The sequence below is a fragment of the Camelus dromedarius genome, chromosome 9, assembly GCF_036321535.1.
Source record: "Camelus dromedarius isolate mCamDro1 chromosome 9, mCamDro1.pat, whole genome shotgun sequence".
NCBI classification, from domain to species: domain Eukaryota; kingdom Metazoa; phylum Chordata; class Mammalia; order Artiodactyla; family Camelidae; genus Camelus; species Camelus dromedarius.
Window position 1 is genome coordinate 68681192 of NC_087444.1, and position 121896 is coordinate 68803087.

The following is a 121896-nucleotide window of genomic DNA, read 5'->3' on the forward strand; positions in this document are numbered from 1 at the left end:
TATAAACTCTCACTCACGCATGCCTGGGCCTCATAAAAAGCTGAGTGGCTATGGAGAGGGCTTTGATCTTCACCTGAAAGCTGGAGAAACCATTGGTACGGGAGTGGGACGTGATTAGATGTGCGTTTGAAAATATACCCCTTGCTCCCTCCTGGAGAATGGAGTGCAAGAGACAGGGAATTGAATCAATTACTAGTTGTTCAACTGAGAGATGATGATACCTGGGACTAGGGTTGATTGAGATGGGAAAGAGGACATACCTGAGAGATGTTTTGGAGGATAACTTGACTTGGATTGGTGGAAGGGGATTAAGTTTGTGATTCATTAGACATGGACGGACGTTGCCGCCAGTTACTAAGATGGGAAGCACTGCAAGAAGTTAGTTTGGGAGAATAAAATCAGGAGTTTGATTTAGGAGATATAGAGATCTTTTGAGACATTCCAGATAAGCTCACAAGTCAAGCTATACAAGTCTCAAGCTCAGAGGAGAGGCTGATAATGATTAATACCACAGGAGTTCCTGAGGGCTATGATAAGAATTAAGATAGGAGACTTTGGATTCAGACTGAATGGGTACAAACCTGATTTTGCCACTAGTTAATCCATGAATAGTAACAAGTTACTTAAATTCTCTGTCATTTAAAGGTCTCATCTGTAAAGCCTAGACAACAATAGACCTGCATCACAGAGTTTCTGTGGAGATTAAAGGAAACAGATGAAATCACCTTAGAACCATACGTGGCACAAAGAAAATACCCGATAAACGTTAACTCTAATTATAGAACTGTGAGAGTGTTGTCTTCTCAAGTAGATAATCATAGGATGCTGGTTTCATAGCTTTGAGTCATTCAATGAGATTAGATTTTACAAATCTAATTTGTGCAGTAGGTTTGTACCAGTAGGTCTCCTGGTATGCTTGCTGAATTTTTGATGAAGGCAGTATTTGTGCTTTTTAGATGCAGGCATTCTTAAAGCTTTAAATTGTGTTATCTTCCTCTAAATAGATTAGCTTTTCAGGCAGTGAGAGTGGATATGTACTACATTCTTTCGTCCAAATAATAACAGAGCTGATTAGATTCAGTCTTACCTGCTTTGAGTGATGACTGATTCACTTATTCCTCTAGGGTGTATCCCTCTCAGAGCTTTAGCCTAAGCTGCTTATCAGATTCCTCCCCCCTTGGCAAGCACTAAGCTCCAGTTTTTGCACCTTCCACGTGACTGATAGATGTTCTGCTCTGCTGCTTATGAAGGGAGGGTAGAGCTCAGTGGTAGAGTGCATGCTTAGCATGCATGAGGTCATGGGTTCAATCCCCAGTACCTCTGCTAAATAAAAAATAATAACAATAATAAATAAGTAAACCCAATGACTCCCCCCAAAAAGAAAGACAAGAAAATTTTTTAAAAAAGAATTGTCAACTAATACATACTTCATATTTAAATTTCCCCAATTATCCTAAAACATGACCTTTATAGCAGATTTTAAGCCCAGAGTCCAATCAAGTTCTATGCATACCAATGGATTGCTGTGTCTCTTTAGTCTCTTTTAATCTAGAACATTCTTCTGCCTTGCTATACCATTTTTGTAAGTTTCCAGGGCAGTTTAGTAACCAGCAAGGGCTCATGTGCCCGTGGCCAAGAAAGACAAACTCTGACAGTGGGTGTATTGTAGGGAGTATTATGAGGGGCACCCAGCAAGGGAGTGGGAGACAAGCCCTCAGGTCTTTGAGTTAGGGGTTTTTATAAAGGGGAAGAGCAAAGAGGCTGGAATTAATCATCTTGTGACATTTCTATGACACTTCTTTTTTTAAAAATTTTTTTCTATTTTAAAAATATTTTGAGGGAACAGGTAATTAGGTTTATTTGTTTATTTTTAATGGAGGTACTGGGGATTGAACCCAATTATCTTTCTTACTGGCAAATTTGCAACAGATTGAATAAGATCTTATTTAACTTCTAGTAAACTTAGGTACATTCAAAGCATTATACTTACGGTGTTGACTCTAAAGACATGTCTAGATTAATTAACTAGTGTCAACTAACTCTAATATCAGATATTAATTTAATACTGATTATTTTCCAGGTCAGGTAATCCTGAAATTCTTCTGCTTAGTTTATTTTATATTTCTAAGAATTTATACAAGCCCTTAAGTTCCTTTAAGCCAATTGAATAGAACACATTTACAAATTAATTTTGATAATGCTCTTTCAAGGTAAACACATATTCATAATGCACACATAGATATATAGACAGATACAACCAGAGATTTCATACTTTCATTTTAAAATTTAGTCATGCATCAGGTATTACCATATAAAAGTCATTAGTTTATAAATAACAGTTGAAATAATTTAGGTTTAAAAGGATCTCTTGCCTTTTTTCCCGCCTCAGTCTCAGAAATTGGAGATGATCCAGATGAAGTGACAGGAGTTCCTGAGGACCCTGGTCAAAGATTTACATCTGAAGTTACAGGGAGAAAAAAAGCAAGCTCCTCCTAGAGAGACTTGTTCCCTTAGGGTCAGAATTCTGAAAAAATATTTTATCAAGTTAGTAAAACCAGTTTTGGATTGTCATATGAGCCTTATCTTGGGCATTTTTCTGTAGAGTCTGAAGAATATTATGGCCATGCAGTGTTACCAAAAAAAAAAAAAGTCATTTTGGCTTTAGTAATGGAACCATAACAACTGAAAGTGGTCCAGTTTTGTAGGATGCATTTTAAAGGACTGTTTTTAGGAACTGAACTTCCCTTTTCCATGTCTGCCAATTAAAATAATGCACCTTCTTTAAGATAAATATATACTTACAGGAGAAACGTTGAACCACTTCCAAAAGGTTTAATGTCAAACCAGTTTCAAAAAATTTAAAGCCAAACCAATTCCAAAGACAACCTTAGGCTCTTTTATCAAACCCAGTTCCTCCCCCAATACCAGGCAATGAGCCTAGGAGGGCACCACAATACTGGGAATAAATGTTTTTGGCTCACACTGTTGTGCTGGTTGCTTAGCACTAGATGTAGGTCAATCCAAAAACTGTTTCTTACTGCAAGCCTAAAACTTTGCCTAGCGTTGCTGATGCTGGGCTGCAAAGGGGATTCCCCAGCTAGATCCCCAGGCCAAAGAGGCCTGGGCATCTGCTGTATCCGCAAAGGGAAATCCCTGAACCTGCAGAGAGCCAGCAGACCATGGACACTAACTTCAAAGGAACCTGAGAGGTCCCTTTGTGGTTGCCAGATTGTAACTGAGCAGGAGCTCTTGTACCCTAGGTGCAGAAAGACAGATTCTGACAATGTGTATTTGCAGCAAAGTAAGGTTTATTGAAGGGTGCCAAGCAAGGACTTTGAGACAAACCTCAGATCCATTCTGACATGGTTCTTTGCGTTAGGTTGCTTTTTGTTTGTTTGTTTTAAGGAGGAGGAACAAAGAGGCTGAAATTGCATGGCCCAGGGAGTCCCTGTCCTAGTGCCGCCCCACTAGTGGGTGAGGCTGGGGCATGAAGCTGCTGGCTGTGGAGCCCCAAGTGTTCCAGGGCTAGTGCTGGCCCACGGGCAGGCAGAGCCAGGCTCTGGTCTGAATGGCTGAGGGGTCAGAGTCCCAGAGCTTGTACTGTCCTGCTGACATATGGGGCTGGATTCTGGGGCAGCTGGATCAGGGGCCCAGGGTGTCTTGGGGCTGGTGCCAGCTTGCTGGTGGTGATCCAAGTCCTGACTCAACTGACTGCAGGGTTGAGGTGGTCCTCGGGCTGGTGTCTGCACCCTGGTGGGTGAGGCTGTGTCCTGGGGATGTTGCTGGACCACTGGTGGGTGGAGCCAGGTCCTGGGGTTTCTAGCTATAGGGCACAGGGTTCCCAGAGCTGTGTCAGCCCACTGATGGATGGTGTTGTGTCCCAGGGCCTCTGTTGTAGGGTTCTGGGGATCCTGGAGTTGGCATCACCTACTGGTGAGCAGAGCTGTGTCCTGAAGGCCAGCTGCAGGGCCCTGGGTCTCAGGGCTAGTACCAGCCCATTGGTGGGCTTGGCAGGGTCCTGGAGCCTCCGGTGGGTGGGGCCAGGTCCTGGGGCAGCCCCAGGACTGGTGCTAACTGACTAATGAACGAGTGTAAGTCCCGGTGCTAATAAGCTAAAGGGAGGATTCCAAAATGGCACTTGTCAGCAGCAGCAGTGTCCTTGTAATAAAACGAGCACCCCAGAATGGCTGCTGGCAGTGTCTGTTTTCCCAGGGTGAGTCCCAGTTTCCTCCTGCCTCTCCAGGATGCTCCCCAAGATCAGCACGTGTGTCTAACACAGGTTCCCTTCAGATTACCATGGCTGCCCTGGGTCTCAGAGCATGAGAGATTTTGTACGCACCCATTCAGAATGGAGTCTCTGTTTCCTACAGTCCTCTGATTCTCCCCCAAATCCCACTGGCTTTCAAAGCCAAATGTTCTAGGTGTTTGTCTTCCTGATGTAGAACCCCTGGGTTGGGGAGCCCACTGTGGGCTCAGACCCCTCCCTCCTTTGGAAGAACTTCTGCAGTGGTAACTATCCTCTCATTTGTGGTTTGTCTAATTAGGGGTGTGGGTCTCTGTTATACTGCATCTTTGCCCCTCCTGCTTATCTTGTGGTTTCTTTGTATCTTTAGTTGTAGAAGATTTTTCTGCTAGTCTTCAGGTCATTCTCATAGATAGTTGCTTTGTAAATAGTTGTGATTTTGGTGTGCCTGTGGGAGGAGGTGAGCCCAGGGTCTTCCTACTCTGCCATCTTGGCCACTCAGTGAATTTTTGTTTTTGTTTTTAACATACCGCAACTGACTCAACAAAAATATAAAATATAAATAGAACCATAAGAGTAGAGAGATTGAATCAGTAACCTCCCAATTAAAATCCCCTTAGATGAGATGACTTCACTGCTGAATTATATAAAACATTCTGTGAGGCCAAGGTTACTCTGATACCAAAGCCAGACAAAGATATCACAACAAAGGAAAATTATGGATCAGTATCCATATGTATTTTTCTACATGCCTGGGAAAGAGAAAATATAATTGGTGAGTATCTAGCTGTTCTCTCCCACAGTGTGAATCACTGGTGATTTTTACAGCATTGCAAATGACCCCTTTTAAACCAAATTCTCTCCAAATCATAGAAAGCACACAATTTCAGAAAACGTTAAAATTAAAGTCTATCCATAGTTGAAAGTAATTGAGTATTCCTGAAATTTTTAGACTTCATAATGACCTAAATTGAAATGGTTCTTTAAAACAAAAAACTGGCATCAAAACTTGATATTGAAAATATTTATAACAGATACAGAGTTGGCCTAAGGCTTAATAGTTCATCCATGAAGTCACCAGGAGGTTTCACTATATGTGAAAAGACTACCCTGGGGTTGCTAAGAAAACAGTGATCCTCAAAGTGTGGTCCCCAGACCAACAAATCAGCCCATCTGGGAACTTACGAAAATGTATATTTGTGAGTCCCAGTCCGTATCTACTGAATCATAAACTCTGGGGGTGGGACCCAACTTTTTGTGTTTTTACAAGCCTTCCATGTGGTCCTCATGCACCCTAAAGTTTGAGAACTACTGGCTGAAAAAGATCTCTTTTCTGGTAAAGTAAAACAAACAAACAAACAAGCAAACAGACAAACAAAAAACCCCCACAACCCTGCACACTCTCAAGAGAATGAGAAGACAAGCCAAAGATTGGGAGAAAGTAATTTCAGAACACGTATCTGATAAGATTGTTGTCTAAAATAAATAAAGAACTCTTAAAAGTCAATGACAAGGAGAACAAATCAGTTTTTAAAATGGGCCAAAGATCTGAACAGACCTCAACAAAGAAGATATACAGATGTCAAATAAGCCTGTGATAAGATGCTTAACATCAAGTGTTATTAGGGAATTGTAAATTAAAACAAGATACCACTACACACTTTTAGTATGCCTAAAATTTAGAACACTGACAACACCAAATGCTGATGAGGATGTGGAGCATCAGGAACTCATTCATTGCTGGTGGGAGTGCAAAATGGTACAGCCAGTTTGGAAGATAGTTTGATGGTTTCCTACAAAACTAAGAATATTCTTACCATGTGATCCATGAGTTGTGCTCCTAAATGGTTTACCCAAAAGGGCTGAAAACTTATGTCCCTAGAAAAACCTGCACACGAATGTTTATAGCAGCTTTACTCATGATTGCCAAAACTTGGAAGAAAACAAGATGTTTCTCAGTAGGTGAATGGATGAATAAATTGTGGTACATCCAGACAATGTGATATGATTCAGCATTAAAAAGTATGAGCTATGAAGCCATGAGAAGACATGGGAGAACCTTAAGGTGAAAGAATCCAATCCGAAAAGGCTACATACTGTATGATTCCAACTATAGGACACTCCAAGGTAAAACTATGGCGGCTGTAAAATGATCAGAGGTTCCCAGGGGTGAGGGAGATGAGTAGGTGGAGCGCAGATTTTTAGGGCAGTGAAAATACTCTGCATAATATTATAAGGATGAATATATGTTATTATACATGTGTCCAAACCCATCAGATGTACAACACCAAGAGTGAACCCTAAGGTAAACTGTGGATTTTGAATGATTATGATGTGTCAATGTAGGCTCATCTATTATAAGAAACGTACCACTGATGGGGCATGTGGAGAGTGGGGAGGCTCTGCATGTGTGGAGACGGTGTACGTGGAAATTATTTTGCTCTCAGTTTTGCTTAGAACCTAGAACTGCTCTAAAAAATAATGTGTGAGAAAAGACATTAGTAGGAAAAGTGGTGAAATCAAAATAAAGTCTGACTTACCATATGGATAAAGATGTGGTATATTTATACAATGGAATACTACTCAGCCATAAAAAAGAATAAAACAATACCATTTGCAGCAACACGGATGGACCTGGAGATCATCATTCTAAGTAAGCCAAAAAGAGGAAGAAAAATGCCATGTATATAGTAGTGTGTATCTGTTAATCCCAAACTCATAATTTATCTCTCCTCCCCCTTCCCCTTTGGTAACCATAATTTGTTTTCTATGTCCATGAGTCTATTTCCAGCTTGTAAATAAAATTTGTGTTTTTAAAAATTCCACATGTAAGTGATATCGTATGGTATTTGTCTTTCTTTGTCTGACTTACTTCACTTAGTATGACAATCTCCAGGCCCATCCATGTTGCAAATGGCATTTCATTTTTTCTGGTTGAATAATATTCCATTTTACACACACACACACACACACACACACACACACACACACACACACACACACACACACACACACACACACACAGCTCTTCCTTATCCAGTCATCTGTTGATGGACATTTAGGTTGCTTGCATTTCTTTGCTATTGTAAATAGTGCTGCTATGAATGCGGGGGTGCGTGTGTTTTTTCGAATTAGAGTTTTCCCCAGATACATGGCCAGGAGTGGGATTGCTGGATCATATGGTAATAAGTCTATTTTTAGTTTTTTAAGGAACCTCCATACTGTCCTCCATAGTGGCTGCACCAATTTACATTCCCACCAACAGTGTGGGAGGGTTTCCTCTTCTCCACACCTTCTCCAGCATGTATTATGTAGATTTTTTGACAATGGCCATCCTGATGGATGTGAGGTGATACCTCATTGTGGTTTTGATTTGCATTTTGAGAGGCGTGATTTTTTAAAAATACAATTCATATGTTAAGTTCCCTTACTTAGAATTCTTCATGGGATTTCACCTGTCGCAAATCCAAACTCCTTCACAAACGTTATGAGGACCTCTATGATTTAAGCTCTGCTAAGTTCTTCACCCAGGTTTGCTGCTGTCTTGTGTGGGAAAGGCTGGGCGACACTGGATGCTGGGGGCTTTGACAGTCCATCTTCCCCACACGCTGTCCCCTGGCACCTCCTGCTTGCACCCCAAGCCACACAAAGATCTGCCTACGCGTAGAGTCTCTTCCTCACCTTCCAATTTCGGGTGTCTTACCAGCTTATTCTTTCTCCCAGCACCCTTTTTGTTTACTCTTTTGTCCTGAGTGACAGTTGTGAATATTTTATCCATTTTCTTCTTGACTTTCATTTATTTTTCCTCCACTCTTTGAGGTCAGGGATTAGATCTTGAGTCACACTTTTATTCCAAGGACCCTGCACAACACCCGGCACAAAAGAGGTTCTCAATAAGCCTGTGCTGAGTGGATCATTGGAGGGTGTGGCATTAGGGAGAATAGGGTGGGATCTGATTGCATTAAAATTTTGCTTAAATGTTAGACTTCTAAGCCCAGTAGACACTTAGACTAAATTTCAGTCAGAAAACACACCTGGTTGATTCATTGCTCTTCTGAAGGATACATGGCAGGTAAGCTGGGGCAAAGGCAGTGTAAACTTAAGATGCTAGAGGCTGAGTGATTGGGTTGTAGATAAACTAAGGCGAGAGGGGTGAGAGTTTGTGGTCATCCCTGGGTTGTCAGTTTGGTGAACCACTGGGTTGTACCAATAGAGAGTATTTGAAAAACAATCAGTAACTTGACTCCTACCAGTAATGTGAGTTTTTGTTTCTCCACCTTTTAAACACCTGATGTTGTCATACTTTAAAAATGTCAATCATTTGGTGGTGTTCAAAACCAAAATTCAAATGAACAAATTTTGAAGATCATGTTGGCTTTATTCAACGATTCAAGAATGGAGCAGCATCCAATCCAGCAGATCAAAACGGGCTCCGAGGAGCTGTACAAAATGAATGACTTATAGGCAGGGCGGAGGAACTCGGAAGTTATACAAAGCAAAAAAGCAGATTGATTATTGCAGAGTTCCTTCCCTTTATAGGATGGCATGGGCCTATCAGGAAGTTACCTAACTGAGCTGATGGAGCAATTAGTGATTGATTTGTTTAAGATTCCATTTCTGGGAGAGCTGAAACTAAATTGTCTTGGTTTGTTGATATGGAACTTGGCGTAAGTGACTCCATTTTGGGTCTATTGTCTTGTTTTTAATAGTGGGTTCTTAAAATTTGATCCAATTGCATTTCTTTATTAACTAGTGCAACTGAGACTCTTCACTCTATTTTAAAGTCCATTCTGCTTTTCTTGTGTGCTAATTTCCCACTTCTCTCCTTTGCTGTTTCTCAAGTGTTTTCTTTTTTCCCTTGAGTTTTAGCAGGACATTTTTGTTGTATTCTAGACACTAACAATTTGTCTCTTACATTGTTGCAAATATATTCTCCCAATCTGTTTTAAAATTTACTCATGAGTTCTATTGTCCAGATATTTTAAATATTGATGCTGTGATGTTTATCAGCTTTTCCTTTTTATTATTGGCATTTAGAAAGCCTAGCATAGAAGTGTATTTCTTGTCCAGGCATGTGAAAATAATTTTATTTACCTTCTCCATTTCAATTGCTTTAAAAATTATTTTAATGTTAGAAAAAAAAGCAGTGTTATGCCTCAACACGCTCACTTATCAGAAATTGTAACTGGTTCCTTTGGTACATGTTCCATCCATATTGTTTAATACTGAACTAATGAAATTAATTCATTCATCAACTTTGATATTGTCCTTTCAGTTTGGTAGATGAAGATTTTAGACTCATAGCCACATCTCTCCTCAGTTTTACTCTATACAACTTACTAATAGAGGGTAAAAATTAACATTGGTTAATTAAAATAATTTAATAATAATGTAATAATAATAATTTGATTAAGTCACTATCAATTTTAATCACATGTAAATATTATTCACTGCAGAGTTAATTTATACTGAAATGATTCATGTAACATAAACTTTATAATTTGAGGTAATATTCTTTCTTTTTTCTCATATGCTTAAGATGCATCCTTCTTAACTTTGAACTGTCTGATTTATCAGTTTGGCTGATGGCATCTTCAGTATTTTCTCCCGAATATCCAAGCCAATTAGATAATCAAATGAATTAATTTTACTGATTGTCTCTTATGTGGTGTGTTAAAGAACAAAGTTCAACAGAGGGAATTTGAAGATCTAATTGGCTTTATTCAACAATTAATGAAATGACTAACATCCAATTTAGGAAATCAAAAGGCACTTCTGAGGAGCTGTACAAAATGGAAAGATTTTAGAGGCAGAAAGTGTGTGGGACAAGGAAGTCATAAACGAGAGAGGATTATTTCAGGCAGTCACCTTTGTGGGGAGGTAGAGGTCTGTGTGGCAGATTACCTCACCGGTGCTGGCCAGGAAATTCCAGACTGACTGGTTAAAGGTCCCATTCCTGGGAGAGGCTGAAACTGCAGTTAGGCTAAGTATTGAGTTTTGGTTTGCTGGTATGGGGCTTACACAGATGACTCCATTTGGGGCATGTGTCTTTTACACAGGTACTTCTGTCCTGGAATCAGCTCTGTTTGCTTTCCAGGCCTGGTGTATAGGCCTCAGCCTGGGACTTCCCCATGTTACTCTCTTTTCTTCTACATAAATTCCCCCTTGCTCTTTATTTTGCTAGGTTGAACTACATCATGTAGTGCATGGAAGGTAAGTTGGTTGAACCAATGAGCATCTGAAAGCGTCTTTATCCTGTCTTCACGTGGAAGGATAAATTTGACTGCTTAGAGAATTTTAGGTTGAAAGTAGTTTCCTTAAAAATGTAATAATAGTCCTTGATTCATTATATTAAAGTCCCCAACTATTCTTGTGTTGCTGTGTATTTCATCTTTAATATTTGCTTTCTATATTTACGTCCTCCTATGTTGGGAGCATAAATGTTTATAAATGTTATATCCTTTTGGTAGGTTGGCCCCTTTATCATTCTGTTATGCCTTTCTTTGTCCTTTGTTACAATCTTTTGTTTTAAAGTCACTTTTTCTGATGTAAGTATTGCTACAACAGTTTGCATTTCCTTTCCATTGGCATGGTATAGCTTTTTTTTAATCTCTTTACTTTCAATCTGTATCTTCAGGTGTTTTTTTTTGTTTGTTTTTGTTTGTTTTTTAGTATCTTTAGTTTTGAAGTGCATCTCTTGTAGCCATTGTATAGAAGGGCCTTAGGTTTTTGTTTTTTTTAAATCTGTTCAGCCACCTATGTCTTTTGATTGGAGAATTTAATCCACTTACATTTAAAGTAATTACTGATAAGTATGTAATGGTTGTCATTAAAAAATTATTTTCTGGCTGTTTTTGTAGTTCCTCTCTGTTCTTTCTTCTTCTCTTTCTCTCTTCCCTTGTGGTTTGATTTTATTTAGTGTTATGTTTGTATCTTTTCTCATTTTCTTTAGGTATTTAATAGAAATGTTTTCTTTGTGGTTACCATGAAGTTCCCATATATGATATCCTATGTATTTGATAATCTCTTTTAAGTTGACAGTAACTTAATTTAGAACACATCCCAAACTTTATATGTTTAATTCTCCCCTCCCAGGTTTTATGTTTTTGATGGCACATTTTACATATTTTTATGTTATACACCCTCCTTGTATCTTTTACCCTTTCTACTTGCTTTGTACGTGATTTATCCACTACCTTTATTATTGGGGATATTTTGGACGAAAGCCTTTTTTCTATCCCCATTACAGAAAAGCCGAGTACCACTCGCCGATTCCGCACACACTTTAGTCGGGGACAACTTAGAGTACTAAGAGATACATTTGAAAAGACCAGGTACCCAAATTGGTTCATTGTAAACCAGCTTTCTTCAAGTATTCATCTTGACGAGTCGATAATAAAGGTATGTCCCTGATTCTGTCTCTAGGTAGCTAGAGAGCACATCTAACCCAGAGTTTCACACATGCTTTCAGTCATTGTGTAATTCGAATTGCTCGAGCGATTGCTATGTGCCAGGACACATGTTAAGCATTTATGTGTTTATTCTAACGACCATTCCTTTTATTGAAGTTAATAGGGAGGAATTGTTTTCCAAGAATTATAAACAAAATAGCTAGAATTTGAACCCAGGCCTTTCTGACTCTAGACCCACAATGCTAGATGAGATCTCTTGTCCATGGATCTCAGATACTCCCATTTGGGTTTGTTCCTGTTGGTTCTCGTTAATCATGACATTCATGATCATCTAGATACCTTGCAACTAAGTGCCCACAGAATGTTCAGGGCATAAGAACCCCTTGATGGATCCTGAAGGCACCCCCAAGCCAGACTCCCACTCCATATTCTCAGGCTTCAGAATCCTTGCTTTGAGAACCCAGAGTGTCCACCAAGACAAAACCAACTTTCCTAAACATACCTCCTGATCTAGGCTTGAAGTGCTCTGTCCTGGTCTCCCCATTGCTAACACAATCTTACACGCCCTTTGCTCTCTGGATCCCAGAACAGAAGAGGATAGAAAGAACTTTCCTCATTCAAATAAATATGAAGACATGTAAGAGTAGCTTTCACATGCCCAAAGCTGCCTAGTTTCTGAGGTGTATGAGGATCCCCCTTTGGACCTATCCCCTCTTATGCACCTGTTCATCTCTTCCCTCCCCAGACTTGGTTTAAGAATCAGCGTGTCAAATGGAGGAAGCAGGAGCAGCAAACTGGGGAGAATCTGTCACTAGAAGACCTACAACAGGTCAGTTCAGTGGAGGAGGAAGAGGCCTCCTCACCTGCCACTTCAGCAAACAGTCGTCCCACAGGTCTCAGCATCTCAGATGCCTCTGACCATGAACCACCTAAGTCTGGTATTGAGCAACCTCAGGCGGCCGGTGCTACTCCGTGCAGTTCATCTTGTGGGCTGCTGCCTGATGATCTCCAACAGATAAATTTCAGAGACTTTGACCTTCCTTGGGCCTCCACTCCTTATGACATGGATCAGTTTATACAATTATATGCCTTACCTGGGGGTGATGGTCCCTGGAGTCTAGATCAGGACCTCTTCCCAGAGTGCTCCGATTGAGGGAGTATGACGGGCATTGATCTTCAGTGTGATGGCTAGATCCTGAGAAAGTTCTGTGACCCAAATATTGACTAACTGAGAGACATTTCCAAACACCTTTCATAGGTCCATGTCAGTTTAAACAGGTCACAGTCCAGGAATTTCTCTTTTTCCCTAAGTAAACAAAACAAAACAAAAAACCTTCTATCTTTCATAATTGCCAGCAATTTCTGTGCTCTGAGTTGTGTCCTAAACCCAATTACAGTGTAAAGGACAGTCATCAGGTCTTTGGAGAAATAGCAGAAACCAGCTGGTTTTCCTAGCTTGTCCCAATTGAGCTCTGTGAAAGCACCCCACTGATGACAATACCATGTAAAAAATACCTATTTTCTATGTACTATCTTTATCTCTTAAAGAAAAATTAGGAATCGGCAGCATGGTGGACTAGGAGATCCCAGCACTTGTACCTGATAAAAACAACCATTTAATAATTATTCACTAATGATAATAGCTCTGGGAGAACTCTGGAGTTCAGTTAAGAAGCCGCAAGGCAACAGGCACATGAAAAGAGGCTCAACATTGCTAACCACACAGATCAAAACCACAATGGGATACCAACTCGTACCTGTCAGAATGGCTACCATCTAAAAGAATGCAAATAACAAATGTTGGTTGGCGAGGATGTGGAGAAAAGGGAACCCTCCTACACTGTTGGTGGGAATGCAAACTAGTGTAGCTGCTGTGGAAAAACACTATGGAGGTTTCTCAAAAAACTAAAAATAGAATTACCACATGACCCAGCAATTCCACTCCTGGGTGTATACCCCCAAAATCCCCCAGAACTCTAATACAAAAAGATACATGCACCCCATTGTTCATAGCAACATTATTTACAGTAGCTGAGACATGGAAGCAACCTAAGTGTCCATCATCAGATAAATGGATGAAGAAGACATGGCATAAAGTCCATGGGTGGGAAAGTGCACGGCAAACAGCTGGCCACTAAAGTTGCTGAGAAAAGTGCCCCTTCTACTGCCGGGGTGAAAAAACCTCATTGCTGCAGGCTGGCGACCCTTGCGCTTACCAGAAATCCACTGAGCTTCTGATCCGGAAGCTGCCTTCCCAGAGGCTGGTGAGGGAGATGGCCCAGGATTTCAAAACTGTCTTGAGGTTCCAGAGTGCTGCCCTTGGTGCCCTCCAGGAGGCTAGTGAAGTGCCCCTGGTGGGTTTATTTGAAGATACTAATCTGTGTGCTACCCACGCTAAGAGAGTCGTCATCATGTCTGAAGACAGGTTTGCTGGATACCGCACAAGAGAGCGTAAGTAAGGGCCATTTTTATGGTGGTGTGTAGTAAAATCTGTAAAGTACTTTGGTTTAACTTGTGGCTGTTTTGTTAAAAAATTGTTTATAATATGCTGTGTTTCTACCTGGAGTCATCCCATCTTTCACTAACGATGAATGCGAACAGAGACTCCAGTTCATGGAACCTCTGCCAGTTAAGATGGTGTCATCTGGTATAAGGTCCTGGGAAAATCACTTCATAGAGATGGCTTTCCAAGTGGTTTTAAAACTTAACTTTCTACTGAAGTTTTTAGGTCAATTATGTATGTTGAGTACATTTACACATGAACTTATTTATCAAAAAAATTGAAATAAAAAAATAAGCTACAAGGATATATTATACAACACAGGGAATAAAGATTTTATAATAACTGTAAGTGGACTATAACCTTTAAAATTGTGAATCACTATATTGTATACCTGTAATTTATATAATACTATACATCAACTGTACTTCAATATACATTTTTTTTTAAGAAGCGGCAGGGACTGTGTGGAGAATAAAAAAAAAACAAGGCTGGCCCCAGAAATGGAAACACCTTACCTGTGTCACTCCATCCTCCCGTCCCACTTAACTTTCTTGCAAGAGGCATCCCTTTGGCTGTGACCTTGCACTTGAGGAGGAAAGAAGAGCAAGAAGACCTTAGCCACGTTCACCAAGAAGTACCCAAGCAGCCCTTATGTTCTGCCCACATTTTCCATAGTGGGAGCTGTTGCAAGAATATGGCCTTGAGAGAGTGTGGCGTTGTTGAGACCATCCCGACTAAATATGTGACTGGACCCAGTTAAGGCCTCTGTATAAACTTTTTAAGATGTGTTGAGTGGGTGTGGAGATCTCTGTATCTTGTGACTCCCCCCCAGACAAGCCTTGTAGTTAAGTTCCCTTGCTTGTTAAACCTGCCACCCACCAATCTGGTGTGATCTTCCTCTTCATTCAGTCTCTCCTTGCCCTCAGTGAGTAGGGGGACAGTTTATGAATCATCAGGTGATTATTAAGAAATGGAATGAATAAAATGGAAATTGATGGGGCTCAGACAAAGGTTCTAAACCAGTACTACCAAACATTGGGTTGGCCCAAAGTACTCCTACTGTTCCTTCACCAGGGAGTCCCAAACAAGTCAGCTCTATTTTCCCTAGTTCGGAGAAATCTTAAAAGCCGAAAGTCAAATTATGAGAAATCTAACTTGCCATCACTTTGAACAATGGTTAGGCAGATTGATCCAGATGAAGACTGACCAAAGGGCCAGAGTCCCTTAACACGACCCTTTCTGGGGGACCCAAAGCCTTTCTGCAGAAGAGTGGGTAAAAGGGTCAGTGGTGGAAAGACAAGTTTCCAGAACTCTTTGATGTGGGAGCCCCGCCAATGGTGATACCAAAACCCACTGGTGAAGTTCTGACATGAGCCACAGCGAGACTGAGAACATCAAGATGTAAGGGCCGATGGGATTATAAAAATTGGAATGTTTACACAGGCATTATGTAAAAAGGTTGTGTCTCCTTTACCTGAATGTTTTATGGGAATGGACATTACCTCTGGCAGTGAAACACAAATCCCCTACCTAGAGGTGCAAAAGTAAAACTTAATAAAGTGCTATTGGAGGTTACAGTTAAGGATGCAAGAGCTGATTTAATTAAGGTGAATGTTTGGAGAACAGTTATATTTCAACAGGCTTTATGTGAAGAAGTGCATCTCTTTGACCTGATTGTGTTATGGGGGTGGACATTGTCTCTGACTGGGGAATGTTACTCCTAACAAGTACTGTAAAACGGAAGGCATGTGCATTCTCCCTTCGACGCCATTAATCGGACGTGCTAAGTCGGAACTGGTAACAAACATTGCATGTCCCAGCGATGACTACTGGTCCATTGGAATAGGGAATTTCTTCTTGAGAGGCAAGCTTGCTGTTCCTGTTAGCTGGCTAATGGACACTATTGGAAACTGTCCCTTTGACTAAAGGATTTGAAGAATCTTGGGACCTGAAATAGCCATGATATCTTGGATGATGTTGAAGAAGTGCTCTAATGGTGATGTCTGTTCTTAGAAGAATTCTGTAACAAAATGGAAATAATTTATACAGGATCATGTCCCTGGGGGATGCAAGGAGGAGGTATGATCAGGGAGCCTCTCTTCCCCTGGGACTGACTTTGGAACCATGTGAGGAGCCACTGGATTCTCATGTCACATGGACACTGCCCTACAGATAGCTCCAAGTGACCAACAAAGGGCTGCTAGATCTGTGGACCGAAGTTCCAGAGTAAATGGACAACATCCTGCTTCTGATCAAAGTTAAAAATAAATTGGCTCAGTGGGCTGAACTGCATGCATTTTCCTAGCAGGATAATAGAATTTAACAGCGGCAAAGGTCCCTGAATTTTGATTTTTACTGACTCATTGGCAGTGGAGCAATGGCTTGGCTACGTGGTCTGGCAGAGGGCCTATGAAAAGTTGCCCAGATGAGGCATGGCCCTTTAGGAATCACCATAGGAATTTGAGGGGTGTATTAAAATAGGACATGTCTCTTCCCATCAGAAAAGCCCCTTATAGCTTTGCTAAGATGTTTGGATTCAACACACAGATATCCCTCCCTGTGCTTGCTTAAGTGGCCACCTCAGTCCATGAAATGAGTGATTCTGGGGGCACAGCAGCAATGCAGAGATGGGCTGAATCTAGATCTGTTCATCTTGCACCCTCCAAGGCAAACACAGCCCATTAGAGCTGTCCATCTTCCAGCAGATAGAGACTGCAGATGAATATGTGGCATCTCCCTGAGAAGACTGTTCATAGCTGGAGAGTGAGATGGATGCTTGTAGCCCTGGAGGTCTACAGAGGGGTCCGGACAGAAACAGACACCGACTCTGGACTGGGCTTTTCTTACTTGGTGGTAGATACAAATGCTCAGAGTGCTGGAAAAGAAGCAGAACAGAAGAAACTGCACCCATTTGGATGGCCAGCTGTCACTTCTTCAGACAAGGAACACACTTTACAGCCCATAATGTCCAGTAATGGGTGGAGAGACATCCTCCCCAGAGTACTGGTTTGCTAGAGAATTGGAGTGGGCAATTAAAACATTGGTTGTCTAAAATGGGAAGAGGGGAATAAAGGCATGAAAAAGGCTTACACACCTTCATGAGTGTGTGCGCGCTCTCAACATGGGTGGAATTAATGGAGTGCTCCCACTGGATGGAGTCCGCTGTTTTCTTGGTGGATCGGGTGGAAAGGGGGTGGGGAAGGATGCTAGTGTGACTGCAGTTCATGTCAAGGGGGCAGGGTGATGGTGTTATAACTGCATTTTTCCTTTTTTCCCCAGCGTCACTTAAGGTTTTTAAAAAATACGATACGTTGATTAGCGGACCAGAGCTGTGACTACAAATGCTGGGAGCAGGGATGATTGGTAAGCAAGAAACTAATTACTATACTTTAAAATCTTATGTTGTGGGGGATGGTACAGCTTAGTGGTAGAGCATGTGCTTAGCATGCACTAGGTCCTGGGTTCAATCCTTGATACCTCCATTAAAATAAATCTAATTATAAATGAATAAATAAATAAATCTATTCCCCACTGTTGGTGGCGCGATATCATGTACACACGAACACCGTGTGGAGAGAAGCAAAGCAGTTTTCTGTTTATTGATTATTAGAAAAGAATTTACATAGAACATGCATGGTGCCTCACATGTCATCTAAGTTATAACAGTGTTAATAATCTTAAGCTATTTAGGTTCCCAGGCTCCAGGTTCCCAGGCTCCTGCAGTAAGCACAGGATGTTACATGATCAAGGACAGACTGTTTTAAAGTTCGTCACAAAACTTCATTAAGTAGGCCATCTCTCATCCAGCCGGCTGTGCCTGTCTGAGGTTGTCCTCCTCTGAGGATCTTACCCGTCGTTGGCTATCCAGCTGTCCATACTGGATACATTAAGTAGGCCATCTCTTATCCAGCCGTCTACGTGACATTTCTCACAGCTTGTTTATCAGTTCAGCCCATGGCTTATTCTCTAGAGCCTTCAGGCAGGGGCCTACACCCACCCCCTAAAATCACATCAGAATTCCTTAGGGCCTGGCAAAATTGGGGCTAACAGTAAATATAACTGTGCTGCCTGGTGGTAAAGGCAACCTGCCAGTTCTGGATCTGTGTAGCTGCCCCGTTGGGAACAGGAGTGGACTGGGTGGGAAGGACTCACCAGACTAGGATTGCTGCCTGCAGTGTAGACCACCACCGTTATCACACTCTGTGTCTTTTCTGAAGGTGGAAAAGATTGGGGATAAATGGAGAAAGTAATGGTAACTGAGGGCAAAGGAAAGACTAAATTGGTTATGTCATAAGGGAACTCCAGTATTCAAATAGCACCTCAGAGCAAGAGATGCTATTGTCTGTTAGCTCAGTGATATCAGAGGCCTGATGGAGTAAACCTGTCTGTCAAGACTGTTCCTCCTCTTGGAAACTGGTGCATTCAAACGACAGCTGTCCAACCTGAGTGGCCTTTCCCTGGAGAAATTTTTATATGGTGATGATGGAGTGGATAATTATTGGTGACTGAATGTTATTCCAGTAACTGGTATCTTTTGACTTTTAAGATCATGTTGCTGTAAGGGGATCTGTGTTTGAAGCCCAGGGTGTGGACTGTGACATTGTGATATAATAAGAAAGATAGTTTGGTCTTCATCCATTGTTCCTGGCTCACAGCTCCCAAAACGCTTGTAACACTTTAGGAGATTAGAGCAAGAGGCATCTTTTGTTTTAATATCTGGGCTTTGCCCTCAGTTCCTAAAATCACATCAGAATATTAAGCTTAGTGAAACAAGTCAGATAGAGAAATACAAATAATGTACGATGTCACTTAATGTGGAATCTAAAAAATAATATAAATGAATGTATGTGCAAAACAGAAATAGACTCACAGATGTAGAAAACAAAGTAGTGGTTACCAGAGATGAGAGGGAAGGTGGGGGTGGGCAAATTAGGGGTATGGAATTAAGAGATATAAACTACTATGTATGAAATATAGACAAGCAGCAAGAAATACAGTGCATAGCACAGAAATTATAGCCATTATCTTGTAACCACTTTTAATGAAATATAATCTGTAAAAATTTGGAATCACTATGTTGTACACCTGACACTAATATAATATTGTAACTCAAATAGTCTTCCATTTAAAAAAGGTGAAATGAGTTTCTTGTTATTTATAACAAGCCATTTTTAAATCTAACCACACCTGAGTTTATGTTAATGAGGTGATTTTTTTATTTAATTGAAGTATAGTTCATCTACAGTGTTGTGTTAGTTTCAAGTGTCAGTAAAGTGATTCAGTTATACATATAGAACTATGTGTATATAAGTATATATATTTTCTTTTTCAGATTCTTCTCTGTTATATTTTATTACAAGATATTGAATACAGTTCTTTGTGCTGTACAGTAGGACCTTGTTTATCTGTTGTATATGTAGCACTTTGTATCTGCTAATCCCAAACTCCTAATTTACTGTTCCCCCTTGGTAACTATAAGTTTGTTTTCTGTGTCTGTGAATCTGCTTCTGTTTTGTAGATAGGTTCATTTGAATTATTTTTTAGATTACACATAAAAGTGATACCATATGATATATGTCTTTCTCTGTCTGACTTACTTCACTTAGTATGACAATCTCCAGGTCCATCCACTTTGCTGCAAATGGCAATATTTCACTCTTTTTATGGCTGAGTAGTATTCCATTGCACATATATACCACATCTTCTTTATCCATTCATCTGTTGATGGACATTTAGGTTGCTTCCATGTCTTGGCTATTGTATATAGTGCTGCTGTGAACATTGGGGTGCATGTATCTTTTCAAATTAGAGTATTCTCCAGACATATGCCCAGGAGTGGGACTGCTGAATCATATGGTAACTCTATGTTTAGTTTTTTAAGGAATCTCCATACTGTTTTCCATAGTGGCTGCACCAGTTTACGTTCCCATTAACAGTGTAGGAGGGTTCCCTTTTCTCCACACTCTCTCCAGCATTTATTATTTTTAGACTTTTTGATGATGGCCATTCTGACTTGGGTGAGGTGATACTTCATTGTAGTTTTGATTTGTATTTCTCTAATAATTAGCAATGTTGAACATCTTTTCATGTGCCTGTTGGCCATCTGTATGTCTTCTTTGGAGAAATGTCCATTTATGTCTTCTGCCCATTTTTTGATTGGATTGTTTGGGGTTTTTTTTTTGATATTGATCTGTATGAGCTGTTTGTATATTTTGGAAATTAAGTCCTTGTCAGTCGCATCCTTTGCAAATATTTTCTCCCATTATATAGGATATTTTTTCATTTTGTTTATGATTTCCTTTGCTGTGCAAAAGCTTATGTTTCATTAGGTCCCATTTGTTTATTTCTGCTTCTATTTCTATTGCCTTGGGAGAATGACCTAAGAAAACATTGGTATGATTTATGTCAAGGAATGCTTTGCCTGTGTTCTCTTCTAGGAGGTTTATGGTATCATGTCTTATATTTAAGTCTTTAAGTCATTTGAGTTCATTTTTGTGTACGGTGTGAGGGAGTGTTCTATCTTCATTGATACACATGCAGCTGTTCAGCTTTCCCAACACTACTTCCTGAAGAGACTGTCTTTTCCCATTGTATATTCTTGCCTCCTTTGTTGAAGATTGACCGTAGGTGTGTGGGTTTATTTCTGGGCTCTCTGTTCTGTTCCAGTGATCTATATGTCTGTTTTGTACCAATATCAGCTGTTTTTGTTACTATAGCCTTGTAATATTGTCTGAAGTCTGCAAAGGTTGTGCCTCCAGCTTTGCTCTTTTTCCTCAGTATTGTTTTGGCAATTCTGGGTCTTTTGTGGTTCTGAGACAGGCTGGGACTTGAGACCCTTTGCTGCAGTGCTTGCACCTAGACAAACATCTCCTTGAGCAACAGAATACAAAGGAAGTATAAGGGACTAATATAACTGCATGCATGCTCAGTTGTGGCAAATTATGAACAGTAAGATACAAAAAGAGTAAAAAATCAACTGCCATTTCTGAGGTGTTAGGCGCAAAAGTAGGGTACTGCACATGATCCCTGCACACCGGACCAAAGAGGGTGGGCGTACCACCTAAATCACCCCTCTGGCCTGAGCCCTGCACCCACCCCTACCCTCACCCCATTTAAGGAACCAGTTTGACCCCCCTCAGGATACGAGCAAGGGAACCTGTTGCTTGTTTTTACTCCCTTGTGCTGCAGCAGGAATCCCAATAAAGCCTTGCCTGAATTTCTTATCTGGCCTCTTGTCAATTTCTATTGATTAAGGAGTCCAAGAACCCTGGTCAGTAACGGTTCCACATAAATTTTAGAATTGTTTGTTCTAGTTCTGTGAAAATGTCATGGGTAATTTGATGGGGAACACATTAAACCTGTAAATTGCTTTGGGTTGTATGGCCATTTTAACTATTAATTTTTCCAATCCAAGAGCATGGGATAATCTTTCTATTTCTTTGAATCATCTTCAATTTCCTTTATCAATATTTTATAGTTCTCAGCGTGTAAGTCTTTTACCTCCTGGATCAGGTTTATTCCTAAGTATTTTATTTTTTGATGCATTTTTTTTTTAAAAAGGGACTTTAAAAAAATTTTCCCTTTCTGATATTTCATTGTTACTGTAAAGAAATACGACAGATTCCTGTATGTTAATCCTGTATCCTGCTACCTTCCTGAATTCATTTATAGGTTCTAGTAGTTTTTGTGTGGAGTCTTTAGGGTTTTATATATGTAGTATCATGTCATCTATATATAATGACAATTTTACCAATGAGGTGATATTTTGAAAGTTCTTTGATATGCACAGGTTGGTGGCTGATTGCCAGGGGGAACCGACCATGTGATAAGAACTTTCAGGCCCATCAGCTGCTCTCTGGGGAGGGGAGATTGAGCTAATTACTAATGGCTGATGATTTAATCAGCATTGGCCTAATGAGGCCACCATAAAAATTCTAAAGGACGAGGTTCGGAGAGCTGGGTTGGTGAAGAAGACCTCATCTACATGCAGTAAAGATGGCACATTCAAACTCCGCAGGGATGCTCCTGTGTCGGGACTCTTCTGGACCTCACCCTTTCTAACTCTTCATCCAGCTTTGCATTCATATCCTTTACTATTCTTTGCAATAAATCAGTAATCTGATAAGTAAACTGTTTTCCTGAGTTCTCTGAGCAGTTCTAGAAAATGATCCAACCCAAGGAGGGAGACTGTGGGAACCTCTGATTCAAAGCTGGTGGATCATAAGCACAGTGACAACTTGGACTTTTGACTGCTGGAGTCAAAAGTGGGGCTGTCTTCCCTCTAGGACTGAACTCAACCTATGGGATCTGATGCCAAGTCCAGATAGATGGTGTCAGAACTAGTTACACGGTAGAACTGCTAGCTGGTGTGTGAGAATGGCTGGGGGGTTGGGGAACCCACACACACCTGTTGTCAACAGTGAAGTATTGAGAATAGAGGAGAAACAGAAGTTTTCCTCTGCATCATGTATGTAGAAAACCCTAAAGACCCAACCAAAACATCTGAGGACTAATGAATTCAATAAAGTTGCAGGATACAAAATCAACATACAGAAATTGGTCACATTTCTATACACAAAACAACAGATTATCTGAAAAGAAATTAAGAAAGCAGTCCCATTCATGACAGCAACAAAAGTTAAATACTTAACAAACTTAACTAAACAGGTGAAAGACTTGTACACTAAAATTTTTAAAAATTTGATGAAGAAAATGAAAGAAGATACAGATGGAAAGATAACCAGTATTCATGGATTAGAATTAGTATTGTTGAAATGTTAATGCTGCCCAAAGTGATACCCTGTAGAAGTCCCCTCGTGAATACAACAAAAGACAACCCTTGTGGCTCTCATCACAGGAAATGCCAAGGATTTTAGGAGCTCTGTGCCAGGAACAGACCGTATATATATTTCTTTTTTAAAAAATTTTAAATTGGGAGGAGAGGTAATCAGGTTTACTTTTTTAATGGAGGTACTGGGGATTGAACCCAGGACCTTGTGCATGCTAAAGCACATGCTCTACCTCTGAGCTCTACCCTCCTCTTATTATTTTAAGTTGCAATATCACAACTTAAGTGCCCAAGTGCCTGGAAAAGAGAACAGAAGTTCCGACAGGTCAGAAAATTGCAGAACAGGAATCATGGGTTATAAGGAGAAATTCTGAGGAAGTCTACAGAGGAGAGAGTTACAGTCTTGGTTCTTCCCTGTACAATGTGTCCCATCTTTCCTTTCCACTATCATCTATAAAATGAGTTAGGCTCCCCTAGCCGAAAGTTGGACAGATATACTGAATTTGATCAGGACAAGAATAAGCAAAAGTACATTGAAGAGGGGTAGAGGAAGAGAGGAACAGACAGGGGAGAGTCAGAACGGAGATGTAGTCCCCGTCGAATGGTGGCCAGGTAGAAGGAGAGACTGAGATACATGAATGAAAGAGGGAAAAACAGCTGAAAGAGGGGAAGGCAGAACTGAAGTGTATAAAAGAATAGGACCAGCTGCATTTATCCAGCAGTGATAGATAGCAGATCAGTGGAACGGCCAGCACTGGCTCAGACCTGGTTGGTTGAAGTGAAGACAATACACCTGGACCAGATCCAGGTGATGGCAATGTTCTGAGTTGCGTGCATCAGGCAGCCTGGGGGAGGGGGTCATTTGAGGTGAGTGCTTAGAGGGCTGAACTCATCACCCACCTGAATTCAACTCACCTTGGGGTATGAGGAAAGTCTGTGAGGCAAAGGGTGTAGTGCCCGGTGTAGAGGTTTAGGGAACGTGGTATTTTGCATAAAGACGGGGAGGAGACCCTGTAGAATGCACAGCAGGTGGAGGGAGAACATTTGACCCAGCTCCTATTTCAGAGGAAAGAAGAGAAAGGGAGCGATTTGACTTGAGAAAGCTGCAAGCGAGGAGGCAGGCCGTCTCAGGTACATGCAGCTCTCACAGTTCTGTAGCTCTCTATGACAGTGCTTTTTAAAACTTTAAGGTCCCTCTATGTTCCCTAGGGATCTGTTTAAATGGCAGATTTTGATTTCGTGGGTGTGGTGATTCCACAGGTCTGAAATTCTATATTTATAATCATCTCTGAGGTCGTCCAGACGCCTGCTGGTCTGCAGACTGCACTTAGAGCAGCTGGGCTCTATGGTACATTTTTATAGCCATTATCACATTATCCATGTATTTCTGTGACTCACAAATGATTCTTTTCAGACTCCAAGTTTCCTGAAGCCAGTGTTTTGTTTAGAGCTGAACCCAAAGGCCAAACAACAGTAAGAAGCAGGTACTCCGTAAAATTGCAAATGATTACATTTAAAAATATGGTTGTTGAATTGTGTATATATGACTGCCATACTGCGTATGTAGTCTTGTGTGTACAGAATTTTATGCATTATACTTGTTACTAAACTGAATTTGGATCTGCAAAGCCAGTCTGTTGACACTGGGTTGTGATGAAGGAAAGTGCAGTGTTTATTGCAACATGGGGTCGGTCAAGCAAGGAGAATGGGCAGATTTGCTTAAAAGACCCGAGTTCCCTGATGACTTTAAGGGAAGGGTTTGTAAGGACGGGGTGAGGGGGAGAGGGTTGCAGGGTTCCTGATCCGCTCGTGGACAGTGTTTGGGTTGGTTGGGGTTGAGGTAACAAGGTGGTATTTCAGGAATCAACATCAACCTTCTCCTTCCAACTGGTGTGAGGTCTGTGTCCTTGCGGTCAGCATGCAGTTAACTTCTTCCACCTGGTGAGGGTCTCATTCTCTGAAAAACAACTCTCACGCATGTGGCTCCAAATATTATCCATAGTCCTGGAAGTGGAACTAAAGGTCCTTTGTTTTATGGGTAAACAATTTTGATTTTTCTCTTGCTTGTCTGTTTTTCTTCGTTTCTGCATTTTGTCACTTCTCTGATTAAATTTGCTCTTTGGAGCTGGGGGAAGACCTAGGAGGCTAAAATTTTCTACAAACAAGAGGCAGTGGACATGGCGGTGTCTGTCCCATGGAAGACCCCACAGAGTCCTGCTCAGTTTCATACATAATGTGTCTTGTTCTTGTTTTGACTTCATGAACTCAGACACACAGCCTCCCATCTTCAGTTCCAGGTATCTCCTACTGTGGGGGAGGCAGTGAGTGATGACCAGTCTTGTCCAGGTAGGATCACCTGAAGTGGATCTGCCACCTCCTTCATTCAATCTTCTTACCTGTTATTGGACAGTTTTCTGCTAAAGTTGGTCATAATGGATGCATGTGCTGAATTAAATCAGGAAATAGACAAAGCAAATTGCTAAATTGATCCAGGATCCATCAGGTTGTCTGGGGAAGGAAACAGTGCTGAGGATGAGACAGAATATGGTTGAGGGCAGGATGGGGTGGGTCGGGGGAGAATGTGATGAGATGTTAATTATAAAAAGGCAGACCTTAGAAATTTGTGTTCTAATTGGCATGTAAGGAGCTTGGAAGTTGCCAGTCAATCCTAACAAAAAGGAAAAAGGTGAACATACTGGAAAACCAACAAAACTCTTCGTGGATACATACAAGAGGGGAGGACACAGGGCATACTGCTGCTCCCAAGATGGGAGAGCCCGACCGGCAAATATATGGAGTCACTGCTTGCTGGAACAGAGACCAGAGGTTCGGTGCTGGTGCAGGAAAACCTAACCTGTGACTGATGAACTGCTAGAGGCTAAGTGTGGACAATCTGAGAGTTAACACCAGTGGGGATCCAGTCATGATGAGGCTTCTGTAGTATTGTGGAGTTTACTCCTGGAGTTTGACCAGCTTCCCACATTGAATACGGAGGAAATTCTTGTGCTTCCAGTATGGGGAAGGGAAAGGAACCATTCTGAAATATGCTAGAACACTCTGTTCTTTTTTGTGGGGTGGTAATTAGGTATTTATGTATTCATGAGGTCCTGGGGATTGAACCCAGGACCTCCTGCAGGCTAAGCACGTGCTCTACCCTTGAGCTATACCCTCCCACTAGAGCATTCTGTTCTTAACAAGACCTGCCCTTGGGGCAAACTAATTAACCAGAGCCTAACCTGCTAGGGTATTATTATCAGAGCCTCACTAACCTGGAGGAAGAAAAATATCCAGTATCAGCTGGCTCTAGCCACACGGGAGAAGGAAATGCCCGCTCCAGCCCACTCTAGCCCTCTTGTCCAACCTAAGGCAGGTGGGGAAATCTGAGAAACATTTGTGAAGTTTAAAGTCCAGAGTCACAGGCTCAGTAAAAGGCTGAGACCTAATAGTAAGAGTATAGAATATTTCTCCTCTCCCCAAACCTAACTACTACATTACTAAGGTATTTTAAAATGCATTTTAAATGGTATTTTTAAACTTTCTCTTGCTGATATTTCATTATTAGTGTAAAGAAGGGCAACAGATTTCCGTATATTAATCATGCATCCTGCGATATTGCTGAATTCATTAGTTCTAACAGTTTTAGGGTGGAGACTTCAGGGTTCTCTGTATAAAGTAATCAGGTCATCTGCTAATTAGTGACAGTTTTACCTCTTCCTTTCCAAGTTGGAAACCTTTTATTTCTTTTCTTGTCTGATTTGTTATGGCTAGCACTTCCAATACTATGTTAAATAGAGGTGGTGAGAGTGGGTATCCTTGTCTTGTTCTTCAATTTAGTGGAAAGGCTTTCTGCTTTTCACCATTGAATAGTATGTTGGCTGTGGGTTTATCTAAGTGTGAACAACAGTATGAAACTGAAAATCAACTACAACCTCGGACCCAACAATATCCTGAGAGCTTAGGACAGTGAATGTAGCCACGACCTGGGCGCTGCCAGGGTGGTGACTGTGTCGCCTAACTCCAGGGTCACCACCAACATTGAGCTCCAGGTGGCGCCATTCGTATATAACATGAAAGACGCTGCGTAGTGATGGTGCGGTCCTCTAGTCCCTCTCCTGCGGGCGGGCAGCACTCCTCTGCTCTCTGCACGGGGACCGCGGCTTCCCGGGTTTTCAAACTGGTGGGTACACACCAGTGGGCATTGGCTGAGGCCCTGCTACGCTGAGCTGCTTTCCGTGAGGATGTTCTATCCAAGTTTCCTGCTGTGTTTCTCGCATTGTCACTCAGGGCTTAGGACCCTCCCCTTACCCTTGATATCCAATCAGGACGAGGGCTGGATCTCTCGAGGGACCAGCCGGGCAAAGGACATCTTACCCTCCCAAATGTAAATGCAGATGAAAATGGAGTTTCTCTATGGAAGTGTTAATGACAATAATTGACGTGTGAAAAAGTAGAAACTCTGAATAGACCAATAACCAAAGAAGTTATAAAGGAAGTAAAAAGATCTATACTATAAGAAAGGTATAGATGATTTATAAGCCAATTCACCATACATTCAAAGAAAGTATTCCTAGGTTATAGAAAGTGGTCCAGAGAATAGAAAAAGAACAGATACTACTCAAATCATTTTAGTGGTTGGCATAATTCTCTTAACAAATCTAGAAAAGTAGAATAAAAATCTAGGCTGATGGCACTCATAAACAGAAGGAAAATTTACAAAGAAAATATTAACAAATTAAACTCAGCAGTGTTTTAAGACGATAATTCACAATAAATGAGAGGATTGCTTTCAGTAATACAGAAATATCTCAACATTAGAAAATTTGCCAGTGCATCTCAGCACACTTACAGGTTAAATATGGAATAACATTTGATCATCTTGAAAGAGGTAGAAATGTTGCAGATTAATGAGAGAGACCCGAAATTCAGTTGTCTCCTTTCTCTGCCTTTCCTCCAGCTGTTGGGACAGGAAGCTGGAGCACATAATTCATGATTCCTTAAAATTTTGAGAGGTCAGCGAGTAGAGTCTGAACCCTGAGTGTCAGAGGAGGAGAGCCTCAGAGACACTTCCTCACCTGAAAACCGCGATAGCGATGTTTACCGGTCATACAGTGAGTGCTCCATCATGTACTACCTGCATGATTTTATCAGTTCTAAGCTGTTTTGTTTTCACATTTCAGAATATCTAGAAATCAGATTTTATCCTGTAACTGAGGGCATCTTACAGTTGCTCCCTGCTGAACAGCAGTCACAATGCAATCAGCCTTGCCGGGTTATTGTTCCCCTCCCATCTCGTAACGTTTAAGCACAAATCATTTAAAAGCCATTTCCAGAAGGAACATGAATCCTGGTTGTTGGGAAGCCCTTCCATGGACACGTGTTGAAAGGAAGAGGGCTGAGCTTAGAAGCAAATCCAGAAACGAGAGTTGAGCGCTCTTCTAACAGATGTCCATCAGTAACGCTCTTGATAGCACAAGGGCAGTATTTATGGGAGAGCACAAATGTCAAGACCTCTAAATCAGAAAATGAGTCAAAATGTCTGCATTTCACTATGAGATGCATTGATGGCTGGACAGATGTGTATAAAAAAGCAAGTGTGGTTAAAAAAAATTCTAGCAGGGCAACCTTGGACAAATGACTCACCTCTCTGGGCCTCAGTCTCCTCATTTCTGAAACAGGAATAGTAACAGTTAATGTCTACCTCATAGAGTTGTCATGAGGGTTAAATGAATTAAAATGTACACAGCTCTTGGAGAAGTGCTGGGCTTCTACTGAGCACCATATAAATGCTTTTATTTATATTATTTTAGAAATACACAATGTTCTGTGCATTATTTTTTTCCAGATGAGACAGACTGAGATGAAGTTTTTTTTTTTTTTAAGAACATTTTGCTTTCCACTTCAGTACTTTAAAATTTTTCTTTGTTATTTTCATGTATTACTTTATCAAAAATTTTTTTTAATCCTGGCTGTTTGTGTTTCTGTTTCTGGACACTAGAAATATCTTGCCTTCTTGGGACAGACTTTCTGTCTTCTGGGTAAGTCTAGAATGACTGTTAAGTCACATCAGTGTAAAGCAAGCATTCACTGCTGATGGCTAAGGACGGGAAAAGAAAATCTGCACAAGGGACAGGGGTCTTCTGAGAGGAAAGGGATTAGCACCCAGACCCCTTCTCTTTGAGACACTAAAGTTTTAGAACATTTCTGTTAAACTGGAATGGCCAGACCATAGTCAGCTGTCAGGAGAAGGTCAGGGGATTTCTAGAAGGAAACTCACCATGATGGGTAGGTGTGTGCACTGGTCGCTTAGACACAGGTAGCTTGACGAATTAGGGTAGACTGTTGGTGGGTTAGATTTGGGTTCCCCTATGCAGGGTATAAGAGGCAGATTTCCATGTAAGGGGGAAAGTGCTTATATTAACCACTAGGGCTGCCACAATCAAGTACCACAAACTGTAAAGCTTAGACAACAGAAGTTTATTTTCCTTGATCTTGGCTGTGAGTCCAAGATCAAGGTGCTGGCAGGGTTGGCAGGCATAGCCTGAGGGCTGTGATGGAGTTCCATGCTTCTAGAAGCTCCTGGCTTCTAGGGCTTTGCAGGTGGTCTGTGGCATTCCTTGGCTTGGAGATGCTGTCACTTAATATCTGCTTCTGTTTTCATGTGGCATTCTCCCTGTGTGTGTGTGTGAGTCTCTGTGTCCAAATCCTCCCCCCACCTTTTATGAGGACACAGTCATACTAGATTAGGGCCCAACCTAATGGCCTCATCTTAACTTGATCATCTACAAAGACCCTATTTCCAAATAAAGCCACACTCACAGGCAGTGGGGCTTAGAACGGCCATGTCTTTTGGGGGATGCAGTTTAGTCATAAGCAGGGATGTGCTTCACACCAGGCAAGAAAGGTGCCTTAATTTCTCCACCTACAGGATGGTGTGAACATTGTGTATTGGGCTTGATAAGGCTTTTAATAGGAAAAAATAGTCATCTCTTTTCACTAGAGCACACCCCAGAGAAGCGTATCCTCTGAATCACAAATATTTGGCATCGAGAAGTCACTACCTAGGTATTTCTCTTCATGTTTATCTGGACTTGGGAGATAAGAAAAAGAAATCTCAGGTTCATTTGCTTTTGTTTCTTTTCCCATTTCTAAAATTCATTTTATTGTGTACCTCTAGTACATTTTCAGTTTCCTTTTTAAATTAATTTTTTATTGAGGTATAGTGGATTTACAGTATTATATAAGTTTCAGGTGTACAGTAGTGATCCACAATATTTAAAGATTATATTCTATTTATAGTTATAAAATATTGGCTGTATTCCCTATGCCATACAATATATCCTTATAGTGTATTTATTTTATACATAGTAGTTTGTACCTCTTAATCCTCTACCTCATCTTGCCCTTTCTCCCTTCCCTCTCCCTACTAGTAACCACTAGTTTGTTCTTTATATCTGTGTCTTTTTCTTTTATATTTGCTAGTTTGTTTTGTCTTTTTTTAGAGTCCACGTATAAGTGATATCATACAGTTTTTATCTTTCTGTCTGATTTAACTGAGCATAAAACCCTCCTCCAAGTCCATCCATGTGATTGCAAATGGCAAAATTTCACTCTTTTTATGGTTGAGTAGTATTCCATTGTGTGTATATGCACACTGTATCTTTCTTTTTCCTTTTGGCTTAAAAACCATAAATTTATTTTCTTATATTGCTGGAAGTCGGAAGTCCAAAATCAGTCTGACTGGGCTAAAGTCGGACTATTAGCAGGTTTGGTTCTTCTTAGAGGCTCTGAGGGAGCATCCGTTTCCTTTCTGTTGGCCAACTTCTAGATCCCTTGGCTCAGGGCCCCTTCAAAGCCAGCAGCAGAGCATCTTCTAATCTCTCCTTCTCTCCCTCTGCTTCCCCATCACTTTGCCTTCTCTGCCTTTGACCCTTTTGCCTCGCTCTCATCAGGACCCTTGTGAAAACACTAGGCCCACCTGGATCATCCAGAATAACCTCCCCATCTCACATCTGTCATATAGGCCTCTTTGTCATATAAGGCAACGTATTCACAGGTTCCGGGGACCAGGATGTGGACGTCTTTGGCGGGAGGCATTAGGCAGACTACTATGGTGCTCAAAATGTCTGAGGAATTTTGCCCTCTGTCCCCCAGCAAAGCCACGCCTTTCTCAGAATGTGCTGGCTGTCACCCCCTGATTGGGGGGTGTGACTGGTGTTGAGGTGTCCAGGGCCTGTGCTGGATGTTGGGTGGGGTCTCGTCTTTGCTCTGTGGCTGTCACCGCCCTGTCAGGGCCGTGTCTACTCCCCAGTTGTTGGAGTAGAAGCCCTGAGGGTTGGGTTCCCCCAGGCTCCGTTGCCCTCAAGTGCATGCCCTGCCCCCAAGGAGGTGACTGCGTGGTCACAGGGAACCTATGCACCACCTGTGCAGGTGTCTCCAGTTCTGCTCAGAAGCAGCCCAAGTTCATGTACCTTTCTCTGTCGTGTTCACTCCAGACCTAGCACTAGGCTCCTGTACGGAGCAGGCCGGAGCTCGGGGTGACACTGTGGCTGCAGGAATCGAGGGGGCTGTGCTGCCACTGGGACCTAGGCTGTGTCTGTGGCAGACTTCTCCCAGGACCTGACTGCCCCAGATCAGTCTCCACACTGTGGTGTGGAGTGTGCAGAGCCGGAGAGCTCCTGCCAGGAAACCAACCACCGTGTACTCCTGCCCGGAACCTGTCCGCCTGAGACTCAGCACGCAGCTGATGTGTGTTTCTGTGGCACCACCTGGTGTGCGTGCTGAGAATTACCACCCTGGCCAGACACTGCCCCACCCTGCCCGGGCTGACGGTGGGTTCCCCACCACCACATCCCCTGCCCTCCAGGCTGTCTCCACGCAGCTAGATCTAGTCCTCTCCCAGGGCCTGTCTGCCTGAGATTCAGCTCTTAGCCACTGCGCCTATTTGTGGCACCATTTTCCCATGTCTACCAGGTTCCATCTGCCATCCCTGTGTGTGTGCTGACAAATGGTTTCCATGGTTCAGCCCTCATCACACCCCAGTACCCCAGTCTATCTCTGCACAGCTAGACTGAATCTCTGCCCTGATCTGCTGCTAGGCGGTGGTGTGGAGTGGGCAGGTCAGGGCGTTGGCCCCGTCTGACTGGGCAGTGCAGCGAGGTGCAGGTCTCTCTGCCCTGAGTGTTAGCAAGCCAGCACACACCCGTGTAGAATCTAGGCTTCTTCATCCTCTCTGTCTGTCCCAGCAGGTAAAGGGGCTCCCCAGGGTGGGGGTCTGCCCTTGTGGACCTTCTCTCCCTTACAGATCCCTCCCAGGGGCACCAGTCCTGTCCTGATGCCCCTTTTCCCCCGTTCTACCTGGTTACATGGAGATCTTTCTTGCAGCTTTGGTTGTATAGATATTCTGCCAGTTTCCAGTTGGTTTTCTGTGAGAATTGTTCCACATGTAGATGTAGTTTTGATGTGTTTGTTGGGGGGAGGTGATTTCCCCAACATGCTACTCCACCATCTTGACCCCTCTCCCACCACACATTCTTTATCCAGTCATCTGTTGATGGACACTTGGGTTGTTTCCGTGTCTTGGCTCCTGTACATAATGCTCACTGTGAAAATTGGGAGTACATACATCTTTTCGAGTTAATTTTTTTGTTTTCTTCAGATACATATCCGGGAGTGGAATTTCTGGATCATACGTTAGTCCTATTTTTAGTTGTTTTTTTTTTTCATGGTACCTTACTTACTTACTTACTTATTTATTTTTAACATTTTTTATTGATTTATAATCATTTTACAATGTTGTGTCAAATTCCAGTGTTCAGCACAATTTTTCAATCATTCATGGACATATACACACTCATTGTCACATTTTTTTCTCTGTGACTTATCATAACATTTTGTGTATATTTCCCTGTAATCTTGTTTATCTATTCTACAATTTTGAAATCCCAGTCTATCCCTTCCCACCCTCCACCCCCCTGGCAACCACAAGTCTGTATTCTCTGTCTATGAGCCTATTTCTGTCCTGTATTTACACTTTGTTTTTGTTTGTTTGTTTTTGTTTTTTAGATTCCACATATGAGCGATCTCATATGGTATTTTTCTTTCTCTTTCTGGCTTACTTCGCTTAGAATGACATTCCCCAGGAGCATCCATGTTGCTGCAAATGGCATTATGTTGTCGGTTTTTATGGCTGAGTAGTATTCCATTGTATAAATATACCACATCTTCTTTATCCAGTCACCTGTTGATGGACATTTAGGCTGTTTCCATGTTTTGGCTATTGTAAATAGTGCTGCTATGAACATTGGGGTGCAGGTGTCATCCTGAAGTAGGGTTCCTTCTGGATACAAGCCCAGGAGTGGGATTCCTGGGTCATATGGTAAGTCTATTCCTAGTCTTTTGAGGAATCTCCACACTGTTTTCCATAGTGGCTGCACCAAACTGCATTCCCACCAGCAGTGTAGGAGGGTTTCCCTTTCTCCACAGCCTCTCCAGCATTTGTCATTTGTGGATTTTTGAATGACAGCCATTCTGACTGGTGTGAGGTGATACCTCATTGTAGTTTTGATTTGCATTTCTCTGATAATTAGTGATATTGAGCATTTTTTCATGTGCCTTTTGATCATTTGTATGTTTTCCTTGGAGAATTGCTTGTTTAGGTCTTCTGCCCATTTTTGGATTGGGTTGTTTATTTTTTTCTTATTGAGTCGTGTGAGCTGCTTATATATTCTGGAGATCAAGCCTTTGTCGGTTTCATTTGCAAAAATTTTCTCCCATTCCATAGGTTGTCTTCTTGTTTTACTTCTGGTTTCCTTTGCTGTGCAGAAGCTTGTAAGTTTCATTAGGTCCACTGAAATTTTTATTTTTCTTAAGCCTTGAGAAAAATATTTTACATGTCACTAATCTTTCCTAATAATACACACTGGTCATCTACTGCAAAAGCCACCTTAGAGTAACAGTTGATTTGGCTACTCTCTAGTTTTTTTGTTTTTTTTTTTTAACATTTTTTTAATGAGTTATAGTCATTTTACAATTTTGTGTCAAATTCCAGTGTAGAGCACAATTTTTCAGTTATACGTGAACATACATATATTCATTGTCACATTGTTTTTCGCTGTGAGCTACCACAAGATCTTGCATGTATTTCCCTGTGCTATACCATATAATCTTATTTATCTATTCTACATATGCCTGTCAGTATCTACAAATTTTGAACTCCCAGTGTATCCCTTCCCACTCCCCCTATTTTTAGTTTTTTTGTGGAGCCTCCATACTGTTTTCTACAGTGGCTGCACCAGTTAACATTCCCATCAACAGTGTACAGGATCCTCTTCACCGCACCCTCCCCCAAATTTATTATTTGTGGTCTTTTTTATGGTAACCATACTGACCAGTGTGCAGTGACATCACATTGTTTCATTTTGTAAACAGCTTCATTGAGATAGAATTCACAGGCCATAAAATTCACCCATTTAAGGTGTGCAATTCAATAGTTTTTAGTGCATTCATAAGTCTGAAACAATCACGGGAGTCAGTTTTAGAACATGTTCACCACCTCAGAAAGAAACCCCATCCCCTTAGCTATCCCAGCCTTAATCAACCACTAATTCACTTTCTCAGTATGGACATTTGGCTATTATGTACATTTTGTATAAATGGAATCACATGGTATGTGGTCTTTTGTATCTGGCTTTTTTCTTAACTTAGCATAATGTTTTCAAGGTTCATTCATGTTGCAGCCTGTGTCAGCCCTTCCTTCCATTAACAATATTCCATTGTCTGGCTTTACCACATTTGGTTCATCCATGCATCAGTTAGTGGACATTTGGGTTGTTTCCAGCTTTTGCTACTGTGAATAATGGTGCTATAAACATCTGGGATTTGTGTAGACACAGTTTTCTTTTCTCTTGGGTATATTCCTAGCAGTGGAACCATTGGGTCATAAGAGAACTCTATATTTCATCATTTGAGAAACTTTCAGACTATTTTCCAAAGTGGCTGCACCATTTTACATTCCCACCAGCAGTGTATGAAGGTTCTGATTTTTCCACATCCTCGCTAACACTTATCTGACTTTTAAATTTTAGTTACGCTAGTGGGTGTGAGGTAGTAGTTCATCGTGGTTTTGACCTGCATTTCCCTGATGACTAATGATGTTGAGCGTCTTTTCATGCGCCTTTTGGTCTCCGTATATCTTCCTTGAAAAGATGTCTGTTCAGATCCTTTTCCCATGTTTAACTGCGTTTGTCTTTGTTAATTATTGAGTTTCTTAAATTCTGTATATATTCGAGACACAAGTCCCTTTTTAGATCTGTAATTTGCGAGTATTTCCCTCTGTTGTGTGGGTTGTCTTTTTACTTTCTTGATAGTGTCTGTTGAAGCACAAGTTTTTAATTTTGATGATGTCCAGCTTATTTTTCCTTTGTTGCTTGTGTTTTGCTGTCATATCTAAGAGTTTCATAATTTTTGCTCTTACATGTAGGTCTTTGATCCATTTTGAGTTAAGTTTTGAATATGGTTTGAGATAAGGGCCCAACTTTATTCTTTTGCGTGTGACTGCGCAGTGGTCCTGGCTCCACTTGATGAGATGATTCTTTCCCGGTTGAGTGATCTTGGCAACCTCTCAGAGAATCAGTCAGCCATAGACACAGCCCTGTCCCCGAGTGTGTGCGCACACTGCACTGTGAACCCACAGTATCTCCAAAGTCTGCCTGTACAAGATCATGTCATCTGCAAACAGTTTACCTCTTCCTTTTAATCTTGATGCCTTTCCCCCCCTTATCTAATTGCTCCAACGAGAACTTCCAGTACCATGTTGAATAGAAGCAGTGGAAGCAGACACCCTTGTCTTGGTCTTGATCTTAGGGGGAAAGCATTGTCTTTCCCCATGAAATATGATGTTAGCTGTAAGTGTTTCATAGATGCCTTTATCAGGTTGAGGAAGTCCCCTTCTATTCCTAACTTGCTGAGAGTTTTTATCATGAGTGAGGTTTTGCCAAATATTTTCTTTTAATCTACTGAGATAAGCATGTGGTTTTTTGTTTTCTATTCTATCGATGTGGTGTATTACATTAATTGATTTGTGGATACGAAACCAACCTTGCCTTCCTGGAATAAATCTTTCTTGTTCTTTTTGTGTGTGTGTGAGCCCAAATGCAAATTTTATTCAGAATAATTAGGGTTTGCCTATAAGCTGATGGATGATGGATGTAACACACAGTAGCCAGTAGCAGAGAGTTCATGATCGACTTCCTACAAATGCTGGAATGGAAAGCAGTGTGAGTCTTGGTTGGTTCCAATTTTATGTTAGAAAATTTCTAATCAGCTATAGGCCGGACACTAAGATGCAATTCCTGGCTCTACTGGGAAAACTTCTAACCCTCAGTCCTGGGTCTCTGGATTGCACCTTTGCTCGAGGCCTAAATACTGCCTCTAAAGCAGCAAAGTATTGGACATCGTCAGCTTCTCCTCATGCAGAGAAGTAAGTGGGAGCCCACGTGGAACCTTCCCCTCCAACCAGAGCTAGAAGGCAAAGGACAGTCTCACTTCTTCTTTTTTTTTTTTTTTTCCAATTTAAGTATAGTCAGTTACAGTGTGTCAGTCTCTGGGTACAGCATCATGTTTCAGTCATACATATATTCATTTTCATATTCTTTTTCATTAAAGGTTATTACAAGATATTGAATATAGTTCCCTGTCCTATACAGAAGAAATTTTTTTTAAATCTATTTTTATATATAGCAGTTAAAATTTGCAAATCTAGAGCTCCCAAATTCATCCCTTCCCATGCCCTTCCCCCCTCACCGGTAACCGTAAGATTGTTTACTATGTCTGTATGTCTGTGAGTCTGTTTCTGTTTTGTAGATGAGTTCACTAGTGTTCACTTGTTCTTAATGTATAGTACTTTTTATATGTTGCTGGAATTGGTTTGCTAATATGTGAAGCTTTTTGCATCTGCATCAGTATTCATAAGAGCTCCTGGCCTGTAGTTTTCTTTTATTGTGATGTCTTTGTCTAACTGGGGTAACAGGGTAATATTGGCCTCATAGAATGAGTTGGGAAGCATTCCCTCCTATTTATTGGAAACATTTGTGAAGAAATGATATTTAATTCTTCTTTAAATGTTTGGTAGAATTTAGTGATAAAGCCATCTGAGTCTAGGCTTTTCTTTCTGGTTAGGTTTTAGATTATAAATTAAATATTTTTACTTGCTTTGGGTCTGTTCAGATGTCCTCTCTCTTCTTGACTTGGTTTCAGTAGTTAGCGTCTTTCTAGGAATTTGTTTTTCATATAAATTATCTAATAATATTGACATACAGTTCATAATACTCCTTTTTATTTCTGTATGGTTGGTAGTAATGTCCCCTCTTTCAGTTCTGATTCTAATCATTTCAGTCTACTTGCTTTTTTTTTTCTTTTTGGTATATCTAGCTAATATTATTGCAATATCTTGATCTTTAAATGAACCAACTTTTGGTTTTTCTGATTTTTCACTATTATTTTTCTGTTTTCTATTTCACCTATTTCTGTCCTAATCTTTATTATTTTCTTCCTTCTGTCTGCTACAAGTGTAGTTTGCTCTTCTTTTTCAGTGTCTTGAGGTAGAAGTTTAAGTTATTTATTTGCAATCATTCTTTTTTAATGTAGGTAGTTACAAGTTTAAATTTTCCTCAAAGTACTGCTTTTGCAGCATCCTATAACTTTTGGTACATAATGTCTTCATTTTCATTTATGTCAAAGTATTTTCTAATTTTCCTTTAATTTCCTTTTTTGGTTATTGAAGAGATTATTGTTTAATTTCTACTTGTGAGTTTCCCAAATTTCTTTGTTACTGGTATCTAATTTCATTCCACTGTCATCAGAGAATTATCCCTGTCCCTTTAAATGTGTCAAGGTTTGTTCTGTGGCCTAGCATACAGTTTATCCTGGAGGATGTTCCATGTGCATCTGAGAAGAATGTATATTCTGCTTTTCTATAGTTGCCTGTTAGGTCTAGTTGGTTTGTAGTCTTGCTCAAATCTTCTATTTCCTTGTTGATCTTTTGCCTAGTTGCTCTGGTTATTATAGAAAGTGGAGTATTGATGTCTCTAAATATTGTTGAATTGTGTTTTTCTCCCTTCCTTTCTGAGTATTTGGTTCACGTATTTTGGAACTCTATTGTTACGTGCATGTGCATTTATAATTGTTGTATCTTCCTGATTGACTTTTGATTATCATTATAAAATGTCCCTCTTTCCTTTTAGTAAAATGTTAAATTTAAAGTCAGTTTCACCTGATTTTAGTGAGCTACTCAGCTTTTTGTTGGTTGCCTACATGATACATCTTTTTCATTCTATCATTTTTGATCTGTTTGTATCTTTGAACCTAAAGTTTGTTTCCTGTAAACTGCATATCATTGGATCTTGATTTTTTTTCACAATCTCTGCCTTTTGATTGGATTGTCTAATCTGTTCCCTTTTAATGTTATTATTGATACAGTTAATTTACATGTGCCATTTCACTTTTTATTTTCTATGTCTCATGACTTTTTTTGCTCCTGTATCTTCCTTTACTGGTTTCTTTTACGTTAAGTGAATAATTTCTACTGTAGCATTTAAATTTCTTTGCTGATTCTTTTCTCATTAATTTTTGAGTCATTTCCTTAGTGGTTGCCTAGGGCTTACCACATACATCTTAACTAGTCAGGGCGAGCTTCAGATTTATACTAACTTAATTCCAGTGGAATGTAGAAACATTGCTCTTACAGAGTCCTATTACTTTCCCCCCCTTTATGTGGCATTATTAGTATACATATTACACCCATAAATGTTACCAAGAATTCATTGTTTTTTATTATTACTTTATATAATGTTATGTCTTTGAAAGAAGCTGAGAGAAGAAAGGAGAGCAAGCATATACTTACAGATATTCTTATATTAACCTTCTCACTTACCATTTCTGGTTCTCTTCATTTGTTCTTGTTCATCTGGAGTCCTCACCTTAGCCCAGTACAACTTTGCTCCAGTGTATTTCCTCTGTGCGGTTATTGGCAATTATATTACCAGTTTGTTATAGACCCAACAATGCTAATGTGCATATATGTGTGTGTGCACCATAATTTCTTAGAATAATGTTTCTTCTTTCTCTTCTCTCCTTTTGACATTCCATTAACTGTACACTGTTTTGCTTAATGGTGTCCCATATTTCTCTGGGGCTCTGTTCATTTTTTCCTTCATTCCTTTTTCTCTTTGTTCTTTAGATTACATAATATCTACCTTCAAATTTGTTAATTATTTCTTCTGTCAGTTATATCTGTTGTTGAGTGCCTCTAGTAAATTTTTCATTTCAGTTATTCTACTTCTCAGCTCCGCATTTCCATTTGTTCCTATTTTATAATGTCTAACTCTGTTGATATTTTTAATTTGATCAGTTTTTACATCATACCTTCCTTTTACTTGTTAAGTCATGATTCCTTTTATTCATTAGAACATATTTATATAATGGCTATTTTGAAGGCTTTGTCTGTTAACATCCAACATCTGGTCATTCTTAAAGGCAGCTTCTGCTGCCTGCTTTTTTTCTGTTGGGGGGAGGGGTCACACTTTCCTGTCTTACAGAACCCAAACCATTCCTCCTTTCCAACCAGCACTGTCCCCCAGAAAATTCTGCAATGATAGACATTCTGTATCTGCACTGTCCAGTGCAGTAGGTACTGGCCAGATATGGCTACTGAGCACTTAAAATATGGCTAGTGTAACTGAGGAACTCAATTTTAAATTTCATTTTTTATTAAATGTAAATATCCATATGTGACTAATGGCTACCTTCTTGGATAATGCAATTTCAGACCATGCTCAGAGTACCCAGTTCTCTAGAATCCCCTCCCCAAGTGTTCCTGTACCTGCTTCCAGCACCTGTGGGGGGGGTCTTCCCAGTCCATCTTGCACCCTACACCCAGGGCAGGTCATGCTGGTGTGCACACCTCTAGACCCAGAGGGTAGGCGAGAGGTGGTCTGGGGAGATGGGTCAAGCTCCACTGCAGATTAGGGTGTCCACACACATGCATGGGTGACCCCTCATGCAGGCAGGCATGGGAAGAGAGAAGAGTGTGAACTAGAGACAGGGAGCCTCCACTTGTACTGTTGGTCCAGGACCCACAAATTTTAGGGATGGTTTTGACTGTCGGTATCCCATTTCTTACCTATGTGGTGGCTACATGTGTGTTTAGTATATAATTTTTTTCAACTGTATATGCATATACACGTCTAAATGTGCGTGTGTGTATACATACAGATATACCATATGTCACAATTTAAAAAAAATGATTAAAATAATTTTTTACCACTCTTAGGACAGAGTTCAAGCTCTTCTCATGACACATAAAGCTTTGTACACTGTGTGCTGCCTACATGTCTGGCCTCATCTCCTGCTGTCCTGCCCCTCACTCTCAGCTCCAGCCATACTGACCATCTTGTTCTAGCTAACAGGCCAAGTTACAGAGGAGCTTGTTGGGGGGGAGCTTGATCAGCTCTGCATTTAAAGCCATTTATATTAGCAAAGCAAAGAAGTACCTGGGATGGGGGTGGAGTATGAGGGGATGGGGTTGGAGGGCCAGCCAGTGACAGGAACGACGTGGCAGCTGCCGCCTCCCCGAGGTTGGGAGGAAAGGTGTCTGCTTATATAAGAAAGCTGGAGACAGTTCTGAAGGCTGCCGAAAAAGGAACAGTTGTGGTTGAAGGAACCATCAATCAGGTTTCCTGAACAGGTGGAGGCTGGGGCTACTCTCAGCAGAAAGCTGGGCTCAGAGCTCCAGTTACCAGCACAGAATCCAACAATCATAACTGATGCCAGAGGGGAGGGAGAGGAGGAGAGAGAAGCCTGAGTCAGCGGAAAGGGCAATTCCAGAGCACCTGAGGTGACTGCAGAAGCACTAGAAAGGGAGTTGGGGACCAGTGATGATAACAGCTAATGCAGTGGTTCTCAAAGTAGGGTTCCCTGGACCAGCAGCACCAGTCTGACCTGGGCACTAGTTAAAACGCAAAATTTCAGGCTCCCTTGAGTGAGAATCAGAAATTCGGAGGGAAGGGGAGGGCCCAGCAGTCAGTGGTTTAACAAGCCCTCCGAGGTGATTCTACTGCCCAACAGAGCCTGACTGTAGTGAGCGTGGGCTGTGCCGGGCGCTGTTCTGAATGATTTGCCTCTGGCCAAGTCACTGGTCCACCTAACACTGCTGCAACACAGAAGTGCACCATTTTACAGAGGGGAGACGTGAAGCAGGATGGTTTCTGTAACCCCCTGAAAATTAGAGCCAGATGGAGGTGGAGACATGATTCTAACCTCAAGCATATGCTCTGTCTTCACCGCTGTGCTCGCCCACGGTGAGGCCGTGACTGGGCACACAGCGCCTGGCGGGCTTCTTCAGACACTCTTGCTGGAGCCTATTCTGGGTCTGTGGTTCACTAAGGTTGAACCTAAGCGCCTGCATTTTTCTCAAGGTCCCAGGTGATGCTGATGGCTGTGGTCCGGAGTCCACACTGGGAACATCGGTACTGTTCTACTGACTTTTCCACATGAGGACTGAGTCCAGCAAATGGGCTTTTGGAAGAACTCCATGTGCATAGCCTCCTGCTGGGACTCTTGACTACAAATGACAGAAAACCCAAATTCAAACTGGCTTAAAGCAAAAAAGATGTATTTATAGACTCATCTAACTGAAACAGGTAAGATTTGCCTTCAGGTACAGGTGGACCCAGGGCCAAGGAGGTAGGATTCTCTCTCCCCACCTCTCGGCTCTGCCTTCCTTCCTGTGTTGTCTTCACTCTCAGGCAGGCACTCCTCTCACAACGGCCTAATACGGTCAGATGGGAGCTGGAGCTGGGGTCACTCTGAAGGTGTCTCCATTCTTAGGTCTGGCGGTGGATGCTGGCTACCGGCCAGAAGGTTTGCACGTGAACTGTTCACGTGGCCTGGGCTTCCTCACAGTTCCAGAGGCGGACATTCAGAGGGAGAAGGAACCAAGCTGTATCTTTTATGACCTAGCCTCAGGTGCCACATAGTGTCAGTTCCACCATACCCTTGGCAACCTTGGTCATAAATGCCTGCCCAGGGTCAAGAGGATTTGGCCACTGGCTCCACCTGTTGGTGTGGGAGTGGCAGGGTGTAAGGAGAGTCCGTGGAACAGGGGACAGTGTTAGTCATTTTTGGAAAATATGTCACGGGGAGGTCATGACTGGGAGAGGGCGTGAGGGGGCTCTTAATATGCTCTATTTCTTGATCAGTTGCATATACATATTTTTATTTAGTGGAGGTACTGGGGATTGAACCCAGGACCTCGTGCATGCTAAGCATGCGCTCTACCACTGAGCTATACCCTCACTCCAGTTGCATAATTTTTTAACTATACCACCATGTCATTTGTGCGGTCTCTGCACGTGCAGTTCCAGACTTTCCCTTACCCTTCATATCTTAGCTCTTCTGTCCTCTCCTCCAGAACGCCAGGAGTGACATCCCACACCTCCTCCTTGACCTTAGTCCTGTCGGCACCACGGAGCCTAGTGATTCCTTGATAATAGTGCATCTCACCTTACCTTAAATTGTCCTGTTCAGGTGTTTTACCCCTCCCCCAACCCTAGGCCAGACGACTTCAAACCTTTTTGACTACATACCCCACAGAAGTTTATGGGCACGTCTCCAGGATGTGTATATGCATGTGGATGTGCTGTGTAACTTGAGTTGCTCTGTATTAATATGTACAATATAAAACATGCACTAAAAGCGAAATGCTTTGAGATAAAACTTTATAAATACTTTAATATTTTCCTACATCTAAAAACATTGGTCTTGAAAAACCCCAGAGAACCAGAACCCTCTTGGTCACTAGGCCTGTGACCCTGAGTTCCATGGGGTCACGTGCCAATCTGTCTTGCTCGCCTCAATATCCTAGCCACTGGGTAGGAACTGGATGTGGAAATGAATTCACCTGCACTAAAGATCTGTGCACTTTATGGTATGTGTTATACTCCAGTAAAAAAGTTTACTTAACAAAAAGGTAAAATCTTGACAGCCAGCCAGTAGGGCCTTCACATGACTGCAGACCCTGCTGACGTCCAACAGCAGTGGTGTTGAGTGTCACCTGAACTTTTGTTTTCTTCCAGTTCCTTGCTGATAACTTCCTTTCCTTGTCCCACCCTCCGTACTATAAAAGTCTTCCACGTTGTGGAACTTCTAGGAGTATCTCTCCGTTTGCCAGATAGGATACAGCTCAATTCATGGATTTTTAAATAAAGCCAGTTAGATCTTCAAATTTATTCAGTTAAATTTTTTTTAACACCCCTAAAATGTTAGCACTAACTCACCATGCGGGTCACCAGTGAAGATGTGTTTGGCTGCAGGTAAGAGGAGCCAGGTCCAAACGGCTTGATCAGAAGGAAATTATTTTATTATTTCAAATTGTTTTCATTATTTCACATAGCAGGAAATCCAGAGGTAGGGTGTTTCAGGGTTGTGACATTCAAACATCTAAGAAAATCTAATTATATTTTACTTCAATAAGAAGTTTAGTTTAAAAAATACGTATATTTACTGAGTGCTAACTAATCACCAGGCACAGTTCTAGGAACTGGAGATACAGCAAAGAAAGCGAAGTCCCTTAAATGTTGACAAGGCGCTCAGGTCATTTTTTCTGCCCTGACGTCCTCAGCATCAGGTGAGTCACCAGGAGGTGGCATCTGCCCCCATCACCACCTCCTTACACAGCATGTCCAGAGGCAGAACAAGGAGTTTGTCCTTCCTGCTCCCCCGCTGTTGTTAGCTTTACTGAGGTATAACTTACATGCAAAAAGATACCAGTTGAAGGTGAACAATGCAACAAATCCCAAAAAGTTCCCTCTCCCCTTGCTAATTTAGAGATAGTTTTATCACACATTTTTGAATGCTTTAACGTTTCTATGTTCTTGGTTTTGAGATTTATAAAAACAGCATTATCCTCTATGTGATGTTGTGAATTTTGCTCTATTCACCTTATTTTTCTCGTGCATCTGTAGTTCCTTCCCTTTCACTGCTGCATAATATTCCATCATGTGGATTATATAGTTTATCCATTTGCCTTTCAACAGCCGTCAGGTCTGTTTCCAATTTTGTGCCGTCAGTGCTATCACAAACCTTGGTAGCCTCACCTGGTGCATGTGCCTAAGTCTCTTCTCCAGTATCTGAGAATGGAGATGCTGAGGAGTGAGGGACTCAAATCTTCAACTTAGTTGAATTTTTTCAGATAATATGCAGCTATTTTCCAGAGGGTTGTACTAGTTTGCACTCCCACCAGCTGTGTATGAGACGTCCTGCCAATTCCCATCTTCACCTCGGGTTATCTGTCAATTTGAGGTGTAAAACAGAAATCTCAGTGTGGCTTTTTTTTTTTTTTTTAACTTTAGATGTTTCAGGGCTGGCTTTTAGTGAGATGGGTGGGACCAAAAGAGGAGAAAGGGAATTCAGGGCTTGCTGGTAGTGGTGAATCTTTATGATGGGTGGGACAGTGGGAAGGATGGGGATGAAAAAGGAGGGACATGGTATCAGGGCACGGAGAGAGTGTGGGAACCAAGGTGATGATCTTGCCAAAATCAGAGATACGGCAGTGGGGCATCTGGGCAAGCAGGCTGGCATGAGACGAAGCCGGTCTCAGTGGGGTCCTCATTTGTCCTTCCCTGATAATTGATGAGGTTGAGCATCTTTTCATATCAAATGAATTACAAAACTATTGGAGCAACAGAATAATCTCAAAGGAAAAGGCCATTAGGCTATTAATTACTATATCTTAAGAGCAATGTTTCTAATGAACTTGAAGAAAAAAAATTAGGGAAATCTCAGACTGGTGAGTCTTTATCAAAATCTGTGTTGTACGAAAAAGAGTTGATAGAAATTATACAAAAAAAAATAAGTCCTCATTCAGAAATGGGACACCAGCAGAGGATAAATCCCAGGAGCTCCAGGGTCACTCAGGGACAGATGCAGGACAGTCCTACAGAGGCTGATGAACCCACAACACATCTACTACACCCAGTAAGGTGAAGGCAGTTCAGGATACTGTGCTGGTGTCAGGGCCCATCAAAAACAAGACCTCCAGAGCTGGCTTCATGGTCCGGTTCGAGTCGAAAATGTGCATGGACCCACATCTCACTTGTCATGTCTTAATTCGGTTAACAGATATTTACTGACCCTGTGTCAGGTTCTGCAAATATATAGTGGTGACCAGAACAGACTTTGTTCCCATCCTCATGGATTTATCTGTCTAAAGAGGGAGACAGACATTTAGATGCTGTCATCACAGATGGTCGGGGCTGGGGTTGGGGAAACCCAAAGAGCTGTAGAAGCCTGGAAGAGACACCCGAACCATCCTGGGGGATCAAGGAGAGTTTCCTGGAGGAGGAGGCATCTTAACTGAGGCCTGAAAGATGTATGAAATTAGTTGTGAGGAGGGTGTAGGGGAGAGATGCTTCAAAAAGGAAGAGGATGTACAAATGCTTAGAGGTGATGGGGGTCTGGAGTGTTCTAGACCAGCACGATCCAACAGAAACAGGGGAACCACAATGTAATTTAAAAATTTCTAGTAAGTGTATAGCTAGTAGTCATTCAAAACAAACAAAAACAGGTAAAATTTAATTTTAATATATTTTATTTAACCCAATATATCCAAAATATTACCATATTAACATATGATCAATATAAAAACTATTAATGAGATACTTTACATTCTCTTTTTTTGTACTAAGTCTTTGAAATCTGGTGGGTATTTCACACTTCAGGTACAGCTCAGGTCACACCAGCCACATTTCAAATCCTCAACAGCCACATATGGTCGGTGGCTGCTGCACTGAACAGCACAGCAAGACCCTGGTAACTCAAAGCATCGGCATCACTTGGGAGCTTGTTAGAAATACGGAATCTCAGGCCCCTACCCAGACCCACTGACTCAGAATCTGCATTTTTAACAAGCTCCCAAGGGATTTATATACACATCAGTTTGAGAAAGTGGGCCCAGTTCTGCCTAAAACATTTCTGTGGCTTTGTACTGCCCTCAGGATAAAAGCCCAGATACTGACCTTGGCAATCATTCATTCATTAGTTACTGAGCGCCTACTGTGTGCCAGGCTCTGTGCTGGGTGATGCTGGGGACACTGCAGGGACAAAGACAGACCTGACTCCTGCCCTCATGGTGCTCCTAGGCAATTAACAGGCAAGTACCCAAATCCCTGTTTCATCTCGACTATGGTCAACGCGATGTGCTTGATGTGCAGTTACAGTGTGCGAGGAGCGTTAAGGAGGCCTGACCTGGAGGGAGTGGAGGGGGCATCCAGAAAATAACCCAAATAAAGCGGCCACTATCATGGCAAAAAGCCACACGCAGATTAAATGTCCCATTGCAGGGGACAGGCCTGCCAAGCAACACCAGCCTGTCCACGGCCACCAAAAGGGATCACTTTCAGGCTTCAGAGCAACATGGAGAAGTGCCTGGGGAAGGGGGCAGGGTTACAGGAAGCGGGCCAGGGACAGAGCCAGTGAGAGTATCGAACCCTGCCCAGATCGGTGGCGTTTGGAAAATGAGGAGGAGCGGGAACAGAGCATCAGGGAGGTGGGCAGTTGACCAGCAGGGGGAGGACATGGGGCCAGGAACTGAAGGTTACCTCTTCTCTGAAGACGAGGTCTTTCAATAAGAGACACCTAGACTTGCTTTAAAATAATTGAGTGGGGTCGGGGGAACAGGGTGTGCAGGACACAGAGGGAACAAGAATGGCCACATGCTGGGAGCTGCTGAAGCTGGGTGAGGGGGACATGGGTGTTCATGAGACTTTTCTCTCCACTGTTGTATGTTTTGGAATTTCCCCTAAAAAAAAAAGTGTTTTCCTTCAAATTCAAATAACTAGGGATGTTGGAAAAAAATTTTTGGCAGCCGGAGAAGAAAGTAATTTAAGCCCTTCTTCTGAAAGGAACCTGCACTATTGGAAACGGGAGCATCTCCTTTAAGAATGGTGTCCAGGAGGAAGGGCGCTGAGGCACAGACCATGGACCCAGCCCTATTCCTGGGCTCCAGTCCCAGGGCTGCCACTTACTAGCTATGGAACCTGAAGCAACTGATTTCAACTCTAAACACCTCCCTGAAAAGCTGGGATCCTAACAGTGGCTGCCTCCTGAGGGCTGTGTGAGGTGATTGCTGAATTAATGCAGGCGAAGGGCTTGGACTGGTGCCTGGGATGAAGCTGTGCCACGTAAATGCTGGCAGAGATGATTGAAGCACGTGCCAGCCAGATTTAACACCGCACAGGGGCTCACAGCGAATGCATCGACGGTTCCCTTACACAGAATTCACTGTTTCAACAGTCGCCGATAAGAGTAGATGACAAGAATTCTCCCAGCACCAATGCCCTTCAGGAACCTTCCTTTGCCCTTACAGAACCCCTTTTATGTAAGTCAGCTGCGCCAATGCTTGGGAGACACCGTCTAAATTACGTAAGTGGTGTTTTTAATGGTAGCTGTGAAAATTAATGGTAGAAAATTCCCTAAGTGGATGTGATTTCAGAAGGAAGCTTGAAAGTCCCTTCTAGGGTGACCATCCCAGTGCACAGAGAAATAGACCTCTGTCCTCTTCCTGCTGCTGTAGAATTTTTTAAGGTAATACAAATGATTCCTGAAAGGTTTCTTCCTCCTAAACACAATGTGATTTTTTTCTTAATATTTTCTCCCCCGACAGCTGCTGGTGTTATGTTAGTATTCAGTGCCAACATGCCCGCTGCAAAAAATTGTAAGTAAATCTCCCCTCCCCTACATTCAGCACTCATGACCACTGGTTATGTTTTATTCATCATCCTTACAGATGATGATCTGGGAGTGTCTTAAAATTATATGAGTGGGAAGAAAGTGGGGCAGGACGGGCTGGGCGAGGGTCCACACAGAGGCCCAGGTGAGCGCTGGCCACGTTCAAAGAAACAGTTCAGTGGGTCTGGAGCTCAGGGAGACCGGCTAGGTAGTGGTCAGGAACTAGATCACACCAAGCCTCCAGCATCAGTCCAGGAGTTAGGACTTCGCCCCGCAGACACTGGAGAAACACGGAAGGGCTGACATGATCAGATTTGTGCTTCATGAAACCCCTCCACTGTCAGGTGGAGGTGGGTTAAGGGGTGAGATGGGAGGCCAGGCAGAGAGAAGGCGGGAGAGGACAGGGTTGGACCAAGGCAGGGCCATGAAAGGTGAGCAGGGGGCAGATGGGAGAGATGACCAGGAGTCCTGGTGGTCTGGCTGTGGAAGATGATGGGTGGGGATGGGGAGGGAGGCAGCAGAGGCGAAGCCCAGGATTCTCTCTGGGAGCCTGGGGTGTGGGGCGGGCCCCCTCTGAGACAGGGACCAAGAGGAGGAGCAGGTTTGTAGTCTGGGGCGCGGAGAGAGTTAGGGGCCCAGGGATCATTACTCTTACTGCTCTTATTTTTATAAGGTGTAACATCCCACCACGCCAGGCTGCCCAAGAGGTCAAATCTCCAAGCCAGACTGCTGGATTGAGAAAAGCAAACAAAGGTAATCCAGTGTGTCATAAAGTACTAGTCAAGAGGGTGGACGCATCATAAGATGCATGGAACATTCCAGAAAATCAGATTTAGGTCCAGCTGCATAACACAAAGGATCCCACACATGAAAGCTTGCTTTAAAATCCTGATCAAAGTCTCCCTGTAAAAACTTACCCATTTAGGGGTTTGATGAGATGGTTGTTGAATGTGGGGCAACGGCCAGTCCTGGCTACTCCCAGCACATGTGTCTTACTGGTCGTACTGGCTGATACATACTGTCCTTTGCCAATAGGCAGGATGGGGAGGGGCTTCTTAAGGCCTCAGGACTCTCAGATCTGGGGCCCAGGGAGGAGTCTGAGCTAAGGGCAGGGTGGGCACCATTAGTATAGAGACAGGAAGCAGACCACAAAAGAGAGTAAAATGGCCCAAGGGGTGGAGCAGAGAAGAGCCCTCCACATTTAAGGGGTCAGTGAAAACAGGACCTTCTTGCAAAGCAGCAAGACACAGGAGGAAAATTAGGGGACAGTGTTGTCACAGAAACCAAGGGAAGCGTGTCCTTACAGAAGGTGGGAATGGCCAACACTGTCAATTTTTGCCAAGATGGCCTGTAAGATGCACACCAAAAACTGCCCACTCGGCCAGAGAAGGAAGTTACAAAGAACACATAGGGGTGTGGGGAGGCAAGAAGCACCCTGTAGAGATAGATTAGAGTCAGATACCAGTATGGACTCTGGTTTATTTTTATGCACAGGTATCTGTGTCTGTACGCAGACACACAAATACAGGTATGTGTGTATACGTGGGTTGTACGCGTACACATCTCTCCCAGCTCTGTCAGCTGAGAGGGACCAGAAAGTGTCCCTCAGCAGCAGTGACCACACCCAGTGCCCAGACCTTGGTATCTAATACCTTCTTCCATCAAAGGAGAAGCAGCTGGTTCTAGGGCTGGGGCAGGGAAAACGCAACATGAGCGTGGAGCATCTTACAGCAGAAAGTCAGGAAGTGCCTGAGAAGAAGAAAAGAGTAAGGAACACAGAGCTAACCTGAAAGAGCCCCTTTGGCCAAAATGGGAAAAATGTGAGTGAAAAAGTTAATTATGGTAGTATCGGGTTATGGCCAAAGAAAAAAATAAATTTCCGTGAGTCCGTACTGGTATAAATTATTGACTGTACAAATAAGACAAATAGGGTAGAAGGGACCAATCTTCCTACAGAAGAATTCCCAGTGAGAAACGCAGGGGAAATGAGGAAAGCAGAAAAGCATCATTAGAACAGCGCCGTGATGATTTGTGCAGGTCCAGCGACCAGCGCCAAGAGTCCGTGGGGAGAACTCTGAGGAGAAACAGGACATTTGCACAGCCTCAAAAAACATCTTCCCACGTTTATTAATAACTGTGGTGGTTCTGATAATGAAGAAGACAAATTCTTTGATGTTTTTTCCTCCAGGAAGAGGCGCTTAAGTCTCCCCTTGAGTACGGGCTGGACTGTGTGACTTGCTTCTAACAAGCAGAGTGAGGGAAGGGAAAAACTGTGACATTACAGTTGGGAAACCTGGTGGGCGGCCCGTGGCACAGGGCGGCAGGTCACCATCACCTGAGCGTACTCCTCCCCACACCTGCCAGCCCGGTCTAACCATGAGGAAAGTTAGTCCCCGACAGAGGGGCATTCTACGCAATACCTGACCAGCGCTCCTCAAAACTGTCAAGGTCATGAAAAACAAAAGACTGAGAAACTGTCACAGAGTGGAGGAGACCAAGGAGACATGATGAACGGATGTGACACGGTATCCTGGACTGGATCTTGGAACAGAAGAACATCAGTGGAAAAACGGGCAGATGTAAGAAAGCCGGGAGTTCCCTCAGTAGGATACACATCAGTGTTAATTTCTCAGTTTTGACAAATGTTACTTTAAGTAAGACACGAACATGGGAAGAGGCTGAATATAAAGCATATGGGAAGTCCCTACTGTGTGCCTTTTCTGTAAATCTAAAGTTATTAAATAAAAGTTTTTGTGAAGTACCTCCTGACTTGGCTACAAGTAGTCACCATCAGAGTCCCTAAGTCCCTACATCTGCCTCTTTAGCTCTCACCCCATGTGGCCTCTACTCCAGGAAGTCCTCCCTGATACCTCAAACTAGATCAGGAGGCCCCCGTGCCTCCCACTTCCTGCCCTGACCACTCACTCCCCCAACCGCACTGGACATGTGCTCGGTGAGGGTGGCCCGCAGGGTCATTACCGTGTTGGATCCCCAGCCCTAAACCTTCTGAGCTCAGAGCCTACCGGATCCCACCTTCCTGGTCTCTCCCACTCCATCACCCAATCCACGACAATCCTGCAGCTACAAAACCGTCTGTCCCACCCACCTAGCAAAATAGGGTCAAATCTCACTCCCCAGGCCTGTCCCCAATATACCAACTGTTGGGAATACTGTGTAACTGCGAATGTTGGAGGTGACTGCCCAGTCCCCAGCCCTTCCCAGCAGACAGACATCAACACTGCAGGAATCCTCCAGCGACAGCCGGTAGAACAAGGTTGGACACTGGACCCCAGCAGCCCGATTTGTCTGGGGAATCTGAAATGGGGCCAGAAGGGTTGTAGGGCACTGCACTGGAAGGGTGCGGAGTCAGGGCAAGAGTGCACCCAGGCCCAGCCCAGCCGCCTGCAAACAGAGGAAGCAGCAGATGCAAAGAGCAGCAGAGACCGCAGGGCCCGGAGGAGGAGGAGGAAAACGGTCGCTGCCCCACGTTCGACTCTGTTCTCAGGAAGCCCTCGTCCATTTCCTCCCGGCATCGCCTGCGACACCTGCACTGTGGCTTCTGCCTTCAGAGTGCATCCAGACGACTGCTCTTGCCCACCTGTGCCCCTCTCTCCCCGAGACAATCACAGCAACCTCCTCCCAGGCCTCTCTGCTCTCACTCCCAGACCTTGATCCAGCCACACTCCTTTCCTTGGTGATCTCATCCTGGGCCTCAGTACCATGCAAGTGCTAGTGACTCCCATGTTTCCGTCTCCAGCCCAGACCTCGCCCCTGAAGGCCAGACTCCTGTATCCCAGACTCCTGTATCCCGCTGCTTGCTCACAAGTCCACTGCGATGCTACCGTGTCCACAGCTCCCTGAGTCTCCCCCAGACAGTTACTGACAGGCACTCTCCTCAGGCTAAAACCTTATGGTCATCGATGCCCCTTTCTCACCCCACACCCGAGTCCTGGCCACTCCTTCCTTCAGATTGTACCCAAAGTCCAACTGCATCTCCCCACTTCCAAAGCCACCGCCCCAGCCAGGCTACACATCTCTCGGCTGGACCAGCGCAGCCGAACCAGGCCCCCGTCCTCGGAGCAGCCGGAGGAACCCCATCAGGATGCTCAGGCACGTCACCCTCAGCTCCTACTGCTCGCATCTCACTAAGAAGCAAATTCAAGTCCTTCCCAGGGCCCATTTGGCCCCGCATGCACTTGACCTCTTCTTCCCACTTGAATGGTTCAGTCTGGTCCAGTTCACTCCTTTCTGCTCCTCCAACATGCCAATCACACCTCAGGGCCCTTGAACTTGCTGTTTTTCCCATCTGGAGAAACATCCTTCCCAAACTATGTGCGGCTGGCTTCCTCCCTTTCTGTCAGGTCCTGCCTCTGTGACCATTTCCTCCAAGATAACTTATTTAATCCCTCCACCTGAAACAGCAGCCCCTGTCACTACCTGGAACAGAAGACGAGTTCTTACCACCTATGTATACATAGGTGGTAAGATATAAATATATATATATATTTAATCATCTGCTTTCCCCATTAGAATGTAAGCTCCACAAGGACAGGGCTATTGAGGGTCTTGTTTACTATTAAAACACCAGCACCTAAAACAGGGCTTGAAACAGTACTCAATCTCTGATGAGTCAAGAAGTAAGTGAATAAAACCCAGAAATCAGTTAGGATATTGGTTCCAAGTAGTAAGCCGCCTAATTCAACCTGGCTTAAATGATTAAAAAAAAAAAAAAGATTTACTGGATTCCCTAGTAAGTCCTTCAGGTGAGGCATGATCCAGCACTTCCAACAGTATCACCAAAGGCCTGGTGCTTTTCTGTCTCCACTAGGCCTTCCAATAAAATGGCTTCATTCTTGTGGCCACAACACACTTGGGCACATGCTTCGTAGTAATTATCATCCCTGCCGTACATTAGGCATTTGCTGTCTGTCAGACCCTGCATGCCGCACAATTCCCCTCTGAGATGAATAGTATTACAATCTCCATTTTCATAATCTCAGAAAGGTGAAGTCACTTATCTAAAATCATACTGCTCAAGTGGGTTAGTAACGCTTTCATTCATCTTACCTCCACTTCTTTAACAATCATGAAAATTTTGATGCTGATGAACATGATCCTGACAACTCCTAATGCACGTTCAGCCCTTACTATGCGTCACGTATCTTGCTAGTTTCATTAACTTTTCTGTGCCCTCGTTTCCTCATACAATGGCAATAATAATAATATTACCACATAGGCTGATTGTGAGGACTAAACGAGCTAGTATGTAAAAATGGTAAGATCTCAAAAAAATATTTGTTCGTTTCAGTCAGCTACTACTGGATAACAAGTCATCCCCAAAACACAGTGGCTTAAGATCGCAACCACTTCATCTGCTTCGATTCTGTAATGGACCAGGCTCTGTGGAGGAGCTGACTTGGGATGGCTGGTCTGTACGCCATATGGTGTCAGTGGGCAGCTGGGCTGGACTATCCAAGATGGCATCACTCAGGTCTGATTTAGCACATCAGCTAAAATAGTGGAACAGCTGGGGGCTAACTGGACCTCTCTCTTTCCACATCCCTCCACAGTGGGGTGGCTGGACTTCTTTACACAGCAGCCCAGGGCTCCAAGAGAGTAAAAGTACAAGCCGCCAGGCCTTTATGGCCCAGGCCCCCCAATCAGCACAGTGTCACTTCCATGCAGTCTGTCAGTCAAAACAAGTCACAGGCCAGCCCAGACTAAAGGAGAGGAGACTCCACCTCCACAGGAGGAAATGGAAAAGAGTGTGCAGCCTTCTTTGGCAGCAGCTACTTTACTTTCCTGCTAACAGCCTCCCTGCTCGTCTCTCTACTCCAGCCCTAAATCCCCCCAGTCAGTTCCCCACACAACAGCCTGAGGAATCACACATGACCGACCATGCCTCCTTCCACTGCTTAAAATTCTACAACTTCCCACTGCACGTGGGGAAGGACACACAACCCTAATAGGACTTCGTGGTCGGGCCTCTTGCTCACTCTCAGCCTCTAGGTTCCAAATACCACGCACACACTTACCTCTTAATTGGGTTAGTGCCACCTCCTTCACCACTGCAAATCTCACCTCCTAGGGTCCAGATTAGGTTTCTTCAAGCACCCTTATGACACTCTACCTTTCTCTGTATTTTTATATTTGTGTGATAAGCTGACAATCCGAACCTCCACCCTCAAGACTGTGAGCCCCATGGGGATTGGGAAACAATTTTGTTACCTGCTGTGCTCTCAACTCTGAGTGCAAAGTGGAGGCAAGCTGAAATGCCTGCTGAATGTCTGAGAAAACTTGAAGGCAGCCCCTAAAATTCCATGCATGGGGGATGGACAGAGTCCTGAGGATGCTGGGATCAGGATCTGCACTATAAGATCATCCATGTGCTCATTCAAGAGCTACTGAGTCTGTACAACACATCAAAAGCTCTCCTAGGTGTTAGACATAAAGCACAGAGTAGACCAAAGCCTCTTCCCTCATGAAGCTTATGGCTGCTACGGTAGGAGACAGACAATAAACAAGAAAAATAAGTTATATGGCGTGTTAAGTAGTGATATGATTAATGCTAAGGAAAAACTTAAAGGGAAGACAGATACGAATGTTAGTGGTATAGGTCTATGAGGTGGTCTGGGAAGATCTCAAGCAGAAGGTAACAGCTGAGATTTGTCACCTTGACTATCTGGGAGAAGACTGTTCCAGGTAAAGAGAAAAGCAAGTGCAGAGGCCCCGAGGCCAGTGTGCCTGGAGCTGAGTGAACAGGAGGGGGAGTAGATGATGTCAAGTAACAGGGAAAGACTGTGCAGGGGCCACGGAGAGGAATGTGGCATATACTTCCTGTGAGATGGAATCACAGGATACTAAGCAGGGGAGGGATATGACCAGATGCAGGGGTTCAGTGTCCCTTTGGCTGCATGTGAGGGGCAGACAGTGGGGAGCAAGGAGACCACTGATGGTCTAGGCAGGAGATGAAGGCGGACAGTACCAGGGTGGCAGGAGTGGAGGTGGGAAGAAATGGTCAGGTTCTGAAAATACCTTTGAAGGTGTTTGCTGATGAACCAGATGTGGGTTTAAGACAAAAGAGAGGGGTTAAGGACAACTCCAAAGCTTTTGGTCTGAACATCTACAAGTATGGAGGTGGCATTTACTGAGAAGAATGTGGGAGGAACACGTTTTGAGGAAATGACCAGGAGTTCAATTTGGCCACAGTTACTCAAGATGTCTCTGGATACCCAAGAGGAGATATCACGTAGGCAATCAGTCAACAGAGGACACGTTCTGGGCTAGAAATGGAAATTGGGGAAATATATTTCTATGCTTATCACAAATTCCTTACAGGACCTACATGATCTGACTACTGATGTCTTGAGGCTCATCTTGCACTTTGCTATATCAATGGTACACACACACACCACAAATCCTGAGCCCTCCATTTCCTAGTCATGTGATCTTAGGCAAGTTAGTCAATTTTCTCTATCAGCACTAACATCATTTGCAAAATGTAGATCACACTGGTAGTAGCTTCCTAGGACTGTTCATTCAAAAAAATTTTTATTAAGCATTTTCGATATACCAGGCACTGTTCTACGTGGTGAGATCCCTTTCCCACCCCTCTTCACCTCCCTCTCCCACACAGCGTGTCACCCTGTCAGCTCAGCCTTCAGGACGTCTTCCCCACCCACACCCATCCTCCCCTCCCATCCAAGATCCCTGCCCTGGTCCATCCCCGACATCTCTTGCCTAGGATCATGCCACAGCTGCCATCCTGGGCTCCCAGACTCTAGTGTCTTTCCATTCAACCTAGTCCCAGACGGCAGCACACTGGGCCATACTCCTTCCGGAAAGCCTCCCGAGGCTCCTCACTGCCCTCGGGACAAAGTCCCAATTCCCTAAATGGCCAACAAAATCTCCCATGATCTAATTCACAGAGCACTTTCAGTAAGATTTCCACCAACACCAGATCACCTGCAGTTCATTAACACACAGGGCTGTTGTTTCTCATTGCTGCCCTTGCGCAAGCCATCCCACCGCACCAGCGCCATCCCCAAACATCCCTCCATCTTCAGGTCTCAGCTCAAACAGCTCCCCGCCCCCGCCCCTCCACGAAGGTTTCTTTACCGCCGGCGGACCTCCACGTTCCACGCTGCCTCCGTTAGCGAACACATGCAGGTCCGTAATGGGGCCTTTGCCCGTCTCTCCTACCGACTGGGGCCTCCTTCGAGCTGGACCGAACACAGCGGCTAGTAACGCCCCGGGTGGTGGGGTCTCTTCCGGCCTGCCTACGCGCTTAACTCCTGCTCGGTAACCACGAACGCCTAACCCGCACCCTCTCCCGACACAGCCCAGAAACTCACGTTCCGCGTGCCTTACAGAACTCAGCACTTGCGCAGTCTGGCCAAAGCCACCCAATTACCTCCTTCTCCTCCTCTACAACCCGCCTTAGGCATCCGGGCCCAGGCTGCCTTTGACTGCCGATTGGCTGCTGGAGAACCCGCCCCTAAGCACGCGAGCGAAAAGAATTCTGGCCTTTGTAGTTCCCCAAGGGAAAATTGGAAAAAAGTGAATGCCCCGTAGAAATCCATTTCCCAGGAAGCGCCGCGCCCCAGTGATACGGGACGGTACCCTTTGAATCTGACGGGGCTTGACTGGTCGATTGGAATTACCATGGAAACAGGCCCACTTACCTGGAACCCTGGGAATATCATTTTGCCCGAGAATCTCAAAACACTTTGTTCGCAATGGTTCTAAATGGGTGAGACCAAAAGTGTCAGGGATAAATTCTGTACCCACTGCCTGCCTGCCATTCCCCGGATGGCACCAATAAGGCCTGCTGCAAGCACTTGGCACCTACCGGATGCCCGGCAAAAGGAGCCATGCCTGTGCAGACTCTGTGGAAGCCCTAGCTTATTAGGGCAGAACCTGTTGTTTCCCAGAGACAGGCCAGAGCTGGGCCTCTACACTTTCAAGGCCTCAGTTTACCCTAGAAAAGGCAAACTGGCCTAGGATTGTATCCAGGATCTCCCATCTACAGCCCAACCTCCTACAGCCCCATGTCTGCACCAACAGCCACAACTTCCCCAGGGGCGCATCCCACACGACAAAGCTATTCCAACACCCCTTCCACAAACACCATTCCCCACCATGCCTCTGAGGGTTGAGTGAGGGGAGCCGAGGCCCTGCAAACGCTCAGGCGGGCATGTGAGAAAGCTCTTTACTGGGGGGTACAGCAAGGAGGAGCAAGGCCATCTCCCCCTACCTGCCCCCACCCCCTCCTAGGGTCCTGGGGTGAGGGGGCTCTCCCCCCTGCCCACTGGACCACCACTGTCTTTGGTACAATAAATAGAAAACAAGGGGGGAGAGGGGGCCAAGGGTCCAGTCCTTAGCGGGGAGGGTGAGCCTAAACCCCTCTCCTTGACCTCCTGCCCCAGGCCCCAATCAGTGCAGGCCTCACCCACCCCGGCTGGGTAGCAGCAATTCCAGTCAAGGGGAGAGATGAGGATGGGAGCCCAGGGCCCCCAGATGGGGGGGGTATGGCTTCAGGAGGGGCCCCAGGGAGGGGGCAGGGTCATGAGCTGGCTGCCGTGCTCTGGGGTACACCACGGAGGCCCAAGCGAGGCCCCAGAGTGGCAGGGTCATCAGGGGGTGGGAGGGGTGGACGACCTCCTGTCATCCGAGTCCGGAGGGCTGAGGCAGCCGGGTGCTGGGGGGCAGGCGCAGGGTGAGGCGGGGAGCAGTCCGGAGGGCCGCCCACCAGGCTCACATCCATCAGCTCCGGGGGTGGTGGCGAGGTTGGTGATGGGGGGCGACCAAGGCATCGGGGTTGGGGGGGTAACTGGGCCCCAGCCCCTGGCAGTGACGAGGTGGAGGCAGGGGCCTGATGTGTCCTGTGGGGCACATCACCCCCTGCCCAGGGGCGCAGCGGCTGGGAGGATGGGACCTAAAGGAGCAAAGGAACAGTGGGTGATGGAGACCTAGGTCCTGAAGCCTCAGATCCTCCACCACACACCTCCAGAGTCCCCAAGGCCCCATTACCTGGGGGCTGTTCATCTCACAGTCAGTGATGGGAGGCCCAGGGCCCCCACAATATCGGTTGCTATAGCGGTAGGTCCGGTTGTCACTGGAGGAGCCACTGGAGCCTCCTGGAAGTGCCAGGGGAGGAGAGGAGAGGCCTTAGGCAAGGAGAGGTGGAGCTGGGTTTTCAGGTGGTAGAGTCAGGTTCATGCCCCGTTCTGGGCTTTGGGACCAGCGCCCATTTGAAGGATCAGGTCAAAGTTCAGTTTGGGCAGAGTCAGAACCAGTTTTAGCCATCTGAGTCCAAGCTCGGTTTCAGTGATTAGGTTGGGGCCAGTCTGAGCTTGTCTGCCCCACCCATCCTGGAGTTCAGGATCCTGCAGTTTCAAAGCTCTAGGTGAAGGCCCAGTGGCAAGGCCTTCCCAGGTCAGGCCAAACCAGAGCTTCCCCCACCCGTGTTCTACCCTATCTGGCACTGAGCACCCACCAGAGCTGGAGATGGAGCTGGCGGTGCTGGAGGAGGGGCAGGTGTCGAGGGGAGCGGGCGAGGTGGAGGCACTGCTGCCTGCCGGCCCCGTGTTGGTGGCCTCATCAGCCGTGCGGCGGAAGAAGCCGTGCTGCAGAGCCCCCAGTGGGCTGATGCGGGCGGCGGGCTCATACTCCAGCATGCGCAGCACCAGGTCCTGGAAGCGGAGGTAGTCGGCGGGGCTGTGGCCCGGCTCCCCCGCCCGCCGGCCCCCGGGCCCGCCCGTCTGCACGCCCAGCACCTCCTGCAGCCGCCGCGTCCCGGGGCCCTGGTAATCCTGGCAGGGGGAGGTGGGAGGGGGGGCAAGAGAGTGGCCGTCAGTGGGCAGGAGGGGCAGGGAGACACACACGGGGAAACAGAGGCACAAGAGAGAAAGTGGAAGGAGAGAAGCTAAGAAGAGCTGTGGGGTGGGTAGGAGAGATGGGGTGGGCGGGGGAGGAAGGAAAGGACAGATGAGGGGGAGAGGAAGGAAGGGAAAGACACCAGGGGGAGGAAGCAGGGAGGGGGAGGAGGGAGCCCCAAGTGTGAGAGAGTGAGGGGCCACCAGGGTGGGAGGAGCAGCATGGGGCAGGGGCCGCACCTTCCTGAGTTCCTTTGTCCTTCGCAGGGTCCAGCCACCCCCAGGCAGCCGCTCAAAGTACTTTCGAGCCTTGGGTGCCTGGTCCAGCATGGGGGCTGGTGGGATGCCCAGCACCTCCACAATCCGGTTCATCTGGTCCACCTGAAAGCAGGCAGGCAGTCAGGGTCATCAGGCCGGCCAGGCCTCCACCCCCTCCAGCACACCCCCTCCTCGGGAGCACACCTCATTGGAGCCACTGAAGAGGGGCTCTCCAGTGTGCATCTCCACCAGGATGCAGCCCAAGGACCACATGTCAATGGCCAGGTCATAGGGTGTGCCCAGGAGCACCTCGGGCGAACGGTAGAAGCGGCTCTGGATATACTGGTAGATCTGGGGGAGGGGAGAGGGCCACAGTCAGAGGTCCCAGCCTCCCCTACTGGTACCACTGATGCCCCAAAGCTAGGAGAACCAGCCTCCTGCCCCCAAAACGGGATGAGGGGTCGCCAAACCCTGATATTACCAGCACCAGCTTTCCAGGAGCCACTACCACTATCTTATTCATCAGCTCCAGGAGTCTCTGATCCTGACGTCCATCCCCAGGCCTGACCTAGAGCCTTACCACCCTCCCTCCCAATCCAGACCCTCTTGAAACCGCTACCAACGTCATCTCAAATACCTGCTCACAGGAAACTGCAAAGCTGAAGAGCCCCGCCCACCTCCACCCCAGCTTTAAGAGCACAGGGTAAACAAAACTGCGACCCTGGGCTCAAAGCTACCTCCCACCTCCGCCCGCCAACAGGCAGCCTCAAAACTGGCCCTGTCCCCTCAAACTTCACTCTTCCCTTTCCTTCGGGCAGTATACTCTGCAGCCCTCTCCTTTACCCCCTTCACCCACTGGCCCCACTCTCCATACCTGCAGACACCCCATCCCAAGCACTAACCCGCAGGCATCAGCCACACCCAGCAATCCCATCCTCGCCAAGCCTCGCCAAACCAGCTGGCCCCGCCTACAGCCTGGCCACACCCACACCACTGGCCCCGCCCCGGGGCTGGGCCGCACCCGCTGGCCGAGCTGGCAGGAGCTGCCAAAGTCCACGATCTTGATGGCGCTGCGTTTGGGATTGCAGAGCAGGATGTTCTCGGGCTTGAGGTCGCAGTGAATGATGCTGAGCTCGGGCGTGGCCAGGAAGAGCAGCGCCGTGCAGAGCTGCTGCGCCAGCTTCCGCGTCAGGTTCAGCGAGACACCGCGGAAGTGCGTGTTGCGCAGGAGGTCGTACAGGTTGTAGGAAAGCAGTTCGAACACCAGGCACAGGTGGTTCCGGAACATGAAGTGCCGTTTCAGGTGCACTGTCGGGAACGGGACAGGAAAGGGCCAAAAGAAAAGAAACTCAGGCTCAGAGAGGGCGAGTGGCGGCCTGGCGTGCACAGTAACAAGGAGAGAGGCGGAAAGCAGATTCTGGTCTCTGCTTCCTGAGCACTGGCCAGACGGTGGTGTGCCCACGTGTACCAGCTGCTGGTCAGGATGTTTTTATATGTCTGTAACTTGATTCACACTGGAATTCAATTCCCTTTTCGACTCTGTCAAACTTTCCATTTGGTGTTGGTGGGTCTTTAACACCCTCCTACACTTATTCATTTAATTTTGTAATATTGTTCTAGTCTCAGTTCTGTTTATTTTTGTGGCACAGGGTACTTGTCTACTTACTGTAAGGATGTATATTTTCCTTTTAAAAGAACCACATTCCTTAAACCCACTTGTTTTTTCTAAGAGGAATCAGTATAGGAAAGAGGAAAAAGACTGGCATAGATGTTAAGAGTGAAGGCTCTGGAGTCTGCTGCCTGGTCAGATTACAGCTCTACTGAGTGAGTACAAACGCTGTGATCTCATGCAAGTTAGCACCAAAATGCCTGTTTCTTCATCTCCAAGCTGTGGGCAATGATGCCCCTTTCCCCATGGGGCTGTGGTAAGGCTTAATTAAACAAGTTAGTTTATGTAAAGTTCTTACTCCAGAGCCTGACCCTTAGTGAGTACTCTGACCAGCATTATCACGCGAATAGGGCAGAAATCGTGAAAGTGGCAGGAGAAATCACTGCTGTCAGGGAGTTACAGACCAAATGCCACCCTGAAGACAGCAGCCCCTCCTGTACTGAGGGGGACCCCTCCCCAAGCAGCTCTGCCGCAGGCCTCACCTATGTAGTACTTCATCTCTGTGTCATGCTGGTTCATCAGCTCCAGCAAGCGCAGCTCAATCTGGGCCTGGTTCAGGAAGGCCTTTTTGTTCTTGATGATCTTGATGGCCACCAGCTCCTGGGTCTGATGATCGTAGGCTTTCACCACCTGCCGGGGCAGGGTGTGTGGCAAAGTGAGGGGGTGGGGGCGTAGGGAACAGAGCCAGGCACCAGCCTTCTCCCTCCTGCCAAGGAGACCCACCGACATCACCATCAATAATGCCAATCATTCAAAACTGAGTGCTCAAGAAGAGTCAGGCATCAGTGGAAACACTGGACATGAAACAGCTCAACACCCTTATGTGGAGGGTCTGTTATTTGCACTATTTTACAGAAAAGGAAACCAAGGCACAGGGAAACGAAGTGACTGTGCTGGGGTGAGTGGCCCCACGTGGAACTTGAAGCCACTGAATCTCTGGCTGTGTGGGTCAGTATCAGGGGGACTGCGGATCAGGGTTGAGGCGGGGGGCGTTGCGCACCTGGCCAAAGGAGCCTTTGCCAATGAGTGAGTCAATCTCATAGCGCTCCAGCCAGCGCTCGCCACTGCGCACGATGTAGTCATGGTTGTCATCGTCATAACCGTGGTTTAGGACCTTTTTCTCCTTCTTGGTGCTCGAGTCCTGAGGTGGCGCTTGCTGGGCCCGCCGCTTCTTCTTCGCATAGTATACCTGCCCAGCCCGGCCAGGAGATGAGGACTAGTGAGTGACCCGTGCCAATAGCCAGGACCCCTCAGCATCCAGCCTGGGTCCCCCACCCCGTGCCCACCTCATTGATGTGCTTGTAGGTCTTGATGAGGTCCACGGAGAGCTTGCGCAGTGGGGCCGAGGTCGCGTCTCGGAAGGCCAGGGGCAGCCTCCGTGGCAGTAGCCGCACATCAGGCAATACCTGGCGGGGCGATGGGTGGGCACTGAGGACAGGCCTTCACCTCTGACCTCAACGGGGAGAACTATATGGGCGGCTGGTGCATCATTACCCCACACGGTATTGGTTTGGTGACTGACAACCCCACTAGAAGCTCCTCGAGAGCAGAGATTTTCTCTTATTCTTGCTTTATCTCCAGTGCCTGGAGCAGGGCCTGGCACATAGTGGATGTTCATTAGAAATTTGCTAAGTAAATGAAGCAGCGAACTATTTACCCCTGACCTCTCATCCCACACCTTTACTCTTTTCTAAACCTCACTGGGAAAGCTCAGATGGAAAACCTGGGCTCTGATCCTCCCAATCCTTCACCTGAGACCATCCATTCTGGGTATCCCATCTTGAGGGCCCCCATCTTGCTTCACCCTCATCCCTTGGGGCCTTCCCAACCCTTACCCCTCACTCTGTGCATCTTTGCCCAGTTTTTTCACCCTAAGGGTCTTGGATCTGGATCCAGTGCCCTGGATCTCCCACCCCATCCTGCTTCAGGCTCTACAGTTCACAGCCTTAAGTCTCTATCCTTGAAGCTCTTTCCCCTGCACCCCTAGGCCCTGCTGGCTCCAACACCCTTCAGTCTCAATCTTCTTCCCCTTTCACCTCCTCCAGATCTTCCACCCTGGACATTTTTTACTTAGTAAACATATCTTGAGTGTTTACTATGTGCAAGGCACTGTTCTCAGCATTTCCAATTACATTTCACTACTTTGTTTAAACCCCCAACAACCCTGTGAGGTATGTATCATTACAAGCCCCATATGATAGAACGGGAAACTAAAGCATGGAGAACCTAAGTAATACAACCACCCTGCTGATATGTGACCTAGGCTCTCCAAACCCTGACCCTGCCAGTCACTTCTCTATGTCTTCTACTCCCATGGCTCCCTTCATGTGCCCCGGGAGACTGTCTTGGGAAAACATAACATCTTTTTGGCCCGAAGACCCTCTATCCCAGCCTCCCCTACCTCAGGCAGGTAAGGAGCCATCTGAACGCATACCTGCGTGTGCTCCTGGGGCCCCGGGAAGCCAGAGAAGGGACCATGGCCTGGTGGGACGGCCATGGTGGGCTCAGAGGGCCGCAGGGGAGCGAGGCCTGGAGCGGGAGCCCGGCCGGGGGGCGCCTTCTCGCATCCTGCACCTCGGCTGCCACCGCCGCTGAGACCTGAGAGTGGGCAGGAGGTTGGGAACAATACGGAACAAGGGGATATGTGGGACAGGGCCAGGCGGGAAAGAGAGGGACAACAGAGAGAAGGCAGGGCACAGAGGGAGGAGGAAAAGGGTGCGACAGAGTGACAGGTGGCAATGAAGAAGGGAGAAGAGAAAAGAAAGAAGTGGTATAGCGGAGTCCCTCAACAAATGATTACCAAATAAATGAAGTAGGCAGCACAAAGAGAGGAACGTGGAAAAGAGAATGATTGGGAGCCAGGCAGGGATATGGGTCATGATAGGAAAGGACAGAAAGACACCAATAGTAGGGGGGGTGGGGGTGGAGAAGAAAAGAGAAACCGTAGACAGTATACAGAGTAGGGCTCGCTCTTTTGTTCCCATTTCTACTCATGGCCCTCCCCAGGGCCCCCTCCCACTAGATCCTGCCCTCCTATAGTCTTCCTGACCGTCAGGATCTTATGTTACCACAGCAAGGTCCCGCCACTTCAATAGAGACCCTTCCCTGTAGGTCCCCAATCCAGAGAGCTCTGGGATCCCCCTATACCACATGAAAATCTCCTGGGCCCCCTCCAAACCACGGCAGAGTCCACTGCCGGCCCCTAAAACCACATCAGGGTCCTCAGGGACTTCCTGACTACACCAGGGTTATCTGAGGGCCCCTTTAAGAATCTTACCCCTTGGCAGTCTCACCCACCAAGGCGTACCCTTCCCAGGGGACACTCCCCATAGCGTGCCAAGACTTCTTCCCTATAATTTCCTCCCACATCAGGGATTAGCCCACCCATAATTTTCTACACCATATTCCAGTTCCCCCATGCCACGTCAGGGCTCTTCCTATTACTCCAAGGTCCCCCTCCCAATCAAGGACCACTCCTGATGGAAGCAAGGGGAATGCGTCTCTTCCTAGCTTTAGAGTGGATCGTCCTTCTCTTCCTTACTCTGGGTCCTACCCACCCCCTACCCCCGCTCCTCGCAACCAATATTCCTGTCAGGTAACTTTCTCCAGTCACTTCTCTACACCAGGGTCAATCCACAACTGTGCCCATTTCTAGAAGGCCCCCATAGCCGAATTCTCCAAATATCAGAGTTCTCCCTTCCAGAGTATCTACCACACCAAAATCCTCTCCCATGTCAATTCTTTTCTTCTATGCCAAGCCTTGCCACTCCACGACCCCTCCTCTCGGAGCTCACCTCCTTCCCCAACAACCTCTTCCCCAGGTCCTCCCACACCAGGACCCTCTCTCCCAGACCCCTCCCCCTACCCGGGTCAGGGCTGGCGCGGGGCCCACGGGGGGCCTGGGCGCGGTGGGGCCCCCAGTGTGGTGGGCGAGCGGCCAGCATGGCGACGGTGGCGGCAGTGAGGAGACGGCCGCCTGTCCCGGCCCAGCCGGCCCGGCAAACCAGCGGCGGGGAGGGCAAGCGGGACAGGCGGCCCGGTGGGTGACAACAGCAGCCGCTGCCGCCGGGGGGCGGGGAGAGGAGGGAACAAGGGTCAGCTCAGGGCACGCGGGGGAAGGGGAAAGCAGGTGGGCGGGGGAGGGGCAGGTTAACCCTCACCCAGCCAGCCCCGCCCCACAGAGCCACCCGCCCCTGGGGACCCCGGCGTCCCGCCCCCCACCCTGCGGGCCCGCCCCGGCCAGCGAAGCCCAGTCGGCGGGGTGGGACTGAGCTTGGCAGTCCACACCTACCATGGCAACAACCGTGCCATTGGCCTCTGCTGCCAAGAGCTCGACCAATCACAGTCCAGGACAGCTGTTGCTAGGCGACGACGATGCGGCCGGCGGAGCCAAGCCCAAACAAAGGGCGGGAGAGGGGCCCCACTACCCCCTCTCAGCCTCCCTCCCAAGACTGCTCCCTCGGGCTTGGCCTCTTCCAGGAATCCGACTATGAATAGCCAGGCAAGGCCTGCACCTGCCTGACAACCCCTCCTCTCCTCCCTCGGCCTCGTGCTAAGTCTTGCGGCGACGCGGGCAGGGCGGGTCCCGTACTGTCCCCCTCACAACGACCGCGTGCGGCCCCGACCATCCGACCAACCGTTGCCACGTCGTTACCTGAGGGCGTGGGCAAGGGAACTCAAACTGCTCGGGAAGCCCGAGCTCAGACCTGCTCACTGGCTGAAGGTATCCGGCGGACGCGGCGAGCCAGGGCCCCGATTACCCAGTAATGCAACCAGCAAAATGGCGACCACAACAAACCGGCCCCCCCACCCCCGGCTCCGCCCCCGCCCCCTCAGCTGCTTCCCCTCACGTGATCCAGGGCAACACTCTGCGCCTGCGCCCAGAGGAGCTTACCGGGATCCAAGCGCAGTGAGCTACCAACCCCGCCCAAGCGCCAAAATCCACGTTACGGCTGCGCAGGAGGGAGCTAAGAAAGGAGCATGCGCTGTGTGACTGGATGCCGATGCCCGCCCCCACCACCGCGCACGTTGATCAAGGGCGCATGCGCCCTGTTAATACAGGTCGCCAAGGAATCAGGGGCAAACCGAGCGACTGATGAGTCTTTTAATAGAAAAACAACACGTGTAACAGTAGCAACACAATATCTCGGGATCCAGATGGTGCTGGGCTTCAGTTCTTCACCCTGGGGGGTGGCCTGTGGGAGGAAAAGAGATGAGCAGACTCAGCTTGTCACCACTTTGGGGCACTCGTAACAAGTGCTGACTTCGGCGGTTCTAGGTTCAGGGGACAGAGATCTCTGCTCACCTGTACACACCCACGACCACAGCGTGGTCTCTCTCGTATGGCTCTAGGGTCAACTGCTCCTGAGGCTTCATGTTCTCCTGTTGCATCTTTTTCACTTCAGAGGCAAACACGGCCTCGGCAGATGCTGTGGAGTCTATGCAGTTGGCCTGCAGAAGAGACGATTTAAGTCTGCAGCAAGGCCTTGGGCTGCTTTCCCTTTTTTGTGCTCTTTTAAACCAGCAGAATTTGTTTTTATTGGAGACTCAGGCTTTGGAAATGTAGGGAAAGACTTTGTTAGAGAAGTTTTCAATTTGGTTTGGGTTTGGAACAGGAAGCCCTATTTATCTAAAAGCCAGTGTTTAAGTTTTACACTCTAGTTTTTTTTTTCCCCCTACTTCCTCTCCTTTAACAATAGCAATAATGCAGCTGACAATACTAAAGTGCAGCAAAAGGCTAAGGAATGGTGAATCAAGTTGAAGCGTACACTGGAGAGGTCTCTGTATTTCAAAATAAAATGTTTTAAAAAATTTACCTACCATTTATCTGGTATTTATACCAGGCTCTGTTCTAAACACTTTATATGTTGAGAAATTTAGTCCTTATATCAATAGTAAAAGACAAAGAGCTAATGCTGCTATTTCACATGTGAAGAAAGAGGCACATAGGTATAGTAACTTGCTCAAAGCCACACAGCAAGCTGGAATTCAAATTCAGATACTCAAGAGTCAGTGATCACGTACTTAACCACTACAGTTTACTGCCTCTTTAAATCGTAAGCTTTTTCATTTTGCAGACATTTTTCATTATGTGCTATTTCATTGGGTGGCTCTATAAGCTGGGTAGGGACAGAGGCTGAGAATAGACTGATGGCATTAGGTGGTGAAGGCCCCCTTATTTTCACAGGCTGCTTGGCAGTTAGAGAAGATACCGCCGCCCCATCTTAGGCTCCTCCAAGCCCCATACCTTAATGGAAATCACAAAGTGCCCTCCATTACGTAGGAAGGTGTGGGCATTCAAGGCTACAATCCGGGTCTGGTCTGGCTGGGCCACATCGGCAAAGATCACGTCTACCATCGCTAGGGAGACAAAAGTGGAGGTTAAAAGCTGGATGGACCAGATCTTCCCAGCTCCTCCCATGGGGCCTGTGCCCCATCACCAGCAGGTTCCTGGCAGAGTCTTCCCTGCCACCAGTCTCACTCCTCCCCCCCAGATACCCCACCCTCCACAGTGCCCCCAAGATGGATCCAAAACCCACAGTCACACCATTCATTCATTCTTCTTGTAAACCATGTTGCCACCTACTCTGTGGCCAGCCCCAGGCTGGGCGTAGGGGACACAGAGACGAGTCAGACCCGGACCCTGCCCTCGAGATGCTCCGGGTCTGGGGGGGAGACAGACACGTCATCAAAAAGGCAAGTAAAGGTGAGCACTTACAGGCAAGAGCGTCTGCAGGACTGGCAAATGAAAACACACTGCAGGACAAAGGGTATGGTTTGAATGCACAGGGGAAAAAACACTCACAGAAAGGAAAACCAGGGGAATAAAAAGTAATAGTTTTAAGACAGTGTGATTAAAAAACAAAACAAAAAAAGAAAACCTTAAAAAAACAAAAAGATGGTGCAATGAAAACTGATTTCTTTTTTTAAAAATTGGGGAAAGCCGACATCAAACTTTTCATCAGTTATCTCTAGGGGTGGTTTATAAGGTGCTCCATTTTTTACATTATGCTTCTGAATTAAAAAAAAATACAATGTTATTAATATTCACAATGGGCCCCCCTGGGCCAGGCCAAACTCAGCTGGCACTCTCTGGGTTCTGCTCTCACCAGACAATGATGATGACCTCTGAAGGGGGCTTTTATACATAAGCCAGGGGGCAGTGTAAAAGGTACCATGTTGTAGACAGAGGCAGGAAGTACAGGGGTGCCGAATGGGAGGGACAGGAGATCGGAGGAAAGAAGGCCAGCCCTTCAAGGGTGCCAGATACCCAAGACCCTAAAGCGGGACCGCCACCTCCACGATCTCACCTGGATCCCCCCACCCTTTTCATTCGGACAGACTCAAGAGGCCTGTTCATCCACTCCAGTTCCATCCGTATCAGGGCTCTGGAGGCCTCTTCCAGGAAACCTGGAGTGGCCTGTCCTACCTCACCTGGGCTGACCCCTAGACCCCTCACCGATAAGCATGCGGTATTTGTGTGGGTGCCGGGCATCTTCAATGACAGGAATAATGTTGGTCCTCTTCTTGGCCAAGTTAATGAGGTCACGGCCAGAACGGTGGGAGAACTCAACTGCATAGACCAGACCATCCTAGAATAAATCAAGTAAGATTAACAGTGATACTAGTTCTCATGTATGGAGTGCCTACTTTGGGCCTATATGTTGCAAGAATCTCTTCAAATCCCCAAATCCAAACCTTACCATTTAATCCCCAAATCCAAACCCTACCATTATTTCACAGATGAATAAACTGAGGTCGAGAGATGTGAAATCACTGGCCAAGGGTTATTCAATCCTGCTTTGTCTGATCTGAGAGCCCAAGCCCCTAATTAAAACCAGGAAGCTAGGGCACAGAGATGATGTCGTTAACAGTTAAGAATATTTGCAGTGGGCCAGGAACTGCTCTAGGCACTTTAAAGGATGCAACTCATTTATCTTCACAATGACCCTATTTTACACAAGGGTAAACTGAGACTGACAGGTTAAGTTACTTGCTGAAAGGGGAGAGGATACAGCTCATGGTAGAACACATGCTTAGCATGCACAAGGTCCTGGGTTCAACCCCCAGTATGCCCTCTAAACACAAATAAATAAATAAACCCAATAACCTACCCCCAATTAAAAAAAAAGTAACTTGCTGAAAGCCAACTTCACTGTTACAAGCCTGTACCACAGCCCACAGTTTTTAACCACTGAATTACACAGCCTGTAGTTGCATGCTGAGTGAGTCGTGAAGTGGGACGCACAGGCGCCCTCTCAACAGGGAGCCTGTCCAGCCAGACAGAAACGCAGGCCCAGAAACTGACTTGGACACCAAAGACCAGATTTGAGGGGTATCAATTTTTAAAGAGGGCAACCAAATCAAATAGTCTGGGTATCTACACTCTCAGCTCTGGGCCCCTCTAACACTGGTTGGTCGTCCTGATGCCCAAGCTCCTTCCTTCCAGGCCGAGAACTCAGGAGTGAGGCTGAATGAAGCTTTGGAGACCACGTAGTACATGCACAGGCACTCTGACCGGGAAGGGCCTGGCTCCAGGCTGGCAGAGGAGCTGGCCTTTCCCTCCCTCCCGCCTCTTCCCCATCTCTGTTCACTCACCGGGCCTACGATGTCAGAGACGTGGGAGACGGTGGTGCCCGAGGCAGCCCCGAGGTAGAGCACCTTGGCCCCAGGCTTGATGTGGATCTGGTCCACGCCGCCCAGGATTGCTGCCGCCAGCTTGGAACGGAAGGGGTTCCAGGCACGGTACTCAATTTTGTCATCTCCCTCCTGGGCCGGGAGAGATGGGGATGGAAGTCAATGCAAGGCTTCTCTGCAAGACCCCGCTGCTCTGAACTCTAGGGCCCTTTACAAGGGATTGGGTGCCTGAGCATCGTGCAAGAAATGAACACGGGTGCATATGAGTGACCACGGCAGGCGCAGGGCCTGTCCACTCATGGAGGTTCCTAACTCAGGGAGAAGGGGCAGCGACAGACAATAAACAGAGACAACGGTGCCCCAGGTAATGGCAAGACTTACGCATTCATTTAACAAACACTGACTGTGCCAGCAAATACTGTGCACCAGTCCCCAGGCATAGGCACCAGGGAAACCAGCAAGTGAGACTCATGCCCTCAAGGAGGCTAAGCTGAACTGACCGTCGAACACATATGGCACAGTGGCCAGGAACAGGTGCTAAGGAGGAAGACCTGAAGTATGGGGAGCAGGGCCAGGGCAGGTGAAAACGAGAAGGGGTGGCCAGGGAAGCACCAAGGAGACCTCTGAAGCAGACCTGACAGTGAGGGCCATTCAAGTTAGCGTTCCAGGCACAGGAAAGCCAGCAAGGCCCTGAGGCAGGAGTGTGTCTGGCCACACAGAAAATGTCATGGCATAAGAGGGCAGGGGATAGACAGGGTGGTGCAGGGTGGCCTTGTAACAAGACAAGGTGACACTTGACCAGAGATGCTGATGATGACAAGGAACCAGCCACACCCAGAGCTGGGAGGAGTGCGTTCCAGGCGGAGGGAACAGCAAGGCTGTCGGTGTGTCTGGAAGACAGCTGGTTAGGGGGCAGTGGGAGGAGACAGTGGGGAGGGAGGGCAAGAATGTGTAGGGCCTTCCAGGCCACCCTGAGGACTTGGGACTTTAACCTGAAGCCCGTGGGACATCACGGAAGGTGTCTGAGGAGGGGAGCATACAATCTGACCTATGGATTAAGATGAGCCCTGGCTGTCACATGCAGGATGCACGCTGGGAGCAGAAGACCAGACAGCCGGTTATACCATCAGCTGGGGCCCTGGTGGCTAGGCCAGGGGCCCGGGCCTCACCGAAATGGAGACTCTCTTCTCTCCATAAACTGATTCTCCAGGGACCAGATTCTTGGTAACCAGTGCATCTTCCTTTCCTCGACAAATGAAGACACCTGCGTGAGAGGATCAGGGAAAGGGTGAAGACTCCGGGCCACCTCCCACCCCAACCTCAGCGGGTGCCCGCCTCCCTCACTCACCCTCGTGGCGATGAGGCTCCACCATCACATTCTTCCCGGACTGGTTTCCCTTTTTTCCTCCCCGACCACGACCCCGGTTGCCACCAGACTGGAACCCGCCGCCTGCAAGGCAGAGATGCAATGAGAGACGGCGACCCCACAGCTCCTCCCTCCCCGCCTGGCAAGTCCAGGAAAAGCTTCCTCTTCTGTCACCTCTTCCTCCTCCTCCTCCTCGTCCACGGCCCCTGAAGCCTCCGCCTCGACCTCGGCCCCCGCCAAAGCCTCCTCGGCCTCCGCCAAAGCCTCCACGGCCTCCACCGCGACCGCCACGGTCACCAAAGCCACCTCTGCCACCGAAGCCGCCCCCACGGGGGCTGAAACCTGCAGTGAAAACAGAAACAGGAATCAGGGCCACGAAGCTTGAGAAGTTATCCCCACACCGAGGAATCGCACTCAGGAAAGAAAGTGGAGAAACGTGCACATCTGGGCACCGGGAGAGCTGCTCACAACCGTCCTGAGCAGCAGGAAGTTCAGAACTAACCTAAATGTCCATCGGCAGCATGACGGACAAATGAAACAGGGACTATTCACCACCAGCAATGCCAAGGCTCAGCGGTTACACACAACAGACAGATAAATCTTAGCCTCATGTGAAGAGGAAAAGCAAGTCCTAGAAAACCACTATCCAACACAATATCCGTTTTTATAAAGTCCAGCAACAGCTAAAATTAAACAAGGCCATGCTGTGTTGACATGTGGTCACTGACGCTCCCCTCCCCCTAGAAACAGGCAAGGGAATGACAGATGCAAAACACGGTACTGGGCTTCGGGAGGAAGAAACCACGGGGTCAGGATGGGAAGAACACAGGTGGATGTAGATTACTGTCAGTATTCTGCTTTTCTCAGCTGGACAGCAGAGTCATAGAATTCCTTCTATTTTCAATACTAATTAGTCTAGAGAAGAGTGTCCACTGTGTGAGTACATGCACTGTGGCAGTAGGGTTCCCCACACCCTGGAAATATCTTCATGGCCTCCCCCTCCTGACCCTGTGTCTGGGAGGAAAGCGCCAACCCCGAGAGGGGAGGCGACTGGCATCACGTCCTTCCTGCTAACTGATCTCTCTGTTTCTAAGCCTGCGCAAGTCTCTCCCAGCTTGGTGGGGGAAAACAAGCAAAAACCCGAATTGTCCTTGATGAATGGGCAGCAGTTCATAAGCAGTTTAGGACTTGTCAGTAAGATGGAAAGTTTAAGGGAAAAAAAAAGAAAAGAAAAAAACAAATTCAGAGAGACTTTGTTTTCATCACTTCAGGATAGAACATTGTTTACTTCACTGGGTACAAAACAATGTCTGAAGCAGACATAATTGTCCTGTGGCTAGTGGATTCAGTATTTGACTTTTCTGTAACAGCTTCCAAAGCCCTGCAGTACTTCCAGAAAAATCACGAATTATAAAACACTAGTCAATATGAAAATTAGTGATGCTTTAAAATGATCTCACTTGATGTAAACTATTTAGTAATAAACTTGCTGAAGATTTTGCTAAGGTGAGTTATATTAACACTCTGAAAACTTCATGCTTCTTAATGGTGTTAAAGATGAAAACGTAGAACTTTTAATAGCTAGTTTTAATTTAGTTGTTAAAATTAAGTTTCAAAACTCTTACACCAAGAGTTATTTACCTCGAGTCTCCTACTCCCTCTACTGCCCACATTGCAGCTAGTGATTGATTTTTCCAAACAGCCAATCAGTTAAAAAAAAAAAAAAAAAGAGTTCGAGATTTGCAGATACACACTATTATATATAAAATATGAGGGTGTAGCTTAGTGATAGAGTGAGTGCTTAGAATGCACGAGGTCCCGGGTTCAATCCCCCGTACCTCCAATCAATAAACCTAATTACCTTTCCCCCAAAACAAAGAAACAAAGAATTTAAAAAATAGATAAACAAGTTTCTACTGCATAGCACACAGAACTATATTCAACATCTTGTCGTAACCTATAATGAATGAAAAAGAATATTAAAAGGAATATATGCATGTATATGTGTGACTGAAACATAATGCTGTACACCAGAAATTAACATAACATTGTGAACTGACTATACATCAATTAAAAAAAAAAAACCCATACTGTAGAAATAAAGTTAAAAAAAAAAAAAAAGCCAACCAGACCTCATCACTTCCCTGCCCAAATCCCTTTGATGGTCTTCCACCACATTCTAAATGAAATCAAAACTCCCTTCTCTGGCTTCCAAAGACTAAATCAGTGGTTCTCACCCTTCCCCCATTTGTTACCTAGAGACTCTGATGTAATTGTCTGGGGTGGGGGCATGGGTCTTTGTAAAGGTCCCCAGGTGACTCTAATGAGCAGCCCAAACTGACAACCATTTGAGCTCAGCTTTTGCTGGCTTTTCTGACCTCACTCTATGCTGGGCCCCCGGCGCTTTCCCCAAGGTCAAACTCACGCTCCAACTTTTAAACCCTGAACATCTACTGTCCCCCTGCCTGAGTCCTGATGACGTTTCCTTGACTCACTGACTCCACTGCACTCAGGTCTCTGATCAAATGCTCCTTCCCTAAAAGGGCCTTCTCAGGCTACCTGCCCTTTACCCTGTTTTCTTTTTCTTCCTATCAATTATCACACATGGCATTTAAAAAATTATTCCTGCCTGCCTCCCGGACCAGAATCATGCTCCAGGATGCGTGTTCTGGTCATCACTGCATCCCCAGCATCCTGCACAGCACTGGTACAAAGTATGGGCTCAATGAATATTAAATGAGCTGTCTGCTGATGACTCTTAAATCCCTGGGTTGTGCCTCATGAAGGAAGCACCCTCTCTGTTCATTCAGGAAGAAGGTGATTGGATGGTGACCAGAGCCCTGGTCCCTCCCCTCAAGCAGCTCCCATATCAAATACAGGCAGATGGCCACGCCTTTCATGACCCCAGAGAGGAGGGAAGGTTGGTTGGAGTCTTGAAAAGTTCATCTGTGAGATGGAGGTATGGAAATCACAGGGTGTCCACCTCATAGAGTTGTAAAGATTAAATGATTTAATTCACACAAAGCACTTCGCTTAACACACTGCCAGGCACGCAGTTTGAATATACTATTTAAACTCAAAGGAAGGAGTCCCTTCTCCTTCCTACTTAGGGGAGAAACTACTAGGGTCCAAGAGACCGTCGACCCAGGCCTGATGGACCAGAGACCCGGAAAGTGCGGGCACCACCTGGGGCACTGGAGGCTGGAGGGTAAGCGCTCCATCTCAGATACTCAAAACATCTTAACATTTCAGGTCCTGGGGCTCTTAGAAAAATGCACTGAGAGTACCCACTCCTCAGAAAAACACAAATTCACATATATGTTTCTAGAAGCTGTGGGTGGAGGGTCCACAGACCCCCAGATTTAAACTGCTCTCTTCCCACAGCCTTCCTCATCTCAGAAATGGCAACTCCCTGCTCCCAGTTACATGGGCCAAAACCCTTAGTTCTCCTTGGCGCCTCCTCTCACATCCACATACAAGCTGTTGCCCACACCTTCAAAAGATATCCCCCAACTGCAGCAGTGTGTCAGCCAGGCACACTGCCACCACCCTGGTCCAGTCTGCATCGCTTCCCAGCAGATTACAACAAGCTGCCCACTGATGTGTCTGCTTCCACTCCCATTCCCCTTGAGTCTTCTACACATAGAAACAAGGAGGATCCTTTTTAAACCTATCAGTCCATTGTGACCAAAATCTTTGCTGAAGAGCTGCCTCTGACAACTTCTCCAGCTTCATGTACTAACTCAGTGAGGGAGGGGTTGGGAGGAAGATGCATCCCCCATTCCTGGGCCGATCAGACCACAGGATGCCTGTGGGCCTGCCAGGGTCTCAATGGGAGACACACTGCTTGGTATTTCCCACTCCACTTCACCGGCTGATCCCCAAACACTGAAGAGAAAGGGAACTTGGGAAGAGGGCACCTATCCACTAATCCCCTCCTCCCCTGCCCCCAGAGAACTCCTTCTCTCCAAAGGCTGAGGTGGGGGGGGAAGAGGAAGGAAAAAGAAAATCTGCATTAGGAAACAGAGTCTTTTGGTCATGGTGAAAGATTTCCCCAACTCCAGCGGAGCAAGTTGGCAGGAGGAGCGAGGCCTGATTTAGGAAGAGCTGAGACGCCAGGGAGAAGGACCTTTATTTTGTTCCCCTTGAGAAGAAAGACAGCAATTAGAGCCAATACTGTATGTTAAACACTGTGCCGAATGCGACGTAACTGACATAACAGTGTGTAAGTTTAAGGTGTACAACCTGTTGACATGACACACATCATATATCGCAAAAAGATTACCACCACGTGCTATTTTTTTCCTAACATGATCTCACTAAATTACAACTGGGCGCTATTTTACTGATGAGATAACTGAGGCTTAGAGAGGTAAAGCCGCTTGCCCAAGGTCACATAGTAAGTTAAGCAGAGTTAAGATCCAAACTTTGAACTGTCGGCTGTCAAAGACAGAACTCTCATCATTCTATCACGAGTGAGGTGGGGTGGGTTCATCAGAATCTCGAGTAAAATCTGAATGAATAAAACCACTCCTACCCTGTGACTACCTCCCTCCCCCACCCCACAATAATCCTATACCGGACTTGAGAAATGCATTCTCACCTCTCACTGCGAGTTGACCATCACTAGGCGCAGGATCTCCACTCCATTCTCAGGACCCGCCCCTCTCGGGAGAGTAGAGAGAGGGAAAGTGGGCCAGAGAGGGCCACACACTATCAAGCCAGGAGTACTCATCCATGCCGGCCCTCTCCAAGAGGCTGGGTTTGGGGCCAAGGGTACTGCAGTAGTGGCGGCGACAGGGGAGCATTCAGGGTCCTCCCAGACTCACCTACTGGACCCAAGATCAGCGACTCTCCGCCTCGGAACCAGGACAAATCCCCGAACACCATGCCCAGAGATCTAAGACCCCAGATGTGGATCCTCGACTGCCACCCCAGCCCAATACCCAAGACCTCAATGACGACCTCAGTGTCACCTCGGCCCCAGTTCAGTACCCCTCTACCCCCACCCCCAATCCCACGCCAAACACTCTCGATTCACGACCGTGACCTCCGAAAAGTCAGTCACAAACCTTCAAACCAGGAACCCGAACCCTGGGCTCAGGTTCGATCACAGAGCGGAACCAAGTCCCTCCACCCCAACAAGAGACCGGAACCGAGACCCCCTCCCTACAAGAGACTGGAACGTCTGCCCTCAGACCAAGACTCCGCCCCTCCATTCTGGCCTGGCACCCGGATCCCCGCCAGGACCCAGTCCCCTGACCCCCGACCCCAACCCCGGCCTGCACCTGGCTTCATAGCAAGCGCGGAGCTGCACGGCTCAGGAAATCGGCGGCTTCCTCCGCTCCACGCGTCCCGGTCTTACGCACGTGGAAAAGAGCGCACGCGCGCGGCGACGTACGGTGCAATACGCCACCACGCAGCCCCACCCCTCGGAGCCGCAGCCCCACCCCTCGGAGCCGCAGCCCCGCCCGGAGCCTGGTGCGCGCGCTGTGGGCGGGGATTCCCGAACCTCTCAGGGCACCGCCCCCTGGGCGGCCCATGGTGCTGTCTTTACCTGTGTAGCGAACCCTACCCTAAACGCTCTTCCCACTTCCCCTTCATCGGTGCGAGCACTCCAGCAATCAGGGCTCATCCTCAGACCTTGGCACGGACTGTACCCTCTGATCCTTTTGTCTGTTCCTTGTTAACTCCCTAAAGTTCCCTCTACACCCAAAAGCCTTCCCTAATCCATTTCCACCCTCAAGAACAAGGGCCAACTCCCTAATCCATTTCCACCCTCAAGAACAAGGGCCACCCTCAAGAACAATATGAACTGGACTCCTATTCATACATTCGAAAAGCATTTATTGTGTGCCTGAATGTACTAGGCACTGTTCCAGGCGCAGGGAATACAGCAGGAAACAAGACAGACAAATTCCTACCCTTCTGGAACTCATCTTCTAGTGGGGGAAACAGACACCAAACAAGTTAGTAAAACCATGTCGAATGATAGGCAATAAGTGCTTTGGAGAAAATAACAGCAGGGAAGGGGGATAAGGACTGGTGTGTGTGTGTGGGGGGCGTTTCCTATGGGGTGGTCATGGAACGCATCCAGTGACTTTTAATTTTTTTTTTCTCTTTGGGGGGAGGTAATTAGGTTTGTTTATTTATTTATTTTAATGGAAGTACTAGGGATTGAACCCCGGACCTTGTGCATGCTAAACACGCAGCCTACCACTGAGCTATAACCTCCCCCACATCCAGTGATTTTGGAGCAAAGAGCTAAAGGAGGTGAGGAGTGAGGCATGCTCCCATCTGAGGGAAGAGAGTTCCAGGCAGCCAGGATTGCAGGTGCAAAGGCCCTGAGGCAGGGAAGGTAAGGAGGGTTGCAGAAGCAGTGAGGTGTGTGGTTGGGGCAGAGGGAGCAGGGGAGAGTAGGAGGAGATGAGGGCAGGGAGGTTAACAAGGCAAATTCTGTGGGGCCTAGGGGTGAGAGCTTTGGCATTTACTCTGAGTGAGATGGAGGGTCCTGAACAGAGAAGAGATATCTGACATGCAGTCACTCTGGCTGCATGTGGGAAACAGAGGGAGTTGGGGTAGGGGCAGGAAGACCAAGGAGGGGCCTGCAGTGATGGATCAGGATTCAGGCAGAGGAAGTGGTGAGGAGTGAGCAGATTCTGCATAAGTATTGAGAATTTTGTACTTTGTAATTTTATCATTTGAATATTCATCCCCATATTCATTCAAGGAAAAAAGTATTACTATGAGAATTTACTAACAACCTCCAGGAGAATCCACTGGTCTGTTCCGTTCTGCTCACTGCTGTATCACTACATACCTAGAACAGGGCCTGGCACAGAGTGGGTGCTCAGTAAATGTTTGTTGAATGAATGAATGAACCTACGCTGTCTTCAATTCTCCGTGCAGGGTGTTCCAGCTGCACAGAAACATTCCTGAAAATTTGCTTAAATATCAGGATGGAAAATCTGCTGAGTTTATGCTGGATTTCCAGGAGCTATGTAATAACTCAAATGGCTCCAATTCAGGATAATGTTGCCCACTACATGGATTTTACTATTTGCCTTCCAATTAAAAATAATTTTTATCTAAGGATGAAAATACTTAAGAGTACAGTGCAGACCTGATATTTGCACTACCAGTGGGTAATTAGGGGGTGCCTGCGGATCTTGTGTGGGGGCACAATGGTGACTAAAAGAGTCCAGCCCTCCTGGAGCTGCCAGTCCAGTGGGGGAGACAGACTGGTTCCCAGACAGTGGTAGCCCAGAGGGGTCAGGGTGAGAATGGGGGGAGGTATAGGCAGAATGGTCACAGCTGGGATGGGGGAGGCACTGAAGGCTTATATCTCCATGTCCCCCGTCATGATATACCATGGAGATCACTCCAAAACAATGTATAGAAGTCATTTTTATTTTTCACTCATCTACATTGTGGCCCATCATGTAGATGAACCAAGTTTATTCAACAAGTCCCCTACTGACGGACATCTGAATGGTTTCAGTCTTTTTTCCATTATCAAGAGCACTTCAATGAACTGCCTTGGGCTTACATACTTTCATTGCATTGTATCTTTGGGCTAGATTTCTCTTAGTGAAATAGTTGGATCGAAAGAAAAATGCATCTGTAAGTTTGCCATATATTGCCAAATTTCCCTGCATTGGACTTACACATTTTGCATCCCCACTGGTGACATATGAAAGAATTCTCTTCCTCCTAGCCTTGTCAATTAATTATATTGTCAAGTTTTTGTATTTTTGCCTGATAGTTGAGAAGTGATGTCTCGGGGTAGTTTAAGCTGCATTTCTCTTAATATGGGCAGAAGTGAGAATTTCTCATCCTTAAGGGCTGTTTGTATTTCTTTTTCTACCAGCCATTTAGATCTTTTGTTTATTTTCCTATTGGATTTTTTTTCTCTGTCTTAAGGATGTCTCAGTTCTTTTTCTTGTAAGGCAATTGATCCTAGGTGAGACTCAACAGCAAGATTCAGTGGAAATAACTGGTTTGGGTGATACATCTGCATTCAAATCTAGGCTCCATCATTATAAACTGTTTGCCTTTGGGCAAGTTATTTAACCTCACTAAGACTATTTCTTTATATCTATACTCATTTTGCAGGGTTGTTGTGAAGCTCAGAAATACTGAACATGAGAAACCTGACCTATTGAATGCATTCAATATATTTAGATTTCTCTTTCTGTCAACTGCCTGTTTATATCCTCAACGCACTTTTTCTAATTGGGCTGCTGTCTTTTTCTTACTTATTTGAAGGCACTCTTTGTATGTTGTGGATAGTAATCCTTTATTAGGTATGATGCAAATCTTTCCTCCAAGGTTGTGGTTGGCCATTTATTCATTCAACAGACATGTACTGGGCACTTACTATGTGCTAGGTGCTGGAAATAGTGGTGAATGAATCAGATACAGATTTTATTCCAAGAGAAACGTAGAGCCAATGGTCCTGTGTGTATGTTAAGAAGAGCCATCTAGCGGCTGGGAGGATGGATTACAGGAGGGGAAGAGCAGATAGTAGGCTATTGGTTGCTACGAGTGAGGACGAGGGGTGAACCAGGTGGTGACACGGGGCATAATAAGAAAGGCAGGCAGATTTCAGGTAGGTTTGGATACCATCCAAAAGGATTTGTTGATGAATGGAGTGGAGGGCAAAGGGGAGGAAAGAGTCAAGAATAATTCCCCATTTTCTGGCTGCTAGACTGAGGACTGGTAGTGCTATTAACCCAGGTGGGAAGACCATTATAGGCAGGGTAGGAGACAGGTTTGGAAGGGAAGAGAGACTTCCACTTTTGACTTGCAGATTGGGTGAACACATGAAGTCCTCGCTCCAGCTCTGTGAGGTAGGTACTACCCTTAGCTCTACTTTAAATATGATGCTATTGACTGAGTGTTTGTGTCCCCTCAAAATTCATGTGTTGGAACCTGATCTCCAATGTGATGATATCTGGAGGTGGGACCTCTGGGAGGTGATTGGTCATGAGGGTGGGGCCTTCATAAAGAGATTAGTATCTTTATGAAAGAGGCCCAGAGAACTCCCTTGGCCTTGCAGGAAATAGGCTCTCACCAGACATCGAATCTGCCAGTGTCTTGATCTTGGACTTTCTGGCCTCCAGAGCTGTGAGAAAATTGAATTTCTGTTGTTTCTAAAGCACTCATTCTATGGTATTTTGTTACAGTAACCCAGGTGGACTAAAACATATGGGGAAACTGAGTGACAGAGAAATTAACTTGCCAGGGTTATAAATGATAAAGCCAGAATCTATTGATCTCTCTTTTCATTTTCTACTTCTTCCCTCCATCCAGTTGTTCATCTTCTCAGCCATCCATTCTTCTAATCATCCATTTCCCCATTTTCCCATTTCCCTACCCATCCCCTCCCAATCCACCCATCTATCTCCATCCATCCATCCATCCATTCTCTCACCCCCTAATATATATTCATCATGTACCAGATTCCTCAGGCATCTGACACCTGCTGTGCAGGAAGGGAAGTCAGGGATGAGAGGCATAAAATAGATGCGTTGGTATGCAGCTTAGCTTAAGATATTTATTCAATGCTTTCACAGTTGGCCTCAGTGGCTCATCAAAGGGGTAGAGTGGGGTAGGGGCACACAGTGACAAATGACACAGTGCACCCTTCGATTACTGCAATCACCAGGGGGTTCAGGTCTTGACGTCCTCATTCCCAGTAGATGACTGATCAGTTGTGACTGCAAGAGACACACACTTAGCACTTCTTCGTGTAGACTGAGCACCCACCCTGACTGCCCCCTTCCCATGAGGGCCCAGGTGCCCCTGCCCCATGTAGCCTGGCTTCCAAGCTACATTCCCTCACCAGGGGGAGAAGTCCTGTGCTCTCCAGTTCTCCAGTGTTGTCTCCCCATTGGAGTTATGCTCATCATTGGTCCCGGCCACGTCTAAGTTTCCGCAGGCCCCACACAGCATCCCAGCGTGGTCATCGCTGACGGCCACAGCCAGCTGCCCATTGGTGCCAAGCAGCACCTGAACCCCTGCCTTCTGCTGGACTAGCACGGAGCCATCAGGATTCTGACTCACGGACACAGATGTTAACACCTCAGCTGGGAGATCCACGGGGAGACCATTCACCTGGTGGTTGGTGGGGTTAGGGGGTGGGTAGAACAGAGGTGAGGCTGGGACCACAGAAGCGCTGTTATCTGGATGGAGACCCCCAGCAAGACAACAAACTCAAGGAGCAGAAGCAGAAGCTGAAAGACATGAAGACCTGGACTGATGTCCTTTATGGAAAGATGAATACTTAAAAGATAGTTGGCAATTTGGACAGATAGACAGAATAACAGAGAGTCGATGGATGGAGAGATGGATCAATGGATTAACAGGTGTGCACACAACATTCCAAGGGCAGCCAGGGGTGGAGGCAGGGAAGCACTTGTACCAGACAGATAAACAATCAAACCCCAGCATCATCCTGTCTGAGTCTAGTTTTCAAAATAAAAGAACCCTTGAGCATGTCCTGTAAGTTACTGGTTCCCTAACAGGGCAACTTCATCCCTTATTTTTTCAATGCTGATGTCTGAAGACAAGTCATGACCCAGCAAGTATAATAATCATGTGAGAAAATGACTGTTTCTCTAGTATAGGCTGTGGACTCAGTAACCTTGTGAGTTTTTTTCCTTTAAATAACTGTTGTCTGTTCTCATTGATGAGTTAATCCTTGTAAAGTCAGAAGCCCTAGCGAGCCCTTTTTTCAAAGTAAAATTTTTTTCTAAATGCTCTTGTATATGACTCTTCCTCTGCCACAGATTGGAGAGATCGGTAGACAGGAAAGACAGGTAGATAGATCTGAAGAGATGGATGCATGGATAGATGGAAAGATGGAGGAAAGGAGAGAGGGAGAGAGAGAAAGAAGGAAAAAAAGGAAGAGGTGGAAGAACAGATGGCTAGAAGGAGGGAGAGAAGAAGAATGGATGGATGCAGTGAAGGATAGTTGGAGAGGTGGATGGAAAGTTTCATCAGTCTCTAAAGGATAAGAACTGGCTCTATATTATCTGTGTTACCAGCACATGGCCTGGTGCAGAGGGAACAGGGCTGAATGTATTCACCAAACCAAACTTCTCCTGCGTACCCTCTAGTGCCAGGCACTGATCTGGGTACTGGCTGACAAAGTGATGACCAAGATAAACAGGATCCCTGCCCACCTGAGGATTATATTCTAGTAATGGAGAAAGACGACCAACACAAACAAAGAAATTAATGGGTAACTTCAGAGAGTGATAAGTGCCTTGAAGGAAATAAGACAGTAACAGCATTGAGACTGGGATAGAGAGGGAGGGTGTCTGTAGGTAGCTGAGAAAGGCCTCTCTGTAGAAGCAATGCCAGAACTGAGATCTGAAGGATGAAAAGGAACCCATTCTTGGAAAATCTGGGAGAAAAGCATTGCGATAGTGGGAACAGCAAATGCAAAGGCTCTGGGGTTGGAACAAGCTCGGTTGGCTGTATGAACAGTATCAAGGCCAGTTTGGCCTATTATAAGCAGAGCCAATGAGGGAAGGAATTGTAGAAAATGAAGTTGGAGAGGCCAGCAGAAGTCATATCATACAAGGCCTTGCAGGCCCTGGAAGGGAGGTAGCTTGAGTTTAGAATGCTGTTTTGGCAAGCCACTGAAGAATTTTAAGCAGCAGAATGACCTGATCTGACTCACATTTCTAGAACATCTATCTGCTGTGTAGAGAACTGTTTCTTGATAGAGGAGCAAGAGGAGGCAGGAGTAGGGGTCTGTTCACCTGAATTATGAATCAAGCACAGGGCCAGAGAAAAGGAGTGACCGGTCCAGATTACACTGAAGAGAGGACTCAAGCTTCCCAGCTTCCCTGCTTCCAGGGACCACCTGAAGCTGAGTCTTGGATCATCTCCAGGCATTGGTGGAGGGATATAGACCATCCACTGGATGAGGAATGTGTGGAGCACTGGCTGTATCTCTCCACTGGACCCAGAAGACACCAGTGGATGTCCCTGCAATCAATGAACAGGCCATGGAACTGAGACATGGGAACTTTAGAGCAGCCTGCCGTCTGTGTTTAGGTCCTAGGCTCTGTTACATAGGCCACGGCTGATTAGACGATGAGCTGGCATCAGCCCTCAGTTAGGCCAAGCAGATTCTCTCTCTCAGAAATTTGGGATTGGGGTGCTGAGAAACATGGGGTTTGGCAAATGCAAAACGTTTGTAAGTGAGTGGAAGTCAAGAGGCAGAAGAGAGGGCCCACTGGGGCTGGAATGGACTTACGAGACAGTGACAGGCCTAAGGGGGCCCTAAGAGCAAGCTGAAGGACAGTTGAGGGAAAGGTTCAGTGGCCTGGAGTGGACAGAGTCCAGAGGACGTCCCCACTGAGCATGGCACTTGGAATCCATCTTGGTCCCTTGTATCCTCACAGTTACCACCACCATCCCATTCCCATCAAAGTGGTTCAGAGCATGGCGCTGGTGGGTTCAAAATCTGGATCTCCCAGGCACTCTCTGAGTGACTTGAATAAATGACTTTTTTGGGGGTGGGCCCTAGTTTCCCCTCTGTGCAAAATAGGGATAATAATAATAATCCCTGTCTTGTTGCGAGGAGTCACAGAGAATGAAGCTGATCTGGTGAACAGCAAGTCTGAAAAACAGAGGTACATATCCAGATAACACTGCTGGGGCACCTGGATCCAGCCACTCCTGAGGCTCTATCCCTGGATTTTCTAGTTATGTGGGCCAATACATTCATTTTTGCTCAAGGAACTCTGAATTTGGTTTCCTGTCACTTGCAACCAATAGACTCTTCATTAACATTAATATCAAAACTAGTAAGTTACTTAAATGTGTTTTTGCTCCTCAAGAATTCAGCCAGAACAGAGGGACTAAGTTTGAAGTGCTGAGACAAATATAAATCCAGAGAAACAAACTGCAGAGATCTGGGTGAGAAAAACAGGTAGTAAGACAGATGGGCAGCCAGGAATGTAAGGACACTGCAACAGGAAGAACAGAGCCCAGAGGAGACACTCACCCTGGGCCCAGGCTTACCCATACGCTGTTGTTTCGGGTCACAGTCACCAGCCCATCCCGGAAGAAGATGTGAACAAGGCCCACAGCTTCAGCTTTGTCATCGCAGGGCCAGACGTTAGCGATCACACGGTACCAAGGGATGGTCTCCTGTAGTCCTGAGCAGCGGAAAGAGAGCTCATAGATGCCCGGGGAGCTGATGGCAGTGCGGGCCCCGTTGAAAGTGGTGAGGTTGCCATCCACAGAGAGGGAACAGAGACTGTCGGGGACCCAGCAGTCCCAGACCCCAGCCTGGACCTTGCACACATGGCCTGTTGGGCAGCTGGCTGCCTGGCACGTCAGGCCGGTGCTTGAGGAACAGGAACAGCGCTCGCTGCAGTCGGAGGTCATCAGGGAGGAGTTGACCTGTGCACAGGAAGGGGCTACGTTATGGCGGTGTGGTGGATTTCCAAAAACGGCCACAACCCTTCAACCTTCTGGATCCATGCAGAGTGACTTTGCAGCAACTCCCATTAAGAAATGGAGTTTATTTCCCCTTCTCCACGAATTTTGGCTGGCCTTAAGACTGTGTCTTAGTCATAACAATGCAGCAGAAGCAACGCTGTGCCGAGTTTAAGCCAGTACCTCAACAGACCTTACAGCTTTACCCTCTCTTTCTCGGAACCCTGCCCAGCCCCTGGCCTGCCTAAAGATGAGAGACCCATGGAAGAGAGACAGCCAGACCTCAGCTAATCCAACTGGGGGACTACAGATGTAAGAGCCAGTCCAGGGGACGGCAGAAGAACTGCCCAGCAGAGCCCAGCAGAGCCCAGCCCAAACTGCAGAGCTGCAGGATTGTGAACTACACAAACAGTTGTTTTAAGCGACTATGTCTTGGGGGAAGTTTGTAGCCCTGCAAAAGCTAACTGATATGGGTAGGAGTGGGCACTGGAGACATCCCAGAGCCCTGGTACCCACAGCCCAGAACACGGGGCTCCTGAAACCCAATTCCAGGAAAGGGACTTCTTCCTGGTTTTCTCCTGCCTGATGGGCTGTTCTTTCTTCACTGCACTTTTAAGTTCCTCTTCATCTCCCAAATTCTGAACACTACCCTGCCCAGGGCTCAGTCCTCAGATCTGTTCCATCTCTAAACTACACTTACTACCTGGTGATGTCACCAAATCCCATAAAACTAAAAGCAGTATCTGATCCTCAACTGAACCCCCGCCTGGGGTGGGGATGGGGCGTGGGTAATTGTCTTACAGACCATTACTGGGACAACTGGTGAAATTCGAATAAAATCTTTAGATTAGATAACAGTATCGAATCAGTGTTAATTTCTTGACTTTGAATTGTACTGTGGTCATATCAAATGTGTTTCCTTACTCTTAAGAAACCCATGCTAAAGTATTTAGGGGTAAAGGGGCACTACGTTTGCATCACACTGTCAAATAGTCCTAAAAAAAATAGTGTGTGCATGTAGAGAGAGAAAGGATGATAAAGCACTTGGCAAAAAGTCAAAGAACCTGAGGGAAGGATATGCAGTTCTTTGTACTATTCCTGCATTTTTTTTTAAGTTTGAATTCTTTAAAAGTTTGAGAACTTTAAACGAGATGAATACATTTAATTAAAAATAATGAAAAAATAAAAATAAATGAAAAATAATGACCATCTCTATACTGATGATTCCCACATTTGTGCCTCCAGCCCAGACCTCTCCTCTGAATGCCAAATCCACAAATCTGAGAAATCTAGCACAGGCAGAGTGGTCAAGGCTGGGATGGGGAAGCACAGGGGTCTGTGGGAGTCCAGAGGAGGTGCCTAACTCGGCCTAGGGGATCAGGGAGGGCTTCCTGTAGGTGGCGAGACCTTAAGAGAGGAGTAGAAGCTTGGCATCTCCTTCCCCAGAAGTTCTGTACTTCCAGACCCTCTAGCCTACCTTCCTGCTATTAATGAAACTGGGATGAATGGGGATAGGGTGTGGTAATCTGTCTTTCCTTTATTTGACAAATATGCTTTTGAAGAAGTAGGACAGCCTAGTAGTTCAGATGGTGAGCCCAGGCTGCTGGGGCATGAGTCCCAGACTCCCCACTTGCTAACGGTAACCTTGGGCTGACTTCCCTTTGTCACAATTTCCTCATCCATAAAACAGGAAAAATAACAATAGTGCCTGTCTCATAGAACTATCGTGACTATTAAATGACTTAACATCTGTAACAAACTGAGTGCATAGAAAGAGCTCAAAAAATATCAATCACAAAAATAAATCAACTATTAACTTTCAGTTCCCTTTATTAAAAGATTGTTAGCTGTGCTACCTACTGTGCTGCTGAAAATTACTCTTATTTTTACTGTGATGAGCATGGAGGGTGAGGCCCAGTGCTCAGTGGGTGCCTAGCATGTACAATCACAGCCGATCCTCAGACACCTATGGTGCACGGATGATGATCAACCCCATTTTACAGATGAAACAAATGAGGCTTAGGGAGGGGGGCTGTAGCAGGCCCTATAAGGGCCCCCAAAAGATATCAGACCCTAATGCCTAGAACGAGTCAATGTTATCTTATCTGGAAAAAGGGTGTTTGCAGATTTGATGAAGGATCTTGAGATGGAGAGATTATCCTGAGTGGGCCTTAATACAATCTTGTATATCCTTATAAGAAGGAGGCAGAGGGAGATTTTACAACACACACAGAAGAGGAGGGGGAATGTGACACTGAAACAGAAATTGGAGGGACATGGCCACAAGCCAAGGAGCTCCTGCAGCCACCAAAAGCTGGGAGAGGCAGGGAACAGATCCTCCCCTAGAGCCTCTGGAGGGAGCGCCGCCCAGCCAACCCAGCCCAGTCATACTGATTTCTGACTTCTGGCCTCCAGAACTGTGGGAAAATAAATTTCTCTTGTTTTAAGCCACTAAATTGCTGTCATTTGCCACAGCAGCCACAGGAAACTAATATAGGGATGTTACCAGCACTGAGTCACACAGAAGGGAAAGGATGGTGGCTTCTCTGCCCCCAACCTTGAGGGGGTCAGCACAGAAACTTTGAGTCTCCCTCAGGCTCCTTCACCCGCCCTGCCCACCTTAAGTTCCTGCTCACCGGCAAGTATCGGCCGTCATGGGTGCAGCCGCAGTCTTGGACAGGGATGCAGATACCCTGGGACAGCAGGTAGCGATCATCACACTCACAGCCCTCAAAGCAGCGGGTGGTGCAGCCCGTGAGGCCAGAGAGAGATGCACAGGAGCCCTGGCAGGAGCGCGTGCAGGTGGAGTAGTGGCTGTGAGCAGGGCACTGGAGCGCTGCAGAGAGAAGAGGCAGGGTGGGGTCATGCCTGCACCTGAACACCGAATAATGAACAGGGGTACTGGACACCCAGTTCTGGGCTGGTGGTGCTGGGGACACAAGCAATGAAGATAGCTCCAGGACCTACCCTGTGAGCTCATATCAGTGGGACAGATAGTGATAGCCCAGTGTGCCCAGGGCTACACTGGGGAAATACAGACAGAAGCTGAGGGCCAGGACTGGGGAAGCAGAGGCAGAGGGGTCAGGGCCAGGATGGGAGCTGTAAGGCTCAGGGGAAGCATCCAGGGTGAGCTTCCGCTGAGCAACTGGTGGATGGTGCGGCTACCTTGAGATGAAGACCAGGGTAACGGAATAGGAGGATCAGGTTTGAGATGAGATGCTGATGTCATATGGGAACACAGGAGGTGTGAGGGACCCTAGGGACGCCCAGGGGAAAGTATCCAGGAGGCCACTGGACCCCTGAGGCTGGCAGGCAGGACAGAGGTCAGAGCTGGAGATAGACAGCATCCACTGTCAGCACTGATGACAAAATCAAGGCTATGGGGGTGGATGATGGGCCTGGACCTAGGTCCTGTCCTGAGGAGAGTGAAGGAGACCTGGCCCTGCCCTGGGGGTATGAAGGGAACAAATAATCTCTGACTGGGAGTATCTAAGAGGTAGAGTCTTGGGGGTCTGAGGGAGCTGCAGCCTTGTCTGGAAGAATCTGAGAGGATATGGTCCCATCCTGGGGGGTCTGGGTGAGGAACAGACTCAGGCTTTACTGTGTGAGCTTCTGGCCTGTCCGACCTGCCCTCCCAGGTCCCAACAGAAAGGGTCCAAGATGGGCCCTGAGAAGAACTCTGAGGTCTCAGGAGAGCAGGCCCCTGAAAGGAGTCTGAGAAGGGTCAGTCGGTGGGCAGGAGGGAAGCCAGCAGGGTGTGTGGTGGGAGGAGCTGGGGGCTGCTCCTGAGATGCAGACAGGAGAGGGAGCAGGATAGGGGGCGCCCCCAAGCTTGGGTGGAAGTCTTCCCTAGGGCCCATGGACACTCACGGCAGAAGCTATCCGACCTCCAGGCCTTCATGGTCACACCAGCTGCCTGGCAGGCTGCCATGTAGTCTGCTAGGCTGCGGCAGAGGACGGCAATGCTGCCCTTCTGGGCACAGAGGTCGTACACGCATTGGCGGAAGTACTCCGAGGGGCTCACCACTGCATGGCAGGCTGAGAAGGGGCCGTTAGGGTCCTGGAGCTCCCCGCAGGCTTCGAGGCTCTCGTATGGGGCCGTCTCCTCTGCCGAGCACACAGGGCAGCCTTGGGACCCACAGCCCTCGTCACAGCCCTCAGAGGAGCCAGGCGCCCGCCACGCGGTTCCAAAGGCATCCACGCTGGAGGCCACGGCACCAGTGGGCAGGACAAAATCGTCACTCCAGTTGCCATTGAAGTTCCCACAGAGGCCACAGAGCCGGCCATGGAAAGGGCTAGGGATGGATATGAGGACGTGGGCATCGCCATCAAAGAGAAGCCGCAGGTCCTTGGTTGTCTGTAGAATCATGTGCCGGCCCTCGGCAGTCACCCGCACATGACCCACAGCCACAGGCAGGGCTACGGCCTCGCCATCCACAGTGACCTGGATGGAAGGGCCAGATAGGTCAGGGACTCAGAACCACAGGTAGGGCAGGCCCCTCAGACCCCTAGGGTGAGCCATGTCCCCCACAGACTTCCTAGGGCAGGGTTGTGTTCCTGCCGCAGCCCCCAGGGCAGGGCAGTGTCTCACTTAGTCCCCTTGGGGTGGGGTCACACCTCTCTAAAAACCCCTAGGGAGGGCCCTGTCCCCCTCAGAGCTCCCAGGGTGGGGTCATGGTGCTTTCAGCCTCCCAGAGCAAGGCCATGTTCACTTACGTTTGGTCCCTGAGCCAGGCCCACAACCTGACCGGCCACAGTGACCACCAGACGTTGGGGCTCTCCTGATGCGTTCTTCTCAAGCACGATGGTAAAGTCCTCATCCTCAGGCTGTGGGTGGCAGACCTGGGCCAAGATATAGGAGCAGGAGCCATGCAGGTCATAGACACGTCCATCAAGGGTCACGTAGTGGATGCCCCCGCTGGCCAGGCAGCGGCCACAGCCTGTAGGGTAACAGGCCTGGACGCCGTCCTGTAACCGGCACTCCTCATAGGGCCCGCAGGCCTTGCCCTCCTGGCAGGTGACCTGGCCACTGGGCCCACACTCACAGCGCTGCTCACACTCAGGGCCTGGGTAGAAGGCTTCGCCCAGCGGGTAGTAGCGGCCCTCGTGGAGGCAGCCACACTGGCCCACAGGCACGCAGGTGTCTCCACTGAGCACGAAGCCGGCATCACAGATGCAGCCCTCACGGCAGGTGGGCTCACAGCCCTCGGGCACCGAGAGGCTGGGGCAGCTCACAGGGCAGGAGTCACCGCAGAGCTTGTAGTGGCTGTTGGCGGGGCACTGGAGGGCTGTGGGGACAAGAGAGGAGTGAGCCGGGCAGATGGGAGGGAGGAGGACCGGGGGAGGCACAGAGTGGGAGAACCTGTCCAGGTGAATCTGAGCATATTTCATGAGTGAATCTGTCCAGGGATCTGTGTCTGACCCCGTACGTCTAGGTGGGGGATTCAGTGTGGGGATCTGGGGGTCAAGTCTCTCTGTCCAAGTGGTGTATCAACCTGATCAAGTATTTCTGAAGATCAAGTCAATCTGACTGGGTGAATTTAACCATGTGTATCCGACCGAGATATGCAAGATTAGAACCAACTGTATCTCAGGCTGTGAATCTGGCTGTGCTGTGGGGTCAGATGGACCTTGTATGCCACCAAAGTACACCTGTCTGACCAGAAGCCTCTGAGGGACTCTCTCCGACAGGGTCTGTGTCAGCGTGTGACTCCCACCACGCGAATCTGATTGGGTGAAGCTGACAGGATAAATGTGACCAGGAGATCGGCCTGAGGGGACCTGCCCATGATCTGACCACGAATCTGTATGTATCTGCCTGGGGCTATGTCAGGGTCATGATTCTACTTAGGTATAAGTGTATCTATCTAGTACCTAAGTGTATCTCAGTGTAAATCTAACCAAGTATCTCTAACCAGAGGAACCCTTGTCTGAGATTATCAGACCAATTCTATCTGACCTTGTGTATTTCCCTGTCTAGGGGCATCTGACCAGGTGCAATTCTTCAGGTCTCTCTGACTAGGAGTAGCTGAGAGAATTGACTTGACCAGGTGTACCTCTCTGTGTGGTTTGGAGAGGGTCAGACACACTCATCTGAGCTCATGAATCCCGGAGAGTGAACTGGACCGAAGGATTCTGACCAGGAGTATCTGAGCCACCCCATTACAATATGTGACCTAGCGTATTTCCATGTGTGAATGCAAAGGTGTTTCTTTGACAGGAGATACCTGGGCTCTGGGGAAGCAGGATGGTGCCTAAGCCCCCCTGAGGAAAAGGCTCTTGTCTTAGAGCCTTGTGAAGGGGAGAGGTGTGGAGACCTCTGCTATGTGGCCCATTTAGGATCAGTACTCACGACAGAAGTCCGGCCGCCTCCACTCGCCGAGCTGGGCCCCAGCAGCCTGGCAGGCTGCCACATAGGCGGCCACGGCAGGGCAGAGGCCTCCCGGATGGCCCTGAGCCTGGCAGGCGTCCAGCAAGCAGGCCTGGAAGTACTGCTCGGGCGGCACGAGGCTGTGGCAGGGCGCCAGTGGGCCGTCGGTGGCTGAGATAACGCCGCAGGCATCGGGGCCGCCGAAGGACTCCTGCTGCTCCGGCGTGCAGGGCTCCGGGCAAGGTCCGGGCACACACTCCCCGCAGCCCTCAGCGCCGCCCACCTGCCAGTCGCCGGGGTTCCCGTCCACCGCGTTCAGGTCGTCGTTGGGGTTCTGGTTGTAGTTCCCGCACAGGCCACAGAGGGTGCCCGCGTATGCCGCTGGCACGTGCAGGCGCACATTGCTGTCTCCGTCGAAAGCCAGCGAGATCCCAGCGGCGGTGGTCACCACCACGTCGGCGCCGCTCAGGTGTGCGTGCAGGCGCGAATCCAGCTGGAAGGGCAGCGCCACCAGCTTGCCGTCCACCTGCGGGCGCGGAGTTGGGGTTAGCGTAGTGAACATCACGGGCACAGGTTTGAATCCTGGACCCACTTTCTGGGGTGGGGGGGCAGGTACCCTGAGCACGTGACCTCCCCCCTTGTAATAATAATAGTCGTAGTAATAATGATGAGCATCTATAGACACGGTGTCACTGACTCCTCACACTACCCTCTGAAGCAGGCACTTAGACCCATTTTACAGAGGAATAAAGGCTCAGAGATAGGAAAGACACTGCTCCAAGCCATCTAGCTCCAAAGCTAGAACCCCTCCATCTGGCCCACTAACCTGTGAAAAGTGGTTGGGGTATTTGGCGGATCCCTAGCTTTCCCAGGCAACCCTGGGGCTGGCACATGCTCTTGTCTGACCCATAGACCCCTCACCTGCAGCTGCCGGGGCCAGCCGGCACTGAGGGTGAAGCTGTGGCCGTAGATGTGCAGGGTGACAGTGCGGGTGTAACTGACGGCCTGGCTGCCCCGGTGCTCATTGGCTACAGTGACGGTGAAGTTCTCAACCCCCGAGGGTAGTTCATCGCAGGGTGCACTCAGCAAATACTCGCAGGTGCCTTGGAAGTCAAATCGGTGCCCATCCAGGGTGATGTAATGAGGGTCACCCCAGGCCTGACACTCAGCTGTGCTGACAGGGTGGCAGCCGTGCTGGCCTGAGGGCAGCAGGGCACATTCTTCACCTAGCCCGCAGCTGGCAGGCTTGCAGACCAGTGAGCCACCCCCAGGCCCACACTGGCACTGTTGGGAGCAGGTGGCATCAGACCAAAACTCGCTGCCTGGCTCGTGGTAGGTGCCGTTGGCCCAGCAGCCGCAGCCACCATCCAGGGGGACGCAGTGGTCGGCACTCCATACGAAGCCTGAGTCACACTGGCAGCCCTCGGTGCAGGGGCCCTCACAAGGGGCTGAGGTTGTGGGGGGCACAGGAGATGGGCAGCTGGCCGGGCAGGGTGGGCCACAGAGCTCGTAGTGGCTGTTGTCGGGGCAGGGGATCTCTGTGGGTGGATGAAGGGGTGGGAGAGAGAGAAAGAGAGAGAATGGTGTCAGGGGGTGGGGTCTGAGGACAGGGTAGAAGGAGACAGAGACCAAGAGAGACAGAGCAAGAGACAAAGAGAGACTCGGTCAGAGACAGGGAGAGAGAGAATGAGAAACAGACAGAGACAAAGGGAGACACCAATGTGAGCGCCAAGAGACTGAGAGACAACAACAAAAACAGACAGAGAGAAAGAAACAAAAAGACCCAAAAGGACTGGAGTGAACCCAAACCAGCCTGGAAGAGGCAGGACCCCTGGCCCTAGCTCCTGCTCTGTTCCCGCAACACTTACCACAGCCGGCCTGTGCCCTCCAGTCCTCAATGACAACCCCAGCCGCCTGGCAGGCAGCAGCATAGGCGGCCAGAGCCTGGCAAAGTATGTCGTGGGCCCCACCGCCCAGGCAGACATCCAGAACGCAGCCCTTGAAGAAGCTATCGGGGGCCACGTGGTCATGGCAGGTGGCAAAGGGGCCACTGGTGCCAGGGGCCAGGGGTCCACAGAAGCCAGAGCCCCCATACTCCTCCATTTGGTCCTCGGTGCAAGTTGGGCAAGATCCTTGACATTCGTCCCAGCACAGTGGGTCCCAGCCTGGGGCCCTCCAGCTGCCACCCCAGATGGGTATGGAGGGAGCCAGTGTGCCGTTCGGGAAGGCTTGGTCGTTGCTGAAGTTGCCATCCATGTTCCCGCACAGCCCGCACACCGCGCTGTGATAGCTACTGGGCAGCGTGACCTCCACGCGCCAGTCCCAGTCATAGCTGACCCGCAGCCCGAAGCTAGTGGTCAGCACTGCTTTTGATGCGCCCTGGGTCACTGAAAGCTGTCCACCGGCTACAGAGACAGGCAATGCTGTCAGCACACCGTTCACCTGCAGGAGGATGGGAAGGGAGGCAAACACAGGTCACTTGAGATGCAGAGGCCCAGCTCTGGTCCCCTGCCTCCCTTCCTCATCCTGCCATGGCTGGGAGCTGCCAAGGCCTTCCTCACCACTGACGGTCATATAGTCGTTTGACAAACATTACGGACTTCTGCTCTAGTCCAGGCCCTGGAGAATGAAACCCCACTCTGCTGCTTTTTCTGGGTTTCTCTCTTGATCTCCATCTACCTCTCTTCTCTGTCTCTCCCTGTTGTCTTCCCCCGCCCTTCTTTTATTTTTACATCTTGACCTCTCTTTCTCACTCTGGTCTCTCTGAGTTTCTCTGACTCCAGCCCCCTAACCCCCAGTGTGTGTGTCACTTTCGCTCTCTGGGTTTATCTCTCTCTCTGGGTCCTTCTCTGGGTCTCACTCACTTACTGCCATCCTCTCTCATTTCCTGTGCTTCTCTGTGTGTCTGGGCATCTCTTCCACTCTCTCCCCATTGTTTATTGAGTGCTTACCCTGTTCCATACCTCATTCTCTCTCCCTGTGAGCTGCCATTAACCTGCATCCCCCTTACCTTGGGCAGAAAGGGCAGCCCACCTCTCTCTCTCTCTCCATCTCCCTGAATTTCTCTCCATGTTGGAGGCTCCGGGCCTTTCATTTGTTCCCTTACAAACATTCAAGGGTGTTCACCTGGGTCAGGCCCTCAGCTGAGCACTTTACATACATACATGTATCACGTTACTGTGGGGCAAGGCCTGCTATGATCACCACTTCATGGATAAGGAAATGGAGGCCCACCAAGTCAAGTCATTTGCCCAACATCACCCAGCTCATAAGGAATACTAACCTAGGTCTCTAAAAAGACAAATTCTGAAGTCCTACATTATAGCCCTTAACAAAGGGCTAGAATCATTTAATTCCCAGTAGAGGGGTGATGTCTTTGCCATAATTATTGTTGCTCTTGCTGACACTTTGTTCCAGGACCAAGGGAAGAGAGAGAGTATGAGCTCCTAACTGTGACTGGCAGGACCCTTCCCACCCTACTGGGGGGCTCAAGGGACCATCCTTACCCGGACTTTGCCGATTTCGCCTTTGTGGATGGAAATGTTGGTGTTGAGGGTAGTCACAGTGACCAGTCTCACAAAGGACACGGCAGGGTTGCCCCGGTTCTCATTCTTGGTGGTGACAGTGAAGGGTATCAGGTCCTGGGCATTGACTCCTGGGCAGCTGGTTGATGCCAGCACATAGTTACAGGTGCCCTGGAAGTCAAAGTGCCAGCCGTCGAAGGAGTGGTAATGTGGGTCGCCCCAAAGCCAGCACATGACCTCGTAGTTGGGCACACACATGCCCTGGCCATCCTTCTCCTTGCACGTCTCCTGTGGCCGACACGTCACATTATGGCACGGGTCTGGGGGCAGAGGAGAGAGGACTTTCAGGGGCTGCCCAGCATAAGGCCAGCTGCTTCCCAGCAGCAGCCCCAGGCTGTGCCAGGGATACTGGCTCTAAGGGTTACGGTGTGTGAGACCAGATTGCAGGGTCCCTATATCTGAGATGCAAGCACTACAGTCTGCTGTTTCTGAGACCAGGTGCTGAGGCCCCTCTATGTCTGAAACTCAGGCCAAGTGGTGGACTGTGTCCAAGACCATGTCAAAAGTCCCCACATCTGAGATGCAGGCCCTGCAGTTTGCTGTCTGAGACCTAGGCCCCAAGGTCCTTGCAGCCAAGACCCAGGGTCTAGGGTCTCTACATCTGAGACCCAGGTTCTGGGGTCCCCTGGCTTGAGATCTCAGCCCCAGAAGACTGAGGTCTGAGGCTAGAGCCCTAGGGGTTCCTGTGTCTGTGACACCAGCCCCGTGGGCATCCATGAGGACACCCACAGCCCAGGGTTCTCTGTGTTCAAGGCCTGGGCCCCGGGTTCCCCCATCTCTGAGCTCCTAGCCTCCTGGGGGCCACCAGCTGAGACCAGGTCCTGGAGGTCTCTGTGCCCAAGACCAAGGTACTGCAGGAACTTTCTGGTGAAAAACTAACCACAGAGGTCCCAGCATTTGAGACCCTGACCCTGGGGTCCCTGTATCTAAGGCTTATGGCCTCAGGATCGCTCTACGCAAGACTCGATCTCCCTGGGGTTGCTGCACCAGAAACCCTGGCCTTGGGGGAAATCTCATTTCTGAGGCCCTACCTCCAAGGGACTCTTTGTCCAATATGCTGTCCCTAGGGCTACTGAATCTGTGACCCCAGTCTTTGCAACTCCTATGCCCAACCCCAGTCTTAAAATTTCCTTTTCTGTCCCCCTGCGCCAATTTTCTGTCGACTGCCCCTTAGCTTCAAATCCACGGAGAGAGTTAGGCTTTGTCAGCAGAGGGCGCTGAAGGGTCATAGCTGGAGGAAGGGGCATCTGGTCATGCTTCCAGCAGGGTTTGTTCTCGTGGCTCCTGGTGGCGAGCGGGTCAGTAGTATGGGGGACACCCACCCAGGGAGGTCCACTGGTTCTAGCTGGTTTCCCAGCGAGTCACTCTGGCAGGCAGCTTCCCAATGAGTTTTACCAGCAAAAATCCCAATGGAGTTTTCCCGACCAGCCGGCATAAGCTCCCTATCACCCTTCAATAAGATCTGTGTCTTGGCCTTGGATTGGGAGCCCTCTTCCCAATTCCTCCCTTCCTTGGGTCCTCTGCTGTAGCCTTTGGGGCCAGGGCTGCTCCCTACCTCTGCTCTTCTTGTGTTCGTTAGCGTTCTTTTTATCCCTTGGAAGTCAATCCCTATTACAAGCAAAGAATCCTATTAAACTTTCCCTATTTAAGCTACTGTGTGGCTTCTGCCTCCTGATTGGACTCTGACCATGATACCCCGGTCCCTGGGAGCCCCTGTTATCTTGCCCATCAGCCCTGAGGGCTCAATCAGCTCTGGAGGTATATCCCTTATCCTTGGGAATAAGGGACTTACTCCCCGCCCTTCACCCTAAGAAACAGTCCTAGGGGGTGCTCTGTGTCTTAGACTTAAACTGGGGAGGGTGTCCCCTGTCTGAAACTGTGTCCCTATAAATCTTGACCCTCCACTTGAGGTGGGTCCTGTATCCAAGATCCTGGCCTTGGTGGGGTCTCTGCCTGAGAACTCAGGACTCTGCTTCCTGCCCTGTCCCTGCAGGCCCCAGTCTCCCCTACCCCTGGGGCATGGTGTCTGAAGCTGTGAGCCTAACCCCACAAACCAGTGGTCAGCAAACTATGTGCTGCCAGCTGCCTGGTTCTGTAAATAAAATCTTACTGGAGTCACACCCCTTCACTCACATAGTCTACAGCTGATTTCGTGCCACAATGCAGAGTTGAGTAGTCGTGACAGAGACCATATGGCTTGCAAGTTTAAATATTGACCATCTGGCCTTTTAGGGAAAAAGTCTGCCTGCCCCTGCCTTACACTGAAGGTCTCTGCCAACTACCCTGGGAAACCCAGCCTGAGGGTCCCCACAGCCTGGATTCTACCAGAAGGGTCCCTGACTCCCAGCCTGGAAGTCCTCTGCCCCTGGTCCCAGGAATTACAGCCTAAGGGTCCCCAGGTCTGAGAATTCAATCTTTAGTCCTCTGTGCTTCCCATCATGAAGATCCAGGTCACCCCAGCCTCAGCTCCAGAGTCCCTGTCCTCTTTTCCCCAGCCACACCAGCCCCAGCCCCAACCCAGCACCTTTGGTGACGCAGCTCAGGACGCCTCCCGAGGGCTCGCACACCTGCCCTAGACTGCAGCTGTGGTTCTGGCACGCCAGGCCTTTTCCAGGGTGGCACACGCACTGCTGCTGGCAGTTGTCAATGAGTACTGTTTGCTCGGGCTATAAGGGGGACAGAGGACATGGCTATCAGGGTGGGAGGGGCTCTGGCAACTCCAGTGTTCTGGGCACAAAGGGGTCTGGAGGACATAAAAGGGACATCTTCCAGCAGGATGGCCCCTTGTCTGTGGCCTTGGGGGTCAAATTCATTCATTCACTTTCATTCATTTACTCACTCAGTTATTTATTCCAAAATATCCACTGAATGTCTGCTGTGTAGGAGAAATGATACATTATAGGAATTAAGAGCAAAGATTCTGGAGCAGATTGCCTGGGTCTGAAGCCTGTTTCTGTTATTTCTGAGTTATATCACTCTGTGCAAATTGTTTAACCTCATTCTGCCTCAGTTTCCTCACCTGTAAGTTACAGGTAATAAAAGCACCAACTCCTGAAAGTATAACTGAATTACCAATACATATAAAGTACAGATGAAATGAAAAGGGATTTCCTTTAAATATCCAGACTGGAGAGGAAACAGGGGTAGAGATGAAACAAGACTGGGAAAATGTTGGTTATTTTGGAAGCTGAGTGACAGTACATGGAGAAGTATTGTACCTGACTTTTACATGTGTGAAAAATTTTATAATACAAAGCTTATATATTCATGTAATGCATATATTATACATATAGCACTTAAAGCAGTAACCAGCACATAGTAAGCATCATCTACCTATTTGCTGTCAGTATTATCATGCATAGTAGGAGAAAAACAGAGAGGGTCCATGCCCTCACACAGCCCTCAGATCCTTGAGGGAGACTGACTTTAGATGAACACACACTCAAATCCAAGGAAAAGGAATAACTCTGAGAGAGTAGGAGAGGGAAGCCAAGGGAGTTAGCCACTGGTATAACAGACAAAATCTAGACCTGGGATACAAAGCTGAAACATGACCTGGGGAGCCAGGGGAGGGTTTCAAGTTGCAGGACCTATGGTCATATTCAGAAAGGTCTTTCCAGCTACCATGAGGACAGCGGTCCAGGGGGAGGGAGCAAAAGTGAGGGCTGGGAGGGAGCGACTTGGGAGAGGACAAACTGGACCATGGTAGGGCCATGGGGAGGGGAAGGATGGGTGGGAGGGACATACAGGAGGCCAAGTGGACAGGCTGTGGGGCTGATGGGCAGTGGGAGGGGGGTTCAGCATGTAGCCCCTGGCTCTGCCCGGCATGACTGGGTTCCTACCTCATAGTAAATCCCATTGCTGTAGCAGCCGCATTCCTGGATGGGCACGCAGGCTTGGCCGTCATTGAGGAAGCCGGAGTCACACTGGCAGCCCTCGGCACAGGTATCCGGGCACTGGGGAGACTCACTGAGCGCCGAGCAGCCCAGGGAGCAGGTGTCCGCACACAGCTCGTAGTGGCTGTTAGCGGGGCACTGCATCGCTGCAAAGAGGGGGTGCGGGTCAGAGCTCCCGGGAGTGAGGGGCTGCAGGGCCCAGGGTCTGCCTCTTCTGTGCCTCTGCCTCCCTCTCGCTCTGCCCCTCACTCACGACAGAAAGATTCGGTCCTCCAGGATTCCACGTGGCCTCCAGCCGCCTGGCAAGCACTCACATAGGCATGAATGTTGTTGCAGAGAATGCTCTCATTCCCGCCCCCCACGCAGAGATCAAAGACACAATCTTGTAAGGGACCCTGGGGATCCACCAGCTCGTGGCAGGTGGCCAGCGGCCCAGTGGTGCTGGTGAGGAGCCCGCAGAAATTTTCCTGCTCGTACTTCTCCTGCAGCTCAGGTTCACAATTAAAGTCAGAGTCGCAGTCCCCGCCAGGCTGGCAGGTGGGCGGTGGCAGACAAGGAGAGTCCTGCACTGCCTCCTCCCAGGAGTTGCCAAACTCATTGGAGCTGCCGGCCTGTGAGCCATCGGGCTTCTGGAAGTCATCCTTCGGGTCGTCGTTGTAGTTCCCACACAGGCCACACAGCTGTTCATAGTAGTTGCCTGGGACGGTGACCCGCACGTTGTACATGAGGTCGTAGGCCACTCGCAGGCCAAAGTCAGTCTCGATCACAACATCCGAGCCATGCTGGTAGGCACGGACCTGGCCCTCGGCCAGCACCACTGGCAGCCTCATGTCCACACCGTTCACCTGGGAGGTGGGAGATGCTGTGCTTCAGAGGGTACACTTTGAGAGGGCAGACCCAAGATCAAGCCCCTGCCCGACATGGAAGATCCACATGACCACACTCTTTGGGTCTTAGTTTCCATTATTTCTAAAATGGGCATAATAATAGGGTCTCGTAGTGGGTTGAATGGTGGCACCCCAAAGATATGTCCATCCAGAACCTCGGAATATGACCTTTTTTGGAATAAGGGTCTTTGCAGATGCAAGTAGTGTAATGATCTTGAGATGGGATCATCCTGGATTAGGGTGGGCCCTATGTCCAATGAAGAATGTCCCTAAAGAAGCCAGAAGAGGAGAAGATACAGAAACACACAGAGGAGGAGGCCATGTGATGATGAAGACAGAGGCAGAAGTGATGTGGCCACAAACCAAGAACACCTGGAACCACCAGAAGCTGGAAGAGGCAAGGGAGGATTCTACCCCAGAGCCTTTGGAGGGGGTGCAGCTCTTGCCAACACTTTGATTTTGGACTTCTGGCTTCCGTAACTGTGAGAAAATTAATTTCTGTTGTTTTAAGCCACCAAGTTGGCGGTAACCTGTTACAGCAGAACAGATGCAGGTCTCAGTGGAGCTCCACCCTTACCCGCTATCGTTTATTCACCTCTTACTGCTGTGATAGACAGTGCAGTGATTGACTCCAGAGTCATCGGCCTGGGCTCAAATGCAGCTCTGCTCCTTACTCTCTGCGAACTTGGGCAGGTGAATCACCTCTGTTTCTGTTTCCTCATCTACTGTGTGGGAATGAGGTACCTACCCCATAGATTAGGTACCTCATTTGGATTAGATATATTGAAATTTGTAAAGTGCTGAGGAATGTGTCTGACACAGAATGGGTGCTCTGGGAGCATTCGCTGTTATTATTAGTCATGGCTGGAAGTTTTTATTTTGAGAAATAAATGAGTGCTAAGAGTTTTTGCTTTAAGCATCCATGGGAGGAAAGTCAGGCTAAATTTCTGGGGGAAATGAACTTCTAATCCATGAGTCAAGAACCAGTGGTTTTCAGTTGAAGGCTGCTGGGCACCAACAAAGCCTCGTAAACCCACCCCCGATTAAGACAGTTGCTCATCCTTCCTGAAGGCAGATGCGATGAGCATTAGATCCTTTTGGAAGTGTGAGGAATCAGAGGAGAAGGCAGGAGAAAGACACGCTCCTGACTGAATCTCCTAAAAACACAGTCAACCACCATACTTCCCAAGCAGGGATGAGTAGTGGTTAAGGACAAGTGACGCAACTTCTGTGCCTCAGTTTTCTCATCTGTAAAGTGGGCTAACAATAATTTCTACCCAAGAGAGAACCTGCGGGATTCACTGAGATGCAAATAACAAGAACACTCACAATTCATATTAATTTAGAGCCAACCATATGGCAGGCACTTTTCCAGGAGCTTTGGCTACATGAGAGACTATATAAAAGCATCTAACACATGTTCAGTGCATAGTGAGCCCCTGAAAAAGTCAGCTACTGATCAGCACCCTCATTGTCAATACTGCTACTAGTACAATGACTATGTGGAATCTCTGGGGAAATCCGTCTAGTGTAAGAGAAATGCCAGTTTCCATAGGAGACCAAATCCTTCTCCATCAGAAAAGTGTCAGCCCAGACCGCCCAGGGTCCAGTGTGCTGTTTCCTGGCACAGTATCCTGGGTTCAAGTCTTGCCTTTGCTAGAAGGCCTTGGGCTAGTGATGGAGCTTCCCCCTCTAAAAAAATAAAGTAAATCATGGTACTTCCAGTTACTGTTGTGAGGATAAAATGACACTGGGGATGTGAAGTGCTTAGCAGCCAACAGGGTCTGGGGTCGGCCATGTAAAAACCATCACTGCTGTTATTGCTGTTGCTGTGGATGTTAAGGGGTGATGGGGTCACTCACAGATTGTCCTCTTTCCTTGAACCTTTCCAACCACTGACTGCATCATGTTCTACCACTGGCCAGGAGACCAGGAGGTGGCTGGGGCAGGGACCGGGGTGGGAGGGATGATGGAAGGAAGGAGGGAGTGGGAGAGACATCCAGAAGTGATAATCTAGGGGCAGGGAGAGGGGAGCCTGAGCCACATGGGAGCAGGTCTAGGTCCTCAAGGCCTCTTGCCTCCTTGGTTCTCGCACTGTAGGCTCTGACTGGCACCTCCTCTCCGCAGGGACCTCATGCCTCCCACATCCAGGCCGAGCTCTGCACCCACTGCACCCCCACCCCGCTGAGTGCTACGCATGCCCCACCCACAGATCGCCCTCTACCCCAGGCTCCCTCCCCTTCACATTCTGCCCCAGCTCTCACCGTGACCTTCCACTGCTGCTGCTCCAGCCGCAGGGTGAAGTTGGCCACCTGGACAGTGATCGCCCTGGTCACACTGACTTTCCCATTGCCCCAGGCCACATTCTCCTGCAGGACTGCAAACTGGGCCAGGCCAGGCTGGGTGCCACAGGTCCGAGCCAGTGCGTACACACAGGTGCCCATGAAGTCGAAACGGCGGCCGTCGAAGGTGGTGTAATGGGGGTCTCCCGACGCCTGGCAGGTGGCAGAGCCCACAGCCACGCAGCCCAGGACGCCATCCGACACCTGGCAGGCCTCGTGTGGGCCGCAGGTGGAGGACTCACAGGACACCAGGCCGTCCTCCTCGCAGTGGCAAAGGGAATCGCAGCCCGGTCCCGGGTAGAAGGTCTGGCCGGGCGGGTGGTAGGCGCCCTGGTACACGCAGCCACAGGAGGGCAGTTGCACGCAGGACTCACCGTCGAGCACAAAGCCGTCGTCACACACGCAGCCCTCTTTGCAGTTGGAGCCGCAGCCCCCGGGCACTGGGACGTCTCCGCAGGACAGTGGGCAGCCGTAGGAACACACCTCGTAGTGGCTGTGGGGCGGGCAGCTGGGCGCTGCAGGGAGAGCGACCATCAGCATCAAGAATCCCTGCTCCCCAGTGACACAGCGGGCCCCTGACACACACGCTGTGCACACACATGCTCACACACAGTCACACGTGTAAGCGGTCCAGTGGCAAGGAGCCCCTCGCTCAGTGGGACCTGGGTCACAGATTACAACACAGTTAATCTAATCCTGATCATTAAGGTTCTATTCCAACTTAACCATGGCCCGGGCTTATCTGTAGTGTCTTTAATGACCATATTCAAATTGGTAACAAGTTGTGGATCTGTGGTACGTATTTTAAACATGCATATGCATGTAAGGTGTGTGTGTGTGTGTGTGTGTGTGTGTAAGCTATGTAGGAAATTGTACGGGAAATGATCTGTTTTTTCCAATAAATGGCGTGAACAAAGAGAGGGGTGGATAGAAGGAGAGACATGTGATAAAGCAAGTATAGTAAAACACAGATTGTAGAATCTAGGTAGTAAGTATTGGGTATTCACTGTCAATTTTCTTTCAAGTTTTCTGTGTATTTGAAATTGTTCACAATAATATGATGGAGAAAAAAGAAATGGGACTATTACAAAATAAAAATGATTAAAGAGAAATCAACCCAAAGCGGTGTGGATTTGGTCTGGCTCCACATTTGAGTAAACTGAAAAAATACATTTTTTAGACAATTGGGAAAATTTGAACCTAGGCTGGGCTTTAGATGATGTTAAGGAATTAGTGTTATTTTTGTTATTTGGTAATAACAGCACTGTGGTAGTGTTTCTTAAAAGTCCTATCTGTTGGAGATGTTTACTAAAGTATTTGTGGGAAAACTCCCATGTCTAGAATTTCCTTTAAAATATTTCTGCAAAATAAAAAAAAAAAGGGCCAGTGGAGGGGATAGAGGAATGAGAATCGCAAAATACCCATAGTAGTTGAAGCTGGTGCTGGGTGTATGGGTTTACATCCCATCCCAGGCCTCCCTCTCCCTGAAGTCTCACAACCCAGTCTTCCAGAACTTCCAAGGGGTCCAAGGGCAAAACCAGTTTTAAGGAAATAAGAGACTCTTAATTTCTACAGAGGTCACAGAATGCAGCAATTAACAGTACAGATTTAGGAGCCAACCTGCCTGGGCTCAAATCGTGCTGCCCTGCTGTGTAACCCCAGGCAAGTTACTTAATATTTCTGCGGTTCCATTTCCTCGTTTTGTAAAATAGGAAGAGGAAAAATCCTACCTCACTGGGTGGTGGTGAGGATGAAATGAGAACTGTAAACTGTAACTGAGACAGGACCTGCCCAGCAGGAAGTGTGCCACACAAGCGCTAGCTCTAATCATGCATGTCCTTCCTGAAACCAGGGGCCTGAGAATTCACCTGGGAGGCGCATCTCCTTTCCCACCGTCCCTTCTGCAAACTCGCTTCTCCCACTTTACAGAAGAGAACCGTGCAGTCCCCACCCATCCTGAATCTTCACATGGTGTGCCGCCATGGGGGTGTGAAACCTCTGGGGCCATGAAGGGACAATTTCAAATATTGCTGTAAGTCGGAGACAATGGATGACAAATCAATACTGGTAACCAATCAGTTCCAACTCTGCTCCGGACAAAACAGAAGGAAGGCCCCATAGAATCGGCTGCTCAGAGGTCATAAAAAGTAAGTTTTATGGCGACTCTCAGTGTGACCGACTTCCCTACAACTCAAAAGGAGTTCAGAGGATGGAGTGATGTTGCCCTATCAGAACTCCTGCCACTTCCACCCACTTCCTAGCATCTTACCTACAAAAACGAAAAATTGATGCTGAACCTTGTCTCCTTCTAACAACAGACGTGAACGACTGGGGAGAAAGCCCCACCCATCTCATTAAGAGCTGCCTTTCCATTACATTCTGCTTTTTATCCTTAATATTTTTATCAGTTGTGTACTAATGATACTTGCAATGATAACTCACACCATCCTTTTTTTTTTTTAACACTTAGAGTCTATGGTTTCAGGTGTTTCTAAAAATTAGTAAATGTTGCTCACTCATGTATATATTTATGGCAGAGAAGTATGATGGGGATTGTGACAGACTGATGATGGCCATCCCTTACTCTGGGTTTGGCTGCGGTACTGGCTTTGGCCAATGGGACGTTAGCAAATGTGACACCAAGCCAAGGCCTGGCGTATGCTTGCTCTGCTCACCCACTGGCGGCTGCCCGCTCTTGCTGCTCTTTGGAACCTCCAGACCACTGTGTGAGGAAGCCTGTGCTAGCCGGATGGAAAATGAGATCCGGCAGAGCAGAGAATGAGGTCCTCCCAACCGACCAGCCTAACAACTGCCAGATGTGACTCAGGCCACTGTAGGCCATCCAGCCCCGACGAAGCCACCAGCAGCCTGCAGACAGTGCACACTAGCCCAGACTAGGAGAACAGCTCAGCGGCCCACAGCATCATGAGAAATAATGAATACTTGTTGGGTTAATCCACCAAATTTGGGGGATGTTTCTATCTCCAAATAAATTTGATGTTACCCAGCAAAAACTAACTGATGCAGTGATCAAAACTGAGACTTTCAATGTAGGTAGATAATTACATCAGGTTAAATTCTGCTGGAACTGGAAACCCTTAGGACGTCAGTTCAGGAGAGCAAGGTTTTGTTTGCTTGTTTGTTTTTCTTATTTTCTCTCCCACTGTATCCCCAGCACCTGGAATACAGCAGGTATTCAACAAATATTTGTTGAATGAATGAATGAATATATGTTGAAGGAGAAAGAGGAATGATGTGACATTCATGGATTTATCATGTATTTTTCTATGTGTGCCATTGTGTGGTGTCTACCTGTTCAACACAGTTAAAAGAGTGACATAAGTCAAGGAAGAATTTTATTTTAAAATGTCAATGTTATGTTGATAATTGTGGAAACTAGGTGATGGATATGAGGGTTTATTAGCCTGTTCTCTCTCCTTTTGAGTATGTTAAAATTTTTTCCATAAGAAAAAAATGTTTAAAAGTTAAAAGTTACTATTTGCTAGAAATTACAGCTTTTGCAATTATTTAGGATAAAAAACTAGAGATGTATGGTTCCACTTACACGAAGTTCAAAAACTTTAGTGTGCTGGGAAGGGGCATGAAGGGGCTTCCGAGGGGGTGGGGGACCTAGGCCAGATGGGGTCCAAGGAGAACTGGAAAGGGGACCAGTCTCCTTCTAAGGGCAGCACCGTTGCTCATCTCTGAATGACAGCTGCCAAATGGGAATCAGACTTGGGGCCACCAGATGTATTCAGTCATCTTACAAATATTTACTGCATCTGCGACTTCCTAGATGTCAGGATCCCAGGCAGGTAATGGCCTTTCTGAGCCTCTGTTTCCTCACCTGTTAAATGGATATAACCACAGACCCTACTTCATGGGGCTGTTACGAGAATTAAATGAGTTAATGATATATATACGTTAATGAATATACACAAGGCTAGGCTCCCCAGTTGTCACTCCCGGTACTCACGGCAAAATTCCTCACTCCTCCAGGAGTGCACAGTGGCGCCAGCGGCCTGGCATGCAGCGGCATAGGAGGCCAGTGCATCACACAGTGGTCCAGACTGGCCTGGCAGCAGGCAGAGGTCGTAGACACAGTCGCGCAGAACACCCTGTGGGTCCAGCGTGTCGTGGCACTCCCGGAAGGGCCCATCGGGGTCAGCAAGGATCCCACACTCCTTCTTGCTCTGAAGCTGCTGGGCCACCAGGGAGTCCAGTTGGGAACAGTCACCTGGCTGGGCCGCTCCACAGCCCGGCCTCGTCTCCTCCTGCCAGCTATTCCCAAAGGCCAGTGCGTTGGCAGCTTGGCCTCCATCCCGCAGAGCCAGGTCATCAGCTGGGTCCTCATTGAAGTTCCCACAGAGCCCACACAGGGCCCCAGAGTAGCTGCCGGGCACCTTGACCGTCACATGGGCATCCCAGTTGTAGGTGACAGTCAGGCCAAAGTCCGTACGCACGACAGCATCTTGGCCCTGGCGGAACACCTGCACCTGCCCATCTGCTGCCTGGAAGGGCAGGTACTGAAGGACGCCGTCCACCTGGGTAGAGATGAGAGAGGGCCATGGGGTCAGGGTATTCATGGCTTTGTGGCCCACCCCTCCCTCACTGAGCTCCAGCTATTCTGGGCTCCTTGCTATTCTCTTGAACACATTATGTTTGATCCCACCTCAGGGCCTTTGCACTGGCTGTTCCCTCTGCCTGGCACACCATCCACCTCTGTTTATCCTTCGAGTATCAGCTTAAATCCAAATCCCTAACCCATGGCCTTCAAAGCATATAGGATCTGTCCCCTCATTACCTCCCTGACCTCACCTCCCACTGTTCCCCTCATTCTGCTCCAGCCACATTGGCTTTCCTGATAGTGCTCTAACTCTCCCAGTTTAGTCTAACTATAGGGCCTTTCACTTTGCCAAGAACACTGCCTACAACTTTCCTCCTGGATGCTTCCCCTTCATCCTCCAGGACTTGGCTTAAATCCAAGCCCCTTTCCTAGAAGGTCCTGCTTAACCTTGGCTCTGTCCCCATTTGTGCCTGCGCCACCTCCCACATCACTCACATGCCTGCGCTATCTCCCAGGACATATCAAGTGCACTCTCACCTCTGGGCCTTTGCACTTGCCGTGACCTCTTCCTGGAATACAACCCATTACTCTTTCCTTGGCCACCTCTACTTCATCTTTTAGGTGTCAGCTTTGATCCAAACCCCTTACAATGGCCTAAAAGGCCATACACGATCCGAGCCTCACTGCTATCCAGTTGAATTCTCCCGGACTGCCTCATTCCCTACCCTTGCATCTCCAGCCATGCAGGTATTTTGATATTCTCTTGAACTCACCAAGCTCAGCCCTGCCTCAGGGCCTTTGCACTTTTTGTACCCTCTGCTTGCAACTTTCTTACCCCCTTCCACATCTTTATTCTTTATCTGGCTGCCTCCCCATCACCCTTCAAGTTTCAGTTTAAAATCAATTCCCTCTACCCATCAGGCCCCGTCCTCACTTTTCTGACCTCATCTCCTACCAACCTCTTTGCCCCATCTCCCCAGCCTCACTGTCTCAGGTGCAGCCTCCTTGGCCCCATGCTTTTCTTCTATACTCTTCAAGCTCAGTCCAGCATCAGTCTTTGCACCTGTTGCTCCCTCTGCCTAGGTGGACCACTAAGCAGGATCACCCTTCACTGGTGGTCTCTTCCTCATCTTTCAGGTTTCAGCTTAAATCAAAAGCCTCTAACATAGCCATCCCCTACATCATCCTCTACCTCGCTCTCCCCTCCTTCCTTCCATTCCAGCCCCACTGGCCTCCATGTTGTTCCTCTACCCCTCATACTTATTCCTGCCTTAAAGCCTTTGCATTTACTGTTCCTTCTGTCTGGAATACTCTTCCATCCACTTCTCTCCCTACTTGTTCCATCTCTTTCTTCAAGAGAGGCAGCCGAACGTAGAGGTTAAGAGTAAGGATTCTGGAGCTAGATAGCCTGGCTTCAAATCCTGGTTCTGCCACTCATTAGCTGTGTGACCTTGAATAGGTGACTTACCTTCTCTGTGCCTCAGTTTTCTCCTCTAATAAGATTAGTTATTTCACAGGGTTGTTACAGAGATTGAATGATGTGGGCCCATCTATGAGCCACCCATCCCCATCACACACTCTATATCCCACAGACATACCTCTAGTTTCCAACTTTTCACATGTCATCCTACTCTCTGAAATGCAATCACTCTCCAGAAAATGCATAAATCTATAACTTTGGAGGGTTTATAACGATAAAATGTTAAAAACACTTGCTGGGTGCCAAGATTTCTTTTAAACATCCTACTAATACTAACTCACAATCATCTGATGAAGCTGCTCCCATGGGGAAGCACTCTCTTATTATCCTATTTGACAGAGGACAGAACGAGGCACCGAGATACAGAGCCAGGTGTCCAGAGAGAGAGCACCATCTGGCTTGGGGGCCTCGGCCTATCCACTGGCCATAAGGTCCTCTAACAGATCCCCACCTGCCCCAGGGGCCAGATCCCTAGTCTTTAAGGGGGATTCCCCACCCCTCCACCCGCCCCGGTTGCCCCCTGCTCACCAGCACTCGCCCACGGTACTCCCGGCGCACCGCCACCTTCACACCGCGGGCCTCCACGCGCACGGCGCGGGTGTAGCTCACGGTCTGGCTGCCCCGATGCTCGTTTTCCACCAGCACCCGGAAGGTGGGCAGTTCAGCGACCTGGCCGCACGAGCCGGCCAGCAGGTATGTGCAGGTGCCCATGAAATCGAAGCGCCGGCCGTCGAAGCTCAGGTAGTGTGGGTCCCCAGATGCCTGGCAGCTCCCAAAGCGGTCGGGGTAGCAGCCCTGGAGGCCATTCTGGACACGGCAGCGCTCGCCCGTCGGGCAGCCCTGCGTGTCGCTGCAGATCATCTGCTGGGTGGCGGCGTCGCAGGTGCAGCGCTGTCGGCAATATGTGTCGCCCCACACTGTCTGGCTGGGCGCGAGCAGGCGGTCCTGGAAGATGCAGCCGCAGGACGAGGCCGCCACGCAGGCGCCACCGCTGGCCACGAAGCCTGGGAGGCACACGCAGCCCTCGACACATGGGCGCTCGGAGCAGTTGGACGGCGCAGCCGAGGGGTTGCAGGAGGTCGGGCAGGCTGGGGCGCAGAGCTCGTAGCGGCTGTTGGCCGGGCAGGACAGGGCTGTGGGGACACGGGAGGGCGGGGCAGGTCAGCACAGCCATTCCTCCAGGGGACACTCAGTTGGGAACGTGCCTGGACTTCCCTCCCCAAAGCCCCCTCCTCCCTCAGAGCTCCCATCTCAGTTAAAGGCACTTCCAGCCTTCCAGACAGTGCATAGGCCCCAAACTTCAGTTTGTTGACTGAGTAAGTTGACTCCCTTACCCTCACTGACTGGACAACCAGCCTGTCTGTAAATCCTGTGAGCTCCACATTCAAGATCTCTCCAGAATCTGCCCCCTTCTCCTTTCACCACAGTCCCCACCCTAGTCCTATTCACCTTGGCAGCCTCCTGTCTGGTCTCCCTCCTGCTCTCACCCTCCCTCCCATCCTATTCCTCACCTGCAGCCAGAGGGATCCTGTGAGTCAGGGGACACCCTTCTCCTGCTGAGAGCTCTTTTCTGGCTCTGGCTTGCTCCGGGTAAAACCCGAAGTCCTCCTGTTGGTCCATGAGGCTTCCCATGAGCCAGATCTGCCCTCATCACCCCCTCTGTCCTCATCTTCTCTCCTAATGGCTTACTCTGTCCCTCTTCTCTGGTCCTCACACTCCTGCCTCAGGGCATTTGCAGTCGCTGTTCCCTCTGCCCATACTGGCCTTTCCTCAGAAGGCAATGTAATACATGGTCAAGAGAAGGTTACTGGAACCCAAATGGGCTGGGTTCAAATCCCAGCTCTCCTCTTCTTAGCTGTGTGATTGTGAGCAAGTGACTCCAATCTCCTTGTGCCTTGGTTTCCCCATCAGTAAAATGGCATAATAATAGTCCTGATATGATCAGGGGGTCATCTATGTAGAGACACTCCATGAGCAGCATTATGACTTAGCTGATTCCACTGCCTCATCCTGGTCTCTGCTCCAATAGCACCTCTTCAGAAGGGCCTTCCCTGAGCCATCGCTTCATGAGCCTCCCATTTACTCTTATCACACGAACTCTGTTTCTTTTGCTCTCTGAAGCTATCTCATATTTTACTGCTTACTGTCTGTCTTCCCCACTAGGATTATAAATTCTGTGAGAGCAGGAACCTGATCTGTCTCAAACACAGCTGAATCTCCAGAACCAAGGACAGGGCTTGGCTCACAGGAGATGCCCAATAAACACCACAGAAATTACTCGGTTGATAGACGAAAGTACTGGTTCCTCTTTTGCACCAGGCACTGGGGAACTTGGTGGTGAGGAGATGTGCGGGGAGAGTTTTACTGAGCAGTGAGGACACATCAATGACATAGGCACTGGTCAGTGTCTCACCTAGACATACCCCTCTCTGGAGTCCCTGTCTCAAGCCCTGGGCCTGGGCCTGGAAGCTTCCTCCTCTTTCCTGCCCTAGCTTTTCTGCCTCTTGAACATTTCTCTGGGAGCCTCAAAAAGGCAGGGACAGGTGCATGTTGACCCCCATTGTGCCCATCACCAGCACAGGGATGGGGCCAGATAGGGGCTCAAGGAATGCATGTTGAATGAATACATGAGTGAATGAATGATTCAGTGGATGGATACCTGGCTATGGAGCTTGGACTTTATCCAGAAGACACTGGGGAGTCATGGAAGGGTTATAAATGAAGAGATGTTCACATGTCTGCTTTGGGACTCTGAAGACTACATCTCATGCCAAGCCTTTGCACATGCCCTTCTCTCAGCTTGGAACCCACTTCCTGCCTACACCCCCTTTTTTTCTGTCTAGTTCCATTCCTCCTACGGGCTTCAGATGGGGCATCCCTTTCTCTAGGAGATCCTCCTTGACCCCCCAAGGCTGAGTCAGGAAGCTTCTCTGGTCTCCCATACCCCCCTTGAACATCCCCCATCCCAGCCCTGACCACTCGGGACTGTCACTGTCTAGTGATACATCTGCCCCAACTTTAGGCTCACTAAGGGCAGAGCCTGGCCATCTTGGCCATAGCTGTGTGCCTGGCATGGTCCAGCTCCAGGAGGGACCAGAGTCAATGCTCAGATATTGAGCAGATGCAAGTGGTCTCCTGCCTCCCATCATGTGCCCCCAGCCCCCCAACCAGGACATCACTCACGGCAGTTGGCTGACAACCTCCAGTTCCCAACAGAGATGCCAAGCTCCAGACAGGCCTGGGCATAAGCACCGAGGCCACGGCACAGGCTGGCCCGGTCCCCATTGACCACACATAGGTCATACACACAATCCTTCAGGAAGGGCTCAGGGTCCAGGGCATCATGGCAGACGGCAAAGGGGCCGTCGAGCTGGGTCAGCATGCCACAGACACGGCTGCCCTCGTAGATCTGGGCCTGGCCGGGGGTGCAGGAGGGACAGTTGTCCTGGCAGCCGTCCTCACAAAGGTAGTCCTCGTCGTCCAGCTTCCAGCTACTGGCAAACTCCACAACGTCAGCAACCTGCTCACAGTCAGGTGTAAGGAAGTCATCAGTGGGGTCACCATTATAGTTGCCACACAGTCCGCACACCTGGTCTTGGAAGCGGATGGGTAGGGTCAGTGCCAGCTGGGCATCCCAGTCATAGGTGACCACCAGCCCGAAGTCCAGCTCCACCATGGCCTGGGTCCCGCTCTGGTACACACGCAGGCGGCCCTCGGCCAGGGAGGCAGGCAGGCGTGAGCGCTGGTTGTCAATCTGCAGAGGGAGTGAGGAGGGAATGGTCAGATTCCCATGTGGTCTGGCCCTCAGCCCCTCATCTCCCCCTCACTTCCCTTGCTCTAGCTGCATGGGGATTCCTTTCTCCTGTTATTGCCACCGACCGAGCCTCAGGATATTTGCTCTTGCCTTCCCTGTGGCCTGAAACATTCTTCCCCTAGATGGACACACAGCTCACTTCCTCACCTCTTACAAGAGCTTTGCTCAGATGTCACTATCTCAGTGAGGTCATCCTTGACCACCCTATCTTATGCAGCAACCCCTCCGTATTCCCTAGTCCCCTTCCCTGCTCTATTTTTTTTTTCTATATATTCTAACCTTCTAAAACGTAATTGGCAAATTTCTGATATTTATCATGTGCTAACTCAACTAGTCAGCTCCATGAATCCAGGGATTTTTGTCTGCTTTGATCACTGCTTTGTCTCCAGTGCCTAGAACAGTGCCCAGTAGAATAGCAGGCACTCAGTAAGGGAATGAAGCCACTGCTGTATTAAATAATGTTCACTGGGCACTGACTCTGGGCCTGGCCCTGGCCTGGGAGATCCTGGAGATACACTAATGGCCAAGACAACCCCAGACCTTATTCTCATGGGACTCCCAGTCCAATGAGGGAGACAGACCCATCACTAGATAGTGGCAGATAAGAGTGGCCAGGGCTGGGATAGTGGAGGCACAGAAGTCTAGGGGAGCCTAGAAAAAGGGCCAGACCCAATCTTTCAGGTCAGGGGAGGCTTCCTGGAGGAAGGGACAGCTGAACTGAGCTTTAAAAGATCAGTGAGAGAGAGAGAGTCACGAAAACCAGGAGGGGGAGTGGAGAGAGAGTCTGGCCAGGAGATAAGGAGTGTGTTCTCTCTGGGCCTATTTTCCTCTTCCTGAGCATCTCTTTCTTATTCTTTCTTCACACATTCTCATCTTTGTCAAGAGGATGAGGTGTGAAAAAAGGAGTAACAAGCAGAGAGGACAGCATGAGCGATGTCGAAAGGTAAGACAGATCATTCATTCGTTCAGTTAGTCAGTCAGTCAGCAACGCCTCCAAGTGCCTTCCTGTGTGTCCAGGTCTGTGCTGGGCAATGACCAAGACAGCCTCGGCCCCACATCTATAGGCTCTCAGTCCAGGGTCCACTGTTCAAATCCGTCTCACCACCAAGACCAGCGATCTTCATCTTAAGTGATACAAGTAGTATTTGTGCATTACAGGAAACTTCCAAAACACACATGAGCAAAAAATGAGAAAAGAGAAAATCACCCATATTGCTGTAGTCGCACACATACTCATATTTACAAATCCTGCCAGGTTCTTTTCCTATCTTTAAATACATTTCTATTTAAAAAAAATAATTAGACTACGCTGAAGTCACCATGTCATGAAATCCTCTTCTCTCCTAACAACATCTTGTCAACATTCTACCACAATCCTACAAGGAACTCTAAACCTTTGCAAAGTCATTGATTTCTGTAAGGATCTGGTAAAAGCAATGGACCCCCTTCCTATAAAACTGCACAGCCTATGCGAAATTCTGCATACAAGTTCAAGGGATCTGAGGTCCTTCTGAGCTCGCGCTCAACCCATCTATATCCCAAGAACATCTGCTTAGATCACTTGGTTTTTAACCTCACAGAGCCACCTGCATTCTCACAGAATGAAGGAGGTACAAGAATATTCACTACACTACTGCTTGCCATCATGGACAAAACATCCATCCACAGGGGACTGAGCTAGGTGGATCCTGATGCATCCATCTGACGGCAAGCCGTGCAGCCACAAAAAGGAAAGAGCAGGCTCCATCCCAGCTGTTTTGGAAACAGCTCCAGAACACACTGTTCAGTGCAAGAACTCAAGTGAAGAACAGAGCACAAGTACAGTACTGTTTGATAAGAAAGGGGAGAGGTAAGAAAGTATGTTGATATTTGCTTGTATTGGCATAAAGAAATCCTAGAGGAATACTCAGGAAATCAGTACAAGTAATTACCTGTGGGAAGCAGGGAGAAAGCAGGGGAAGACAGGTGTAAAAGCAGGATCTTCCACAATATGCCTTTTTGTTTTGCACTGTGAATGCTTTACTTATTTAAAAAAACTAACTGCAGCAACATGGAAGAAACTCGAAAGTATTATGCTGAGCAAAAGAAGCCTTACACAAAAAGCTTCCTGCACTAGACCATTCTATTACTATGAAATTCTTAAACCGGCAAAACTAATCTACGGTGGGAAAAAAATCAGAACTGTGATTGCCGTTAGGGCTGGGTTGGTCATTGTTCGGGAAAGGGCATGAGGGAATTTTCCAGAGAGATGAAAATATTCTATCTTAACAGAGGTTTCATTTGCACATTTGTCAAAACTCAGTGAACTGTCCACTTAAGATCTGTGGATTTTATTATGTATAAATTTTACATCAAATGCAAGCAAAAAGAAGTATAAAAATATTATATTCTAGTTAACAGTGTGCATATTGAAGTTTTTAGGGGTAAAGTGTGCTGATGTCCAGGACTTACTTTGAAATACATAAAAAATAAGAGGGATAGTTGAATGGACAGAAGGATGGACAGATGACAGATGTGTGATAAACTAAAGAGAGTAAAATGTTTAGAATCTAGGTGATCAGCAGAGGAGTGTTCACTGTACAATGATTTCAGCTTTTCTGGATGTCTGAACATGTTTGTAACAACATGGTAGAAAAAAGGGGAAATGATTGCTTTTACTTATTTTGCTGTTATTATACTGCTCTTACTCATATTGGCTAAGTAGTAATGCATTTACCAGAGGCTGAAAAGCCTAGAGGTTAACACAGAGACTCAGGAGCCAGCCTGCCAGTGTTCCCAGTTCCATCTCTTACTAGCCCTAAGCCTTTGGGAAGTCATTCATCTCTCTGGACCTTAGTTTCCTCATCTAAAAATGTTAATGGCCTACCCCCATAGATTGCTGTCAGCATTAAATGTATTAAATATGGAAAGTGCTAAGAAACAAACTCAGCACATAGTAGGTGCTCACTAAATTTTTAGTGTTTGGTCACTTAAGAAACCCCTCATTGTTGGACATTTTGTTTTCTCTCTGTCTCTCCATTATAAACACATTGGCATAAACCTGTTTTTCTAACAATATCTTTGAGCATTCTTAAAATTTTTAGAAATAGAATCACTGGATAAAAGGGTTAATTAAGGCTCTACTATTGATTTTCAAATCCCCCCTCCCCAGGTCCCACTACCTTGGCCCGTTTCTCTGCACCCTTCACCCCATGGCAAAGGGCCTGGGTTTGGTGACTGACATCCAGGCTTTCCCTCCTCTTTCTGACTGGCGGGCGGCTCATGGGTATTAAACCCTGAAGCCTCCTCTGGATCCTTACCCGGGCGAAGCCAGCTTCCCCGCGGACCAGCGACACCGCGTGGCTGTAGGCGCGAACGGTCACGAGGCCCACGTAAGAGACGCGGCGGCTGCCCCGGTGTTCATTCTTGGCCTCGACGCTGAAGGCGGGCAGGGTCTGGTCGTCGCTGCACAGCTCGGCCATGGAGTACAAGCACGTGCCCATCATGTCATAGCGGCGGCCGTCGAAGGTGGTGTAATGGGGGTCACCCAGGGCACGGCAGGTGGCCACGGAGGCCTCCACGCACTTGGCCTGCCCGTCCACCACCTGGCAGAGCTGCCTGGAGGCGCACTGCTTGCCTTCGCAGGAGGTCCTCTCCCGGGTCATCCGGGCTGGGGAGTGAAGGGGGGTGGGCACAGAGAAAGAGTCAGGAGCGTCCACCCGGGTGGGAATCCTGGAGCTCTTCTGCCTGGAGAGTCTGGGCAGTTGCCTCACAACTACCCATTTTAGAAGTGGGGAAACAGGTCTGGAATCTCACAGGGAGAGAGTGGCACAGGCCTGATCTGATCTTAGGTTTTCTGGTTCCCCAGTTTAGCGCAGCTTAGCCCAGAAGGACTGGCAGGTGGTGAAGAACCACTGGCAGGAACAATCATGGAAAGGTTAATTTGTGGGTTTTTTCCTCCCATTTCCTCCTCCCTCCCCTACCTTCCTACTCAGGTCAAAAGGGTAACGGATTTTTTTTTTTAAACCTATCTATCTTTCTAGAGCTACGTTTATTTTTTAAAAATTAACAACTAACTTTCCTTATATGCTTTGTCAACAGACATGTGGTCTCCCTCTTCTGAGGGATCTTTTTTTAAAAAATATTTTTAAATTTATTTTTTGTTTGTTTTTGTTTTGGGGGGAGGTAATTAAGTTTATTTATTTACTTACTTATTTTAATGGAGGTACTGGGGATTGAACCCAGGACCTCATGCATGCTAAGCATGCACTGTACTACCGCGCTATACCCTCCCCCACTGAGGAATCTTTTTTTAAGGATAGAAAATGGAAAACAAAGACTGTTCAACAGAATAGAAATAACCGTCGAGTCAGGCTGCCTAGGTTAGCATCCTGACTCAACCAACTAGCTATGTGACACTGGATGAGTAACTGTAAACTCTGTGCCTCAGTTTCCTCATCTGTAACATGGGGGTGATAATAATACCTTCTTCACAGGGATAGTTGGGGAAGCAGATGTGGCCATGTTTAAATAAGCTAAAACACAAGTAGGGTTTGGAACTGATCCCAGGTGGGTGTTGAGTGTTACCTGTTATAACCAATCACCTGCCCCTTCCTCACTCTACTATTCCAGCCCAACATGGCCCTTTGAAGTTGGGTGACTTCCATGCCCTGGAAAGTGGGTGGGAGGGGCATTTTTGGCAGTGCTGGGACTCCTAGTCTAGGGTCCTGGCTCTGAGGGGGAGGGATGGGGATCCACATGGAAGAAACAGCTCTTCTTCCCCTGCCTCCCAGAATCTTACCTTCTGTCTGCTCATAATAATAGCTTACCCTTAGGTAGCCCTACTCACTCGCCGGATACCCACTAAATGCTCTACAAATGTTAACTCATTAGACTGTCACTTAACAATCCTGGGAGTGGTTGCAGTTATTATCCTCATTTTACACAGAGCCACAGAGGTGAAGTCACATGTCCAAGGTCACACAGAGGTGGGAAGTCTGGCTTTAGCATCTGTGCCCTCAAATACTGCACTGCCTGGTGGCAGTTCCTCAACAGGCTGGACCTGAGAGTACCCACAGGGCCAGGTCCTACATATGTCCTACACATACAAGGCACCTAGAGTGGGTACACTGAGAGATAAATCCCCGCACATGGTAGCCATCATTATTAGACCTCCTGAGTTCAGGTATTCCTTATATGAGGTGTAGGGGAAGTGATAGTTAGCAACAGCTATAGTTGCATATCAGTTGCTAAAAATAACAAAATATTTCCAAATGGATTGGTAAGAAGCTGCTGACCTGACCCTGCCTGCCACCCACAAAGATTCCTCCCTCACTGCACCTTGGCCTCCCCAGGACCCCTTTCCCAATGCCCCTGCCCCACAAAAGCAAAAGACAAAGGGCTGATGCCGGACACTGGGGGGTTTCTAGGACCCTGCTGCCATGCTCCAGCTGGCATCTCTTCAGACTAGCTGGGACCCTGGATCACACCAGTTACTAAACATTTAGAGTATTGTTCCTGCTGGGCGAGGTTGAGGGGGAGGTACAGTGGTTCTTGGGGAGAGGGCCTAGGAAGCTCTAAGGAAAGGAAGGATGGCGGGGAGGGTAGAGATGAGGAGGGGGACAGCCCAGCTGAGCCAAGCCACAGAACAGCATAGAGAGGGAGGGAAAGGGGAGCAGGCAGGAGAGGTGGCAAAGGGGTCACCAGGTGGACAGGGCCAGAGGTCATTTGTTATTACTCACTCTGGCTGCAGGCAGCTGCTGTCCCAAAGCTCACAGGCTGGTCCAGCCCGAAGATGAGCAGCTCAAAGCTGTCAGTGGCTGTGGCCACGTGGATACTGTCAGTAACACCAAGATCCACTTCAGCATATGAGAACTCACTGCCTGGCACAGGGGCCCAGGTGAGCTTGGCCCCCAGCCTCTGCCCATCCATGGTCAACTCATCAGTAGCATCGGTCGGCGCCACCACCAGGGCCACACCCTTAGAGCCTGGCACTTTCTTCACCACATAGGCAGGGCAGTAGGCCGCCACGTCTGGGAGCAGAACCAGGTGGGGGTCATAGGTGTTTCCATCCTTGGTGGCACCCGTGCCAAACAGCAGGACTTGGATGCCCACATCTGCAGACAGGTAGAGTGGCCGGGACTGCTGGATCTCAAACTCTGCCACGTCACCTGCCTGGAGTTCACGGGAGCCAGCAGTGCCCCCAAGGTTGTAGGTCAGCTTTGTGGCCTGGCTGGCCATGACATAGGCCAGATCATAGTGGGTCTGGAAAGACAGAGGGGGCACCACATAGCGGGTGCCCCAGGCAGACGTGGGTAGCAGCTGCTCCACCACATGGTTGCAGTTCGTGTTTTTCTGAGCACAGCTGTGGCCAGAGAGGACAGCCACGGGGCTACTGGCGGTGACCTTTGACCCTGAGAGGTTAGCCATGCTCTGTACCTGGGCCACTTGGTAGGCCTCCAGAGTCACATTCAGGACATTGCCTGCTTGGTAGGACTTGCCCTGGAATGTCACCAACCCCTTCAGCTGTATACTGACAGAAGCACCGGCTGCACCAGCCACGACAGCAAACTCCTTGACTTTCTGGTTCAAGGTGCTAGATGGTGTGAGCACAAAGTACTCAGTGCCCAGGGCACGGACAGGCCACAGCAGGGTCACATCTGCTGTGTAGGGCTTAGCGTTTATTGCCTGCACAGAGATGGTGTGGTCAGAGTGGACCACCACTGCATGCTGGAAGGTATTGCTGCCGGCCATCTCAGCCTTGGCGCTGATGTTGACCATGACTGACTGTCCGGGCCCCACTGTGACCTTCTGTGAGGTGCCATCCACCCGGCTGAGGACGGAGACTGAGGTGGGGCTGTCCGACAGGCTGGTGAGGAGGAGGTAGAGATAGGCCTTGCTGTAACTGGGCTCATAGTTCTGCAGGAAGGCCGTGAGGAATTCCTCCCCACCACTGTTCTTAGGGTCCACTGAGGCCTCCTGGGTCAATCCTAGGGTGAGAAAATGTAGTTGTGGGTCCACTTATTCAATCCTCCCCCTCAGAGAAGTAACCGCGTGCCCTGTGCCTGGATCACATGTTGACTAACTGGGGCGTCTACTTTCTCCCTTCTCTTTCCTTTCTCCTTATTCATGCAGTGTTCACTTACCAGCCTTTCTAGCCTTTGTCTTCCAAAAGCCTGAACACGTTAAGACAGGGATCTCAAACTCAAATGCTGACAGGACCAGGCAAGTGACGTAAATGTGTGAAACAGAACGGGCAGACGGTGCCTCTAGAGCCTTCAGACGCCATGGCAAGTGGGGTGTTGCCACTAGCTTTAACCCGTTGTCATCATGATGGTTTATGGATTCTATCTTTTTTTTAATGCCAGATCTTAGCATTTTTCAAGAGAAACTAGCTACCTGAACTTCCATGTGAAATCTCCAATTTGAAATTGTTTTAAACCTTGTAATAGCTTATAATGAAAAATAGTATGGAAAGGAATATATGTATATCTGAACCACTACATTGTACACCAAAAACTAATGCAACATTGTAAATCGATTATACTTCAATTAAAAAAGAATCAAAATTATTTTAAGTAAGCATCATGGGCCCAAACTGGCCTGGATTCAGGTGCCAGTTTGTGATTTCTGTCTTCACAGGATTAGGGGGCTCTGTGAAGGGAAAAGGGGGATTAAGAGATCATGGACAAAATGTCTCCTAGAAATAGAGAGGAGTGGGCACTTTTCAACACCCTCAACTAGGAAGAGATTATCCCGGGCTGAGAGGAGAGAGGGGGAGGGGCAGGGAGAGAGAGATTGCTCTACAGGGTCTTAGAGAGAGTGTAGGGGTTACAGAAGGACTATCTGCCAAATAAAGGGAGCCTTGAAGGCCATCCCAGTGTCCCACAGGGCCAGGAGATCAGGGGCAATGAACGTTTCAAAAGTAACCTAAGTAGATGTTGACTGGTAAGCAGAGGGCCCTGATATCCCATCCTTCCCCCCAAACTTTGGCTTTACTTAAGACTCCAGTCCCAGACATAACCCTAGAGAATTAGATACCAAGCCCCCCCACCAAGAAAGGCTTTAGTGACATTTTCCATCACCTTCTCAGAATAAGGCTCAGAGTCAAAACTTTAGTTGAGTTGCAGAACATCAAGAAAGTGGTAGTTCTTACCTACTTGAATTTGGGGACTAAGATTTTTACCTGCTTCCCCCTAAAACAGAGAATGGGTGAATTCCACCACATTTCTCTGCAAAACCTAAGGGGCCTCTCTGCCATCTCTGCTGGCCTTGGGTGACTCTGGGAGGTGGGTTTGTGGAGGGGGCTCACGTGGAGAGTACAGGCTGAGTTCCCTAGTCTGGAACAAGGACATAGTTGGACTTTCTGATTGACTTACCCCACAGAAGGGTTGCTCCAGCCCAGAGTGTCCACCAGCTCCAAAAGGAACCCATGTCTGCAATGGTGAAAGAGAGGGAGTCATAGGAGGCTGGTCTGCCCCTCCTGCTGGAGACTGTCCCTGAGAGGACAAAAGGGCCCAGTCTCAGGACAAGGGCTATCTAGGTACCAGGGCTGAGGTGGGTTGGACCCAAGAGCCAGTGTGTGTATGTAAGGGGAAGTGGACATCCAGTGGGCCTGGGGGTTGGGTGGGGAGGGAGAAGACAGGGGCAGGATGGGGAATTGGACATCCAGTGGGTATGGGGGGTGGGGAGTCCTGGAGCTAGTGGCAAGGGTAGGGGACCTGATGTCCCACTTCCAAAGGGGACCCAGCATCTCTCACCTGCAGGTTCTTGGAGCTGTGGGGCTAGCCCCTGGGCTGGGCTATATAGTGGAGTCTCTTGATTCCTTAGGCCACACCCTGGGTCACCTGCTAGGCAGATGGTGCCAACTTCCTGGAGGAGGCTACTGATCCCAGGGCCAGCTGGAATGGGGACCCTGAAGGCCTGGGAAGGGTGGAGGGCAAGCCTGAATACCTGAGTCCTGAGAGGGGTGTGAGAACAGCTGGTGGCTGTGCCCAGGCAGCCTGCTGGAAATTTCAGTCCTGGAAGGGTGGTGTCCCTGAGAGAAACAGCTGGGGAGCAGGGTGCTGAGGGACTGGACCTGGGTCCCCAGGGGGCAGGAAGCAGGAAGGGAAGGTGGCATTTGGTCTTGTTTGCTGGTTCAATGGCTAGATTTTTTTCCCTTTGGTACCTGCCAGGAACAATATTAAAGGACCCACATCCAGGTCCCAGTCCCCACAAGCTGATCCCTGGCTCCCAGCCACCCATATCCTATTTCCAAACACTCAGGGTGGGGGCAGGTGTCTGAGGTAGGCGCGAATCTGAGCACCTGCCCCAGGACTGTGGAGTGGGACACAATTCCGCCACGCCTAGACCAGCAGGGCTGCCTGGGTACTTTCTGGAGAATTTGCTTTCCGGGAAGTGGTTTTGTTTTGTTTAGTTTAGTTTTTCCTGAGAAAGGACTAGCTGAACAATTTTTGGGTGATTCTGTGCCCCCATCATCCCAAAATCTGCCCAAGATAGGAGACGGCGGTCTAGGTCACACACCGGGAGCAGAAACAGAGACAGCTGAGCAGCGGTGGGCTTTCTGAGATGGAGTCTGTTCCTCCTGAGGGGCTGGCCTGACCCATGACCTGCTCCTCCCTGAAACCTCAAGGACTCATTGTTTGCTGAGGAGTCTCCCTTGAAAACAGCAGCTGCAAAGCCTGTGTGTCTTCTGGGACAACACCCCAGCAGCTGCTGCCCCCAGGACTTCTCTCTTATCACCAAGGCCTGAGCCGCTGGGTGGCCAGGGTGGGTGGGGGCTGTCAGTGCCCCCACCCAGGGCAGGTTCCCAGAGGGAGAGATAAAGGCTAAGAGTTTACTAGAACCCAAAGTCAACCAGGAAAATGAGGTGAGTAAACAGGAGACTGGATAAGAGCCAGGGGTATGAAGAAACAGGCAGGAGTGAGGGAACCCGTGCAGATTGGGGACTTTGCAGGGAGGGGTGCCTGGGTCCTTAAGGAAAAGGACTGGGAGGAGGGGTTGCTGGGATTCCTGAGGAGGAAACTAGCTACTGCAAACCAAGATGCCAAAATCTTCTATGTCAGATACCCTTCGTTTAGCCTGAGAGGCTTAGTGAAATGAATGATGAGGGGGCAGAAGATTAGATTAAGACTCAGGGGTGATTCTGCCCTCCAATTTCTAAGCTTTGATGTCTCCCCTGGTTGACCCCAGAGAGAAGCCTCCCCCTTCAAAACTCGTTGTTGCTCTCTGCAGCCAGAGCCCCCAGAAGTGGGGTGGTGGTGGGAAGGCTCACAATTTAATATTTTGGATTTGACACCCCTGGGACTGTCTCACTCCTTTCAGAGCTCACGGGGTGTTAAGTGTGGTGGGTGTGTGTGCCTGTGTGAGTGGGGATGGTATGACACACATATTAGGTGCACGAATCATCAGTGTATGTAGCCCATTGGATTATCTAAAAATGAATACATCCTTATAACCTACATCCAGGTCAAGAAAGAGAATGTTTCCAGCATCCCAAAAGCTCTCTTAATCCTCCTTCCTAATCACTATCCACTTTCTATCTCCCATAGGGAGCCACTGTTTTGTCTTCAATCACCACTGATTATTTAGTTTGTTTTGAATTTTAGACAAATGGAATCATATGTCTGTATTTTTTTAGTGTTTGGTTTTTAAAAAATATTTATTTGTTATTTTTAAATTATTTATTTATGTATTTTGGGGGAGGAGCTAATTAGATTTTTGTTTATTTATTTTTAATGGAGGTACTGCTGATTGAACCCAGGATCTCGTGCTTGCTAGGCACACACTCTACCACTGAGCTATACCTCTCCCCTGCCCCTCTCCCACCTGTATTGTTTTGTGATTGGCTTCTCTCAGTGTTATCCTTCTGCACATAACTATAGTTCATTTTCATTGTCACATGGTACTCACTTGGTTAAAAATCACTATGTATTATCCCACTACTGTTTCCGGTTTGGGCTAATGAATACTATCTTT

At 47.8% G+C, this 121896-nt stretch overlaps 3 protein-coding genes and 1 long non-coding RNA gene across 8 annotated transcripts; 1 reads left to right on the forward strand and 3 right to left on the reverse strand.

The window, feature by feature from the left end:
* The first annotated feature begins 46666 nt into the window (after positions 1–46666).
* Positions 46667–50552, forward strand: LOC116154907 (uncharacterized). The gene is made up of 3 exons (XR_004138970.2): positions 46667–47712; positions 48400–48479; positions 49915–50552. It is a non-coding gene; the product is annotated as an uncharacterized LOC116154907 (long non-coding RNA).
* Positions 50553–56923: 6371 nt separating this feature from the next.
* On the reverse strand, positions 56924–65339 carry DYRK1B (dual specificity tyrosine phosphorylation regulated kinase 1B). Of its 4 annotated transcripts, XM_064489325.1 has the most exons (12): positions 65185–65339; positions 62965–63128; positions 61817–61936; positions 61531–61719; positions 61013–61160; positions 59883–60169; positions 59066–59212; positions 58844–58984; positions 58505–58540; positions 58225–58420; positions 57759–57865; positions 56924–57663 (listed from the first exon to the last, which is right to left on the reverse strand). In XM_064489325.1, exons 2-12 carry the CDS (start codon positions 63025–63027, stop codon positions 57292–57294), a joined length of 1806 nt encoding a protein of 601 aa, XP_064345395.1. In that variant the 5' UTR covers positions 63028–63128; positions 65185–65339; the 3' UTR covers positions 56924–57291. The 4 variants fall into 4 exon arrangements, with proteins under 4 accessions (XP_064345395.1, XP_064345396.1, XP_064345393.1 ...); XM_064489326.1 differs by lacking the exon at positions 58505–58540; XM_064489323.1 differs by having other exon boundaries at positions 58225–58540.
* A 281-nt stretch (positions 65340–65620) lies between these two features.
* On the reverse strand, positions 65621–75952 carry FBL (fibrillarin). 2 transcript variants are annotated; one of them, XM_010985186.3, is made up of 9 exons: positions 75822–75952; positions 70708–70875; positions 70516–70617; positions 70337–70431; positions 69129–69299; positions 67990–68122; positions 66778–66890; positions 65836–65981; positions 65621–65725 (listed from the first exon to the last, which is right to left on the reverse strand). In XM_010985186.3, the coding sequence occupies exons 1-9, from the start codon at positions 75829–75831 to the stop codon at positions 65701–65703; spliced, it is 963 nt and encodes a 320-aa protein (XP_010983488.2). In that variant the 5' UTR covers positions 75832–75952; the 3' UTR covers positions 65621–65700. The 2 variants fall into 2 exon arrangements, with proteins under 2 accessions (XP_010983488.2, XP_064345397.1); XM_064489327.1 differs by having other exon boundaries at positions 70516–70875; positions 75822–75949.
* Positions 75953–80082: 4130 nt separating this feature from the next.
* Positions 80083–119349, reverse strand: FCGBP (Fc gamma binding protein). The gene is made up of 20 exons (XM_031458693.2): positions 119295–119349; positions 116658–117905; positions 114237–114586; positions 110307–110877; positions 107652–108256; positions 105053–105620; positions 100999–101591; positions 98101–98692; positions 97794–97993; positions 96476–96617; positions 93874–94211; positions 92236–92809; positions 91289–91905; positions 90350–90893; positions 88714–89285; positions 87868–88441; positions 86634–86833; positions 83578–83961; positions 80381–80652; positions 80083–80255 (listed from the first exon to the last, which is right to left on the reverse strand). Exons 1-20 carry the CDS (start codon positions 119347–119349, stop codon positions 80246–80248), a joined length of 9009 nt encoding a protein of 3002 aa, XP_031314553.2. The 3' UTR covers positions 80083–80245.
* Positions 119350–121896: the final 2547 nt, after the last annotated feature.

Excerpts from the sequence above, each read along its gene's own strand:
- FBL (XM_064489327.1), bottom strand. Across the intron at positions 70,432-70,515 it reads GGAGCCTCATCGCCACGAGG|GTGTCTTCATTTGTCGAGGA; the intron begins GTGAGTGAGGGA and ends CCTCTCACGCAG. Across the intron at positions 69,300-70,336 it reads AGAAGAGAGTCTCCATTTCG|GAGGGAGATGACAAAATTGA; the intron begins GTGAGGCCCGGG and ends CTCCCGGCCCAG.
- FCGBP (XM_031458693.2), bottom strand. The coding sequence starts at position 119,349 with ATGGGTTCCTTTTGGAGCTGGTGGACACTCTGGGCTGGAGCAACCCTT. Across the intron at positions 114,587-116,657 it reads AGCAGCTGCCTGCAGCCAGA|CCCGGATGACCCGGGAGAGG; the intron begins GTGAGTAATAAC and ends TTCACTCCCCAG. Across the intron at positions 88,442-88,713 it reads GCCTGGCTCAGGGACCAAAC|GTCACTGTGGATGGCGAGGC; the intron begins GTAAGTGAACAT and ends CCTTCCATCCAG.
- DYRK1B (XM_064489323.1), bottom strand. The coding sequence starts at position 63,027 with ATGGCCGTCCCACCAGGCCATGGTCCCTTCTCTGGCTTCCCGGGGCCC. Across the intron at positions 61,720-61,816 it reads CCTACAAGCACATCAATGAG|GTATACTATGCGAAGAAGAA; the intron begins GTGGGCACGGGG and ends CGGGCTGGGCAG. Across the intron at positions 58,985-59,065 it reads TCTTCAGTGGCTCCAATGAG|GTGGACCAGATGAACCGGAT; the intron begins GTGTGCTCCCGA and ends GCCTGCTTTCAG.